The 109,961-nt window shown below is 33.1% G+C and overlaps 12 protein-coding genes and 1 pseudogene across 17 annotated transcripts; 5 read left to right on the plus strand and 8 right to left on the minus strand.

The window, feature by feature from the left end:
• Window positions 1–2,804: 2,804 nt before the first annotated feature.
• LOC25502051 (GMP synthase [glutamine-hydrolyzing]) lies at window positions 2,805–5,917 on the minus strand. Its single transcript, XM_013591587.3, has 6 exons — window positions 5,257–5,917; window positions 4,715–4,965; window positions 4,233–4,608; window positions 3,976–4,107; window positions 3,706–3,881; window positions 2,805–3,189 (listed from the first exon to the last, which is right to left on the minus strand). Exons 1-6 carry the CDS (start codon window positions 5,806–5,808, stop codon window positions 3,066–3,068), a joined length of 1,611 nt encoding a protein of 536 aa, XP_013447041.1. The 5' UTR covers window positions 5,809–5,917; the 3' UTR covers window positions 2,805–3,065.
• Window positions 5,918–6,780: 863 nt separating this feature from the next.
• Window positions 6,781–10,432, minus strand: LOC25502052 (uncharacterized). Of its 3 annotated transcripts, XM_024772093.2 has the most exons (5): window positions 10,287–10,432; window positions 9,623–9,809; window positions 9,332–9,405; window positions 7,678–8,656; window positions 6,781–7,501 (listed from the first exon to the last, which is right to left on the minus strand). In XM_024772093.2, exons 2-5 carry the CDS (start codon window positions 9,726–9,728, stop codon window positions 6,936–6,938), a joined length of 1,725 nt encoding a protein of 574 aa, XP_024627861.1. In that variant the 5' UTR covers window positions 9,729–9,809; window positions 10,287–10,432; the 3' UTR covers window positions 6,781–6,935. The 3 variants fall into 3 exon arrangements, with proteins under 3 accessions (XP_024627861.1, XP_039685514.1, XP_024627863.1); XM_039829580.1 differs by lacking the exon at window positions 10,287–10,432 and having other exon boundaries at window positions 9,623–10,243; XM_024772095.2 differs by lacking the exon at window positions 10,287–10,432 and having other exon boundaries at window positions 9,332–9,399; window positions 9,623–10,242.
• Window positions 10,433–13,462: 3,030 nt separating this feature from the next.
• On the plus strand, window positions 13,463–17,824 carry LOC25502053 (UDP-N-acetylmuramoyl-L-alanyl-D-glutamate--2,6-diaminopimelate ligase MurE homolog, chloroplastic). Its single transcript, XM_024773223.2, has 5 exons — window positions 13,463–15,417; window positions 15,639–15,755; window positions 15,903–16,078; window positions 17,018–17,163; window positions 17,318–17,824. The coding sequence occupies exons 1-5, from the start codon at window positions 13,596–13,598 to the stop codon at window positions 17,334–17,336; spliced, it is 2,280 nt and encodes a 759-aa protein (XP_024628991.1). The 5' UTR covers window positions 13,463–13,595; the 3' UTR covers window positions 17,337–17,824.
• Window positions 17,825–21,331: 3,507 nt separating this feature from the next.
• On the plus strand, window positions 21,332–23,092 carry LOC25502055 (probable aquaporin PIP1-2). The gene is made up of 4 exons (XM_013591591.3): window positions 21,332–21,773; window positions 21,862–22,160; window positions 22,552–22,692; window positions 22,801–23,092. Exons 1-4 carry the CDS (start codon window positions 21,446–21,448, stop codon window positions 22,894–22,896), a joined length of 864 nt encoding a protein of 287 aa, XP_013447045.1. The 5' UTR covers window positions 21,332–21,445; the 3' UTR covers window positions 22,897–23,092.
• A 10,875-nt stretch (window positions 23,093–33,967) lies between these two features.
• Window positions 33,968–37,090, plus strand: LOC25502056 (short-chain dehydrogenase TIC 32, chloroplastic). Its single transcript, XM_013591593.3, has 8 exons — window positions 33,968–34,205; window positions 34,302–34,533; window positions 34,966–35,045; window positions 35,170–35,323; window positions 35,489–35,567; window positions 35,892–35,976; window positions 36,413–36,459; window positions 36,605–37,090. Exons 1-8 carry the CDS (start codon window positions 34,100–34,102, stop codon window positions 36,767–36,769), a joined length of 948 nt encoding a protein of 315 aa, XP_013447047.1. The 5' UTR covers window positions 33,968–34,099; the 3' UTR covers window positions 36,770–37,090.
• Window positions 37,091–37,181: 91 nt separating this feature from the next.
• Window positions 37,182–44,032, minus strand: LOC25502057 (mitogen-activated protein kinase kinase kinase YODA). The gene is made up of 12 exons (XM_013591597.3): window positions 43,881–44,032; window positions 41,484–42,274; window positions 40,676–41,383; window positions 40,243–40,330; window positions 39,946–40,008; window positions 39,656–39,816; window positions 39,472–39,547; window positions 39,275–39,334; window positions 39,079–39,186; window positions 38,673–38,909; window positions 38,299–38,399; window positions 37,182–37,947 (listed from the first exon to the last, which is right to left on the minus strand). The coding sequence occupies exons 2-12, from the start codon at window positions 42,056–42,058 to the stop codon at window positions 37,428–37,430; spliced, it is 2,697 nt and encodes an 898-aa protein (XP_013447051.1). The 5' UTR covers window positions 42,059–42,274; window positions 43,881–44,032; the 3' UTR covers window positions 37,182–37,427.
• A 5,309-nt stretch (window positions 44,033–49,341) lies between these two features.
• LOC25502058 (cytochrome P450 86A22) lies at window positions 49,342–51,630 on the minus strand. Its single transcript, XM_013591598.3, has one exon. It carries the CDS (start codon window positions 51,169–51,171, stop codon window positions 49,618–49,620), a length of 1,554 nt encoding a protein of 517 aa, XP_013447052.1. The 5' UTR covers window positions 51,172–51,630; the 3' UTR covers window positions 49,342–49,617.
• A 4,358-nt stretch (window positions 51,631–55,988) lies between these two features.
• On the plus strand, window positions 55,989–57,894 carry LOC25502059 (pentatricopeptide repeat-containing protein At4g38150). The gene is made up of 2 exons (XM_013591599.3): window positions 55,989–56,152; window positions 56,344–57,894. Exon 2 carries the CDS (start codon window positions 56,354–56,356, stop codon window positions 57,644–57,646), a length of 1,293 nt encoding a protein of 430 aa, XP_013447053.1. The 5' UTR covers window positions 55,989–56,152; window positions 56,344–56,353; the 3' UTR covers window positions 57,647–57,894.
• A 5,354-nt stretch (window positions 57,895–63,248) lies between these two features.
• LOC25502060 (BTB/POZ domain-containing protein At5g41330) lies at window positions 63,249–64,987 on the minus strand. Its single transcript, XM_013591600.3, has one exon. The coding sequence runs from the start codon at window positions 64,834–64,836 to the stop codon at window positions 63,466–63,468; it is 1,371 nt and encodes a 456-aa protein (XP_013447054.1). The 5' UTR covers window positions 64,837–64,987; the 3' UTR covers window positions 63,249–63,465.
• A 2,792-nt stretch (window positions 64,988–67,779) lies between these two features.
• Window positions 67,780–70,712, minus strand: LOC25502061 (uncharacterized). The gene is made up of 2 exons (XM_013591601.3): window positions 70,312–70,712; window positions 67,780–69,425 (listed from the first exon to the last, which is right to left on the minus strand). Exons 1-2 carry the CDS (start codon window positions 70,435–70,437, stop codon window positions 68,169–68,171), a joined length of 1,383 nt encoding a protein of 460 aa, XP_013447055.1. The 5' UTR covers window positions 70,438–70,712; the 3' UTR covers window positions 67,780–68,168.
• A 7,979-nt stretch (window positions 70,713–78,691) lies between these two features.
• Window positions 78,692–81,051, plus strand: LOC25502062 (clathrin light chain 1). Its single transcript, XM_013591602.3, has 3 exons — window positions 78,692–79,202; window positions 79,703–79,856; window positions 79,984–81,051. Exons 1-3 carry the CDS (start codon window positions 78,799–78,801, stop codon window positions 80,488–80,490), a joined length of 1,065 nt encoding a protein of 354 aa, XP_013447056.1. The 5' UTR covers window positions 78,692–78,798; the 3' UTR covers window positions 80,491–81,051.
• Window positions 81,052–84,314: 3,263 nt separating this feature from the next.
• On the minus strand, window positions 84,315–94,437 carry LOC25502063 (puromycin-sensitive aminopeptidase). Of its 4 annotated transcripts, XM_024771968.2 has the most exons (33): window positions 94,325–94,368; window positions 94,018–94,106; window positions 93,820–93,900; window positions 93,676–93,720; window positions 93,439–93,573; window positions 93,262–93,337; window positions 93,097–93,173; window positions 92,644–92,757; window positions 92,444–92,518; window positions 92,237–92,344; window positions 91,946–92,158; window positions 91,773–91,834; window positions 91,597–91,624; window positions 91,431–91,517; window positions 91,293–91,318; window positions 91,128–91,191; window positions 90,943–91,023; window positions 90,585–90,632; window positions 90,454–90,472; window positions 90,285–90,289; window positions 90,170–90,181; window positions 90,030–90,086; window positions 89,820–89,929; window positions 89,668–89,748; window positions 89,364–89,547; window positions 87,609–87,757; window positions 87,359–87,497; window positions 87,113–87,259; window positions 86,902–86,983; window positions 86,505–86,680; window positions 85,751–85,978; window positions 84,857–84,928; window positions 84,315–84,739 (listed from the first exon to the last, which is right to left on the minus strand). In XM_024771968.2, exons 2-33 carry the CDS (start codon window positions 94,093–94,095, stop codon window positions 84,659–84,661), a joined length of 2,940 nt encoding a protein of 979 aa, XP_024627736.1. In that variant the 5' UTR covers window positions 94,096–94,106; window positions 94,325–94,368; the 3' UTR covers window positions 84,315–84,658. The 4 variants fall into 4 exon arrangements, with proteins under 4 accessions (XP_024627736.1, XP_024627737.1, XP_024627738.1 ...); XM_024771969.2 differs by lacking the exon at window positions 94,018–94,106 and having other exon boundaries at window positions 94,325–94,437; XM_024771970.2 differs by lacking the exon at window positions 94,018–94,106 and having other exon boundaries at window positions 94,320–94,397.
• A 3,908-nt stretch (window positions 94,438–98,345) lies between these two features.
• Window positions 98,346–104,040, minus strand: LOC25502065 (puromycin-sensitive aminopeptidase-like; annotated as a pseudogene).
• Between the last annotated feature and the right edge of the window lie 5,921 nt (window positions 104,041–109,961).

Consider the following 109,961-nt stretch of genomic DNA (forward strand, 5'->3'; position numbering starts at 1 on the left):
ATCCTTGATTTAGAGCGGGAAAATTGTGCACTTAACCACATTTAATGCCATTTTTGAGTTTCAAATCCAGTACCCTTCAACCTAGCGCTCTAAACAATCCTTCATGCCCATTAAATGTGGCTTTTCATTTTTCAAGAATCTTTGCGCTGATTCTGCCTATGAATATGAAGAGTCTCTGAATTGGTAATCAATGTTTCTAATTTTTCAATGTAACAGTTACCAATGGAATGCACAATATGATTGTATAAATATGAATCACCTTTCTGATTTCCCATCACTTCCAATCTCTCCCATTCTGTCATGGCACACAATAACATCCAGACCTTTTTGTCATACCAGATGTTAACAGCCATGTATTACCTTTCATCTTACATCATTTTGTATTCTAAATTTGCGTTTTGGTTTGACTATCTATGAATAACACGCTTATTATGTTGTTATCTGTTTCTTGCAGCACCCTTGGATCCAAATCCATTAACTGACATAGACAGGAATATGATTGAGCATGATGTTGAATGGGAGTAGACTACTGTTGTTTTAATCATGCAAAGTTTTTAAAATATATACACAATCATATGCTTATCATGCTGGTTTATTTTGTACAAGCTTCTGTTATGCTCCCTATAATGCTTGCTCATGATTTTGGTAAGCAGATAGGGAAATTTGCCACCATGATTTTGCTCGTGAATAAATTGCACCATTTGCAGTCAATTATTATAGGGAAATGTTAATCAGTGTTCGACACTGGTTAAGGAAGTAAATAGAGTAACTTTTGCATCGAAAACTATGTAATCAATTTTTCAAAATTCAAAAAAGTGACTTTTTTAATTTAATTTTTCCTTTTTTAGATACCTTAACGAGTGTCCCGGGGGCACCGGTTAACACAACCCATTATTATATTGTGTTTAGCTCACCGTAAGCAATCACCGCAATTTATAAAACAATTTGAACACAAAAGCTACAATTTTTTAGGGTGTGTTTTGTTGCGAGAAGAAAGTAAGAAGAGAGAATGAGAAGAGAGAAATAGATGTGAAATAGAAAGGATTTGATGTATTGTTTGGTAAGGAAGAGAGATGAGAGAAATTAAAAATAAAAAAAAAAGTGTTGATTGTTTATAAAAGTACTAAAATACCCTTGGTTTTCTTTAAATTTCAAAAATATTTTTCAATAAAAAAAAATACAACAAATTCATCAATGAGAATTGCTGTTGACACATTGAGTTTGGCTAAGAAACACGAGTAAATCATTCAAATGCCCCTCGACAGTTAACTACCGAAGTTTTAGAAATCCAACTGCAGTTAACTGCCGAGGAAAACCTCGGTAGTTAACTGCCGAGGAAAATGTTATAACAACAGCACAACATAGGAGTTTCCAAAACTCCATTGTTGCGTTTTTTATTATCCAAGGTGCGATTTTGAGTCATTTGAAGCCATTCCAAGCCAATTTCAATCACAAAAACAAATAAGTTTTTTGAATCCTATTGCATTGTTGCTTTGTGGTCGAATTGTTTCTTATTTTTTGTTAAATTTCGATTATATAGGTTCGATTATATTGATTTGTTGATTTTATGATATGTTAGGATAGTTTAGGTTAGAATGGTTAGAATGGTTAGAGAACTTTTATTGAATTGTTAGGTTTTGATCGCCATTTTTTTTTAATGTAGATATGTTTAAGAATCAAAATCAGGGTAACGTTTAGGGTGATGAGAAGAACAAAGAAAAATCGCCTATGACATGGCACGTAATTGTTTGCAATGGTTCCGAAAAAAAGAAGGGTTCGAAGGTGCCGGTGTACAATCACACGAGGTTGAGGATGAGCAGGAGGACATGCTATTTCGGTCCTCAACCAAAACAAGGTACCACAGGGACTGTACCGAGCAACCCGATTGATTTGTGTGACGAAGAAGAATGAATGTAATGACTTTTAATGCCTAATTGTTTTGGATTTTTTTATGTTTTATTTTTTTGTCGCGCACATTTTGTTTGACATTATGGTACTTAGAATAAAATCGCATTTGGAATAAATAAATTTGAAAAATGAATAAATAAGATAATTATTGTTCCATTCAAAACAAAATATATGTTATCACATTACATTGCATTACACATTACATTATATTCCGAAATATATGTAAAGTGCATTCCTTGACACTTGAATACCAGCGTTCAAGACGCTTATCGAATGTTGGAGTCCTGCCGATTAACAAGTTTGAATTGCCCCATCCAGAGTAAGACAATTGTTGCAGTTAGAATGTGCATTTCAACTACAACAATTGTCTTACCTTTGAATGAGATAGATTCAATCCTGTCAAACAACAGGACTCGAGCATTTCACCCAGTATTCATGTTTTCCATTGAAAAGAATAAATTTTTGTTAGGCGTGCTTTAGATGATGGTATTCAAGTGTCTAACGAAATGAGGTTCATTCCTTGATACTTAATACCTTCATCTAAACCAAAACACTGAAAAGCTCACTTTCTTATATGTTAAAACAAGATGACCGTGGATTTCTACTTATGAGGGTTTGACGTAATGTAAGTTATCGTTGGAATTTCAAACGGTTTAAGTGCTCGTCTACCATGAACCAAACATAAGTGGCCCACCCGCCCCAATATGAATATATGAACGACCTCCAAACATGTTATTTCATTCAATTGTCGGAGCAATTATAGTTCGATTCAATTGATAAAGTTATCAATTGAATATATGAACGACCTCCAAACATCGGAAAATAGTCAGTTTTGGAATGCCCCATGTGCGTTTGTTAGATGCATGCAACATAATTGTAAAGTTATCTTTCGATCATTGAGGAGCAATTATAGTTCGATTCAATTGATTCGAGAGGGGGAAAAATCACAACAATAACTAGTCCTCTCAATTCTAGCTATTGCAATGTCAAGAATTGTATCAATCCTATTATAAATTCCCGCTTCGATCCCTTCCCCTCCGATCCCTAGGCAAGAGGGAAAAACAATAACTCAAACAAGTAAATAGAGCCCAGTACCTTATCGCATATACAACACAATAGCACCCCACAACCATCGAAAAATAAAACTAACTCTGATATTATTCCCACTCAATTGTTGAAGGAGGCTTAGACGTAATATCTTGCACAACACGATTCACACCACGGACACCGTTACAGATTTTGCGTGAAACATCATCAAGGAACTTGTGCTCAAAGTAGTACCTGGAATTCAATTCAAATTACAGTTACTGCAAAGTGCTATTAAAGATGATAAGCAACTGTATTTGAAATTTTAAAGGTTAAATGTAAAAAGCCAATTATTAAAAATGAACTAGCATCAAAGATGCAACATAACGATCCTAGTATCTAATTAGGCTCATGATTGAACTTCATGAAATGATAATGTGGCTTAGAAACACAGTTTAGATGCACAAGTTCTGATGCTCTCTCATACAAGCATCATGTACTGAAACCTTCCCCCCTTATCCATTATATATGCAACAGCAACAATATCAAAACGCAAAATATCCTGTAATTTAATGGGAACTGCAGCACGTGCTTCCCACAATAAATTTTGTTCTATCAAATAGTTTGCTAAAGGCACATTTAACCTCCTAATGGTAATTTGGTACCATTTAAAAAAGAAATAAGAAAACAAAATAAAGTTATGCAGAAGTAGCATAGCAAAAAGAGTTATCCAGCATCATAGGCATATGCATACTTCAGTTGAAATCTTACCAGTCTGCTGTCATTCCATCTTGACTTGTCACGGCTCTGAGTGCAACAACATGGGAGTGTGTTCTTTGATCACCTTGAACTCCAACAGATCTTACTGGTAAGAAAACTGCAAAGGCTTGCCATATTACGTCATAAAGGCCAGCATCTTTGATTGACTGAATGAAAATCTCATCAACCTGAGAAAAGAAAAATTGAATCAAAATATTGAAGGTACAAATCAAAATCAAAATCAATACTGTAGACAAACACAAGCACAAAAGCTCCATGTACCTGTCGGAGAACATCTAAGGCATTTCCTTCAGTCACGTCACCCAGAACTCTAACTGCAAGACCAGGCCCAGGGAAGGGATGACGTTTTAGAAATCCCTCAGGGACATCCATGATCCTCCCTAATTGACGTACCTTTATACAAGGAAATGAAAATAACCAAAAAAAAAAATCAATGCATAACATCACAGACACATAGACAGAAACAAACAATCCAATTCTAAGCACAGGCAAACGATTGAATAGATCAAAAGTAAAACCTCATCCTTGAAAAGTAGTTTAAGTGGTTCAATAAGTTTCAATTTCATATCCTTTGGAAGACCACCGACATTATGATGGCTCTTGATGGTATGGGAATGGGTTTTCCCACTTCCAGGTGGTGGGCATGATTCAATCACATCAGGGTACAAGGTTCCCTGAACCAAGTAAGAAGGTCTGCTTCCGAGTTCCTTTTCTAGCTTTTGAGCAAAAGCATCAAAGATACAGATAAACTCTTTACCAATAATTTTTCTCTTTACTTCAGGATCTGTCACACCTTTTAGCTTTGTAAGAAATTGGTCTGCAGCATCAACACACTCAACCGGTAAATGAAGATCCTTTTTAAAGGTTTCCATCACACGTTCCTGCTCCTTATACCTATAGACACAGCAACAACATCAACAACAAACAAAACAAAAACAAAAAAAACTTTCCGTTTGTAATCCAATATCTTTACAATGAATAAACCAAGACTAGTGGTCACCTGAGCAAGCCATTGTCAACAAAAACACAATGAAGTCTATCCCCAATGGCTTTATGAACTATAGTAGCAGCAACAGTGGAATCAACACCACCAGATAAGGCACAAATGACATGTTCGTCAGGCCCCACTGTATTATTAATGACTTTGATTTCTTCCTCCAACACATCCTCCATCTTCCACCCAGCTGAAATCCCACAAACATCAAATAGAAAATGCTTCAGTGTTTCCATTCCTTCCGGTGTATGAGTCACCTTCCAAAAAAGAACAAATAACATTCAATTTAATTCATACACATAGTCAAACTGAATATTTATTACACTACCAATCAATAAGATCGTTGGAAACATTTGACTTTAATCCTAACTACTTGTGAAGTCAATCAAATGTTTCTAGTGTTGACATGCAAAACTTTCAACTATGAGAGTGTATCAGAATCAAAATTAAACACAAACAAGGAAATTCAATTGAAATATCAATAGATTAATTTAAAATTAAGATTGAGAAATTAGACATTGGTTTTAACTATGTCTATTTATATATACCTCGGGGTGATACTGAAGGCCATAGAATTTGGCGGAGGGATTCTGGATGGCAGCGACTGCGCCTTGTTGACTCCGTGCCACGACATTGAAACCAGAAGGGAGAGTAACAGCTTCATCACCATGACTCATCCAAACAAGCTGACTATGTCCAACTTTCTCAACAGGAAAAAGAGCAGATGCGTTTTCGACCTTAATTTCCATACGGCCATACTCCTGCGTGTTACCGACGCGGACTTCACCGCCAAGACGGCTGACAAGAAGCTGAAGACCGTAGCAGATACCGAGAACAGGGACGGCATTGGACTGAGCCCATTGAAGAAAGCCGTCGGGGAAGGAAGGGGAATCGGGAGTGTGAACGGAGTGGGGACCACCGGAGAGAATGACGAGGGAGGGGTTGAGTTCAGTGATGGATTGAAGAGAAGAAGTGCCGTTGAGGCAGAGAGAGAAAACGGAGAGGCTTCGGATACGGCGAGTGATGAGGTGAGTGTATTGGGAACCGAAGTCGAGGATGAGAACTAGGTCTGATTTTACTTGTTTTGGATCTATTGCCATGGCTGCGCTGCTGAAAGAATTCTAGGGTTTATGTTGTTGGCTGCTGTACTCTCTTGCTAGTAGAACCAACTCCACTCAGTAGGGTTTATGCAAATGCAGCCGTAGTAGTGAGTCAGAAACACCATAAATACTCATTTTAAGGTTTTTTTTTTTTTCGGTAAAAAATGGATTCATGTATATATATATATATTAAAGGGATCAAAGGTATTTCTTTTTTCGCTAGTCGTTTGAATCGTGCCTTAAAAAAAGGTATAATAATGGGTACGAGCATGCCATATTGACAAGGCATGACTCATGTCTAATAATGTCTTGAAATAAATTTATAATAGGAAATTGTTTTTGTTAATAATAATAATTCAATGACTTATAGGCCACCCCTTAAATTTTTAAACGACATATTTTTTGTCAAATTTCCATGACTTTTTCTTTTAAAAAAATTCAGAGGGCAAAATGGGAAATTCAAAAGACACGTGAGAAGTATAAGGGGAGGCATGTTGAGGAGAGAATTTCACAAGCAGCATTTTAAAAAATGGAAGAAAAAAAATGATGAGGTAGAAAAAATTAAGTTCATGTGAAAATGTCTGTTAATAAAAAATTATACTTTGATCACATCAGCTTATACATTGTAATCAATCATATCATATCATATAAACTAGTGATTTTACATTGGTTTTTTAAAATGTACTATGTAATTATACTTTCTTTATAAGACTCTTTTAACCTTCTCATATCCATTAAAAAAAATCGAAAGTGAAATTAATGTGTTTAATTTATGTATGCGTCTTTTTGTATATTTAATTTTTCATATCCAAGTTAAGTTAATAGTATTGATTAATGTTCTAAAAATAATAAATGAGTTTAAAAATTTGCAAAATGACTTATATGCATAGACGAATGTTCTAAAAATATTTTAAGATTAGAGAAAGAGGGAACACCATATGCATCACTCTCAATTATAGAATATTTTTAATGTGTGAAATGAACAGTTTTTTTTATTTTAAATAGTTTGTAAAATGAACAATTGTTTCTAAGTGATAGTGAGATGAATGTTAAATGTAGCTAGAAATAAAACAAGACATTCTATTTCTATCTTCCATGGAACCTAAGTTCAATGCAATGTATCACTTCTATGATATATTCATCTCAGACACGATTTCCAAAACCAGTGTTTCCAAAACATTTTTCTCCACCTCCATTGCAATTTCTTCTGCATCATTATGGATATTCATCCATGATTCGCGTCTGGCCAAGTCCCTTTCAACAAGCTGTTGTAATGTTATTGGTGATGGATGATGGAAAAAGTGAAGGTTAACAAGTTCATTAATCTGTCTAACCAAAACTTTCTTCACAACACATGCTTGGAAGTTTGAATTTCTTGATGAAAAATGGGGCGAAAAACCACTATTCTGGTATAACTCCATGAAACATTCGATGATATACTCATGCATGATGGTACTGTCAAAAAATTGGTCAGTCAATCCATTCACTTCATCAAAAGTGGATGAAGAATCCATCAATAAGTTTGATAAATGGCTCTTCATAGGTTCATCACATTTCAAGCTGAAAGTCTGCAGAACTTCACTTATGATATCCTTTGACTTGTTCATTGGATCCAAAGAGGATGTTATAAGGTCTTCAAGCTGTTTCTCTTCAAATCTATCATAATCAACTTGTACCAGTGACCCATCTGTTCCTGCAAGAAAACATATATATTGTATATAATTTATCTCGTGTATTGTAACAAAATTTGATAAGCCTTTCAGACCATGCTAAAGAATTGATCAATACATAGCTGATAAATGAGGCAAATATTTATGAATGTTAATGATCAGAGAAAGTTGAAAAAACTAGTTATATAATGAGGCATACCTCTAGGAATATCATAATGTGCATGCAAATTGTCAGCAGAAAGACTCTTATTGACACTAATATCTGCAGCACCAAAAACTTGCAACTCATTGCTAAAAGTGGCCACAGGCAAATCTTTGATTTTTTGAGCTGAAGAACTACTATAAGAGCAACTTTCCCCATCTCTATGAAGTGCTTTGAGGAGCATTTGATGCTTTTTATGAGATAAAACTTTCACACCTTGGTCCTTCACGGTCAATTTATTTTGCTCAGAATCAACTTCTTCCTGTCTCATACTTGACTCAGAATCCTTCAACTTGAAAACCTTCAAACTTTTTTCACTACTAACATGGACATTAATTGGTGAATTTCTTTCAAAAGTCTCCAACTTTTTTACATTTTTACAATCTTCCAAGTCCTGTGAACTGCAGGGAAATTTACTTGGCGCCGAATCAGCTGTCCTGCACTGCTTTTCTTTTCTCCTTACTCTCATGACATGTTTCAACTTTCTCTTTATTTCACCAAACGCAAAATTTGAAGACTTGATATTTTGAGCATTGCCAGTGCTAGTGTCAGCAAAATGTTTCACATTATTTGTATCATGCTTCAAAACTACTATTTTTTTAGAGGACTGAGACTCACAATTTGAACTCGAATTAAACCTATCAAAACTACTACTGTTTTGAGCTTTATTCAATCTTGTTACTCCATTTTCTTCTGCTTTCACTTGAGTTTTCTGTATGTCATGAATCTGTTTTACCAACAGAGAGTTAGGATCTTGCAGAAGTTTGGTGAAAAGTTCCTTGTTCGAATATAAAACCTGTACAGCATCCAAAAATTGATTAGGCTGACAATCTGCACCATCTTTTCCTTTAGAGTTTTTGTTGAAAAATCTCTGATTAACAATCATTTTTGTTACTTCATTTTCCAAATCTGCTACCCGATCATTCTCCACACGTACACTCTTACAACTATAACCTCTTCTTCTTCTGGAACATACCTGTAGTTAAAATTCTTCCATCAATGTTATGCTACTAAATCATTCATGTAAAGGGGTGAGGGGAGTGGATGCAACACCATTTTTGCTGCGTCTTGCCAACTATACATGCCAATTTAAAAATTTCCGTCACATACTTCTAGTTTATGTGCATGAATTATTTCTCATGAAAATAGTTGATAGCAAAGGTTTAAAATATCAGTCATAGTAACTGTTGTGGTCAAATGTGCCTGGTGCGGCCTCAATCATGGTCGCGTTGTGGTTATGACAACATAAAACTCGACATGACGTGGACCAAACTGTGGTCGCAGACCTTGATCACTAGATCCTCAAAACAAGGCAATACTATTGTATTATGGTTAATGGCTTACTTAGTGTTCATATTTGTAATACTACTTCAGTAACTTAGAAAGGCAAATAAATACAATTTCCTTCAAAGTCTTTCCCCTTTCTAGATATTTATTAACAGAAAGACGAAATCTACTAACAACTCCAATGCACTATTTTTAAGTTCTTACAAATTCTCATTGTAAAGTAAGTAACTTAGAAAAATATTACCAAAACCACTAGTCTGAGGCTTTAAAATGGGTTTAAACATCATACATGCCAGCATGAGTTCCTTTTACAATAGCTACTACAAAAATACATGTATGTTTGATGAGAAGATTCGGAACTTACATCAACATCAGGGTACTTTTCATCAACTGTGCTAAGCACATCTGAACTAATTCTGGATTTCCCATTTCCTGCAGCTTGGGAAAAATCACCGGTTCCAAATTTAATATGAGTATAATATAATTGAATCCCAGAAAATCAAAATTTGATTCAATACGTAACAACTAACAACTTCAAATGATGTTATGGTTACTGGCATACAATTTAGACTTTTAGTGCATACAATGTGTATCTAAGAAATTCACGAATTCTATTACAGTCATTTAAGCTAAAAAAAAAAAAAAAAACTCTTACTATTGGAAACCGATCTTCCATCGGAATGAGCTTCGCGAAGATTAAAGATTCCAAACATTCGCCATTGACATTTTTGGTTAACCAGAGGAGGAGATCTTCTCTCCATGATTGAAGAAAACTATTGCTTAGGATGTTTTGGTTTTAGCCAATATTAAGAACCATACCACAATGGGAAAATCAGAAAAATCTGTGCAAGCAAGCACAAAAGTGAGAAAAGGTTAATAAATCATTATCATAAATGAGAAATAAAGAATCACGTTCAGCTTTAGAATGTCATCCACACAATATGATTGTGAAATATATGAGGATATAAAGTGTAGTACTAGTTGACAATCAACTTCAATACTTGATACCCCACATAAAAGTTTCCCTGTTGACCCATGAAAAGGTTAAAAAACAAGAATCACACGCGAAAAGATCAAAACCAATTGAAGAGTTTGATTTTATAATAAATTGAATGATAATGATTATCATCATATCTTCTAAAATCAATTACATAGTGGCCCTGCTGTCGGGATACACTGAAGTTAAGCGAAAGATAAATCAAAGAATGGAAATGAATCCGCCCTGTCTGCAAAATGCGAACAAATTACTTTCTGCATTGTTAATTCATCTAAATTTCTATAGGGATTGTATGTAATTGTAATTGATAGAGTGAAAGTACCTGGATTGATTCTATAACCCATGTTGTAACTATTAAAAGAAAGTGCATAAATTGATGATGCAGAATTGAAGTGGTTAGTGTGAGTGTAAATAAATAAATATTCACTGGGATTTGGATTGGGACAGTTAACAATATGACAAAGACATGTAAATTGTAAATTATATAAACAATAATAACAAGTAGTTGAGGAAAGTTGGCTTTGAACTGAAGCCAACGTACATGAGCTTCCTTTCCTCTCTCTTTAACTCTACAACCACTTCCTTGTTATTAAACCATAACTAACGTGAATAACATTTTTTTTATTATTTTTTATGGATGTTTAGCGCAATACGTACACATCTATTCTCACCTGAATTTTAATTGGTACATATATAGATAGTAACATTATTCATTGTTCTTGTACTGTATCATTTTTGGGCATAGGATTATGTGGTGTGGCCACCTTCAATACACAAGTGCATATTCTTTACCATGTTTTATCTATCCCACAAATTCTTTTTCGAAATTTATTACACACCAACAATGAACTACAAAAATACCATGTTCAGTTAGTTGGTCAATAGTGCACGTCATTAACTACCAATTGTGAAATACGTATAGTATATATTTATCTTTACTACCGTACTCATCTTTCTTTTTTAATCGATAAAAAAATTAGAGTTGTAATATTTTATTTGTATACTTAAAAAATTAAGTTATCTAATTGGTAAGGAAAGATAAAGTTGTAAAACAAATTAAGTGAAGTGTAGAATTGAAAGAAAAAAAAATGTTACACAAAAATGTAGTACTATCATTCTTTACAAAAGCATAAATATTTGAAATTTTTTAGTTATTTAATCAAATAAATAAGGATTACATTGTAAATTAAATGGTTTATAAAAAGAGTAAAATTGAAAATCCAAAAACCACATAAAAAATTTGTATTCTCCTTATATGTAGTTATAAATAGATATATACGCTTGAAATTTCTTGTTGGATTAGATCCCATAATTTTTATTCTGTCATATTGAAAAGAGTTTTCTATTGAGGTGTTCAAATATTTTGTTGTGCACTCTACTTCCATCAACTGATATAAGAGATTCGATTATCTTGTGGTATTTAATTGGTGGTAAACCATGAAAAACGACACAACTCGTATGATGATATTGAATGAGTCAAATTATGTCATATAAAAAAGTAATATGGATTATCTCCTTTAGGTGAAGAGTTTTCACCAACCTGTGTTTGATGTAGAGAATCTTGGTGATAAGACTATTGATCAACATACCCTACTACTTAGGCATGTATGCGATAAGTTTGTGTGGATGTATGCAAAATAGACGGTTAATAACAAGATGTATTTGATAATGAAGATGTTAAGTTTGACGCCTCAAGATGGATTAGGCATATCATTTCATTACTTTCCAAGGAACTATGAATCAACTTTCTGCTACAAGTATTAAGTATGATGACGAAGTTCAGGGGTTATTTCTTCTTGGTTCCTTGCACGAGTTGTGGAAATTTTAAGAATGTCATTCTATAATTCTTTTGTTCATGGTGTGTTGTCAATTGACCTTATTGAGAGTAATATTATGAATGAGGAGACGAGAAGAAAGTCTCAGGTTCCATTTCACATGTAGAATTATTGGTTACTAAACAAGGGGGCCAAACAAGAACCAATATACAAGTAATAGAGATAAAAAAAAAATCAATTTCAAATCAGGTACAAAGTTGTTGATAGTGTGATAAAATGTGGTGGCCTTCCATAAGATAATTTGGAGATGTCCAATGACACAAAGTTAACTCTCAAATATGTGAGCATGTTTGAGACATTCAATTGAATTTAATTTTAATGGCTAAGTTATGTGGTGAAGGGTATGACAGTTTATTCTCGCAGAATACCTGCAAACATACCAAGGATTGTATAATTGTTGCTAGAAGTACAAAGTGTTCAACCTTTTATGTGGCAGAGTAAAAAAATAATTAAATATGTTCATGTAATTGAATTAACTGAAAAAATAAAGTTATGACATAATAGATTGTGTCACATGAGTGAGAATGTCATATTTGAATTACAAAAGTGGAACATGTTGTTTGACATGAGAAATCCACACCGAAAAAATGTGATCCGTTGTTCACACCTAAAAATAATCATCATGTTGATGTATCTCAACAAATAGGCGATTAAATAATTAAGCGAGGAAGCCTCCCAACCGATCGAAATAGGCGGTTCTTTCTCAAGACCACTGATTCAGTATGTGGGTCGTCAGACCCTCAGGATTGAGTCAAAACAAAGTAGGACTTGACAATGACACAAAAAATTCACTTTCCTTGTTTGTAACACCACTAACCACTTTGAGGAATAAAGGAAGAGATGTGATCTTCACTGACATGTGCACTATAGACCCTGCCAACTAACCATGCTGAGAAGGAGGAGATTGAAGCTGAACGGGGGGGGCAATGGAGTTATTACGCATAACCCTTGAAATTAGTCGAGCAAGGGTTCGTCACGTCAGGTCATGTCGTTTGGCTAATATGCATGGTTTCTGGTATAAATACCAAGGGCATACACTTTAATAGATACATATGATCAATCAAACAAACTATTTTTATCACTTTACCTTGTATGCATTTCTTGCTATAGCTCAAAAACTCAAAACAACCACAACTACCACTCTATCGGAGAAGTTAAGGAACTCACAACTGAGAGACGAAGTTCCTCCCTCAGCATGAAACAAAAGAAATCATTATTGAGGAAATTCAATCAATCTTCATTAAATTCACGCTTCCATCGATGCTTGTTTGTTGAAAAGAAAATCAACATTTCTTGTAAGAAGAAATGCATCACTACGGTTGATTATATTATGTTAATATTAATTTATCAAAGAGACAATTATACTTATTTCAAGAGAAACAACAATTTGTAACAAGTGCTATAAAAAAAAAGACGAGTGATATGGCATTCTCTTTATAACATTGTCTCATACACCTCCTGTTTTATTAAATGAGATTTATGAATACCACACTTTAAAAATAAATCTGACATAAAATAGTAAGAGGGCATGAATTTTTACCCGGAAGAGTGAGAGTTAGAGTTATAGAGAGGTTTCTTGCTGACTCATTTTTAATTGAGAAGTGTGGTACCCATAAACCAGAACAGTTCGTGGAATATAGCATGGAGTGTTTGTTAGGTAGTTAACAAGTGAAGTTTGATAAGGATAATAACAAGTAAAACTTGAAACTAAAACCCCATACAAACCCCTTACCTCACTCACTACTTTTCTTCTTGAGTTCACATAATCCATTCCATTAGCTTACTCTACAGTCTGAATGGCTTTGACATTTGTTACTCTTCCACACTTCATTTCTCCTACAACTATCAAACCCAATTCAACCACCACCATTCTAAAACCCAAACACTTCCTTCTTCAATTCCCTTCCCGTCCCTTATCTTATCCCTTCCTTCCTCTCCGCCCTCCCTCCGCCATCGCACCCGACGGAAAATTCTATCCAAACCCAGCCGACGACGACCCACCCGAAGTAGGCGAAGATTCCGCTCACGGCTTCACCAAATACCAACAAATTCAACTCCAAGCCGACCGCGCTCGCCTCCGTGAAGAAGAAGATTTCAAAAACAATCAAGCCACTTACCTCTCCGCCATCGCCGACTCCCATGACGCTCCCGACGAACCTTCCTCCATTGATTCCGCTGAAGACGATTTATTTGGAGAAATTGATAAAGCTATCGCTCTTAAACGTAAAGAGTTCGTTAAACAAGGTCTTCTTAAACCTAATCCCGCCAAATCCGAAGTTGAAGCCGTTGAAGAGCTTCAACCTCATGAACTCGACGATGTAGAAGAAATTGAACGTCTCCGTGAACTCAAGGTGAATTCTGACGAATCTCCCGGAGATTTTGAAGAAGACGGTGATTTATCTTTGAAATCCGAATCTTCTTTTGATTTAGATTTTGATAGTTTAGGGCAGAGTAATAAAGCTAGAATTGTTGAACCTAAGTTTAAGATGAGTTTAGCTGAGCTTTTGGATGAGAGTAAAGTGGTTCCGGTTTCTGTTTACGGGAATTTGGAAGTTGAAATTAATGGAATTCAACATGATTCTAGGCTTGTTACTTCTGGTAATTTGTTTGTGTGTTGTGTTGGAAGAAAAAACGATGGACACATGTTTTTGAGTGAGGCTGATAAGAGAGGAGCTATTGCTGTTGTAGCGAGTAAAGAGATTGATATTGAAGATACTTTAGGCTGTAAGGCTTTGGTTATTGTGGAGGATACAAATGCTGTTCTTGCTACGTTGGCTGCGTCGTTTTATAAGTATCCTTCGAAAAACATGGCGCTTATTGGGATAACGGGGACTTATGGTAAGACAACGACAACTTATTTGATTAAAAGTATGTATGAAGCGATGGGTTTACGGACTGGGATGTTTAACTCGATTGCTAGTTATGTTCATGGGGATAATCAGTTGGATTCGTCTTATGGGGTTCTGGATGCTGTTTTGGTTCAGAATTTGATGGCTAAGATGCTTCACAATGGAACTGAATCTGTGGTTTTTGAGGCTTCTTCGCGTGGACTGGCTCAGGGGAAATATGATGAGGTTGATTTTGATGTTGCTGTTTTTACGAATTTGATGGGTGAGGAGGATGAGGAAGAGGATAGAGATGCGAAGGCTAAGCTGTTTTCGAGGATGGTGGATCCTGAGCGGCATAGGAAAGTTGTTAACATTGACGATCCGAGTGCGCCTTTGTTCATCTCAATGGGGAGTCCTGAAGTTCCTGTTGTGACATTTGCATTGGAGAATAAGAATGCAGATGTTCATCCTTTGAAGTTTGAACTCTCTTTGTTTGAGACACAGGTGTTGGTTAATACACCTGCTGGGATACTGGAAATTTCGTCCGGTTTACTAGGAAGGCACAATGTTTACAACATTCTTGCTGCCGTGGCAGTTGGCATTGCTGTTGGGGCACCCTTGGAGGATATTGTTAGAGGGATTGAAGAGGTTGATGCAGTTCCTGGGAGGTGTGAGTTAATTGATGAGGAACAAGCATTTGGGGTCATAGTGGACTATGCTCGTACTCCTGATGCCTTGTCTAGATTACTTGATTCTGTAAGAGAGCTTCAACCTCGCAGGATTATAACTGGTATGTTTGTGTTTCTCTTAATTGATTTGGAAGATTTCCTTCTCAATTTTGTTTTGAACTTGGAGAAATATTTTGGGTTACTAATTAAAACAAGGCATTTTCTGCTAAAGCTTGAAACTGCATAATTATTCACATACCCGAAATTTGAAGATTTATATTGTTCGGCTGGAATATACTTTCATCATATTGAATGTCCGACCGTCTTTTTTCTTCTTTTGAAGTGATTGGTTGCTGTGGTGAGGACGAAAGGGGGAAGAGACCCCTGATGACAAAGATAGCAACGGATAAAAGTGAAGTGACCATGCTGACATCTGATAACCCCAAGGGTGAAGATCCATGTATGTATTTTGACCTTAGAATATAAGCTATAGCCTTGTTAAGAGCAATATACAAATTCTTGTGCATGCTTACACCCAAATTTCACAATGTTTAACTAGCAGGGTTTGTGAATCCTAATTCTGGCATACTTTTTACTTTTTATTCAGTGGATATTTTGGACGATATGTTGGCTGGGGTAGGATGGACAATGCAAGAGTACCTGAAATATGGAGAGAATGACTACTATCCTCCCCTTCCAAATGGTCACAGGCTTTTTCTCCATGACATTAGGAGGGTAGCTGTGCGAGCTTCAGTTGCAATGGGGGAGGAGGGTGATGTTGTTGTAAGTTTTGAAGCTTCTTTTTACATTGCATCTTATAATATGAAAATTAGCTTAGTTCACATGATGCAGAAGTTGCTTAATTTAAACCATTTTTGTTCTTGGTATTGCTTGTGGCAAAGTTGAACAATATTAAGATGTGTATCAAAGTGATATTTCAACTAAGGAGATTCCCTAAATTAAGTTGCAACAACAACAACAACCAAGCCTTATCCCACTAAGTGGGGTCGGCTATATGGATCAAATTATCTCATAATGTTCTGTGATAAACCATATTTCCCTAAATTAAGTTGCAATGGAAACAAATTACCATATATTCAAAGCTGTTGACAAATTTGGAAGAAGCTTAAATGTAAATGCTTTAAACAAACAGAGAATAACTATTGGCCATGATCCACAATTATAATTCGTATTCACATGGATAAATTCTCCACCAACGTTCAGTTTCATGCATGACATTTTAGTGATCTTATGAAGTCACAACTAGGATGCCATAATAAGCCGACTTCCCTGTACCCCTTAAATGTTGGAATCCTAATCTGTCTAATTTAAGTAGCCTTGCTTCCTATGAAGCTTTAACTAATCCTTTCGATTTTTTTTACTCGGTGAATGGCAAAACTAATTCTGCTTTATGATTGTGTTTATTGAATCTGAGAAAATTCATTTGACTGTCATCTTCTAATCCTTAGATTGACTTTTCAATTAAATAAAATACTGAAGCCATTACAAATGGAGTTTAATGACTTCCTCTCTTCTTTTGGACGTCTTTTTTTTTTTTTTTGTGTGGGTATGAACCGGGTATCCTTTGCGTGCGCAACTGCAGAGACTAATCTCTTAAGTCATTTCGGAATAATTCACCAAAATATTAATATGCAAGCAGGAATTGTTTCTTTTTAGATTGTGATTTGTGAATTTGGGTACACTTTTATGTGCATGGTGCAGGTGATTGCTGGTAAAGGCCATGAAACATATCAAATAGAAGGCGAGAAAAAGGATTTCTTCGATGACCGAGAAGAGTGCAGGGAGGCTTTGCAGTATGTTGACGAGCTTCATCAAGCTGGAATAGATACAAGTGAATTTCCATGGCGGTAATGTCAAATGTTTTCTGCTTTTGTTGTCTTTTTATGACTGGCATGGCTAGCTAAAACACAGAAAAATAAGAATTCTCAGTCTAGAAAATAAAATAAAAATTAATGTCTTATGTATAATTTTGTTTTTTATCTCTTGCATTTATTGTTGCAGGTTACCAGAGAGCCACTGATACCAAAGGTTGCTGTGCTAACAATAGATCAGCTTCACCTGTTCACCCGAGTACACAAATGAAGTAGGTCAAAAGAAACGGGCCTTTCGGTTATGACGGGACTTTCTTTGCAGGAGCATCGGAATCAATCTGGTAAAGATGGGCTTTAAAGTTTGAATTGCTACGTCTTTCAGAGTCCAGCATAAATTCCTACTTCCGTGCAGTACACATTTATCCAACCTCTTATTTTTGTCCATATAGCCAATTCTATCTTTTTTTCTTCCTTTTTTCCCCTGGCCTACATGCCACTGTAATTGTGTAATTCTGTGTTGTAGAGTGACACGATAGTCCTGCTTCCTAGGCAAATATAAAAAAATATAAACAAAAATCTTGAACTGAACTTGTCCAATTAAGCAGGCTAAATTATCCAACACCATGTATAACTATATGAGAAATTCGGAAGATAGTACTCCCAGCTTTCACATGCAGGGATTTTTTGCCAGCCTATATTTCCTAGAAGTGTAGAAGAACATATTTTGGTGTACTTTTGGAGACACAAAATTTGCAATTTTTTAGATGTGTACATCCAAAAAAAAATAATAATTAAAATAACGGCAAAACAAACATTTTGTTAATAAGTACAAGTGTGTACATCCAAAATAATGTTGGGCATGAAAAATATTCCTCCCTTGTAATCAACCTTGACTTGACTTGACTTGAGTTTGGATTCCCTTCATTTACATGCTCTTCATATATTGTCCATTTATGAGATAGATAGACACAAGTGGAGATTAGTGTGACCTATTTTATTAAGCGGATCTCACTGATCTTTCACTTGTAACAATAAATGGATGGTGGGTAAATGGCGGAATCTAAACACTAACTTGTCCACATTTTTCTAGCTCAATAAGTTCGAATTGGGTTTGTGCCAAATTTGACCCGTTGTTGTGGGTCTAGGATCAGTATGCAAAAGACCGCAGACAACTTTTACATCATGTTGTACGATTAAAATCAAATTATGCAGATCGAGAAGTGGTCAGACATAATGGTTGGTTGTGTTATAGAGTTTGGAGAGCGCCAGGAGCAACAACGAGGTAAGTGATAAGATCCAACAAAAAACTTAAACGCTGCTCACCACCCAAAATTTTTAAGACATTAGCTCATTTCTAGCTGATGTGACACTAACCACTTAACCCAACAGTCGTGACACTAACCACTTAACCCAACAGTCTCCCCATTAAAGGGGCCTACTATATCACCGCTATTACAAGTTACAACCAACAAAATATATCTTTTAACTGCACAACTAGAAAGACTTTCCATACATGAATTTAATATTTCAAGATCCACTTCTGCTCTCCCACCAAGCCTTGATACCACTTGTAAGGGAGTTTGAAGAGCGCTGAGAGCAACAATGTTCTAAATGAACACAACCACTACGATTCTTGGACACCACATCTATTATATAATCTCATCATAATTGATGTGAAACTAATCACTCACACTATACTCAAGAGGAAGGTCTATTGAGCACATATTCACATATTTTGTTCTTGTTGTGGTAGCTTTTAGAATCAAGCACATGGCTTCAACCCCCATGAACAAACAGGCGAGGCCAATCATTGTTACAACACGTTTTCCCATTTATTCTCTAGTTTTATATCAGGAAAACTAGTATTTAAAAGAAATGTTTATTGAATAATGTTATCTAGAAAACGTGTAATTGTTTTTTAGTTAGATTAGATGACAGAATCTGATAGTTTCAAGCATGAAGATAGGGATTTCTGACAATGGGGTGTAAGTAGGATGGATACACGAGGATTTTGTGGAGAAGAGGAGAGCCAGAAAGACCATGTTCATATATCAGAATTGAACGCATAAGATTGCACCCTTGAAGTTGAAGGATACTTTAACTCTCAGTCTCCAACCTGTCCAAGATACTAACATTATGTATTCGTTGTATTGTATCTAACGAATATACATAACTGATCACTTGGAATAGGAACCAAATCCCCCCTGTCAAAACGCTTAGCGGTTGTCACCAAAATGTTGTGTGAAACTAATCCTGCCAGCGATGAACACATACTCCCAATTTTCTTTCTGGCAGAGATAATATGCTTTGTTGTTGTGTTACTCCATCATAAAATGTTGATTTCATATATATTTTTTATATTGGTATCATCATTATCTTCTTTTAATCATTAGCGGTTGTTGCATTTTGGGGTAAACTGGTAGAATATTTTCTTTTTCAAAAAAATAAGATAGAGATTATGAATTTAGTTCATATAGACAAATACTTACACTAGAATGAATGACAGTTTTTAAGATCATGTTAATTTTGTTTTGAAAAAAAAAAAAAAGGATTTATTAACCAATCGAGGTCAACTAGTTTATTAAAAAGACGTATCAAAATGGAAGATAAAACTTATGACGTAATGTGATTCGTCTTTCTTTCTCAACCCTATAAATTAAGTTGCAACAACAACAACCGAGCCTTATTATATCAAATGAGGTTGGCTACATGAATCAAATTACGCCATAATGTTCTATCAATTTGAGAGAGATAAAACTTAAAATACCAAGTTTTAAAAAATTAATGGAAAAAACAAAGTTTAATTTTATTTTTTTTTGCTTAATGGAAAAAAATAAATAAAATTTTAAAGACATCATATTCTGGAATAAAGAATGATTTCTTAAATAGTTTTAAATTTGTACTTATCACATGTGAAACTCAACAACAACACAGCCTGTCTTGCACAATACAAAAGGGGAGTCCTGACACTCCTACAGTTCATATTATTTTTGTATTTGCATGACTGCATGTATATGTCATTATATAGTAATGATAATAAAGACACAGAGAGACATACATCTGTATGTTTCTTATGAAAATAAAATAAACACATGCTGTGTGTTTAGGGCCGCTCTAATCATAAAACAATTAGCATTAACACTGTTTAGCGTGGACAAAGAAAGAAAAGAAAATACAAGTCACATAGAGGGAGAGTGTAGTGAACCAAGTTTGATGTAGTGCAATAAGAGTTCCAATATGGATTTGGTGTAATAATATTAGTGTAAGAAAATCTGTAACAAACTAAGAATAACGTGAACTGTGTCAACTTGCTAGCAACAGGTACAAATAGTTACAGTTTGATTAGGACCACCTAAGAACAGAATGAAACAAAATTAGTTGCCCATCCCATCCATATGTTCATGTCATGTGGTTGGAAAAATGTCCCTTTCGGTTCCCAACGGTCATTTTTTCTAGCCCATTGGATTCTCTCTCATTTCTTCCGTGACTGTGATTTTGTTACCGTTAATGTGATTTGATTATCATGTTTTTATTTTCAAAGTTGGGAAAAGTTGAAGTGGATTTCCAATGATGATTGGAATATATATATATATATATATATAATTTAGCACTTCATAATTTAACTTTAATTTTAGTATGTCAGAAAAATCAACTTAAATTGGAATTTACCAGTATGCTACCATACGGCAATTATTAAGCTGCAGAGCTCATTCACCGATTCATGTATATGGAAATGCTCAGGAGTGAACTGTGCACGTCACTGTAATAACCTTTTTTTATGTAAAAATATTAAGAATCATTAAAAACACAAAAGAATATAAAATTGTATAGGACATACTGAAAGTGAAATTCTGCAGTGGATAATAACAACACAAGGGGGAACCAACATGTCTCTCCACACTTTCCACAACATAAAAAATTATTTCTCTTTTTAATTTTACTTAAACCTGATCTTATTGATTTTTTATTTCTAGATATCTCCTAATCAAAACAAAAACAAAATTGAAATCATGGCAGTAAAGTACAATAGAACTTTTCTAAAAAGCAACAAAAAAGCTACCATTGACCTTATTTTTTGATGAGTAGGAAAAAGTAAAAACAAAAAGACTTGCAATGTATTACTCCATAATATAATACTATTAATAGACATAATATAACATTACTTTATGTAGCAAATAATTGTTTTTTAGTTCCTCTTTCCACTATATATATAACAATGAGACTCTTCTCATTCTAGCTTACACTAGCATTATTATCAGTATCAGTATATTACATTTTTAAAACTTAGAGCAAAGAAAAAAGAAGAGAGTAAGTAAGAATGGAGAAGGAGGAAGATGTGAAGGTTGGAGCAAACAAATTCTCAGAGAGGCAGCCATTAGGGACAGCAGCTCAAAGTGACAGCAAAGACTACAAAGAGCCACCACCAGCTCCATTGTTTGAGCCTGGTGAGCTCAAGTCATGGTCTTTTTACAGAGCTGGAATTGCTGAGTTCGTAGCCACTTTCTTGTTCCTTTACATCACCATTTTGACTGTCATGGGTGTCAACAGATCAACCTCCAAATGTTCCTCTGTTGGCATTCAAGGTATTGCTTGGTCTTTTGGGGGTATGATCTTTGCCCTTGTCTACTGCACTGCTGGAATATCAGGTAAAAACCTTACAATATTATTTAAATTTTTTTCTTTAGAATGTTAATGGCCAAGAATAATGATAGATCTGTGTGTTGTTTGTGATAGGTGGACACATAAACCCTGCTGTGACATTTGGTCTTTTTTTGGCAAGAAAGCTGTCACTTACAAGAGCTATATTCTACATTGTGATGCAATGTCTTGGTGCTATTTGTGGTGCTGGTGTGGTGAAGGGTTTTGAAGGTAATGCTAGGTATGAACTGTTTAAAGGTGGTGCTAATTTTGTGAATCCTGGATACACTAAAGGTGATGGACTTGGAGCTGAGATTGTTGGTACCTTTGTTCTTGTCTACACTGTTTTCTCTGCTACTGATGCCAAGAGAAATGCTAGAGACTCTCATGTTCCTGTATGTCTTCCTTTCCTTTTTTATTTTTTTATTTCTTCATTCAATTTGCATGTGTGCTCAAATTTTTCCTTAGAAAAATAAATTATAAGTTTACTCTTCACTTTTTTTTTTTCTTCCAATTAGGAGTTTTTAAGTTTAGTCTTTACATTTTTTTTATTTTTTTTTGAGTAAAAGTTTAGTCTTTACATGAATTATATTTAACTTTAGTCTATATATTTTAGTTATTTGTGGTGACAATAATATGTAGTTATTTAATCAATAACTTAAAATATTGGTGATCTATTTTCTCCATATATACTAGTATTATATGGTTTTAATTTGTGAATTAATTTCTCAATGCTTGACAAACTCTAATTTCAATGTGGGGTTATTTTTGTTTGGGGAATTATAGATCTTGGCTCCTCTTCCCATTGGGTTTGCTGTGTTCTTGGTCCACTTGGCTACAATTCCAATCACAGGAACGGGCATTAACCCAGCTAGGAGTCTTGGAGCTGCCATTATCTTTAACAGGGACTTTGCTTGGGATGACCATGTATGTTTTCTATCACCTTAATTTTATGAACAAAATTTAGACTCTAAATTTTGTCTATAGATTAAATAATTAATTAAATAATGCTGCATTATTAATGATATTTTGCAGTGGATATTCTGGGTTGGACCATTTATTGGAGCTGCTCTTGCTGCTGTGTATCACCAGATTGTCATCCGAGCCATTCCTTTCAAGACAAGGACCTGAGGCTCTTATCTGTGTTTGTTTCTAATCATCTTGTGTTTTGTGTCCTTTTTCATTAAGGGACATTCTTCTGAATCTTTTTGTGTTATTAATCCATGATTTGGGTGTAAATTGTTTCCTTCATTGGTTACTTAGAAGAATGTGGATTATTCTTTTCTACTATTAATTGATTTTGTTACTTCATTGCAACCATTCAAAATTCCAAGTGTGCAGATATCACGTTTTGCATAACCAAATGTACAATAGTCGACTAATATCTTTGTCACCATTCCATAGCGCAACTACACGCAGTTCTCTTCTATAAAACTTTTCCAAAACAAGTTTGAAAAATGTATCATCCAGTAATTTAAGTTTGAATAAACTCTAATTTTATAGTGTATTTGGATGAAGAAATTTCAATAAACTCAAATTCTTCTATATAAATTTCATTATTTAGATGATAGATTTGGAGAATCTTCAAAATGAATGGAATTTAAGTATTTTGTGAGAGCTACTTAAACACTTGATGCATTACATTCAAAATCAAATAAAAGTTACAAAATGGTAGATGATAAAAATCATTGGCATTAGCCATAAATGTTATCTCCCTTCCTAAAGAGTGAGTTACACCATTTGTTTATAAAAGAACTAAATATAAAATTGCAAAAATTCAAGATACCATATCAAATTCAGAGCCCTGATCAAGCAGCTCATGAAGGCCATTTACGATCGTCTAGTAATCAAACTAATAAATACATTATGTAGGCCTAATTCTCTCATCCATTGAAGAGTTCTAAAAAGACATGTAGTTTCATCTATCTAGTCATGAAGGCAAACTTGAGGGATCATCCGCATTGGGTCAAGAATAACCATGTAAATGAGTTAGACAAAATCTTTATTTAAAACTTTAAAGCGTTGTGTTTATAAATCCTCTCACTTGTATGGTTTTCCAAAGCCCTCTTGGGAGAGTAATTTGGTCCATTCATATAAGCACCCTCAAGTTTCCATTCATTCATACGGACACACTCCCCCGTCCCCATAAATGGAATCCTTTTTTTTTTTTTTTCATCTACATGTACTTGTATTTGCACTGTCATTGTTGTTGCACTCAAAGTATACTTCGTCTGACCACCGTTTTGAGGAAGACTTTCGACACAAAGAGTTGGTTGAACCCTTCGTCGAACCATCAATTCTGATATCATTGTTGAGTCATGAGGGGGCCCCGGGGTATCATCTACATTAGACCAATATAAACGACACAAAACACCATATTTTAACCAAAACTCTTAAGACATTAAGTTTATAGGTCCTCTCACTCATATGCTCCTCACCCTTCACTTTTTCAAATATTGTGCGACTTCTAACTCACCTCACACTTCCACAACATCACCTTAAAAAGTAGATAACCAATAAGGGAGCCAAATTGTTTTTGCCTAAACAAAGTTACCACAACGAAAATGCACATACCAGAACTAATTTTCCTCAATTGCTTGAAAAACTCATTGGTGGAGGCTGCCAACTATCCAGATTATCATTTTGAGCTCCACCTTCTACAATATCATTTTACTCCTTCGCCTTTTATCCATTCACAAAGAAAATGAATATGGTCCCACACTCTTCACTTAGTGAATATTGTCAAATTGGTTCTTCAAATCTTTCAACTTTTGCAAGTTTGTCTTTCAAAAATTGCAAATTGACCCCTTTCAATTTTCAAAATTTGTAAATTGATCCCAATTTTTTAAATTGGTCCTATTTTTATATTTTGAAATTGGCCTCGCAGCTTGTAGAAATTGGATAAAATAGCCTAACAAAATTTAAGAGTGAAGAGTTTTATTATTTTATCCAAACAAAAAATTATAAATGAAGATAATTCACTTAAAGCATTCCTTGAGGTATCAAGTCCAAATCTCCTTAAAACAAATTGAAGCATCGCCAAGAATTCTAATTTTTCTAGAATATTCGACTAATAAAGGTATTCTAAAGGATTTGATGTTTTTTTGGGTGAATTCGAAAGGATTTGATATATACTCATTTTATTTTATTTTTTTGGTTACAGATATATATATATATATATATACTCATTTAAAAATACTTCAGTTATATTAAAGGAAATAGAAAAAGTTTTTATAAATAAAATAATACAATCTCTTCAACAAAAGAAGAAAAGAAGTAATACTCACAGCTCACTTTTTGACATAAATGTTATAGTTGCCTTGCAGAAAATAAAGGAGAGAACGTGAAAGAGCAAAGTGAAACAGTCCTTTAAAACTCAGTTTATTGGATGATTAAGTGATGCAATTAAAATCTATTTTTTTTCAAAGTATTCTATTGGATAAAAGTTCATCTCGCAAAATAAGTGGAGTGTATGTGTTTCAAGCTTCAAATTCCGACCCTTATATATATATATATATATATATATATATATATATATATATAAAAGTGGTGTATAAATTAAAATTAAGATAATAAGAATATCTCCAGTAGGATTTTAAAGAACCCATTTTATTGTTTTAAGTGGATTTACCCGTGCTAACTCAATAATTTTTTTTTTACTCATGTATTATTTTACTCCAATGAGAAATTTTATGACTAATACCTCAAATTTGTCTTTGAATTTTTAAAAATCGGCTAAATTCGTTTCTGAATTTTCCAAAATAGCTATTTTGTCCTTGAATTTACAAAATGTCAATCAAATCGGTCCCTCCGTTAAGTTGGTCTGTTAACAGAGGTGACGTGTAACGTTGACCTCTTACAAGACTTACCACGTCAGATGTCACGCAAGCAGGGACCAAATTGATTGATTTTAGAGAAAATTGTCAAGGAGCAAATTGATGGATTTTCAGAAAATTGCCAACGACTCTTTCTCATTAACGGCTCTTTCTCTTCTTCCTCATTAACGGCTCTTTCTTCCCCAAATATATAAATTTGGAACCCTAATGTTATAATTTGTCACCTAGAGTTCAAAATCCCCCAAATTTCTTCCATGAATTGATGTCAATGTTCTTCCCCAATTCAAATAACTTAAAACCCTAATTTTTTTTATTCAATTCGAAATTCAAAAATCAGTGGTCATTGTTGAAGATTCGTTGTTCAGAAATGACGGGTGGTGGGCGTATGGGCAAAAACAACTACAACAGTCGGTCTTCATCTTCAAGCTTTATGTACAATGATGAGGTGAGAGAGCTTCAATGTTGGTGTCCTAGAATTTGTGTTGTAAGAAAAGCCAACACTGTCAACAATGGTTATGTGATGTGTGAATGATTTGTTTAAATAGTACTGATTTTGTCTTTTGATTGTATAGGATGACGGTGAAAATTGTAAAATTTTTGTGTGGGTTGATGAAGCTGAAGAACTATGTTATTTTAAAAACAATGGTGTTGGTCATGGAAGAAATGCAAGGTTGATGGAGAAGGCAAAGGATAGGGGGAGAGAAGAGGTTTGAAGGGCAAGGTTGATGGATAAAGTTGATTGTGTAGGAAGTGAGCTTAGGTTGATTAAGATATTGATAGGAGTATTTTGTTTGATTGAGTTGTTTAAAATGCTATTGTATTTTGCCAAGTCCATGTAATGTTGTAATGAAAAGAGGTTGTCAATGAATGAATCAAACATTTCTGTCCAAAAATTCAATCAAATTGGTCCTTGAATTATATACATATTCATCATATCGATCCTCAAATTAGTGAAAATACCATCAAATAGGTCCTTGAATTTTCACAACAGATACCATTGTGATCCTTGGTGCATACATTTGCTGAACAAAGTAAAAAGTAAAAGACAGACACTTTGATTATAAAAAGACAGACATTTGCATACCATCATAAGTCATATATCTGATGTTCATAAGTCATTACATAGCCAAAAAAATTACATTACATAGCCATCAAGTCATCAAATCATTTGATGTTCTTAAGTGATTACATATCCTAAAAAGCATAAACTAAACAAGTCTAAAAGGCATTAATTAAACTAGTTCAAAAGCATAATTTAAACATGCATCAATGCTTTGAAAATCCTGGAGTTGGGATAAACTCCATGTATTGAGGTTGAGTAGAAGCGGATGACCTATAATTTGGATTTGGAACTCTAATAACTCCGGAAGCAGTTGGATTTTGTGGAGCATGACCCCTCAGTGGTGTTTGTTTATGCATATCATTTGAAATCACTGGTCCTCTCATGCCATATCTCCTTGTACTCATTCTCTGCAAATAAAATCAATCATATCAGCCCTTAAATTATAACAAAATCTATCAAATTAGTCCTCAAATTATAACAGTAAGTCTCAAATCGATCCAGGACAACATGGGAAATAGAGGGGTATAATTGGAAACACAGGAAAAATTACACTGAAAAGTTAAATCTTGAATTTTTACAATTTCCATCAATTTAGTCCTTGTACCCGTGGCTGCCTTGTTGACACATGTGCAGGACAACACAGCATGCAAGAGGACACATCATCACCACTAACGGAGCTTTTGGACGGAGGGACCATTTTGATGGACGCCTGTAAAATTCAGGGACTAAATAGATATTTCACAAAATTCAGGGACAAATTTGGCCAATTTTTTAAAATTCAAGGACGGATTTAAGGTATTAGTCGAAATTTTATCCTTAAGCTCATGAACTCACATATATCATTTTTCTCCCTTCTACATTTCATGTTCTATTTCACTTTTACACCTTCAAATGCATAAAATTAACATTTAATCCTATAAAATTCACATATTTTTTTTCTTGCTTAACAAAGCTCACGAGTCACGACACTCTCAAAACCTGGTAGCCGCACAATAACCTTTTCTTTTTTCTTCTTCATTCACTCAAGAAGTAATTTTCGTTCCTTTTATTTAAATAAGTAATTTTTATGTGTATTTAGTTTTGTTTCTTTGTAACACTATAAAAAAAAAATTGTTTCTTCGTGAATTCGTCGTCTTAGTACGACGTTACCATGGTCGTTTAGTTTGGATTGACGAATTAATTTCGATTCAGTGCATATTTAATCAATGACTGTGACATCTTTAACATCACAGATATGAAGACATGAATATTGTAAACCTTTAATTTTGTAATATTTCTATACATTTTGCTATTGTTCGATGTATTTCATCAATTTAAATGAATAAATATCTTCTATATAAAAAAAAAAAATATATGAAACTTTGACTACATCTATAAAATAAAAAATCTCATATAACACCAAAACAATATTTTACTGATTCTTATTTGGTATGTTCTAACCATGTCCTTCATTTCTTTTTTTAACTAAACCAATCCTTCATTTTATTCATCCATAACCGTAAGTTCCCCCTCTAATAATTTTCATCTGTATATATAAAATAAAACGAGATATTTGTTATGAATATTACAAGTGGATGTCTATATAGCAATTGGGTTATTGGATCATATTGTTAGCTTATTGGGCTTTATTGTGCTTACTCCCCAAGTCATTGTATTTCTCTATAAATAGAGCTCATATGTAACCTAATTATACATCACAAGAGAATAGCATAATCCTCTTTCTTCTATCTCTATTCTCTATGCTTCTCTTTATTCTTGTTCTTATTCTAATAGTTTCATAACACGTTATCAGCACGAGCTTACCAACTGAGGTATGCAATTCTTCTTAATCTATTTTTTATGTAAATAAGTTTTAATTTTGTATCAATGATTATAAGCTATACTGTTACAATTCCATCAATTGAAATCAGTGCCTTATAGATACATTAAATCATTGTTATGTGAATTGTAATATATTATTGTGTTTATTTATCCATATGTAATCATGAGGTATTGCATAAGAATTAATCTCATATTATAAAATCAAAGAGATCTATTATATGGTTCCTGAAAAACTCAATATTACTCTATGTGAATTTTGGAAGAATTCAAAGGTGTGGTTCCTGAAGAACTCACTATTATTCTTTGTGAATTCATGAAGAATTCAAAACCGTAGTTCCTGAAGAACTAAATATTATTCTATGTGAATTTCTAAAGAATTCAACAACGTAGTTCCTGAAGAACTTAATTTTTTTCTCTTTGAATTCTTGAAGAATTCAAAAGCGTTAATCTATGAAGGAAAGATTACTTGGAGAATTATTTTATGGTTTAAATTTATTGCATAGTTCTTGAAGAACTTAAAAATCAATCTTTATCCTCCACGAATTCCTGAAGAATTCAGTAGTGATACATCCATGAAGGATCGTACAAATAACAGATTAGATCTGTTATATAGTTCTTGAAAAGCTTAAAAATCAACCAATTTTATTCTCCATGAATTCCTGAAGAATTCAATAGTGATGCATGGATTGCACAAATAATTGATTTGATTGTGAGTAGTTCGTGAAAAAGTTCTTGAAAAAACTCATTTTTCTTTTGTGAATTGGTGTGTATTTTTTTTTTCCACCAAATTTCCATGTTTTATTGATTTAAGATTCAGTTGAAATTATCCCTTAATTTAATTATTATTTTATCTTTTTGGTTTAATTTTAAAAATTGAGATTGTTTCCTTTAATTGTGGATTATTTCCAAATTTTTGCTGAAACCAGTTTTGTTGGGTTTAAAATAAACCAACTAGTTTTTATTTGGATCTAAGTTAAATATATATATATATATATATTATAATTGATTTGAAACATATTTTTACGTTTGAATTTGTTTCAAATATAATATTAAATTAAATATCTATTTTTTCTTCCTAAAATTAAGGATTCAAATTGTGTCAATTTTTTTTTAAGATTTGATCTAAAATTATTTTCTAAATTCTATATTTTTTTTCAAAAAAAAAAAAACGATAATGTAACTAATTCCGTTTTTTTTATTGACTTTATGGCTCTTGTTTGTTATGGATTCATTGTCAATTTGATTGATAGACACCAATTAGATTCATGTATTTTGTTTTAGTTGATTGTCACAATTTTTTGTTTTGGAATAAAAATTGGATAAAATCATTATTTTTAGAAGCAAATTGACTTCGCGATAGAAAATTTTGATCCCATGCAATTTTGGCAATTTCAATTTCTCAACCACCAAAATCGTGTTTGGCACCTAAATTATCATGTTTTAAGTTCTTGAATTTCAGCTCATATAGACTATATAGACTCTTTTCTAAATTATAGTAGGCCAATTTTTTTTTTTCGGTGTAGAAAACTGAAGTTTCCTTTAAGGAGATATGTACATCAATTTGTTCTAGTCAATATTTGTGTTTTCTTTTGATGACAAATAAGTATTTTATTTTTATGGTTGTGCTTTCATGTAATTTGGGAAATTTTTGTGTGGATTTTAATTTAAACTATTTATGATCCACTATCGATATGCACATAAATGTCATGTATACAAATATTTGTTTTGAATTATTGAGTATGGTTATTTGATCATTGTAACAACAAATGCAAATATGTTGTTTGCATCAAATTGAATTTGATTAATTGAATTTATTTGCTGTGAAAATATATTTTTATTTGGCAAAACATTTATATCCTACCTTTTAATTTCTAGTTTGAAATTAAAATTGATTCACATAATTTTTGTGTATAAACTTTGTATTTAGTTATAAAATAAATAAATAAATAAATGCTATATATTTGGTTATGATATATATTTGTGGAAGATTTGTTGTATTTTAATAATGAATCTCAACTCTTGTGATTCAATTTGGTAGTACATTATACAAAGGTTTGATTCTTTAATTTTGAGAAATATTGATTTTACAATATATGGGGAAATATTTATATTCACATGTAGTGAATCAATATTGACATGATTTTTTCTCTCGTATATATAAGATTCAAGTTTATTTCATTTGAATTTGAATACTTGGGTTATAGCATGATTATGATATTTGAAATTTATTGTTATTAATTTATATTTTTTTTTACAATAATATGGTTTCAATCATGCATTTTGGAAGAACCAGGAATATTTTTCATAAATTATGATGCAAGGAATCAATGTTAGCATTGCACTTCAAAATAAATAAATTATTGAAGGCTCTGGAATAACTAATTTATTGTTACATGGAGGAACAAAGTTAAACATTGAGATTGTATTCTCATAAAATTTTAATGTTAAAAATCTCTATATTACGTAGTGAAAATTTTATTTTGTCTCTTATTTATAATACACTTATATTAGTGTAATGGAAACACATATTATTGTAAACCTGAAGTTTACATTTATATTATTTGTGCAATGGAAGCACATAATATCACAAACCAGAAGTTTACAAATTATATTAAATTTATTGTTGGCAAGACTGGTTGGGTTGTCCCGGATCTATTATGATGCATAAACTAGTTGAAAAAAATAAATTATTATGGATATATATTGAAGAGCCAGAAGATTCTTCAATCTAGTGACTTTTGTGTTACTAGTTCTTAAGGGAAGTTGACAATTTAAAGGAATGAATGTCTCACCTAAATAAGGTGTTATTTAAATTAATACATTGATCATGTGAATCACTTGGATATTATATGATTTGAATCGATGCATCAACTAAATAATCACATGTATATTCACAACCAGAAGTTTGTGAGATTATTATGTCAACAAATTTGACTAAGAGTTTATTTTCTAAACTTTTCAGAAAGCATTTCATAAGTATCATTCACCAATTCAAATTCATATTGAACAATTGATAGCATATGCTCATAAAAATGGATTTGGAGATCCATTCTTTAGACGTTTAAAGTTAATTGTATGATTAATACTTATGAGACCATACCTTATAAACTCTATTTTGGTTATGAGATAATGCCTTATAAACTCAATTTTGAGAATCAATAATTTTGTATATTGAGATATTGATATGCATCAAGCCAGCACATTTCTATATGTAAGTTCTCCCCTTAATTTATCATTGGGAAAATATATTTGATATAAATCTCCATCTATCATTAATTGTATTGAGACAACTTGCTTACAGTCCGGTAGGTTGATTATCAATTGATGGTTTGGTTTTCCCAATATTAAGGGGAGATGGTAAGCAGCTAAAAATTGTGAACCTGAAGTTCAAATAAATTATTTGAAAGAAAATATTATTGTCTCTTCTTGATCCTCAAGATATAACTCATTTGCAAAGGTAAACAAATCTTATTAGCTGCTAATGCTCCAATCGAAATAGATGTTCATATCGGATAATCTAATATTGCAAATGAGTCTTCATCGTGCCTGAAGCATGATAGATCAATCGGTTCCAAATATAAAAAGCTTTGAATAAGAAAATGAGCTTAAAGGAAATATAACCCAAAACGAGGATATAGAAACTCTAAAAGAGTTTTCTGACATAATTGTTTTTTTCAGTTCCAGAAGAACTAATCAGGTACCTGAAACTTATAAAATATTGGTAAATTATGTCATGAATAAAAGATCTCAATGGAATGAAATGGAACCGAAATGAAGTCAACGTTGACGTGTTTTTGCATATAATATAGCGCTATATGTGATAAGTAATAATGAGGATCATGTGTTAAAGTCGACTAAAGATTATAGATAAAGAAAATATCTATAGAACGGAAAGAGACAATTCTACTGAAATCAAACTCGCTTCATGAAGCAGACTTTGTTTTGACTTGTAGTCCGCACACTTGAAGGTGTGAAGTTAAATGACTATATATGATTTTTCGCGCGAAAAAGGAATTAGTATGGTAAATTACATATTTACAGAGTTTGATATGATCACCTGCAATGAATTGATAAATATCTACCATTTATTTTAAAAGACATATTTACCAGAATAGTTGATTAAGTTCAGTAACACATGAAAGGCTCACATTATATGAAAATGTGCTACAATTTATTTTTATTATATAAAACTTCTTGAAGGATTTCATTTGAGTGAAACGTACTGTCAAATCTATTGGAAAGATGACATCATTTGTCCATTTTAAGGATTTGAAATGAATTTGTTATAATCATATATATATTAGAACTCCTGCAGAAATTCTAAATTGTGTTATATAAATGTTTTTATGGACAAATCTAATTGATTATGTACTAGAATGAATGTGATGTCACTTGATGTGAATAAAGATCATGTCCTCAAGAAAATCATGAACAATTTGAATTGGTCAGGTGATGACACGAATGTATTTTGCTTATTATATATATATATATATATATATATATATATATATATATATATATATATATATATATATATATATATCGTGGTATTTTTTTTGTCAATATTAGTAAATACAGATATTGCAGCAAAGTCAAACATACAATTTGTATCTTAGAGAAACAATAATATCATCCGATCATTTGAAAATGTTAGCACTACATCAAGGAAGTGGAGAATGCTCTTTATTAAGGATTATGATTTCACACATACAAGAAACTTGTGGTTTTCTAATTTTAAAAGGAGGTACTTTCAACAACTCAATATGAAGATATCACAAGAGCTGCTAATTTGGAGAAGAGTATGGAAATATATCATATCTTTCTACAGAGTCACCGTCAAGTAAAGATTTTGAGTAACTTGCATAAAAGATTATTTAAACTTCTTCGTCTCATATATAATTGTCTTTATGAGGGGGAGACAAAAATGTGTTCTTCACTCTTTTTCCCTTAACCATGGTTTTATCCCATTGGGTTTTCCTGGAAAGGTTTTTAATAAGGCAGATTATAACACAAAAGGATGTTATACTCTTTTTCCTTCATTGGAATTTTTTTCCCACTGGGTTTTTCTCTAGTAAGGTTTTAATAGGCATATCCGAGATGGGCATCCAAGGGGAAGTGTTATGAATATTACAAGTGGATGTCCATATAGCAATTGAGTTATTTGATTTAGCTTATTGGGTCTTATTATGTTTGCTCCCCAAGTCATTGTATTTATTTATAAATAGAGCTCATATGTAACCTAATTATACATCACAAGATAATAACATAATCTTCTTTCTTCTATCTCTATTCTCTATGGTTCTCTTTATTTTTGTTCTTATTCTAATAGTTTCATAACAATATTAAATTATTAAAGTTATAACAAATTTTATTGATGATAATTAGCATACGTAAAAAAACCGACCATTATGTAATGTTTCTGGTCAAAGAACAGTTACCAGTAATAATGTTCCAGTGGAGCATCCATTAAGAAACAACTTTTATTATAAAAAACAAAAAAGGAAATTCTTTTATTACAAAAATACGATCATTAAAATATCAGATCATGCAAACATTAATAATCAATCATCACCTTGTTTTGTGGTTTTGACTGTAACTGCTGTTGACTGTAAAAATGTGGTTTATTGGTTGGAAAGGACCATCAGGTTTCTCAGCTTCATCAACTGCTCAACAAGTCACTCATGGAATTGATGGAACCTCTCTCACTGCAATCATCACTGGTTTTTTATTTTTCTTTTTTCTCATTTTCTTGTGTTTTTAATTCCTGAATGATTTTGTGATCTGAGTATGAATGAATATTGAGTGTTGATTTTCAGGAGCATCAAGTGGTCTTGGTCTGGAAACAACAAGGATTCTTGCTTTCCGTGGTGTACATGTTGTTATGGCAGTTAGGAATGTGAAAAATTGTATAGATATCAAAGAATCAATACTTAAGGAAATTCCAGCTGCTAAGATTGATGTTTTTGAGTTAGATCTTAGCTCTTTGGCATCTGTTAGGAAATTCGCAGCAGATTTTAATTCCTCCGGTCTTCCACTCAATATTCTAATGTAACAATTTCTAACCATACATATGGATTCATGTTATATTGTTATTTAAGTTTCGAGTAAATACCTAAATTTGTACTTGAAATTGTATGATTGTATCAATCTAGTTCCTTTTACTATCGATATTTCAAAATGATCTCTCAAATTGCAAAATTTTAATCAAGTTTGTCTCTCTGTTGGTATTTGAAATGAAGTGAATATTGTTTGAGATGAATTTGATAACAGCTCTAGATAGATGGATGAAGTTGATTACCATTTTGCAATTTTGGAGATCATTTTGAAATATTGATACGGTCCAACAATTTCAAGAATCAAGTTGGTTATTCACATTTTGAATTTCAGATTGAGCAAAAAATTACTACTGTATGTCTTTATGTATGTATAGATTGCAGATTTGGAAGTTGAATCAAATAATATAATCTTTTTCTTTTCAAGTAACAATGCAGGGCTGATGGCTACTCCATTCATGCTTTCTCAAGACAATATTGAATTGCAGTTTGCAACCAATCACTTAGGTAATTAATATATGTTTCCCCACATTATAACATATATCTTTCTAAATGATATAAGTGAAAAAAGTTGTTAGTTTTTAATAATGCACAAAACAAATTGAAGGTAATACTTGATAGTTTTTTGTAGGCCATTTTCTGTTGACAAACCTTTTATTAGAGACTATGAAAAAAACTGTAAGGGAATGCAACCAGGAAGGAAGGATAGTTATTGTATCATCAGAGGCTCACAGATTTGCATACAGTGAAGGGATTCGTTTCGATAAGATCAACAACGAATCAGAGTAATTATCTAGTTGAAATGTTTAATTTTTAATTATTCTTTTCTTTATCTGCTACAAGGCTCATTCTATTAAGTTTTTTATTTTATTAAATGTTAATCATCATGTTCAGTGTTTTAAGTTCCCAGAATTTTATAATTTCCCACTTCCGTGTTTGATTCGTTACAGATACAGCAGTTATTTTGCTTATGGACAATCCAAGCTTGCAAATATTTTGCATGCCAATGAGCTTTCAAGGCGCTTGAAGGTATTATAGTCACACAAAATTGTTTATGCAATTTCATAAGATTCAATCTTATTTAGTGCAACCGTTAGAGTAACGTGATGGTAACTCGTTGACGGATCAAGAAAATTTAGCTTTGTGTTTAAAGCAGTCTTTTGGGACAACCAACATGTTAATTATTAATATCAAGTTTATTGAAATCCTAGCGGAGGAAAATGACTCGTATGTCTACTGCATAGATTTGTCTCATTGTAAATAGCCTGCTTCAGTAATGGATTTTCTTGACTAGGCGATGAACTTATTGGTTGAGTTTGATGTTGAACCCTTGCATATTCCGTTGTTTGACAGGAAGAAGGAGTGCAAATAACTGTTAACTCCCTTCATCCTGGTACAATTGTTACAAATATTCTGCGGCACCATGGCTATTTCAATGGTTAGTATATATGCCATTTTCAACTATTGCTGATTAAGTATCCTTTTTGTTTGGAATAGGTCTGATGTCCTATTCGGTTCTGGTTGGTCATATTGGTTAACACTGATGTAATATATAATATTAGATCTATCCCTATTTGTAAGACTCCATTGACCAAACCAAAGGAATTAAGTATTTTTTTTGTGTTAAATTTGTCAATAATGTATAACTCTATTCCCAAAGTTATCCTTTAGTTATTAAGATAAATAAATAGTTGGTCTTTTAATTCTCTTCATTTAATCAAGATATTTCCAAATTTTACAATAGGATCTTACAAATAGAGACGGATGTAGTAATATTGTTGTCATGCTATGTACGAGTCGTACTAACCAGTTATTGTTGTACATAATTTCTCTTTGTTTTGGATTTTTGTTCATGTGTCGCTCGATTTTTGCAGCCGTTGCTAATATGGTGGGCAAGTACTTCCTTAAAAATGTCCAACAGGTATTTTGCCACAAGCTCACAATTTTTTATAGAGCAGTGTGAGGGTTAATCAACATGCATGCAAGTCATCTGCTGCTAGTAGACTAAAGACTAATTGTTAGACCAGATTTTTACTAATTGAATTGTGGTGGCACTTCTTTTGTAGGGAGCTGCAACTCAATGTTACCTTGCATTGCATCCACAGGTCAAGGGAATATCCGGTGAATACTTTACGGATAGCAACAAGGCAAGCCCAACTTCTTTAGCCAAAGATACAAAGCTGGCACAAAAACTATGGGAATTAAGTGTAAGTTTGTCTAATACAAAGTAGCTTTGAGGTTTGTTTGACGCGACTCTTGCTACACTGAGCTAGAGCAAACTTCATATGTGCAAAAAACAACTATTTGTATTAGAAAAGCTTTACAAAGATTTAGAAATGCCTATGGATGAAAACTTTTACATCTTGAAGCGTTTTAGTAATCAATAGCTCAGAGTATCCATTCATTACAGGTTTGAGATGGTTATTGTTCAAATCAAGCAGTATATAATTCTTTTCAGACTTGATCCATTGTAGCATTCCATTGCATTGTATACTGTTAGAGTTGCCAAGCACAAAATCTGAATAAAAGTTCTCAAACTTGTAGACCCATAATCCCACTCGATCATTAGCAAATTATTTTAAAAGCAAAAGCCAGGGTGCATTCTTATTTTTAAAAATTGGTTTATTCAAAATACGCAGTTACTGAGAAAAATATTGCATTCAACTGTGATTGAGTTTGTAACCATCTTTACTCAAGACATTTGTATTTGTATTGGCACTACTACCCTTTGCAGCTAAAATTTGGACCCTTTGCAGCGCAAAGTTTGTAATGTACATTTGCCTAAAAACTAAATATATATTTTAAACAGGACTGGATGCTACTGCTATAAATGCACATGCAACATCCACTTTGTAAAATACACAAATTTCTATCATGCTACTGCTATAATCATAAGCCATCCATGCGACCAGCCACTGGTGCACCAGACTTACGATCTATAGGTACATTTGGCCTCGTATTATCCCTCACCAGCTGTTGTTGAGATGCACAATCAGCCAAACATGCCTTCTCATTACAAAATTTTCTTCGGACTCCCTCAACGGCCCTCCTATTATGGTTTGCAAGAGCATTATATTCAGGTGAAATTATATCCCGTCTAGCCTGCATATTTCTCTGAAACTGACCCTGCTTTGGACCCTCCTGATAAGCAGTGCCTCCATTTGACTGAAAACCAGTTGGAGACTTTTGGATTGTACCCAGAGCTTCCTGTGGGAATATAGGTTGCTTTGTTTGATGATATGGGATTTTCCCACTTCTAGGTTGCGGAGTAGATGGGCCAGATGCAGTATGAAGACTGGATGTTGGAGAGGGAGATATCATCCCACTTGAATTCATTGATCTAGAAGGCAAACGTAGCCCACTGGATGGAGAAACGGGACATGAGACGATCCCTTTTTTATGAGCATTACTGAAAAGGAGCAACAAAAAAAAAACTGAGTACATCATCTCCTTTCATATTAAAGAACTTTCCATAAAATTTTATTTAACATTATGAGCATTACTAAAAAGGAGCAACAAAAAAAAAAAAACTGAGTACATCATCTCCTTTCATATTAAAGAACTTTCCATAAAATTTTATTTAAGCAAAAAATAGCATAGCCAATTTGACCAAATTTTATATACGGCCATGACATCAAAATGCCTTAATCATCACTTTTCCTAATTACAAAGTAGAAGCTTAACCATTGCATTTCTTTTTCATGTGACCTTTCTCATGCTTAAGTGTGTGTGTGTGTGATTGAGTTTGAGAGAGAAAGACCTTGATTCATAACCAGCTCTGAAGCTTCTAGTCGGAGGGATACCAGAGATACCAGCTGCTTCCGAGTCTAAACATGAATTATGTTTAGACTGTCCAATGGCCTAAAAGAACAATTTGAAATGATCTAAAGAACTTGTGCAATCTGTGAAAATGCAAACACAAATGCAAACACACATGACGACGGATACAATTTATGGCTACCCAATATATTTTATTATGTTTATTTTTGACATACCACACAACTCAACAAAACTACCTAAACAGCATAATAGATATGATCCTCCTCAGAAAAAAAATGCAGCTATGCAAAGGATGATTGAATAAATTAAGGAATTGAATACACAAGTGGTCAACACATTTCAATTGCTTTTTACCAGAGATCTCATTGCATTTATAATAGCAGATGGGGATTCTGAAGAATCAGCATTCAGAATGAGTCTTTCCAGCGAAGCACTTTTAACAAATGGGTGCTGTAGAAGTTGACCAGCCGAAGGACGATCAAGTGGATCCCTTTGCAAACAAAGCCTGACAAAATCTTTCCCTTCTTCTGATAAATTATCTGGAATTGTAGGAAGTTCGCAGCTGTTCCCAATCTTAAACATAGCAGCAACCTTGAAGCATTGAGTGTGAAACAGTAGAAACAGGTTATTCAATCAATGTTTTGTTTCTATACAAGCATGTAATCCAACTAAGATTCATATATTTATGTCAGAAAATAGATTTGAAATGGGCATGCAACAATATCCATAATGACTATAATATTTCTTCAAATTCACTCACCCCTTCATACTGGCCCCATGGAGGTTTTGTTGTTGCCATCTCTAAAACAGTGCAGCCCAGACTCCATATGTCAACAGCAAGATTACAACCATTTGAATTCTTTATAACCTATATAATTGAGGAAGTGACTCAAATGAGATTACTACGTACATAAAATCACTGACAAGATTCATGTGGACGCAGAAATCATACTTACCTCAGGTGCCATCCAGTAAGGACTTCCTTTAAAAGAAAATGAAAGAGCCTGCCCAGTTATCTGCAAAATATCCCGGATAAGTAATATTAGACACCATCTCATAATAGTTTAGGCAGAGATATTTTACTCAAGTCAAGTTATCCAATCCCAAAGAGGTTCATCTTATACACATGAAGACATCTTATAAACGCTCTTACAATTTTCGCCATCCCAAAATCTGCTAGTTTTATCTGTCCATTAGGGTCCACCAATATGTTTGCTCCTTTGATGTCCCTAATCAAAACCAAACCAACACAGATTGTTTTACAAATGACAACATCAATAAAATATGCTAGTTGAATCATATTATACATAAAACATGTTGCCATCAATTAAACTCACCTGTGAACAGTGTTCTTTGCATGCAAATATGCAAGTCCTGAAAGAATCTGCCGGGTGTAATTCCGAATTGCAATTTCACCTAATTGTCCGTATTCTTGAAGCAATTTATAGATTGACCCACCGGAGACGTACTCCAAGTATATGTAAAGTTTGTCATCAACCTATTAGGTATAAAATTTTATAAAGCAGTTAACACAATCTGAACTTTTGAATCATGATTGTAAGCAAGCAAACTTGAAAGTGAAATCATTTATTGAATGACAAGTTGACAACAATAACAGAATAAATACCGTCTCAGACCCATAATACTGGACTATGTTTGGATGCCGCAGCTGACTTAGCAATGCAATTTCCTGCAAATGCCATCACGTACATATGAGTATTTATTATTATATACACACATACTCGGTCCAGAACTATCCTAGGGTTTTTCTCAAAGAAAAACAATGGAAATTGGAGGAAAGTAAATGTTTATTCTTAATTGTAAACTAGACATGTGATTTGGACTTCCCAAAAGAAAAGCAAGGGTTGTGGGGCACATAAAACGAATAAAGTGTGTTTCACCCAGTTAACACCAGCAAGCTTACTTGGCCAAGTTGCTGCGCACATTCCCGTGATTTAGGGTCATCTGACAGAAGGGTTACCTCCTTCATTGCACACATCTCGCCACTTTCTCTACATAGATCACAAGTTGAACCAAGTCAAACTTAAAAGTTGAAGGGGCTTAATTAAAAAAAATGTGGATAAAGGACAATTTGAAAAACAGTAAATATCAATTTCGAACCAGGGCAAGAATACACATAACAGATAAAGGATTAAACACGGGCAGATGCAAATTCAAATGCTATTTGCTTAGTGAGAATAACAGCATAAAGGATTAAACTATGTCCGTATTATATACACACATAACAGATAAAAGGATTAAACATGGGAATATGAATCATGCAAACAAAAAAGGGTATGAATATCGACAATAACAGCATAATACATATTAATTTGTCTGGAACCCACTTAACAGACCTGCTGAAACCAAGATAAACATGTCCAAATGTTCCCCTTCCAAGCAAATGCCCTTTTGTCCAGCGTGAACCTGGGCTTGTAGAATTTTCTGATCTGGCAGGACTTCGAGGGGCTGAAGGAGTTGAAGACGCAGAATAAGTCGGAGAAAACGGACAAGATTTAGTGACTTTTATTGGAGGAAGCGGTAACCGATAACTTTGTTGTTTAGTGACATCAGGACGTCTTGCAGGCAACTCTGCCGCGGCACCTCCAGCTTTTGGATGCAGAGGGCTGACATTACTGCTCTGTATCCTGGAACTGGGACCAGGGCTTGTCATTCTGGGACTCGGTATTGGTGAACAATCAGTGCTACACTTGTTGTGTGCCCTAAATGCTGATAGATCCCCGCCAACTGAATTATTACTAGAATCATGGCCTGAACCTGGACTAGAGCAGAGCCCAGAAGCTATATCTGGATAGCGCTTTCCTGTCCATAATCCTGAGTTTAACACTTGCTCTGGACCAAACGCTCGCGTTGGACTTCTAGGACTAGACATTGAACTATCTGGAGCACTGCATAAACCACCCGGACGACCTATTTTCGGATGCAAAGGAACCCTTTTTGGCGAGGTAGACAAGTGCTTATTGTTGCACAATTTATGACCTGGTTTTGAGGATGCTCTTGAGTTTCTTTCGATAGTAATATGTGATTGATCTCTGTGCGCCACACTTAACAAACATTGAAACAATTTTAGTAATTGAATGAACAGAAAATAAGGCAAACACATTGAGAGCATTTAAAAATATGTATTGAGGTAAACAAATTCACCTGAAAGAACTGTTAATGGTGGCTTTGTTTCTATTTTCACAGTCAGATACCAGAGGACTAACAAGATGTGAATCAGATGAGTCACCACTGTCGATGGAGCTGTCACTGGAAACAGATGCCGTGACTATATCTCCTTCCACATCTGTAAATTCGCCCCTTATAGTTATATAACCAGGTTCTGGCAGGGGGAAATATATAGATGGTCTAGATGTAGGATCGCCTACGGCTCTTTCCAGTTTTGACGTTAAAGTAATTCCAGAGTCTGCATTGCTAACAGTAGGAAAGGACGTTTCTGGCACTGTGAGTGGCCGACAATAACGATTGTCTGCAAAACTTAGGCAGCGGGACACACTTCGAGAGGGTGACCGCGATCTTGTTGAAGGTCCGAAGGATCTAGATCCCTTCTTTGAGACAATGCCACTACGATGTTTCCTAAATCCTACTAATCTACAGCTGCTCTTCTCGTCTGAAACATTTTTTAATTTTCGCTGTATCATATCAAAAATGCTTTCCCGGTTTGTCTTCTTATTCTTCTTCGCCTCCTTGGACGAAGGCTTTCCCCACCATGGCGCCATGTCTTCAGAAAAGCTTGCACCAAACACACACAGAGAAAGAGAGAACAGGAAATGCAAGCAAAAAGTGGGTGTAAATTCACAATTGATACTGCCGCAAAGTCTATGAAAATGGTTGGAAGACTGAGTTCGGTAGACGGCGTCCGGCTAAATTCCACTGAAGCGCGCTGACATAAAATATGTAAATCATAGATGAGGCGTCCGTTACACAAGAACAACCTGCAATAGAAAGTTCCACTGTCAGTTTGTTCCCTCCAAAAATAAACATATAACAAACAAAGTAACGACACAAAAGTACGAGGTCATTTCAAAGTAACGGATATCCTATAACGGATCATCTATGTTTATTTAAGTCTTTGTTTTATGTTGTAGACTATGGCAATTATTGAATCTCGCTACACGACAGATACAAGTATCAGATCATCTATACGAAAATTATTGAACTCTGCTACACGACAAATACAAATATCATTTAACGGATCATTTATATAGAAATTATTGAATCTCGCTACACGACAGGTAGAGATATCTTGTATCTAACATATCTATATGGAAATTATTGAATCTCGCTACACGACAGATACAAATATCAAATCCCAGATCATCTATGTTTACGCAATCTATGATTTATGGGGCTACAACAATTATTGCAAACATTACACGACAGACATCATACAACTCATCTATGTTTAAATAAGTCTTTTATTTATGTCGTAGACTGCTGCAATAATTGGATCACGCTACACGACAACATACATTATGCTTTCAAATCCTAAACAAAAATCCAATGAACCAGGAAAATCCACCAATTAAAAATTAGAAAGCATGCTAAGAATATCATGGTTTTAAAGCGTATAAGACAACTTCAATGCCAAACATTAATGTTAGATGATTTAGATATTCAGTTAAAAACATTTAATACTGAAGTGTCCCTTGATACCATGGAAACCATCGCTCGAACTTGTTCTTGAAAACACTCACTCATTTCACATTCAGAACAATAAAAGAGTGAACCGCTAGGAGAAGTGATGAAGATAACTTATTAACTAAGTTTCTTCAAAACCAATAACTAGACAAAGTCCACTTAGACATGATTCACACCTCAACGTGAAACAACAAACACACACCCACACACACAAACCTAAAGTTGGATAATTCAACAGATACCTTGGCATTTGAAATTTTTGAGTATTTCATCCACAGAACTACGTTTTCCACCAATGCAGTCAAAAATAGAGAATCAAAATGGAATATACATTAGCCAAAACTCTTCAAGACTCCTTTTCATAATTGTACTTTAAACACAAAATCTACAGAATCATAACTAATTAAATACCACCCCTTTCTTGAGAACAAAGTTGTCAACATAACAAACACAAAAAAAATAGGTATTTCATCCATTTGTATCTATTTTTTTATCTTGTAAATCAGATAGCATAATCCATCTCAAAATTTCGACAAATTGCATATACAACAGAAAATCAGAAAAAATTGAACTCAGACCCAATTGCTTAACAAACTCCATAGAACTCAATTGGTAACCTTAAAAACGAAATTTACAAAAAATAAAAATAAAAAAATACTCAAAATCACAAACTCCAGCAACTTCACAAAACATCATCAGCAAATGCACACACAAAAACTACAATTTTTGTGCACAGATTATTCAAATTCTGAAATTAAAAACATGCAAATGATTCTTAAAGTCAATAGGTTTTAAAATCACGCACAATGTTTAAACCATGACAAAAAAAAATTATACCGTTGCATAAAAAAAAAAAAACATATACAGAGACACTGCGTAAGTAACCCTACATATACTCACAGTGTGTTACTTCGAACTGAAAACGACGACGTTTTGCTTCGAAGTTGAAAAGCCGAAGAAAATGTGCAAAGGATGGAAAATGAAGAAGAAGAAGAGAAATGTGAAATGAGAAAACGAAGAAAACACAAAAACAGTACACAGTTTTTAGTGTGTTTTTTTGTTCTCAAGCATTAAATTTAGTGGGAAATTAATTAATAAAATTGGATATTAAAAATTAAACAAAAATGAAAAATTGCGTGTGACGCGTGATGCGTGAACTGTCTAGCGGTCATGATCTGACCGTTGGATGGAAGAATCTTGTTTCTATCACAAGATGTGTGTGTGGGTGATGCATATCATGTGGTGAGTGCAGTGAACCTTAAAACAGGGAATTTTTGTCTTTAACGGAAACTTACTTAACTGCTCTATCAACAATATCTCTCAGATATTTTTTTATTTTTTTTTGGGTAATAAATAGTACATTTTCCATCTCATAAACTATTATTTTTGTTTTATTATTGATGTTAGGATTAGGATCATTTATTGAGAGAGAAAATATAAGGATAATTTATGCTATTTTTTTTTTGAAAATTAATTTATGCTATTTAATATTTATTGATTTTCTTTTTTTATTTTCTTTTTCCGTTTATTATTTCCATTTCTTTGTTTAATAATATAAGTAAGTAATTATGAATATTTTTATATTAAGGTAAATTAAAATAAAAGGCATTATTGTAAAGAATGTCAATGTTATGGAAATAAAACACAGCATTTGTGAATTTCTAGAAAAAGCTAAAATCATGTTTTATAAAATGATTCATGAATTTATTCAAAGGAAATATTTTTTTCTTACTATAAAACAAGAATGATTTTTAGGACTAAAGAGGGTGAACCAAACTATGAATTTCACAAATTTATTTTCTTTCCAAAAACAAAACGATATTCTTTCATTTAAATTTGATAAAGTGTATCAGATACAATAACATGTTCAACATCACTAAAAACGTAAAGGATGAATCTGCGAACAAACTCACATCACCCAAATTGATAGCATACAACAACAAAATGGCTACAAATAATATGATAAAATCTAAGTCTATGAAATATCTATGCTTTCGGATCTGCAACTTTTAATAGAATTTGTAATTAAGTGAAGCTGAATTTTCAATATAAGTCAAACGAACACCGCAACAAGAAGCAAAATCAAACAATGTCGCAAAAAAAGAAGAACAAAACAATGCCGCATTCAAAAGAACAAACCTGATACGTGGAAACCACTTGTTTAGATTGAAATAAACGGGAAAAAGATGCAATGACGTGATTTTATGTCAAAGAACTATCTAAATCTATATCATCCTTAACGAAAGAAGGAGAAAGAAATTTTAGAGAGATGATGAAGTTTCTCTCACTAAAAAATTAAGGTTGACTTAAATGTCGTAAAATACGTGACCTATTTTCGCCAAATAATTTTTTCATTTTTTAATGTTATTTTTCCTTAAAAAAAAAAAAAATTATCACATTTATCTCGTAGAGTTTAATTTTAATATATCGTCAAGGTAAAGAGTTTTAAGTGTCAACAAATCACATTCATTTATACATGAAACTTTCAAAGTTGTTACGATAAAAGTTAAACAATTTTTATAATATTGATTTATTGAAAGTGCACTGAATCTTTTACAATGACGGAGTATGTGACTTAATATTTTTTATAACGGTTTAATTTATAATTTCGTTTGACCAAGTAATATACCATTTATATAAATTCAAGAATAATCAAATTATATATATATATATATAATCAACTTCTAGTCTTCTTCTCAATAAATAATCCATCTCATAAATACTCTTTATCGACACACACAATATAATATATTAAAACATATTTTATATTATTTTTTGGCTTATATAATAAATTGTAATTTATACAGTGTCAAAAAAATTGTAATTTATACTTAAAATATTAGTGTGTTGTATAATATTATTTACATATTACACATTTTCCAAAACAATATCGTCGAAGAAAGAAGTGGTGATAGATATTATTGTAATTAAAATTTGAAAAATGTTAATAAGTGTTTTGGGGCACTTGTTAAGAAATCTAAAGAAAAATAAATTTTGTCTTAAAAATTGTACATTTAACATATTAAAACTTTAAAAAATAACCTTTTCTACTTAAATTTTACCAATTACTAGACTCTAACCCGTACATGTACGGGATTTGAAGAGTTTCATATATATAAGTATCAAGCCGACTATATTATTAATTTTAGAGTTACATTCAAAGTCATAGAAATAATCAAACTAAGTGATGATTGATGGTGTCGACATGCAAAATCTAAAAAAAAAATAAAAAAAATTAGAAACATTCTGTTTGCATCAACAAAAATGAACATGAAATCAAACTCTTAAACTAAATTATTTGAAAGTAATCAAACATGGAAATAAACACAATAAAAATGAGTGTTGGTGGCTTAAAAAAAAGCCTTTAGGATTGCATATCTATTTTATAAACAAAAATATTTCAATAAAAATGTTAGTGGTCTAGTTGTAAAAGCTCCCATGTGTTGTTATGGGTACCCGGTTCCATTCCTTGCAAAACGTTTTTTTCAAAAAAAATTATTTAGACCCGCCAAAAATGGCAGGATTAGGGTTAATTAGGGTTGATTGGAGACTATCTAACATTTATATATATTAAGATTAAGATAAGATTAGAAAGAACAATATTTCAATAAAAATGTTAGTAGTCTAGTGGAAAAAGCTCTTAGGGTGGTGTTTATGGGTACTTTGTTCAATTCCTTGCAAAACTTTTTTTTTCAAAAAAATAATTTAGATCCGCCAAAAATTACGGTATTAGGTTTTGCTAACAAGTGTCCTTATGACACTTTTTAACGATTAAAAAATAAAAAAGATTGATAACTTTTATGTGCAATATGTTGTTTTATGACGTTTTAATGTATTGAATACATTAATTCTAAAATAAAAATTTCATTTTAAACAGCTTATCAAGTTTCCTAAGAACACTTGTTAGCATTTCATAAAAACATGAGATATGTTTGAATCCAAAATTCTTAATGCAAATATTGTTACATGTACTATTTTATGTATAAATATTACAGTTTAAGTATATATTTTTCCACTTAACGTTGTTAGAAAATTTAATACATATTTGTGCCAGATTTTACATGCAGAGTTAGGAAAAGACATATATCTATCTGGTATGATAGATAGAAAATATTTACCTTTGCAATGTTGTGCCATGTGTTAACATCAGTGACACAAACCTTCGTCTTTGTGACTGGTTTGAAAATGAGGATTGAAACTTGAACAAACTAACACTTCGTTTTACCAAAATTGTATTTGTAGTATTATCATTGATAGTGACATTGATGACAAACTCATTTGGAGTGGTTCTGCCTATGATATATACGCGAGAGTCATGATTATAGGTTGTTGGGTCAAAATTTAAATCAACAAGTGGTGCTCAATACTATTTGGAATTGGGTTTGACGGCTACCAATTACTAGAAATTTGCAAAATTTGTATTGGTTATAGTGATGCATGGTAGTCTTCATGTCAATGCCTTTAGAAGCTCACGGCACCTCACCTCCAACACTTCATGTCATAGATGTGATGTTGTTGTTGAGAGCGATTTATATATCCAAAGTTTGTAACAATGATTTTCGGGGATGTGAGATTGAAAATGAAACATTCCTTTGTTTATTTTAAGTTTTGAAAATTTGTTCCTAAGAATTTTATGTTCCCAAAAATGTTATTTACATGTCATTTCTTCTATTGTTATTCTCATGCTTGAAGGATGAGAATCTAACTTGTTATAACTTTCCCCTGCCACTCACATTTATTTCCATTTTTTTATTTAAATAATATTTAAAACATTCTAAGGAAATCTATTTTTTTTTTACCAAACATATAGGTATGAATGTTGTTCCTAAAAATATCCATGGTCGGACCTTGGGGTGTGCAAACCGCTCAATGGAGCTGGGCCTAAAAAATTATTTATAAAAAAATATTAGGTGTATTTTATAAAAAAAAAAAATTATAAAAAAGATGTAATTTTTAATAAGAGCCGGCCCGTTTAGCCTGCAACCCGTGTAGGGCCGGGCTCAGGTAATATATTTCGACTGGTAGGAACGGTCCTGGAAATATCATTCATGGAAATAACATTTCAAATAATATAATTTCTTACCTTGAAACAAACACACTCTAAGAATTACATGAAGCAATGTCCATTTGGATGTATGTTTCTCCCACCTATCATAATAATTTGAATTTTTCTAGTTACACCATGATTTTATCTAGTTACATTCAAGGACACATTTTAATTTAAGCATAACAAAATGACTAATATGTCTTTTAACTAAATAAAATTTTCAAAACACCCTCACCCGAATCTTCTTCTCTATAAAGTAAATTGAATTTGGGGATTCAATGATTAAGATTAACAGCTCATGTCAAAGAGTTATAAAACATGACGGCAACCATAACACAAATTCACATTCTTTAATTAGTTAACATGTTTTTTTTATGATTTGGGGAAAGAACTCAAAAGCCAGGTTAATGTTGTATTGGTGTCAAGGAAACTATGTTTGTCTCAAATGCACAGTCCAAATCTCTAAATCATGCCACAGTCAAAATTCCCACAAACTTAAATTCCTAGATAAAAAACTCAATATCAACAAGGAAGATAAACATTTAAATACACAAGAAAACAAAATCGAAGATGTTTGTTGTTGTTACTGCAAACTCTTGCTGGTGCTGGTGAAGGAGATCACAACAATAATATAATTGCAAATAATTTGATAAATCAGAACACGACTAAACCATAAATAACATTTTTTACTGAATCTTTCCTGATATCAACTTATATGTTTAATTCGTATAAAATATTACTTTGGTTTTAATTACATGAAAATCGAATTTGATATCTTAAGAGGAACACACTTCAAAGCATCAAGCCAACATCATCAAACCAATCTAAATGAGTTCGAATACCAAAGTTTCAACTTTTTATTTATTGAAATATTTATTATTTACTTTGAGAAAATTAATTTGATACTTCCATAAATATTTTAAAGTTTCTTTTACTTTTACATTACAACTAAAAAATATAATTGGATCATGGTTTGGTGAGAGCATTGAGTAGAATGGATGCAAAAATTTACACCACTTATGGTTTAAACTTTTTAAATGGGTTCCCCCTAATATTGTAGTTAAAAGTTCTCTGAAGTATTGTAGATTATCTTTTATTCAACTAGGTAGCATTTGTATGTCATACTATTTCAATTGTGTGTTTTTTCTGTTATTTCTCTTCATTCATTAATCACGGTGAATTTTCCACTCAAGATGATACACAAATACATATTAATTTGCAGGCGTTTTCAACCATTAATTGTAGAACAACATAGAATATATCTAACATCAATATTATAACCATATGATGTTAAAAAAAAAAAACTATAAGAAGTAAACTAACATCATATAATCATTATAATTTTAGAACATCATATAGTCTATATGGTTTAAGTTTTTTAAATAGATTCCCCTAATATGATGTCAACAAAAACTTTGCACAATACAAGACTATTCTATTTGTGCCTGATAAAATTAGATTTCTATAAGAAGTAAAATAACTATATTTTATTGCAACATCAATATTATATATATTTTTTATTAAAAATTGATGATGTACCAGCATTGTTTAATTTACTCACTATTGCACAAGTCTTCAACCCGTCAACCATTACTTGCTTGTTATCTTTTCCAGCACTGGCGTGAGATCCCTAGGGTGTACATTCACCTTCAGTCCATACTTCATGAACAACGTCAACGACATCTTCTGTTCAACGCAGTGCCCCGGCACAACCTCGAGACGATGGCGCAGAAGCACAGCAGCAGCAATGGACTTCATCTGCAAATAAGCTAAATCCTTCCCCAAACAAATCCTTGGCCCCGCATTAAACGAAACAAACTTGTAAGAACTCTGCATCTTTTCACCGTCGGTTGAAAACCATCGTTCAGGTTTAAACTCAAGACAATCTTCTCCCCAAATGAACTTCATCCTCCCAACCGAGTAAATCGAATATGTCACCATAGAACCAGCCGGAACAAATGTTCCGTTTGGTAAAACATCGTCATTCACCACATGCTTTGAATCCTGCGGCACGGAAGGGTAAAGTCGTAAAGTCTCGGACAATGCAGCTTTTAGATAAACCAAACGATCAACTTCCTCAAAAGCAAGAGGTTCATCTGTCCATTTTGAAAGATCACCGCCACGTGTCTCCATCAAAACGGTGCAGAGTTCTATCAGAATTTTTTCCTCTACTTCTGGATTTTTCATACAGAGCCAGAAAAACCAGCTTAGAGCCACGGATGATGTGTCACGTCCAGCAAGTATGAAATTAAGAGCCACATGTTGAAGAAACTCTTCAGAATATTTTTCTTTTTTCTTCATGAAACGCGAGAGCAAATCGTCGTTTAGAGCCCCACTTCCACTCTCTAGTTCAAATTTTCGGTGTTGAATGATGTTAGAGAGATATTTGTGGATATGTTTAAGACTTCGGCTTAAGCTCACTTCCATTCCTAAGCGGAACATTTTCTTCAGCTTCCAAACAATCTCAGGTAATATGAATCGGTGGAGTGTGGCTTCAGTGGCGCGATCAAAAGAAAGCGCGAAATCATTTTCGGGAAGACCCACAGACAGTGTTTGTGGATCTTGACCGAAAGCCAAGCCACATATGTTGTCGAAAGTGAGGCGTAGGAGAAGGTCTTGAAGATCAACCGGGTTTTTTTCTTCTTGTGCCGTCGCTAAAATTGGACAGAATCTATACTTTATGGCTCGGCTAACCCATCGAGCCATGGCTTGTCGTAGGGTACGAGTGGTGAACTCTAGTGCTGCGGTTTTACGCTGGAACAGCCACATGTCACCATCTGAGTTAAATATACCTTCTCCGAGTAAGTCATGAAACACTGACTGCCATGTTGGACCTTTTGGGTAATTGTCGAACCGGAGTTTGAGGATGTGTTCGAGGTTCTTTGGATCACACGTGACAGTCACGAGACACTGTTTTCTGGCGAGGAAAGGAACGGCGCAGATGCATGTTTGGTACGTGCCGCCACACGCGCGGAGATTATCAGCGATCCAGTCGTGCATGCGGTTTGCATGGTGGATGAGACCAGGTAAACTACCCAATAAGGGCCAGACACGTGGACCTTTAAGTGAACGTGTGATGAATGAAAACCATATTAAATACGCCGCTATAGCGGTTAAGATCATTAAAGCATTTGATGCATCCATGTGCTTTGTGGGACCCAATAACCGAAATACAGCTTTATTATTATTAGTTGGAAGTACTTCTAACACAGTGAAAGTTTCACGGTGGAAACAAGGTTGTCGTAGGTTTTGATCGACAAACAATAATTGACGTTCAAGTTTGAATGCATGTACGTAAATTTCTGGTTTAAGGTGGGAGGAGATTGGTTTATCAAATGGTGTTAAAATATAGTTTAAATGTGTAATGAACAATAATTAGGCAGAGAAGTGAAGGGTTATTAAGAAGAGATTGGCTGTGATAGAGGGTGAAGAGATTTAAGAGAGTTGTTTGTTTCTGAGCAAGAAGAGTGAGGAAAAGTGATTTATATAAAAGAAAGAAAGGATGTTGTAAAACAGAAAGTTGGGACAATTAATGAGGGAGTAAGTGATGCTAGGTGTTAAGAGTTGAAATTGAGCTGCATTTTTCTTCTTCTTTAGTTAGGCTTCGGTGTCTCTCCTTATAAGTCATCACTCATCAATGTCCACCGATGTAGTTAGTTGGGTTATATATATAAATAAAGGTATATTCTTTGTTGTGAAATAATACTAATATTGTAAAGGTACGGTAAAACCAATTACACATAAGTATTCTGCATCTCTCTGATGTAAATTGATGGAATAAGTCTGTTTCTTCATTGGGTAACAATACTCCCTTGCTTTTTGAAGGTTATATAACCCCACTCACCCCAATAGTAATAGGGTATACATTCTTGTCATAAGTGTATCGTATCTCAAACCATGTATAAAAATCACATAAAGTTTGTAAAATAAAACATAGATTAATGATACATAGACCACTCTATGTGGCAACCCTCCATTATACACCCCTATGTAACATTTGTTTAATGGATGAGAGATAATTGAATTGATAAAAGAGAAAAGAAATATTAATAAAAAATGTCATTTGAAGTGGTATGGAAAAAAAGGGTGTTAACCCATAATTTCCCTAAAACATATATAAAATTTAAATTTGTTGTTCTCGTGAGTTTAACTTAAGCTCACCTGGTAAGGGATAATGAATATTAGTCCGGGTTTGAACCTCAGACACCTCACTTACTCACCTTTAAAGTGAATTTTTCTAGCCGCTACACTACTTTGACAAAAAAAAATCTAAATTTGTTTTTTCAGTTATTTTTATCTTCAAACACGTCGTTAGTTATATTATTACGTATTTTTGGCTGGTAAGCTTAATCTATAAAATCACCTCCTTTATTTTACATCCAATGCCACTTTAATAAAAAAATATTTTAAAATAATCGTCGTTTTCTATTTACGACATACAAAATACTAACAATAGAGACACTTTAACTTTTTTTTACATTTTTTGACTAAAGTTGAAAAGGTATTTTTAATTTAAATTCAGACTATATCGACTTATCCACTAACAACCATTCATTCTTTTCTCTTCTTTTCCCAAAACTAACACATTTGTTCATTTTACAAATATTAAAAAATCTAAATATGTATCTATATCTATATAATATACGATTGTGATTGATTTTTCCCTTCAAATAATACAAATGGCTTTGCTCACAAGAACTCTCGTCTCTCCTCTAAAAAGAAAAAGAAAATCTTGTCTCTAGTGCATTTTGCCATAAATACAATTATTAAACAGCGTTTTGAATTTTGTCAAAGAGAAATAGCGTTTTGAAATGTCTCGTGACAATTATGCCAAGACATTATTTACAATGAATTAATTTTTTTTATTGAAAAATGACATGTAATCAAACTTTTAATCATTGATGATATGACTATAATAATATTATATTAAAAGATAAATGTTAACTTGTGTCCTTAGATAACATGTTAAGGAACCTAAAGTAGAAATTTTGTCTAAGAAATTGTGCTAATTTTTCTTCTAGAAATTAAAAATTAATGTTTTGTGATAAATATTTATCATTTATGGAATCCTAACACGTGTCACAAGGGCACAAGTTAACATGACCATTGTATTCTAAAAAAAACACGACCCTTGTATAAATAAGTCTTTGAACTAATTTATAATTTTTAAATAGGTCCATGCACTAATTTAAACAAATAGAAATTGGTCTTCTAAAAAACATGCTTAAACAATTTGATTGATATATTCAAGACACAACTAAATCAAAACCACAACTAAGCTGTAAATAATGTTTGTTTTAAAATTATTTGATACTCCCCATGGAGATGGAATATCTTAGAAAAAATTGTCGATCCACTCTCTTAATATATATATCGAGACAATTGTCATAGAGTCTCCTTTTTTCTTTTCTTTTTTTAAAGTATAATAATGCACATGGAGTACCTTAGAAAAAGATTGTGGGTGCATGCAAACCCTTAATTGTCCTATGTAGCAAGTAGCAACATTAATTAATATACAGTTACTGTCGCCGAAAATACGGTTACCACCGGTTTTATTCATTGCCTGATGCTTAACTGCCAAGGAAAAAGTTCAAATAGGATGAACGAACTATATAGTAATGCATCTAGCATTAATTGGAAGCCGAGAATAACGGTGTTTAGAGCTTCATATTGATTATTCGGTGAGATAGACTGTAAGTATTTCTCAAAATAGGGCCCAACTTTAGATTTTGAAGCTATTTTCATAGGGACGTGGGTACTTTCTTTTAGAACAAAAAATTATTACTAGCTATTGGCAAGCAGAGGTAGAACATAACCAAGGCAGTAAACAAGTACAGTAGTGTCAGTGTGCCACTAGTTATTAGTTTCATGTTGGAAAGAGCTATTAGTAAGATTTTACTCCCTATACCCGTAATTATTCCCCTACCCTACAAAAATCAAACTAAGGTTGTAAAGAGTTAATAGATAGATTCATGAGTGTTATTTTAATACATGTATTGTTTAGGAGTGTCTATAAATTTGATTAATGAGTCGACAAAATGAAAGTTGACGTTGAAAATACAAATTAAATATGATCCTATGATCGATTTAGAGGCTAAGATAGATGTAACATATATTGTCACAGTTAAATATTTGATGAGACAATGAAATAAATTAATCAATAAATTTGTACGGTTGTAGTGTCTTTCACCTTTAGTTAAAAATAAAATCATGAATATAAGCCGAGTTAGAAATTAAAAGAATATGAAAAGAAAAAAGTTTACTGATATACACTTACAAATATAATTTAAAATAAAAATTGAAATACAATAAATATAATTAAAAGTAAATTGATATCAAATTAAAAATGTATAAACACTAATGGCTAATTTTTTAAGATTAGCTGAGTGATTAAAAATGTATAAGGAGATATAAATGAGCGGATGATCACATGAGTGAAATTATTCGGTGATTATTTTATTTTTCAAAGAAAGATTTAGTGATTATTTTATCGGTGCATGATAAAATTTTAGATTTAGGGGGTGTATTAGATTAAGATTTTAAGGGATTTTAAAAGATTTTTTCATCATTATTTAAAAAAAAAAGACTTTTTCATTATAAAAAAGTTTTCTGGTATTCAATAAAGATTCTTTACAACTTAAAAAATGTCTTATGATATTCAATCAAGACTTTACGTCATTTATAAAAAGTTTTGTGGTATTCAACCAAGACTCTTCATAATTTAAAAAAAAATCTTGTGGTATTTAAAATCATTCCAATTTCAAATGATTGTTTGATAAATTGAATTTTCTGGGATTTTCTAGTGTGAGATTTAAGTATGAAAAAGTATTTCATGAAAAAGTATATATATATATATACACCCCCTCTCTGCATTCTTTCTCGTAAAAATAAAATAAAATAAATAAAAGAGTCTATATTGAATCTCTTTTCCCCCTCTCTCTATATTTATATATATCCATCCATCTCTCTCTCTTCTCTCTATCTCCCTCTCCTTCTCTCCGTTCTTTCTCATAAAAATAAATAAAAGAGTCCGTATTGAACATATTGTGAAAGAGTTTGTTACAATCATTTCTTTCTATTGAATTCTTAAAATTCATAAAAACTTTTGAAATCTTATAAAATCCATAAAATTATTTCAAATCCTTTAAATCATGAAAGTCAATAAAAATTTTGAAATCTTATAAAATCCATAAAATTATTTCAAATCCTTTAAATCATGATAGTCAATAAAAATTTTGAAATCAAAATTCTTTTAAAATTCTCAAGACCTATTTAAATAAAAATTATCCTTTAATAAATAATTTGACGGATTAGATTTTCTCCATTCTCACACTATTCATTTATGATCTATTTATGAGAAAAATATATACAAGTAGAGATTAATGAGATCAATATTAAGAAATAGATCTCACAAAGGTTCCACAAATCTCTAATTTGTGTCAACCTCTCATAAAATTGATAATATATGGACGGTGGATCCATGGGGTTGGCCTAGTGGTTGACTTGGGATCTTGGAGTGTGCTACTCTCAAGGTCTCAAGTTCGATTCCCTTTGGTGTCAATTTCGGTGGGCAAGTTCATACATAGCTTTACTCTGGCTTAGAACGGGCCCCCACGAGTTTTAAAAAATAAATAAATTTTAGAGTGTAAATTTCCCACCCTTATAATTTGAGAGAGGAATTAGCTTACTTAGTAAAAGGGTGTTGTTAATCAGTGTCCCATGAGACTCTTTAAAGATTTTAAATTAATAAGTTATTTGTTAAATACTTCTATCTATAATGCTTTCAATATATAAATTTTTATTTTTTTTAAAATTCATTATCTGATTCAAGAACCGACTGCACCGTTCACTAGCGGGAAACTCATTTAAAGGTCAAACAAGTATAAGATATTGAGAGTTGGAAACTCTAAGATTCTAAACTAATCACTCAAATAAGATAAAATAAGTAAAAAAAAAAAAAAAAAACCTAAAACAACAAAACTCAAAGTTCCTTCAAATGAAACCCGTTGCCCTTGAATCAGAGGCAACTTGTAGTCCCACTGAATAGTGAACTCAACAACTGTCCTAAAAAAGCTAAACATCGGCGAATAACGCAAACGGCCTTCGTCGCCGCCCACCAGAAACGGTAAGAAACTCTTTCATCTTTTCCTTTGTTTTGCTGGTTAATTTCTTAATTGATTAGTCAACATATCATATAATTATTCTCTTAGTTAATCCTGCTTCATTTTCTTCTCTTTTGGTAATTTTTTTTTTATATTCTTTTGTTTTTGTGATAAATTGTTGATTTTATGTATGCTTGATGCAACTGATTAACAGGTTCATCCACATGACACCATTGTTAGTTCGTAGGGTTAATAAAATTGAAGGGTTAGCCTCCCTTTTAAATTCTAAACAAATTTTGTCTCCATGGCTTATTGCTATTCGCCATTTTAGCTTTAATGATAACCGTGGTGGCCGTAAAGCTTCTGCCGGAGAATCTGACGATGAATTTTTTCGTCAACGGAGTTTTAATGATAATGGTGGCAATAGAAATGAGGAAGGTTTTGGTGTTCAACAACTTTCGGAGGAATTGAATCAAACTAGGGTTTTGAGAGGTCAAAAGCCAAGTAATCGACCTCCTTTGCATTCCCAAGAATACGATCGAGGTGGCCGTCGTCCGAAATTTGATGGAAACCGTGGCAATAGATCATCGCAAATTGATCATGGATTTCAAGGAAGAAATGTTGATGAAACTGGTAGAGATGGTGGTCGTAGAGGCAATAAATCTTTGCAAATTGATCTTGGATTTCAGGGTAGAAATTTTGATGAAACTGATAGAGATGGTGGTCGTCGTGGCAATAAATCTTCGCAAATTGATCTTGGACTTCAGGGTAGAAATGTTGCTGAAACTGTTAGAGATGGTGGTCAGTCAGGAGATAGTTTTCTCGATAAGTATAAGCTTGGTTTTGATGATGAAGTAGGGAGTAAATCAGATGTTGAAGCAAGCAGCCAATTGGAAGAAGCAAGGGCGGTGAATTCGTCAAATTCAAATGAACCAGCGCAACAGTCTATGCCTCAAGATGCTGATGAGATTTTCAAGAAGATGAAGGAAACTGGTCTTATACCTAATGCAGTGGCTATGCTTGATGGTTTATGTAAAGATGGTAATGTTCAAGAAGCTCTGAAGCTTTTCGGTTTGATGCGGGAAAAGGGAACGATTCCGGAGATTGTCATTTACACTGCTGTAGTGGAGGGATACACAAAGGCACACAAGGCAGATGATGCTATAAGGATTTTCAGGAAAATGCAGAGTAATGGCATTTTGCCGAATGCTTTTAGTTACACTGTTCTTATACAAGGACTCTATAAATGTAGCAGATTACAGGATGCTGTTGAATTTTGTGTAGAGATGTTAGAAGCAGGCCATTCTCTAAACGTGACGACTTTCGTTGGCTTGGTAGATGGTTTTTGCAAAGAAAATGGAATTGAAGAAGCAAAAGGTGTTATCAAGACATTAACAGGAAAGGGTTTTGCTTTTGACGAGAAAGCTGTTAGGGTGTTTTTGGACAAGAAAGCACCATTTTCAGCCTCCATTTGGGAGGCCATCTTTGGGAAGAAAGCTCCACAGATGCCATTTTAAATATATTAGCAGACTATGTAAGTTTTTTTATCTTTGTGATTCTTGTACTCTTTTGCCAGACTATTTTTATGCCATTGTGTAATGTATAATTACTTTAGGTGCACCTATTTAAATTTTTTAAAGAAGGTTCAACTAGTTTGCCTGTTTTTTAAATAGGCAAATGATATTAGTTGTATGTTAGTATTGTCTCCTTCATAAGAGTTTGAACCCCGGTTCTTTAATTCATTCAATTCATTTAACTCCTCTGACTAGATTGCTGTTTACTTGTTGATACAAGCCTTGTTTTCGTTTTTAAATGTATTGCTCCCAAATTATTTAGTGTTTGTCTTAGAAGTGCACAACTTGAAATTGTTATTTAGTGTTTGTCTTTGTTTAGAACTTTAAAGATTATACTCAAAACTTCATATAATATTTCATAGTAAAAATTAGAATTTCACATAACATTGGGGTTGGTTTAAGTTCATTGAGTTATAACCAATTACATCTGAGTTTGGAAAAATGCAGATCAAACTGAATTAGTTACCGAAACCAATCTAATCTTTTTTTCAAATTGGATTGGTTCGGGTTGCGTGGTTCTATTTATACCTGAGTTTATTAAGCTTTTTGGGTTTTATGGGTAAGCTAGTTATGACAGTTGTTTTAGCTGTTTTTAGAGAGGGTAAGATGGGACAATTGTATGCTTATCAGTACCTCTACGAACTTCATAGTTTCCCATGTTTTTAGAGAGGGTAATGAATGCGCAGACATGCTTGCTAATGTTGGATTAACATCTAATGCCCTGACAGTTTGGCTTGACCTCCCTGATTGCATCAGAGGTCCTTTTGGTAGAAACAAGTTAGGCATGCCTAATTTTAGGTTTGTTAACTGATTTTGGAGGTTTTGGTCTAGTCCCCCTCCTTTTTGTACTTTTTCCTCATCTTAAATATATTTTGGTGGCTTAAAAAAAAAAAAAATTTGTTTAAGCTGTTAGGTATTAGTGTATATAATCCAGTTGAGCACTACTTAGATTAATGCAAATCACAAACCCGGTCTCCAAATTCTACTTTATTTTTCCCTCCCATCTTCTATAATTTTCTCTCCCAACTTCACAAAAGCACTCTCCAAAATTTAGGCTTTTGAGGTTTTGGACTATCTATGACACAATCATTGAATTCCTTCTGTTACTCAAACAATTTAAAAGCATAAATATGTTTGATACAATCACTTCTAAGATCTAGTCGTTTGATGGAACCAATTACAAGCAATAGTCTCAGAGGCTACTTATTTTTATGGAATAAGTGATGGCTAATTACACTCTGTTCATTGGTCTTAGTCTGTTAATTTCTCTTGCTGATCTGGTTAATGATGTATATTCATTTTCATGGATCCAGAGATACAATGTATATTCATTTTTATGCATAATCTCTGATCTAGGACTTTGTGAACTCCTCCTGGTTGTGTACTTGCACAATTAAAAAAAAAATCTAGTTCACTGACGTTTTAATAAACTTCTCTGTACTCGTTTAGTTTAAAAGATAATTGATATGCATTACCATGTTTCCATCATTTTGCATCAACTCCTTTGTTGTTGCTATAAGTTTCCAAATCTTATAAAATGAAATTTTAGTCTTATTCTTTAATTTCTCTCACTAATCTGGTTATTCTTCTAAATTGAAGAACTAGAAATTTATACATTTGTCATTGAGAAATATAATAAACAAACAGAAGTTTGAGAAATTGAACGAGTTGAGGTTTTGGATCTTACCACTTAAGTCATCTTGTACCATCCTGTTGGGACAATTAAAAACATCTCTTTCTTTTTTTAGTTGTTTTTTTACCGAGTCAATATTTTACTGCATCCGTTAACACATTTTCTTTTGACATACCAATAGACTTTTTATTGCTTGAGTAATGATTTTTGGATTAGGGTGAATTTTAATAAACCACTTTTGAAGTTCATTTTCTTTTAAGCGTCAACTAACCTATAAGTCAGTACTTTAATTTTTTAGTTTCTTTAATTGTAATTGACCAACCAACCAGCCAACCTATCGAGGGGCGAGGTGAAAGTTTCAACCTCTACCTAAATTGGTCCACCCCGCCCTTTGTTTACGGGTTAGTGGAGGAGCGGGGGAAAATGAGAGCGGATTGACCTGTTTTGCCACCCTACTTTCTCTGAGAGGGTTAATACAAAAAAATCTCTTAAATTTTATATTACACCATCTGGCATAAAATGAATGTCGTTTTATGAAATCATTACTTTCTCAAAATAAGTGTCATTTGACTTTCTCAATGCATCATTTGTTTGCTTAAAAAAAAGGTTAATTTATTTCAATTTTACCCGAGTTTTATGTTGTGTCCATTAACAACTGTTTAATTAACCTTAAATGCAACAGAGTTTTATTGTTTTAAGTGAAACAATAATATCTGATCGTTGAGTTTTAACCTACTGTTGCATTGTGTGCCTTGCGAGATCGCACACCCTAAACACACTCAGGGCTGTTGATATTCAAACAATTTCCAACTCAACTAGAAAGTATAGTAATTTTTCAATTGTTTGATAGAACTAAAAATTGAATGAAAGAAATGTAAATTGTTTTCTTAAGTTGTTATTCTATTGAATACAGAGAAGTAAAATAAAGAAAGATATGCGCGTGTCAATATAAGATTTGTCAAAAGGGTGCCTTTTTTTTTTTAACAGCCAAATATATTAAGGATAATGTTTCGTAGACACCATTTTCTCATACACACATTGTACCACTATCATGTGAGAGTGTGTGAAAGACACAAAATGTGAGTTTTTTTTTTTTTTGTGGGGACCACATGAACACATGTCACAATTGTATGTGGGTGTACAAGTGGTACATGTCACCTAAGGTGGTCTATGTATCACCACCCTATATTAATGGCTAAAGATTCATAGACACACCTTTATCCATCCACCCTTTCTACCACTGCCTATGTGGCAATTCTTTTTTGTCTCATTCCACCAAAATAATAAAAAAAAATTGAAAAAGCTCCTCAACGTTTAGAAGAAAAAATAAATAAAAAATAAAAATGAGAAATTGAAGAAATGTGAGGTAACAAAAGAAGGTGGAGAAGGAATAACCCAATCACCGGGAGAGAAACACGTTACGGCGGAGCCAACGGAGTGAACCTCTACAACACCTTCATAACCACCAACTGCAGGTGGTTCTGGCCTCACAGGATAAACACCTTGTATTCTATTGATATCTGAAGGATTTATCGGAGCTGCCAGCATTTTCACGCACACATCATCATTCTCTTTAACTTCCACCGCCGGAATGTTGACGAGCTTCGTTACCGCGTCAGGTTGGCCATGAGATTCGTATATGATTGCATTTGACGGCGGTGATACGGCGGAGGAGAATGCATCCGTTTGCGTGTTGCAAAGAAGATGTCATGGTTGTGCGATGACAAAAACAAGTTTTTTCTCTGATTCAGTCGGGTAGATCTGACCGGCGATTCGGTCCGGTAGATCTGACCGGAGGGGCGACGGCGACGGCAGTGGAGTAGAGAGGGACAGTGACGGTGGAAAAAGAACATGTTGCAGTTTGATTTTTTTTTTGTCAAGCTTATATGGGTTTTGACAAAACTACCCTTCATTAAAAGGTGAAATACCAAAACTACCCTGCCACATGGGGGGTGTACAAGAGTGTGTTGCCACCTAAGCATGTTCACCTATCAGGACTCTATATTAATAATCCCAAATCCACTCAAGGCGAGACGGACCGGATAGCAGGAACAATGCACCACAACAGCCCTTAGCTGTAGCCAAACAGTAAAAAACCAACACCTAAAAACCAGCACAGCCTAGCCGAACAGGCAGCTAGCAGAACACAAACAAGCTGAACAACATAACAGACAGCACAAAAGAAAAAACAGCCCCAAAAAATACAAATAAAACTCGCCCAAACATCACAAAAGTAATCTAACGAGACATTCTCTTGGGTTCCAACACCATTCATAAAATAGACTAGTTGGAATTTTCAACCTATTCATACTCCATTGCAAAGACAACACTTTGAATTGATCCACCATCTCATCAATCTCCACCACATTATTATTGAATATCCTATCATTCCTCATCTTTCAAACCACCCAAATAGTTGCATGCCAAATGATCCATGCACCACGTCTAAGGTTTTTACCGCGCACTGCATTTGTCCAACCATTTAAATGGATAAATAAATTTGGTGGAGTAAGCATAGAGACCTCAAACCACCTCATCACCCTTAACCACACCTTACAAACCACATCACAATGCAAAAAGAGATGGATTGATGTTTCACCCTCATTATCGCAAAAACAACAACACCTTGAGACATCCTCATCCAACATCCGCCTCTTATCAAGATTAGCTTTTGTCGGAATACGGTCAAGAAGCAAAGTCCAAGAAAAAACTAATACCTTTGATGGTGCCGAGCTCTTCCAAAGGTAACGGAACACCTCCTCCTCCTCCCTACTCCCACCCTCCTCTAAAATCCGCAACTTTTCAAGGGCAAAATAGCAAGACTTAACCGTGAACACACCCCCATCATCGGATTTCCACCACCGCACATCCTCACCCTCCCCCACCACTACACCTACTAAGCCCTCTCGAAGCTCTTGCAAAAGCTCCAACTCCCACATTGAAAAGACCATCTCGTCACCCCACCACCACTATGCCACACTTCCCCCACCTTAATATCTTTCTCCAAGGTTATCGAAAATAGCTGAGGGAAACGATCACAAAGCGGCCCATTTGGCAACCACCCTATCCTTCCAAAAACAAGTATCCATACCATTTCCCAACTTCCTCATCACCTCCCCTATTAAACCACCTCACTCCAACTTACGCATAAAATTGTGCAAGACACACCCTTTTACGAGTCTTCTACTTTTACATAGTTTTCTCTGCTTCTATTGTTTCAATGGAAAGTTGAACTGAACTTTAGCTCTCGTTCTTTACAAAGTCATCGACGCTTCAAATTCCCTTAATCACTATCGGTGATAATAATCCAAATGTTCTAAAAATCGGATCAAGTTTTGTTTCAACTTCCTCAGAACTTTACTTTATATTTAGAATCGTAATAGATTTGTGAAATCACGATGGCGCTGACTTTTGCAAAATCACTATAGCTCACTGTAATTCAATCAAACTCCCCGTAAATTCAAATATGAACTTAGTTTGAAAGAAGATACAACCTTTTTCCAACATTTTAGGTTTTTCTTTTCAATATTTGTGTTGTTGCCTATTTCTTTCTTCATTAAACTTCCCTTCAACTAATTGCCTTGTGAGCAAACAAACAACTGATACACTATCTAATTTACTCATTTTTTGGGTGCAATAACAAGCAAACTTTTAAGCTTAATTCATCACTATATTTGTTTAAGGCATTTTGAAAGCCAAGCAAACTGTTTATTAAGTTTAATTTATCAATGATGGACCTCAGCTAAGCTAGGTAACTGAAATACAACAGAAAAAAATGTTCCTATTCTCTGCTTCTCCAATAGGATCCAAATAGTTTAGTGAAAGTCAAAATTCATATAGAATACCATATCTACAACCAGGAAAAATATATATTTAGCGTAGCATAGTTTAACCAAAAAAGAAAAATTTGAGTGCAATAATAAGATGAAACCTATATTTGATTTGTCTCACAAAACTAACCATCCATACATTGCAGGATGACAATTTGTAATGAGAAAAAGATTAAAACAATTTCAATTCAACAAAACCTCCTAAGCAACAAAAATGTACAAGTTTGAAGGTTCCTTTACACAGTGTAACTACACATGTTTTCGTAAGAAATAAAAAGAATAAAAGAAACAAGTGAAACTCAAAGTTCCCTAGAAGAACTCTGCCAAACTTCAACACATTGCAAATCCTTTCTAGTTAAGAACATCCTACTTCCTCCAAAAGCCAAATTTGTGATCTTAGCACCTCCCATATCTTGCACCCTCCCCATCAAATTCTTCTTGAAAATCCTGTTGTTAGAAGAACCCATTATAATATCTGACCACAGCTCCACATCACCACCCTTAGTGCAAAAAACTTGATTCCCCTGTGTTTCGATTTTGCAACCAAACCCTTCTTTTTTCCCATTCAAAACCTTTCTCTTATCACCTAAACAAACCCATGAATTTTTCTCAGAACTCAAATTCTTCAAATCCATATAAAAAGCTTCACCGGAATTCACACCAACTTTAAACATAGCATCCAAAGAATCAGAAACTGTCACATCAGCAAAACAATCAACTTTCTCAGAAATCTCCCAAACAACATTACCAGAACGAACATCCCATAACCTAACATTACCGGAAACACCAGAAGGACCACTGTGGGACCCAGAAGCCATCAACAGATTATGACTTTCAATCCACTGCAATTTCGTGGCCGGAATCGCTGAATCGATGTCGGCACCATAGATTTCATTGTGAGCAATCTCTGTAACAGGTCTCAAACTATGCAAATCATAAACAAGAATAGAATTAGAGTTTCTTCGTGAAGATTCAAAGCTAACAAACATGTTCTCAGGTGAAGAACCAATCGCTTGAACGGTGGAACCAGATTTCGTTACGTTTTCCCAAATTAACGTATCCTTTACATAACCGTTTTCCAAATCAAGAATCTGTAACCCGGAGAAATCATTAGCACCGGCGGCGGCTAACGACGGCGATAAAGCAAGGAGAGAATCAACAGCCGTAAAGTGAGTTAGAATAGTTGATTTCCGGCGAAGTGACCAATCAAAGGTTGTAATCTTGCTACCGTGTGCGACGTGGAGGGAACCGTAAGGGGTGGTAGAGACGGTGGAAGGAGAGTCTCTTCCGTTTAAGGGTAATTGAAGTGAGTTTTGAAGATTGAAAGGTTCAAATTGAGAAGGGTTAGAGAGAGAATTGATTAAGAGATTTTCGATGCCGTAGAATTTGGATTCAATGATAAGGTCTTGAAGATCGAATGATTTTGCTTTTGAAGGAAGATTACCGGTGCGGAGGAGAGAGAGGAGGAGAGAGAAAATATCAGGGTCTCTGTCAATGAAAGGTGTGTAGGGAGAAGAGGTTTGTGAGATTGTTGAGAAGAAGGTTTTTGGTCCAGCTGAGGTTAGGGTTTGTTTTGTTGTTTGAAAAATTTGGCCACCAACGTCGATTGTGACTATGTTTGTGTCTGATCTGAAAACACCAACGGGATGAGAACCTGCAAAGGGTGGCATTTTGAATGAGACGGAGAGGAGAAGGTGATATGATAATATTGATTTCGTTGGTTATATATATAAATTGATATGAAGTTGTTTGATGTATGCGTGAATGTGAATGTGAATGTGAATTGGAATTGGTTGGAGAAGAAGTAGTTATATGAATGAATGAGAGGGGAGTTTGTTATAAGCATTAGTTATAGGATCTAGAAAGTCCAATGCAAAAAAAAAGTCTGGAATTTGGTCAAACATTAACGTTCAGTCTAACTAAGCCCTTCTAGAATGCTATAGTTTGAGATAACGTCATTGCCAACGTGCTTATTTCTTTCCTTTCTTCTCATTTTCCTAAACCCAACTCAATTATATTCGCCGTCCAAATTGGACATTTTCTAGTCTAGCAACCTCTTTTGAGGAACTTTTTTTTTTTGTTGTTGTTGTTGGTGGTGAAAGCATCCTTTTTTTTTTTTATTTTTTTTTTTTTTTTTATGAAATATATAAATATAAATATAAAAATAAATCGAGGAAATACAAACAAAAATAGTCAGACCAATGCGGCTGGGTATAGTTCTGTTATACTTATACATATACAAATGGTAGAAAGTCAAATTTGATGCCCACGTTTTTGTATTACTAGTTCACTTCATTCCTGACCAAAAAAACTAGATTTTGGTCCATTAGCAAAGGTATTAATTTTCCTTTTTGAAGGTTTGATAAATGGTCAAGTGTTCCCCTTAACCAAAAAATATATATTATGTGTTTCTATCAATTTTCAATGGAATAATTGTTTTTTCTTTAATTCTAGTAAAATCTAATTAATACAATGTGTATCACTTTCAAATAAATATATTTTATTTTACATTTATGTTAATAAAGAATACATCATGAATAAATTATAGCATTTATTCGATAAATTTATCATTCAATTTTATTCTTTTTTGTTTCACATAGGTTTCCTCCATTGTAGGTATTTGTATTTGGGGCATTGACGATCACTAAATATATGAACGTTTTTCTTATTTTAAATTCAAATTTTAGTTTGCCTTATTGTAAGAGACTCTCTCATTTCGCTAGACTTAACTCTCGTTAGTACCATTTCATTTTTTTCAATGTTTATGAAAATTGAAATGAACAAACTTGCCTGAGACAAAATTTAACTTGATAGTTTCATTGCATGCAGTTTGCTTTTGAAAATTGAAAAATAAATACACTTTTTTTTATGTGAGGAGATCCACGTTACCATCTGCCCCAATCCTAGGGTTTAAAAACAAAATATTTGATTAAGTTAAATTGTAGATGCTTTAACTTACCCAAATCTTAGAGTCACAACGTGGTTCGGTGAAGGGAGATGAATTTTAGTAATACAATGATCATGGTTTCAACCCATCCTCTATAACCAAAAGTAACTACTATTCTACTAACGTTTATCATTAAAAAAAAAATCTCTAAATTTACTTGAGTAAAAAAATAAAACAAAAACTTAGCCCTAAAAAGTGTAGATGATTAAAATTTTCTCCAAATCCCACGTTTTTTATATCACACAATCCCATTTTCTTTTTTATTTTTTTATGAAAACAATCCCACGTTTTTGTGATAGCTAATTTGCAATATTGATATAAGTTGAATAATTCTCATGTTTGAACAAATGGTATGAATTTCTTATTTTGATTCCAATTTATATCAATCCAACGACCATGTATCAAGACATAGGTGTATTGATGATATGTTTATTTTTAAATGGTGGATGACACTCTGCCATGGCTGCTGAGCTAATATATAAATTTAATACAGAATGTAATGGTCATGCAAGCATGTACATATTATTATTATTCTAAACATTTGGAAACATCTAACGAACTTTCTTATGGAAAAGGATGTACTCGAAAACTAACTTGCATGGATGGTCTGGTTGGACTGGACCTGAAGTTGTTGCTTTAAAAAGTTAGTTGTTTATTTTGTTGGTAAGATCTAACTCAATTAATAAAGTTGAGATTGTTAAAGTGGACATTTTCGTAGTAACTTCGATTCTAACTTCGAAATCTCACTTTGTCAACATACCGAAAAAAATATTGTATGTCTATGATTTTTTTCCTTCTTGAAGTATTATTGACGATGAATTATCACTTCAACAAATGAATTTCGAAGATCAATCTAGCATTTAAATTAGATCCTTAAAGGGTTTTAAATTGACATGTTTTTTTTGTTTATACATATCCAAGTTTGAAGACGAAAAAGATTTGTATGAACATAATGACCTTTTCGAGTATGACATCTTCGACTTTTGAAGATCGACTCTTCGATAACGTGTCCAAGTCTGATTTATAACATTCACTCGAACTAACCTTCTCAAGGACTTTTCAGCCCATTGTCTTCTTCATATGAGAAAATCTAATTCGATTTGCTCCATTGAACTTGAAACTTAAAAATTCAAATTTTGCATATAACAAGTGTATTTGAACCGCACAAATTGCTCGAAAGTAGCGTTGAGTTTAACAAAAAAATACTATATTTAAGTTATGGAGAAAGTAGCGCCAAACTACTTCAAAGAGCCCAAAAAGTGAACTACTCTATGTCAACCGGTATTTTAAAGACTACACTAATCGGCCGAACCGATTGGACCGGAAACTAGACCCATGATCGTCCTGTTATCTGTCTTAATCTAAAATATGACAAATTAGTGCTTCCATAAAAACTGTTGTGGTTGGGCTAGGATATGATTATGGATATCTAAAGAGTTTGAAAAGAATGATCAGTATTCAACCAACTTTTTTTTTGTTACAATTCAACAAATACTTTGTTAACATAACATAATCTTGTACTGTCACAATTGGGTGTATTTCAGTGCTTGATACCGATACAAGGTTGATCACCCACCCCTCTTGCAAAATCGAACGTGTGCACGTATTTAATTATAATATGAAGCAATCATTATCATTAGCAATTTACTTTAATTGGCATCATTAGTTGACTTATAATCTTCCTTCTATTGCAAATAAAACTACATATAAAATCAACAGAAGATAAGGTACAAACACTAATATGTACATACAGGTATTTCTAATCCAAACATTGTAAGAACTACAGAAATACAAAAGGAACTTTAAAACCACACTTTGTCCCATGCGGGGTGGAAAAAGAAGCTCCTAAACACAAATTATTCAAACTAACTATTGCTTCCAGGGTCATTGTGTTCAAAATACAAACCCCAAGCCATCACTGTGTTAGATTTCCCAACTCAATTCAGCAGGTGTTGCTGTTGGCTCTTGACAAGTTGTAACACAGCACAAAATTTAAAACCATTGTCAAATTATGTGAAAAAGAAGCCACTGTGTAATATGTTCGTCCTTTACGTGCTAGCTAACATGAGGTTGAATAATTGGGAAGAAAGACCAATCCTTTGAGGCAGCATTTTCATTCCCTGCAACTTTCTCATTAGCCCACCAATCAGCAACTATATTTGGTGCAGGAGAATCTCCTCCTTCTGCATTAGCAAAATTGAATTCTTTTGTGGAAGAAGAAGAAAGGGTTAAAGACTGATGATCCTTCTCGTCAACTGTTGCTTCAGCGGCTTTTCTTTGCTTCGTTGTATCAATAAGAGTTTCTGTGACAACTTGTTTATCATCACACTCATTCTCTATTGAATGATTCTCTTCTTTGTCTGTCGTTTTTGCTGCTGCTGCTGCGTCGTTTTTAAATTTTGACAGGACTTTAGTCCATTGTGATGATGCTGGTGGCTTGTTTTCCACAGAGGACGATGCTTTTTGAGCCGATAATTCAAATGAGACTCTATGATTTACACTAGTCTCATTCCGGTGATTATTGCTTGGGCAAGGTGAAATTTTGATATCAGAAACCCAATGATTTGGGAAAAAACCAGCCTGAGTAGTAGTGGCCTTTACAGCATCTGGGGTTATAGACCCGGAACTTTGGCTCGACTTCTGTTTACCATAAATTGAAAGCTTATCCAAGTGAAGAAGCTTTGCAGTGTCTAATTTTTTAAACTCATCAGGCAAAGGAGATGAGGTGCCCGAGATCGCGGATCTTGGTGATATCAGTGGACCAACTGGGCTACCGGGTTGAAACTGATAATTTTGGAAGTCATAGTGAGATATTTGGAGCCTCTGATATGTCTCTGAATTTCTACTGTTGGAGTCAAATAGTTGAGCAAACGGAACTTCAGGTGAAGAAGGCGTGGTCAAGTGGACAGACTCAGGAGGTGGAGTGAAAGGAGCTGTTGAAGAAGCCGAGAAAACAGGCGGAGAAACCAATTGTGTTTCGTGTGCGTAAGGGCCGATGGCAAAGATTGAGTTAGGGCCACCAGGTGAGTACATGCTTGCAGATACAGAAGTTTTGGATAATATACCGACCGGTGATTGTGCGGTTGAAGGAGGTTCAGATTGGAAGAATGATGCAGGAGATGAAGGAGGAGCAATGAAGGGAAGTGTTATACTTGGTGGTGCTTGAGCTGTTGAACTAACAGCATTAGCAGCAGCATCTGCTCCAGTAGGTGTTGTTTCTGGAACAAGAACAGCATGCCCGATCCGCTTTCGGTTGTTTTTCTGATAGCCGAAACACCCGGTTATGTTCAACCAGTTTCCCCATTTTTTCTTCTGCAAACGCAAGTAGCTGAGTTAAGTTTCAGTCATAGAAGACATTGTTATGTGTTACATTAGTGTGACATTTTTCTTACGGGTTAATGTGACAATTACTGTTAACTGTATACACAAAATGAAATTAACTAAGAGCTTAATTTTATTAGTAAATAAACAGTAGTTATTCCTAGAACATTCACTCTTGCAAGAGTTTCTGATTGATTTCATAGTGAAATTCAAGGAATGAATTGATTGTCACACATGGCAGGAATTAATTAGGACAAACACACTTGTATCAGTAAATCACTTTTTATGTTGAAGTTAAAGTCTTGGTATTACTCATCCTGATTACCATAAACTGAGAATTCAATTATGAAAAAAATGAGAGAGCACACAAAATTGATAATTTCCTTTGTTAATCTCACTAAACTCCATCTTGCAATGACTCTGCAGATATTACTTTCATATTTTTTTCACAAAAAAAAAATAAATATATTTCCGATCTATTACTAGTAGTAGTATTATCATAGGAACATTGAAAATGACCCAAAGACCAAGAACAGGTAAATCCTAACATTGTTTAATAATTTTTTTAACGAATTTATTTACTATATCATGAAAATGAAAAGGCTATTCCTTAATAATGTCACCGCACACATACAAGGAAAAGGAGAAAAGATCTCTTCTTTTTGGAAAAGAGATCAATTATAGAAATCCAACCAAAAAGGCTAAAAGTCTATAGCATCATAAAACACTTTCTACCTTCACCCTCATAAAACAGAAAATCAATAACACTTTCTAACTAGTTTGAACAGAAAAATATCATTTTTTTTAAAAGGCAATTATTTACAAAAAGTGGTGTGAAGATAAAAGAAGGAAAAAAATGTTTGTTATTGGATTATACCTGATTAGTAGCAGTAGAAGGTTGAAGACGATCATGGGAAGAAGCTATAGCAAAAGCAGCAGCGTTTATAGTATCTAAAGTGTTGTTGGAATCTCTTCCATCATTTCTATTATTAACTCTTCTCATGTTTGTGTGTTTTCTTACTTTGACAATAAGGAAAAAAGAGGAAGAAGTAGATCGATCAGCTGCATATAGAAATAGAAATAGATAGATTGCTTAACAAGGAAAAATGAGAGACAAGAAGTGAAATCTGAGATTTAAGATTGATTGGCGTGTAATTTGTGTCGTGTGAGAGAGTATAAGCCAAAAAGGTTGTGTTCCTGTTTGAGTTCAGGTCAAACACGGCAATGACTTTGCTTTGCTTGTTTGTTGTTGGTTCCTCGTGTGTGTGTTACCAAAGACTTTGCTACTCGTGTGATTTAACAACGACTTTCCTACTTTCATTATTTATGTGATAATTATCACATCATGTTACCAATGTCCTTCACTCATTTACATAACTAGCCTTCATGCTCCGTCTTTTTTGGTTTTTTAGGGTCCCGTCCCGTAATAGAACTCGACATTTTGACTAGTCTCATAAGCTAAAATAATCATTTATCACTAGACTAGTGCTGTACCCGTGCGTTCGCACGGGTTGCGCCATTGACACATTTTTTTTTGCCAATGTTTATAATATAATTGGGGAGTGTACAAGCAATGCAAATTTGTTAAAATAATTTTATTTCGCACTAGATCAAAGATACGCACTATAGGGATATAGGGATATTGTATATTACTCCCTCCATTCCAAATTATAAGAAAAAAAAAATCATATTTATTAAGAAAACTAAATAATAAAAATTTGAATTATAGTTTTTTGTGTTTTCTTTGAAAAAAGTTTTATATAAAGATGTAAAAACAATTTTCATTGGCTATTGGTAATGGAAAAAATAAAACAGAGAGAAAATTCAATGTAATTTGCATTTAATTTTATGAGAATAAACAAAAAAAATCTTGAAAAAGATAAAAGTTTGTCTTTTTTTGCTTATATTTTGGGACAAAGAAAATGTGTTTTTTTGCTTATATTGTGGGACGGAGGGAGTATATGCAAGGTCGGAGTTCGAACTCCGAACACCCCACTTCTCCACAATTAAATTGTGTGAGCTCTGACCACTAGGCTACTTGAAAAAAAAAAAAAGATACGTACTATTTGGGGCTCAAATACAAAGGAGTAGGTTTTGAGCGCTAACTAGTGTTCTAATGACATTGGTTAAAGAATCTATTTGTAGAAACTTTGTCTTGGAAATACAAATTTTTACTTTTATCTTGGTAATAATTACACAACATTTTATTAAAAAATTACTTATTTTGGTACTTTAACAAATACTCCTTACGTCCCTTAATGTAGCACCCATTGCCTTTTCACATTTCTTAAGAAATATTGTCAGTGTAATTAATGTGTCTGATTTGTGTGTTAATATTATCAAATTTTCCTTTGTTTGTATGTGTATTAAATTTGATTTTTCATATTTCAAGACAAGTTAGTAGTATTAATTAAGGGTATTTTAGGAAAAAAATAATAAATGCATATAGTAATTTGAAAGGATGTTTACATTTAGGAATAAAAATAAAGTCAAATGAGAGGTTAGATATAAGGACGGAGGGAGTATCATAAGTGTACTTGTTAACATTCTCCATAAATTTATAATCTACTATTCACTTATAGGTAAATATTACTAGTATATTAAAAATGAGTGAATTAAGTTAATTTTTAGGGTCGAAACTCTAGATATTTTGATTAGTAGTTCTTGAGCATCTTTAGCTTCAAACAAGGTGTCTACTTGAGACAAATTTAAATTTATGATCCATATGTTTGCATGTGATATTAACTTTTGTTTTGTATAGAAACCCAACTATTCAAGTCAATTTTGTCACTGCATTTGTTGAATTATTATTAAAATTTGTTTGTTTGCATACAAGCCAGTTATGTTAATACTACTTACTATAAAGAGTTGATAGACTTGACATTTGAAAGAAGAAAAAAAAAGTTGATAGAAAGTAGAGACGGAAAACATAAAATTGGCGACCAAGTTTTTAATTCACTAACACTTAACAATGGAATTAGAAACAGATTTTTTTTCTTCTTCAGTTTTTAAATTTTCGTATTTCAATTTTGTAACATATTTAGTCTGTGCGTCAAAAAAACCTTTAGTTTGTAACATTAACTTGCAACCAATTTTCTAAACTATAGTTATAATTCTATACAACATAGTCACTTTCAAATCCTAAATTATCACATATTGTTGGTGATTGTCATTGATGAACAACAAATGTGATGTGTAAACAAAGTTGGTTGCAACTCAATAAACTCCTTTATCTTACATGGAAACACAATTTATTTATTGATGTTAACCATTTAGTTCTTAGGAGAAATGAACCTCTGGTAATTTAGAGTTTAACGTAAAGTAAAGTAAGTATAGTTTAATCAATAATTGTTTCACTCAAAAATTAAATTAGGTACAATTTGTCATTTAGTTAAATTTATTAACAATTTGAATTCAGTTGCTTCTGCTTCTAAAATGTACTTCATCTAAAATGAAACGTAAGCAAAATTGGTAGTTGAAAAATCCATATATGTGATTAAAAATTTAGTTTACATATATTGACTTTTCAACTAGTATCAATTTTGCTTATATTTAATTTTCGACATAAAGAACACATCTTATATCATCTTCCAATATAAATTTCAAATAACATTACTGAAAATATGTAAACAATACCTAAGGCACTCTCAAGTAAAGCTTTTGGCTAAAAAAAATTAGCTTGATTTTGGAGTTTACGAAAAATTTAAGTAGTGATTGGTTGTTGTTCGGTGAAAAAAATAGTAATGATTGGTTGGTTATGAGAAGAAACAAGGAAAGAGTAAATATTGTTGTGGAGAAAAATAAGGGTAAAACTAAAGATCCATCATCCGTTTGGTCTGGTCGTATAAAACGAAAGGAATACGTCAGTGGCTGCACTGCACTGCACGTGTGCACAACCATTTCTGTTCTGGGCGGCTTTCGTGCACAGGCTAATGTGGGTGGGACCCACCATCATCTACATTTTCAAATTTCAACTAACACCCATCCTTACTTACTTACCCCCTTAATCCAAATATTAATACGATAATTAATTGTTGTTAATAATTCGTCTTCTCTCAAATTCAGTTCATGCCCAAAAAGTGTATTAGTCCACCCAATTCCATGACAATACCCTGGCGGCCCCCAAACCATCTTTTATTAAACCTCTTTATCCACGTCAAGCCTTCTAAATTTTCCTTTCTTAACAATCTTGGTTTTAGTTTCTATTTTCATACCCCGAATTAGAAATATAGTTATGGATTATCCTTTGTTAACAATGCATGTGTCTTTGAAGCATGTATCTTTGATGACTAAATATTTTAATTAAAGATTTTCATTGAAAACCATAAATTTTTTATTTTTAAAATTCAATACATCACTTTCACCATTTTCTAACACAATATTTATATATTAGCTTCCTTGATAAGTGTTAAATGGACAATCTTTAACGGTTTTCATTTAATATTAAGGTTTTTTTTTTTTTTGACAAATTTAAAAGTGAGGTGTCCGGTGTTCAAACCCCGACCCCTGCATATAATAATGCATTGTCCTACCAACTAAGCTATACTCGCGGGACATTCAATATTAAGGTTATTTACAGCAAAAAGTGCAAATTAATAGCGAACCTTAGATCTTCTTTTGGACGGTGGAGGTAAATGGAAAAGTTTCGATATATTTGTGATGTTTCTGTGATTTTTTTTTTGTTGTTGCTAGAATGACCATTTTTGCATATTAAAATGCAAAAACTATCAATCAAAAAAATATTATAAACCATTTGATCAACCATTAACAATTAAGATGTAAAATTGTGTATGACTATGTGCTTTGTCAACAACATGCAATCCTAATCACTGGTTATCATTCTCAAATTTAAAATTTTTAAGTAATTAACATGATATAAAGAATTTGCAAAAAAAAAATAGTATAAAGAAGTATGCCATTTATTTATAATTTTAATGTTTACCTTTAAGTTTACATAAACAAAACCCTTAATCTGGTTCTCTAAAAAAAACCCCTTAATTTGGCTTCTTAAAAAGCAACCATATCTACGCGGTTGAAATGTAGCTATGTTGTTGAACTAACATGCTTGAACGAAAAACCAAAGCATCGAACAACTCCACAATAATGAAAACTGCCCAAACACGTGCATAAATTTTATTTAAATCCAACAAAAAAGATGCTTTATATAGTCCTATCATACCATTGTGTGCTTCAATTAATGTCATAAATTATTTTAAGAGGAAAAGTGAGGCTTTTCAAAGTGTCATATTGTTCTGCAAGAGTTTGAAAAATAGAGAAATAAAAGAAGGGTGATGTTAACTAATCTTTTGGAGTATTTGTTAAGGAAAAAAATGCAATGAAAAAATAATTTTAAATTTTTTAAAATATAAGTTTTAAGATAATTTTACTATATTTAATTTTTAACAAATATTTTAAGAGCATTTATTAATAATTTCCATAAACCAAATACAATTTGACTGCAAAAACCAGCAAATATTTCGGAGTATATTTATATTTCTTTGAAGTAATATATATATATTTTTGTCTAGTTTTTCTTTTTGAAAGATATTTTTTGTCTAGTTGAACACGCAAAAACAAATATAAGTAATGAATATTAATTGTCCACCTTCTTTAAAAAATAAAAAAAATTAATTGTCCACCTATACTTTTTTTGTTGACAACAGTCTACCTATACTTTATAGAAGCCAAATAGCCTTAAATCGGTTAAATACAAGATCCCACCTAGTCACCAACCAAAGCATGCTAATCTATCAATCTTTACCTTTATAATTATAACAATAATAATAATATTTGTGAAGCAAGTAAGCCTCCACATTGAATTTCTGCGAAAACAGTTGTAGGGTTTATTTATTTCTTCATTTGTATAATTCGATATTATATCAGATATTTATATCATGTCTAATTTATTATAAAGCGACTTGTAATAAGTTGAGGGTGATACTCTTTATAAACTTCGACGAGAGTTTATAATTACACATAGTCTAATTCTACATATGAATTTAGTCAAATGGAGGGACAAAAAATGAAGATAAAAAACATTTGAAAGATTAAAAGTCGAAGAAAATTTTAAAAGAATTAAAAAAATATTGTTATATTTATATGGACCAAAAACATATTTAACCAAAAAAGTATACATGTATCTAGTTTAAATTTATGTGAGAATTCATAAAATAAATATTTTTACTTAAATTCCCTTGCCGATTTGACTTGGCTGTGAATAAAGAGTGTACGGTGGAGGAGATGGGAAGGTTAGGATGGGAAGTTGGGGGAGGGTGTGGGAGTGGAGACGCCGTTTGATAGCGTGGGAGGAGGAATGTGTGGGGGAGTGCTCTGTCCTGTTGCACAATGTTGTTTTGCAGGTTATAGTTCAGGATACTTGGCGATGGTTACTCGACCCTATACATGGTTACTCGGTTCGGGGAGCATATCACTTTATTACTACTTCAAGAATAGATGTCGACAGACATTTGGTTGATAGTGTCGTGTGGCATCTCCTCCGCGATAGATTGCCTACTAAAGATAATTTGACAAGGCGGTGGGTCATTCAAGTAACTGACACGGCGTGTCCGGCAGCTTGCGGCAATTTGGAAACGACAAAACATTTATTTTTGGGATGTGATATTCACAGTTCTCTTTGGTCACTTGTGTTACATTGGTTAGGTATTTTAGCGGTTCTAGTTGGCGAACTTCGACATAATTTTTTGCAGTTTATTCATATGTCTGGTTTGCCTAGAATTACACATCTTCATCTAAGGGTAATTTGGTTTGCTTCTGTTTGGGTGATTTGAAAGGAAAGGAACAACCACATATTCAACAATGCGGCTTCTAATCCTTCTACACTCCTAGAAAAAGTCAAGCTAAATTCATTCTTATGGTTGAAGTCAAAATAGACAGCTTTCGGTTACAGTTATCATGAGTGGTGGAAACATCTTCTCTAGTGTATGGGTGTCCACTAGTTTCTTGTTTTTTAGGTGGTGCTTTTGCAGTTTTGGCACCTCTTCATGTAAATACTCTTGGTTGTTTCACCTTTTGCACACCTTGTGCGGGGTGATTCATTGGTAATTAATATATATCATTTTAGTTTGTTAAAAAAATAATAATTAAGGGTATGTTTAGGAAAAAATAATACTCCCTCCGTCTCATGAATTGTTTCCTTAAAAAACTAAGTCTCCCAAAGATGTTGATGAAAGAGTACCCCCGTCTTAAAATAATTGTCTCTTTAGTATTTTTTTTGTCTCAACATAATTGCCAATTTAGAATATCAATGCAGCATTTATTTATTTTTCACTATTATACCCTTATTTATTGAATTACATAAACTTAAATATTTTTCTAACTACAATTAATAAGAGTATTTTAATAAATGATATTAATTTTACCATTGAAATCAACACAATTAATCGTTTCTTTAAAAATCGTTCACAAACGATAAAAGGCTGTTGTTTTGAGATGGAGGGAGTAAAAACATATAGTTGTGGTGCCATTTAATTTGGGAAAGGCTTGTTTTTTCCCACCATGGAAAAGTTAGTTTTTAACCATTTGATTAAATAGGGAACACAATTTTATCATGGTCTTTCAACACACTATTTTTTTCTTCATCATCTTCCACCACCATCCTTCTCCCCTACCTTTGTGCCTTTTTTACTGTAACGGTATTTGAAGTTTTGAACCGTAACACATCTCACACCTCGATCTCTTCTTTAATTCAACACTTATACAATGTGTTTTCTCTATCAATATCAAAAGAATAATCTTTTCTTCAATTCTTCATCCTTATACTCACAAAATCCATGACCTTTTGGTTTTCCAGTTTTTCTATAAATAAGGGTATAATAGTGAAAAATAGGAATGAAAAATAAGAAATTTAAAAAAAAAAATCCAAAATCATCACAAAATATAGAGAAAGTGAGGGAGATCTAGGTGTTAAACATGGTGGTTATGATGGTACTGTTCCGAGAGAGAGGAGAGGAGGAGGACGTAGAGAGAGAAAGTGAGAAATTTGGTTGATGTTTGTGTGGTTGAAGAGGGAGGGAGGGAGGGAGAAAAATTGAGTGTTGAGGGAGTATGATAAAAGTGTATTCTTCATTAGATCTAATGGTTAAAACTTACTTTCCCATGATGGTTAAGACATTTTTTCAAAGAGGGCTTATAATATTAATATAACATTAAATGAAATATAGTGAGATAGTGCAAGTATTTTTAGGTAAACATACTTGGACACTCCAATTTGCTCAATACTCGATAAACACCTCACTTTCTTTTCTTTCTATTGCATCACCAATATATCATTTAGTTTACTTTTTTTTTTTTTTTTCCTCTTTCAAGGTGTAGAAGTAGAACGGGTATTTGGGTGTCAACAAATGATTTTTCATATCTTTTTTATTGGGTTGAACCTAATGTAATATTAGGTGTATAACAATATAGAGAAAAATTATAATCTAATTAACTTTGGGTAAACTGGATATCATATACGTGTAACTGCATAAATTAAGTTTAGAAACTAATCTTCTTGAGATTAATTTAAATTTATAGGATATAAAACATATTTAATCCAAAAAAGTATGTGCGCATTTAGTTTAAATTTATGCGAGAATTCCAAAAAGAAATATTTTTACTTATATAATAGATTAGACACATCAAGAATTATACTTGAGAAAGCTAGTGTTGATATATATATATATATATTTTTACTTAAAACAAACTTAATTCATATCTAGAAACTAGTCTCATTAAGAAATAATATAATATAATCTCAACCTATCTCTAGAGTTAGATAGAATCTCAATGAGACTAATTTTAAACTTAAACCATTAATTAATTAATTAAGATACAAGAGACTTAAATCATATAAGTTTCCAATAATATTAGAGATAAAAAATAAAATAAAAATCTTCAAACATATTATAACATCTTCAAACATATTATAACAAGATCTTACAATATCAATTAATCTTATACGTTTCCATTCATAAACAAATTAAGTGTCTCAAAGACTTTGATTAAAAAGTAAAATGTATGATCAAATGTTGTTGGATTTATCACATTTAATGGAATACGATACAACAAAGCAAAGTTTAAATCCGACTAAGAGACACGTTTATGCTCATCTAATTTTTTTTTCTGACATACTCATCTATTTTTTATCAAATAGATGAGATCAAAATTAATTAATTGTGATTGTTTAATTTGTACTTAATTACATTTTTAATCATGTACATCTGAGCTACATTTTGTCAACAAAAAAGTCGAAAGATATGTAGCATATGACACGTTGCAATTGAAGTTAGTTATGGTTGTTGTGATTTGTGAAAGGCAAAACAAAGGAACAGAAAGAATTGTGATCCGAAGCTAAGGTAATTCAACTATGGAGTCTCTAGACTCGTTTGAGGAAGAGCAGTCACATCATCAATCTCCAACCACTGGTGGAGGAGGAGGAGTAGTAGTAGGAGGACCTTTTGAAGATGACAACAATAGTAACTATGAAGGATTCAATTCTCAACAGCAGTTTGATTATGGATCCACATTCCATCCTCCAAATAATCCCGACGACGATCACCTCACCGTTGACACCAGCAACAACATCAACAATGACCAACATTCTCCTCCCGGATATGGATTCGGAGTTTCAAGCCCTAACCCTAACCCTGATTTCGTTACTCCGTTTCAAACCAATGAAACTGATGATGGAATCTTCTCTTCTGAAGGTCCTGTTCTTCCTGATCCCACTCAAATGCAAGAGGAAGGCTTTGCTAGACGCGAATGGCGAAGGTTACATTTCTTTTTTTTCTCTTTTGCTGAAATTAATCTATATGTATGTATTGTTACATGTAATGTGACTTTTGTGTTATGGGAAATGGAAGCTTGTATTATTTTGTATTACAATTTTTATCATGCACTCAATGAGTAAATCAGTTTATAGTATTGTTTTTTGAAATATTACACAAACATCTAAATAATACAATCTGAGTAGAAGTTTCGACAAAACTATTTCACACAATCTGAAAATTCATTTTTTTAGTCCCTTATAATTTTCGCGTGGTCTAATTTAGTACTTGACAAAAACAATACTCAAACTAGTCCCTGACATTTTTATATTGATGACAAAGTAGTCCTTTTGTTATAACGATTAGTTATTTGTATAAAGATTTATGGTGTGTCTTTTGGAGGATCAAATTGAACTCAATTTGTGTCGTGATGAAGAAAGTAATACTGTCATGCTTTTGTTTGCCTGTATGATAGTACAATTTTTATGGCTTCAACCTATGCAGGAAAAATGCCATTCACCTTGAGGAAAAGGAGAAGAGAGAAAAGGAAATGAGAAATCAGATCATAAAGGAAGCTGAAGATTTTAAGGAAGCTTTCTATGAGAAAAGAAAACTCAATTGTGAGACAAACAAACAAACCAACAGAGAAAAAGAAAAGGTATAATAGTAAACTATTAAGCAATTATATGTCTTTTTCGCCTGTTCCATTTCCTCACCATGCCATACTTCTTTATAATGTGTATGAAAAATATAGAGAATGATTATTTATACATGTGTCTGTCTAGATATACTTGGCCAACCAAGAGAAATTTCACAAAGAAGCTGACAAACATTACTGGAAAGCAATAGCAGAGATCATTCCTCGCGAGGTTCCTAATATTGAGAAGAGGAGAGGGAAAAAAGAAGCCGACAATAAACCTTCGGTTCATGTTATTCAAGGTCCAAAGCCTGGGAAACCTACCGATCTTTCTAGAATGCGCCAAATGATTTTGAAGCTTAAACAGAATCCCCCGACTCATATGATGCCTCCTCCCCCACCAAAAGAAGGCAAAGATGCAAAAGAAAACAAAGATGGCAAAGACGCTAAAGATGCAAAGGATGGGAAAAATGACAAGGCAGAGAAAAGCTCAACACCAACTGCTACTGCCTCTCCAGGTTCTGCAGAAAATAAGCCTACTACACCTACAAAAGATGATGCTGCTGCTGCTGCTTCTGTTAATGGTGAACAACAAGATCCTCCAGCAGTTGAGGGTGAGCAAGTTGCTAGTTCTGAGCCACCAGCTGCTCAGTGATGAGGACAATATGTTATTCTTTTTTCTTGGCAATTCTTTTAGATATATACCTATTTTTTTGAGCTTTCTATTCTTACATTCATTAAGAATAAGTGATGGACATAGTAGAAAGATACTTTGGACTTTGCAGCACCCCTGTTGAGAGCATCAGTCTAAACTATTGTCCTAGTTTTGTAGGTTTTAGTGCAAATCTTTTTGTTGTTATTTTACTTTGGAATTCCTTATCAAAGTACAATTTTTTTTTCCACTCTCTTATCTTTTGCATATTTATTTCATTTAACTCTCAGCAAGAAGCACCCAACATTGCTTTTGTCAATTCTGAGGTATTGATAGTTCACAAAAAAAACTTTGATTATACGGCCAATTTTTTTGTATAGCCATGTTATAAGTACGATGTAGAGACTAATTTCCGTCAGAGAACCTATTGGGCAAACAAGATGGGTTTTTTCATCCCGAGTGGATATTCTATATACACAATAGTCAAGGATCGAACTCGGTTGACCACTTGCTTAAGGTTCCCAAGTCTCTTACCACTTGATTATACAACCAACTAGTAACTAAGGTCGCAACCTAAGATAACTGCTTGGCTGTTATGCGAATTTGCAATTAGAGAAACCGCGTTTATCTGCTGACTTGTGTGGAGCAAGCAATCTAATACATCTTTGCAGGACGGGGATTGAACAATTAGTGAATAGTTGTCTAGTTCCGAGTACAAACTGCCAAACTTGATGTTAACAGATGATAACATGTAAGGGAGCCTTGAATTGGAAGTAGTGTTCCACTATATTATCATGATATAACTAACTCAGCTCAACTAGTAAGAAATCTGAGACAATTGATTTGATCAAACATTAAGAATCTAAATTAAGGAATTTATCAATAAAACTATCATGAATGGCTGAAATGGTATATGATTGCAAGTGTGCTTTATTTTGTTTACTTCACAAAACACACTTATAACAATTTATGTGTTTTGCCAAAAATATAGTCTTGCAGCCTGCAGGAGCTACATTGTAAGGTGTGAATGTTTTTCCACTTTTGATGCTTCCCTTAAAGGACAGAGGTTCTCGTTGATGGTTCACATTGCAATACCAATTTGTCATCCACTAATTGTAAATCTCAGGCCACCACTTATTTGACATTTAACTCTGCACAGCATTTAGTAGCTTTGAGACCAGGTATCGGAGTATACTTCCAGATAAACCAAGAGTTTTTAAGCCTGAATGTGTACTTTCAGAGTCATGTGTGATTTTTAAAAATGTGAGGTGAATAAAGTTGTACCTTTAAGGAGACTGCTCTTTTGTTCAATCAGAGTTATGGACTCTTTTTCAAGAAATAAGGTAGGCATGTGATAGAGGTTTCAGGACATTAAGGGTGGAATCTGACTCCTTGGCTGCAGGCCTTCTCTAGATTTAACACTAAACTAGGTGCTCGTTTGGTTTCGCGGTGGTTTCAATAAAATTACAGTGAATTTTAGGTTTTCACAATTACTCCTATTATTGAATAGTTCAAGCATTTGAGAGACTCCAGAATTGGTCACTTCTTCATGAAAGAGACGATCTTATTGTAAGTTAGAATAATGGGATAGAAAGTGGTTGACCCATAGATGTAATAGACACTGAGCATAGTCTACATCGAAATTTTTCATCTCTCCATTTTGTCGGTATTTACTTTCAAACCTTGCAAGAATTGTCACTGTCGTGTAGAATAGAGGGGGAACAAGATTCATCAAGTAAGAATGGAAAAGTGGGGATCAAGGAAAAAACCCAATGATAGAGTGTCTTAAAATGGTAAGACCATCTACGATATGACATCTTTTGTCTAATAAAAATCCGCTCAAATAGAACGTAACAGTCAAACTATGATAGCATTATTTTTTATCATGTGTTTGGTGCACACTTAACATAATGTTGACATGAGAAGAACAAAGAAACAAATCGATTGAACAAATAAGGCTAAATTGCATACTTAGTCCCTTAACTTAACCGAATATCTAAGGTGGATACATAAGTGGTCAATCAAAGACCTCATTAAACTGTATAATATTAACCATTTTTTTTTTTTTTTTTTTATAAACACAACCATTAGATCATGCATGTATACAAAATAGTGAATCATCAACACCTAATTTTTTGTACCTTTCTTCATCTTCTTTTCTACTCCTCTTCTTCATCTTCACCAACATCTTTAAACATTCATATAAAAACTCAAATTAACCCAGAAAAAACCCAAATTAAAAAATCAGTGAAATACCTATTCATAAATTTCCAGCAACCTATTCGTTAACATCTCATCTCAATTTTCAGCCTATTCGCGTACATAAACCGAATAAATAACAAATCTAAGACGTATTTTCTAAAATTAGCCTTTCCATTGGATGAATGCTGATTGACAATGGCTTTTTTAATTTACGAAACATTTAAAGGTAGAACTATGATAACAATGGAAGTTGTTTCAGTGTGTATGTTTAGATTCGGATAAAAAACATCGTCTAGATTTTGCTTCCTATAAAACATGAATTTGATAGAAATACATATTTTGTTGCTATCAAACATTATTGATTGTTTCTAAACCTCTATTAAAAGTGATAAGAAATAGTTGTGTTGGGCAAAAACATGCATGTATTCAAAGTAAAATCGCACAAATATTCATATAATAAAATAAATTTAACAATTTTTTTTTTACCTAAAATCACTTATAATCTATGAAGCTCGAATACGAGATATGATACTGCACCAATACGGAAAAATTTCAAAAATCAAGATACGATACGACTGGGATACGTTAATAAAAAAATTATATAATTAAATGTACAATATAATTATAACCATTTTTTTTAATATGAAGATATATTAGCAAACAAAAGAAACCAGTCATATCTCTAAAAAAAATCTCAGTCATAGGCTCGTAGCACATCAACATTAATATAAATAATTATGACGATTAAGAGAGTGATGATTAGTCAATTACATACACAATATATCTCAAAAAGAGCACAATTAGTGTTATACTATATCTAAAATGTACATTGTTAATGTTATACTATATTGATCCAAACAAGAAACACTATATCCATAAAAGAACACATCGGTACTCCAGAATTAAGAGGTCTCATATCCCGAGATCTATGTGAAGAAAATAATCTTCGTGAGTAAACAATGAGGCTATGCTTTCTACAAGGCACTGTAAGCTCATGGTCAATCCATTCATCGAAACAAAAGGAAGGCCAGCCCATAAGAGAAGAGGCTTATCTAGTTAACATTAATTGCGAAATATCGGAATAGGTATCGGTGCAGGATAATTATCGAACACTCTTTTAATAAGTATCGGATAATTATTTAAAAAAAAAAAATTAATCTTCAAATACTCTCTTGATACGTATTGGAAAGTATCGGGCATGTATTGGTGTAGGATAAGCAGGAGATACAATGGCAAAAGTTATGGTGCATAAGTTATTTCCTTATGCACCGTGCATAAACACATCACAACCATCAGATTTCTTTTATTTTGAACAAAAATGGTTTTGGCTCACTTTGGGGGTGTAGGAAGCAATTATGTTGGGATTTATGCACGGTGCATAAGGATGATTTCCTTATGCACCATAACCACTCCCAGATACAATACATCATCCATTTTGAAGTATCGGGGCTTCACAACTTATAATAGATGATCACTAATCATCTTTTTTTTTTTTTTTTGTGGTGTCCGGGGTTCCAACCCTAAACCATGCATAGATGATCAATCATCATCTATTGTGATGCGGAAGGCGGTTCAAATATAAGATTCTATGATCATTGATCGATCAAATATAAATATTTTGGTAATGATATCAACAGGACAGCAGAAATTTCATAAATACAAAAATAAAAATAAAAAGGACAGCAGAGTTATCACAATCTAACGTATGTTATAATGCTAAACCTCGAGAAAACAAATAAAGATAAACTTCCGTTCTTTATTTTATTTGCATAAATAATGCATTATGCATCCTTGGGAGATCGGTATGAAACCACCCCAATATGAGACATGCATGCGTGTGAAAAGCTACCAGTGGCGGCAAGCACGCACAGGATATTGGAATCACAGAAACGATCGTTTTAGCTAAAACATAAGACAGAACAGTTTGAAAGGCACAGCTTGGTAGTTTTGATTACCAGCCATTGGCACTTTAAGCAGCTAAGCTCTTCGAAGCAATTTCAAACACATTCTCTGATAGGCCATTAGTAGACATGATCTTCTCCAGCTGGGCCTGCAACAATACAACACAATTATTTTAAAAAATCATGACAGCAAGTATTAAAATTATGTTATTCAATAATACTTTAAGAAAATTGCAGCTAATGTAGCAAAATAATAACTTTATTACCTTTGCAAGTTTTTGTCTGATCTCATCATAACGCCTCCATCTTGAGAAGGCTGACACCATTCTTGAGGCAACCTACATAAGAAAAAAATCCAATCCAATAAATACTTAAATACTACATAAAGACCATGTAACTGACAATACACACTGTCATGAACCAATTTTCCCAAAAGGTTAGGGTCTGATTGTATAAGAAACGTTTTCTACATTCATTTTTAATTGTAAAACCTCCCCCTAGGTTTCACTCAACTTCCTTTTTTGAAAATATTCGTATAGCCAACATTGTAAACAATTTTGTTTACACTGATACATGTAAACATTTTTTCAAGCAAGAAACTGAATGAAAAGAAGAAAGAAGAAAGAGCAATGGCGAAAACAGAAAATAAAAAAACTAAATGTTTTCATAAACCAAATACGCAAGTTGTTAGATGAAAGTATATGAATGTTTTATGTTAAATCATGCAACAACCGTTTGGGCTTCAGATATGGATAACAAACAGACTAACCAACATTGTACTGAAATTTGAGTGCGGCTAAATATTATGAAAGACACAAGAAATACAAAAAGACAATGTGCCAATGTTTTGAAGAAACAGAGTTCGGTTACTTCCGTCTTTAAAAGACATCACTTTGGGTGTGCATTGAAAGGAACAAATCAAATCTCTTCAAATTCTCAGGATTTCAGTTTTCATAAGAATGGGCATTTTCCTGGAGATTTAATTTATTTAAAAGAATGAAAGCAATAAGTCTAAACAGTTTGGTAATAGATGGATGCACTGAAACAATGTCATGACCAATCATCCCAAAAAACGTAAGCTGTTAGCTGAAAAGCACATGACAGTTTTTATATAACATATGAATAAAAGAACGATTTAAAGATGGGTAATGTGAAAAGACCTGGGGGTTTATTTTGTCAAGTTGCAGTACAATATCTCCCAAAAACTCGTAGCCCGACCCATCCTTTGCATGGAAGTTCACAGGTGACCCACAGAAACCTCCAATGAGAGAGTACACTTTATTGGGATTGCGCAAGTCAAATGCTGGATGGTTCAACAGTTTCCGCACATTCCCAACATTACCAGGAATGTCAGACACTGCTTGAAGAGCAAACCATTTGTTCACTACCTGGAAAGGAAGGTCAAGTATAAACTATCAATCTAAAATACTCCACTATATAACAACACAAACTGATAGGTAGGAAGGAGCACTTTTATAAATAAAATAAAAAAACTGAACTGTGCATATTTTTGGGTGAAACAAGTACAAGAGATTGCAATAGCAGTCAGCCAGCCAAAACATAAAATACTTTACAAAGCTATAGTAGGTGTCAAGAGGAACGGTGTTCATCCTAGATAATGTGCCAAAAGGGAGGAGAGCTTCTCTTCACAATAATGTGAATTGTGTAAGGGGCAGGGAGCTTTTCATGGATAATATAGCTGGAAAATAGCAGTGACAGTGCACCTTGAGTGTGATCCAGCCTCACATCATCATAAGAAGTTACATATATCAACAATAATATGTTCTCAAAGAATAGAAGAAACATGGCCAACAACCACGATCACAAACTCAGCTAAAAAGATCAAACTATGTCATAATCCTAACAGAAAAATATCAATATTTATCTTCAAAATAGTCGGAGATGGAAATTTACCAAGTAATCATTCTGCCACTTGTCATAGAAGTCAGCCAGAACATCATCACGAGTTTTACCAGGGTTCTGAACTACGGAGGCCAATGCTGCAAACTGCTCGGTCATATTTGTAGCAGTTTTGTATTCTTGAAGTGCAAGGTTGGTGAATTCTTGATCCTCAAGGGATGCAAGATAAGCTGCCAATCAAACAAACAAAAATTAGATATGATCTGCAAAAAAATGAATGAAAATGTATCTTACATAAAAAATTGTTTGAATAAAAAAATAAAACCAGGCTATTTATTGTTAGGATTACAATAATAGATAATGATTGGAATTAGCATTTTATATCAATTAACATTTATTGTATCTATTCTACATACTATTACAGATACTACAAAAATAAAAGGTATACTACCAAGAGCAATATTCTTCAAAGCTCGTCTGGCCATGTTTGAATGATCAAACACATATTCGCCTGAGCTCCTATTATTTTCAACCTGCAAAAAGGGAAACAATCATTTGCATTAATGAAGAGATTCATGCAAGGAAGACTGAAAGTCATTTTTTATCAAAAAGATAAGTTAGTTCTTTTAAAATTCAAGGCAGAATCAGACAGAAAGCCATACTGTTTTAAGGAACTCTGATCTCAGTTCACTCGCAAGCTGCTTCCTGATGAAAGACCGAACAGTATAAACAGCATCAGGGTCTGCAACTTTCATCATGTCCATTATTTCTCCCTCACCAGGCAGAGTTATTGCCTTTGCCACAAACTCCTAAATAATCAAAAAATAAAATGTCCAATCAATGCAATCATATGATAGCATATCCCACAAGAAAAAACTGAAAAACTTTAAAGAAATTCCTTAGCATACTTTGTCCAGACTTGAGTCAGATAGTATACGTTTGAACCCATCAACAAAACTGGAATTCAGAACCAATGGTTTATTATGTTGGAAATCATCCACCAAGCTGAGCATCAACTTTCGTGCCAAAATTTGTCCAGCCTCCCATCTAAGTCATTTAAACAAGGCAGTATATGAATTTCCATTATGCTATCAAATAAAAAATAACAAAATAATTGTAAAAAATAAAATAAAAAATGCAACTTTGAAAAACACAAACCGGTTGAATTCATCAGAATCATTGGCTAATAGAAAAAACAGATCATCATCAGTGAGATCGGATTCAAGACGAATAGGAGCACTGTATCCCCTTAACAAAGATGGAACAGGCCTCTCAAAGATATCAGTGAACACAAACTCTTCTTCTTTCTGCAGGATATACAAACAAATCTGTCATTCAAAAGAACAGTGAAAAGTCCCACCACGATATGCATACATTTCAACAAATAACTATAATTGTTTGGGGAATATCAGGCAGATAAAGAAATCAATCATTTTTTTCAGTAACTCTATTTTAAAATTTTGCACTCATTTTTCTTCACTTCAAATCAAATCAAATTATAGCTTTCTTCACCTCAAATCAAAGCAAAATTATAGACATAAGATAAGACAATCGTAATTTGCAATATGAGAAAATTGATTATTTTCCATTGTAATATATCTGTTATCAAGATTAGAATATATTCAAAATTTTACTACATAGAGTAATCGATCCAGAAATGAGAAAACATAGGAAGTGGGAGAAAGGAGAAACAATTTGTCAATTGGAAAGAATGTATTATGAAGTTCACAATTTGGATTGTGGATACCGGAAGAGATGAGTTAGAAAAGTATATTTGAAGAGGGAGAATATAAGGGTGTGTTTGGATGGAGGGTTTAGGAGGGGAAGAGAGGGGAGGGTTTGATTTTCGTTTTTAAAAATTATGGACACTATGAAACGTTTTTAAAAAAATTAAAACAATAACATGATAAACGATCATATAATACTTCAATCACACTTAATTTATTTTAGAAAAACATGTTATATAGCTTGTAATTTAAAAAAGAAAAGTAAACCCTCGTCTGAAGTGTGATAAGGACAAATTTTGAAAAAAGGTATACTAATAGAAAATGATTAGCTGATAATATGGTAATAGAATTTTTCTGAAATTTAGAGACTATGCGGGGAATAAAACTTCTGTTGTTGGAAAACACAACCCTCGTCTCCATATACATCCCATAATAAATACATCTCTTAATAAAAAAGTAGAGGGAACCAGTTCGAACAGACCGAGTTAGGCAATGAAAGTCAGCTGTTTTGCTTGCTCACAATCCTATCTTGCACTCAAGAACTAAGCATAGGGAAATAGATCTTTCCTTTGTCAGAGAAAAGGTTATAGCCCGACAGCTATCAGTTGTGCACGTTCCTGGTTAAGATCAGTGGGCTGAAGTTCTCACCAAGCCAGTCTCTACAGCAAAGTTTCATCTCATGTGCTCCAAACTCAATGTGACTGCAAACCCGCATTGAGTTTGAGGGGGGTGTATAAGAGAAGCTGTTCCGTTAAGTATATAGTTCAGGAATTAGTTAGACTTAGTTCCAGTTAAGCTAGCTGAATATATCTGGCACTTGACAGTTATCTACAGCTGTCTAGTGACTGACATGTGTCTGTCAGATATAGGTTGACCTGCTATTGCAGGTAACTATCAGCTTCATATATAAAGCTGATTAATAACAGAATTATTCATACAGTGAAATACCAGAATTTGTGATAAAAGTTAGTTAGGAAATTCTCTCCGAATTCTCTTTGAAATTAAGAGTGGAAGATTATTTCCTCTCCTCGAAAAGGAAGAAAGGTATTTCCTCTTCAAGGAAAAGGGGAATACGCAATCACAGATTATTATTCACCTGCTATGGTACATATTTCAAAAACTTATCAAGAGACTTGCTTAATACATTAGACTAGAAATTCACATCGAAAGAAAAGTTCCAACCCACCTTAGTGACTCTAAGGATTGTAGTAGAGACTGATTGGTCATTGCTTGAAACAGATTGCAAAGCCCCGTCATGGTAAATAGAGGAAAGAGGAATGTCCTTGCCAGTTGAATCAAGCAAACCTACTGCAATAGGAATAAACATGGGTTCCTTAACTGACTGCCCTGGAGTTGGCGGGATCTCTTGACTGCAAAAATGTCGCCATCAAACATGTTAACGGAGATAAATAAATAATCATAAATCAGAAGTCAAAATTTAATCACCTTTAACCCAATCAGAGAGAAATAAAAAGTTGAAGTTTGTATACCTAATTTTCAAAGAAAATGTATGTCCTTCTGGATTATAAGAAGTATTTACTTTGACAACAGGAGTCCCAGCTTGAGAGTACCTGTCCATTAGTTGATCGATCAGTATGAAATTATCATAAAAATGCTGGAAAAGAAAACCCACAATACAAACCACAATAAGAAATTTGCAAAATCTGCATCATTTGCATCTCGCATGGCAGCGTAAAAATCTTCACATGTTACAGCTTGCCCATCATGTCTCTTAAAATAAAGATCCATGCCCTGAAATACAAAGAATCTGTGAGATTTGAATTCTAAATTAAGAACGCCAGATTGCTGGTAGCATGACATTGCAAGTAATATGGTTAACGAGCATTCTTACTTTTCGGAACCCTTGACTTCCCAACAAGGTTTTGTACATTCGAACAACTTCAGCCCCCTGTTACATAGGATCATAAGAACAACTGCTCGAGAAACTAATGGACATTGAGGGATTGAAAATTTTAGAAGTAAATATCACACCTTCTCATAGACCTACAAAACAAAAAAAGAATATATCATTAGGAACAGGTCTATATCTTCTTGAGAGAAACTGAACCAAACAGGTCAAAATCTGCAACAAAACCCGCAAACATACCGTAACTGTATTTTGACATTGATGACAGGGCCACATCAGAAATGAACCATGGAAGGTTGTCAAGATAATAGGTAAATTAGCAATAACAGACAAGAAATTATCCAACAGTAGAGTAAAATTCAAATATGATATTGTCTCAATCTGAAATTCTAAAAATAAAGAAGCTTGCCAGTGTAGAAGTTGTCCATCTGTCAAAAAGAAAATAAAGTATTAGTACAGACTTCCAAGGCATGTATATCAAGGGGTTAGGGGGAGTTTTGGAGACAAATGGATTTGAGGAAAAGGTATCCAAATTCTAACCTTAATGTAAGAGTGTGGCCGCACTGGATGGGCCATGGGACCTCCATCCTGGAAAATCAGTGTAGAGGTATCAGAATTCTAGTTAAATGAATAGTAAAAAAATATTAATTATAAAAAGGGCAATGCTGACGAGTACCCCCGGGGTACTCTTTAAGGACCTTAAATGGTAAGTTTTTACGAAAAATTGTGAATTCAATGCATTGAAAATTGAACTATTTGACTTTTTTAATGATTAATTTCTTAATTTGGAATCCTCAAACAGTGCCCCAGGGGCACTCACTAGCGAAACCCTTATAATAATATTGATGAAGTAAAACAAGCGAATAATTAGAAAAGGAAAATAAGAAAGATAAGTAACCTGTGGAAACTGGTAATTTCGAAGTTTTGAAACATCACCAACACGCTTTACAGTGCGGCTTCCCATGTCAGATGAGAATTCCTGCCAATAATTGATGCAGCTCGTTATACTAAAATACTCAGCGGAAGAAAAGTACTGCCAATGCCCTGATTGAAGCATAGCAACTGAGGTCAACGAGGCAGTACCTGATCACGAAAAACGGTGAGACCTTCCTTCAGACTAAGCTGGAACCAGTCGCGACATGTCACTCTGATATAAACCCAAAATACGAGCAGGAAAAGGCATTAGAAAAAGAAATGAACAATAACAAGAGCATATTGAAAGGACAGCAAGATCATAAGAAGAGCCACCTGTTGCCAGTCCAATTGTGGAAATACTGCATAATAGATAATAAATAAGCTTCAGTAACAATCAACAAAAGCCAAGCAAGTTGAGTGTATCAAAAATTAAAAATCCCCCACATTTGCTGATATGTGATAGTTACAAACCTCGTGTCCAATAACTCCCAATATTGCAGCATAATCTGCATCTGAAGCAGCCTCGGGAGAAGCCAATACAAGCTTGGAATTGAAAATCTACAAACAAGCCAACAGAAGTATAAATGTCAGAGTTAAGACAAACAGCCCATCAAGACCAGCTGATGAGGAGACGTACATTCAAGCTTTTGTTTTCCATGGCGCCCCTGACCATTACAAAAACAAGAAAACAATATTACTTTCTGCACCGTAATCTCTTCATGCTATCTCATCTCATAAAATATACAAAGTGCGCGCAACAAATGTACGGCTACATTGTAGAAATTCACAAAAGAAAAGGTAGACAGAAATTACATATTAAAATCAGGGACAGCAACGATATTGAAGAGATCCAAGTCATATTCAAGTCCAAAAACCTGTTTGAAAAGCATACAAGACAGAAAAATTCTTCAGAAATAGAAACCGCGTATTTGTAATCTAAATAGCTGATCTGATTAAATAAAAGTGAAAATCAGCTAATGACTGACATCTTCATCCCACTTCATAGCTGCTTTCAGAGAATACATAGCATGTGCAGTCTTAGGTACGTCCTCTGCCGGTGTCCAGATCCTAAGGGACACCTTCCTTCCTGAGCGGGTAGTAAATGTGTCATCTCTGCTCTCCAGTTGCCCAGCGACTAAGGCAAACAGATAACAAGGCTTCTTGAAGGGGTCCTCCCAAACAGCATAATGTTTGCCGCCCTGCAGAAAAACATAATTAATGTCCATGAATAGTTAACTAACCACCAATGAAGCCTATGCAATTCAATAAAAGATCACCTCCAAGTCACCCTGTCCAACCAGGTTTCCATTAGACAACAATACTGGATACAGTGATTTATCTGCCTCAATACGAACTGTATACTTTGCCATTATATCAGGCCGATCCTGTTGGACAATAGGTTATTAGGATACATTAATTTGATGTGGAAATTAATTTTAAGGAAGTAAATCTGATCATCATATTAACTCCTCTAAGATGCAAACCTGATAAAATGTAATTTTACGGAAGCCTTCAGCCTCACATTGAGTACAGAAATTCCCAGATGACTTGTAAAGACCCTACGAAAAATCAAATTTATATTAAGTAGACACATTCCCCGCCGGCTCTCGTTTCTTCATACTCTGAGTTGAGGTGAATGAAGCAGAAAATAATACAATTATAAAAACCAGAGAATTTCATTTACCTCCAATGATGTGTTTTTCTGTGGGAGAATCTCAGTTACAATATCAAGATCATATTTACCACTAGGAGGTGATTGGATTGTTAAATGGCGCGCATCCAAATGATAATCTTCCTCCTGAAGATAAACATAAGAGAATATCTTTAAAATAATTATACACAACACTATAATCATCAATGATTTTTTTTTTTTTTTGAGGGGGCAACTACAATCATCAATGATTAAAACCTATATAAGTGTTTCTGAAGTGAAACAACATCTAAGGTTTCAGCTAGGAATCATAAAATTACATTCATAGTATTCAGCATACTGAAATCAGGAAATAGAAAGTGAACATCCTTGCTTGATAAACTAGCAAGATGGCAAAGCAGAGTAACGTCAAAAAAGATGGCAAAGAAATTCCATCAGTGATTATGTTCAGAAAGTGGGTAGTGCACAGCACAAAAATATGTATACCTTCAATGCCTTGCCATTTACATGAACTGAAACTAAAGTCATGTCTTGTCCATCTAAAACTAGCGGAGGAGTAGAACCTGTGTCATAAAATAGGACGATTGATGCTGAATATAGTTCTGCTTATCTAAAAAGTTACAAGCCAATAATGAAACCATAAAGGGCTACCTTCAACGCGAGGAAACACAGAAATTTTAGAGCTAACTATTGTCTTCTCCTCTCCTAAGGAAAATTTCAGATCCACCTGCAATAGTTCCATGCAACATGGGAACAAAACAATTTAAAAAATTTTAAAATTGGCAATGGTGTGAACGAAACATAATCTAAAAACTCCTCTAAACTTACTTTCTCAAAGTAGTAATCAGGCATTTTGTAATCCTTCAAGAATATTTCTGTTGGCATCGCCATTTTGGATTCTTCAACTTGCTTTGATTCAGTAGCAACCGAACAAATTAGCTTCCTACTCGCTTTCTTGACCCTCTGGTAAACAATATAACAAGAACATAAAGATAAACTAACCAAACACAAAAACGTAATGAGTCTCTAGACGTTAAAGTTCCAGCAGAAAATATACAAACTTACCGGAACAGAAGAATAAAATGGGCAACAATTCTTTCGCAGAACAACCTGTGAATGTCATTGTCATGTCAATCAGTTCAGTACAGTCATAAAACAACATATTAAATGGTAAAATTAATATTCAAAAAAAAAAAAAATGGAAAAAACCTCTGATGCAAGGAAATGTCTATATCTGACACTACTTTTGGAGATGTTCCGAAAACAATTAACACTGGAATTAATCTGAAGCTGCAAAAAATGAAGTAAATAATGAATTTTGAAACCAAAAAAAAAGACAAATGAATTAATCAACAATTGAACTTGTAAACATTTGAATTAAGCAACAGAATGATGAAAATGACGGACAGGAGCAGGTGAGATTAAACCCAGTAGACTCTTCCTGGAAAAAGCGAGAGTCTTGGAAGGAAGAACCAAACGTGCCATGAATTGAAACCCTAATTGGATGATTTTCCTAGATCAGTTAACGACGCAGAACTTTGATTCTTATAATTGGATTTGGATAAGTAGGGTAATTTTCGATTATTATGGATGTGAAAATTCACGGGTATATAATTGATTTTGGATAATAAACCAAACCTTATGCAATAAAAATAAATAAATAAAAATAGAATGATTGAAAATTTGAAGAATTGATATTTGAGCTTCACCTCACCTGGTTCCGCGATGAAATTCAGTGAAGGAAGAAAGTGACAGGATGGATAAAATGAGATCAGAATGTATATATAGAGAGAGAGATTAGAGCAAACATTTATTTATTTTTCCTTCATTTTAAGTTTTTTTTTTTTTTTTTGAAGAACTTCATTTTAAGGTTTTTTTTCGAAAAATATTTTCTATTTTTTTAAATCTTTAATTTGTTCACTAGAAAATATTTTCTTTTTTTGGTTTGTTTTTTTTACCACAACGTTACAATTTGGCATTTTTCATCAATTGATGTAGAATTAGTTGATGTAAAATTAATTTTTCTAATTTGTGATAAACATGTAATAAAAGGATTTTAATTAAATATAGTCCTAATTACTTAGAACAAAAAAAAGTTTTTTTAAGAGATAAAGATATAATTGGCTCAATTCCTTTCTAATAATAGAATCGATATAAAAAGGTGTTTCAATTAAAGTACAAAAATCATTGTCAAAAGAAAAAAAGTACAAACAAGCCTAAAGATAAAAATGTGGTTGTCTTTGCTACTGTATGAACTACCACATTGACTTATCTACTTAAAAATTCTACCGTAGAGTTATTAAAAAACATGGGAAAATGATGTTTATAATAAAAAATATCGTTGATAAAAGAAGGTCAATTACTTTTCCTTCATCAACACTACAAAGTGGTGACATCCATTTCGTCTTGGCTAACACATAATTGCATTTTCGTGTCGAGTACACATGCCAATTCCAATCCAGTTGTTAGCCATATGAAAAGAATCACTAATGTTGCATTTGAACCAATTTGTGGAAGGTTTTTGCCACTGAAAAAACAACCCTTACACTGTGTGGACTTGATATGTTGTTACCAACAACTTGTTGTGCCAATTTTTGATCTATTTGAAAATGCAAATTGTGCACCACAACCTATTGCAATATTTATTGCATATTGTCTCAAAACTTCTCGTTCCTTTGTTTCCAAATGCTCTGAGAAGTAATTGCAAAAACAACATTTGTGTCAACATTAACAAAACCAAAAAATGCACAAATAGAAGATTGTATTAGTACCGCTGCAACTGTCAAGAGAGGCTGTAGCAATCCCAGAAATATATACGTTACTCCATGAATTTATTCTCTTAGAATTATATCCTTGATAAATATAAATGTTTGCTTCATGCTTCTACCGATTGTGGAAGGAAGGCATGAGCACTTGCTCGTTTGTAATAACATATTTAAACACCAGGCACATCAGCAACAACAACCTTTCAGTGTTGGCTTACATTTATGCTACAAAAAAAAAAAATTTGATTTTTGAAGGTTTAAAACTCGGATAAGAAGTTGTCTCATATATAGATTGAATATTCTTCACAAGCCCGACCTTTTGGTCGATGTCCTTGAAAAACATAAAACAACCGTCTCCAAATAATAAATGAGTAATAATTGGAGTATTTTTTGCAGATTTTCGCACCCTGAATGCCCCCTCGTTTCAGTTTGTTTGATACGAGTTGATAGGTCATTTGCACCCAAAATAAAGATATAAGGGGAGATAGGATCCTCTTGAAGGTAGTTCAACTTTCCAACCAATCTTTAGTGATACCTGGGTCTGAAAAGACTCACGTTGATTTGGCATAATCCTATTATTTGGATTCATAGGTGTGTCAATGGGTTTGCAATCTAACATCTCAGTCTTCTCCAAAATGTCAATGAGATGGAAACACCTGAATTTGATTGAGCTACTTCAGTTCTAAGAAAATATTTAAGGGCACTTATTAACTTGTTTTGCAATAGCATACTTTCTCTAAGATATGGAAACACCTTATTGTAATTTTAGGGCGTGTTTGATATCCTTTTCAAAAACAGTTTTTAAATTTTTAAAAATTAAAAAAGAGTAAAACTTGTTTGATAAATAATTTTGTAACAGTTCCGCTTTTTCAGTTTTCAAAACAGGTCCGCATTTTCAGTTTTAAAAAGCAGAAAAAGGGAAACACCTTTTAGATGTTTTCATGTTTTTTATTCCAGTTTTCTCTCTAACAAAACACGAGAATCATTTTTTTAATGGCAATTTCGTAATAACCTAACTGATAATCACTACAAAATCGTTGGCAGTTTCCATCATCAAGCGGATTTTGTTTTAATTCTTTTTCTTAAAAACAGTTTTTAAATATTGGTTTATAAAATAGTTTTTAAAAACAAAAAAGCAAAAGTCAACCAAACAGACCCTAGTAACTTGTTTTGCATGAAACCATATGTTCCCTCCCCCATTTTCTGCATTTTATTAGAAAGATAGGTCAATCATGAATTCTTTACACTTTTACCCTTTTTCCAACACTTTTTTAGTAATTTAGAAGTAAATAGTGAAAAGCAAAAGCAAAGAAACCAAAAAGGTGAAATCCCAAGAAAACAAATTATTTTTTTCTCCCATAATCTGATTTTGTGATAACAAAATTAAATCAAAATTTGGTTGCTTTATCTTGGACCCATTTCAACAACCCATCTCATGAAGTAAAATTTCTACCAGCGCGGTGAACTGTATGTGGCAATCAGTACAAGGATGATCTACAACTGGTGGTGCAATGTAAGGTTTCACATCAGCAAAATGATCCACAAGTGGAGGTGCATTGTCAAGTTTCACATCAACGGGACAATCCGTAATTAGAGGTGCATTGTATGGTTTCACATCAACGGAAGGATCACGAGGAATAGCCATATGTAAAGCTATGTAATAAACTTAAGTAAACAAGGTTGTCTTAGTAAAAACAACGTTTGAATTTTAGAATCCGGATGTAAATTTGAATTGTAAGATTTTAAAATCCAGACTATGCCAATACATAAAAATCTTGACTTGAATGCAACGAAAAAGCCAAAATTTAACGAGGAATATTTCAAAGTCACATTACATTTGCATTCAGACAGAAAAATTGTATATTAAGTGAGTTGATGGTTGAGTTGTAAAGAAAAACAAAGATTTTGTATTTTTGAGAATTTTTTTAGAGGATTCTGAATGAAAGAGAAAAAGTTGGTGAGAATTTTGTCTCGTTTTGGCCACAAGCTAAATAACTAAATGTGTTATTATTGAGTGAAAAGTGACAATATTCACTACAAATTAATAAACAGGATTAATAAATTGTCAAAGGAAATGGTCCTGTTAATCATGCATTCGACTAGAAGATAAATAAATTCTCATCTAAGATTATTACAATCAGATATCGAATTTGAATAGTGCCAACTAATTTTCACTAACGACCACTTGGTTAAATATTGTTGTGTTCATTATCAATAAAGCACATCAAGATAACTCTTACAATCTTAGTAGCAACAATCTAAAACTTACATCCTTGAGTACTATATTTTGATGGATTTGGATCCTCGTGAAAAAATAAATAAATAATGTAAGTGATCTAAACATTAAAAATAAAGAGGGGATAGTGATAGAAATTCAAAATTATGTTTTTAAACCAAGCATCCTTGCACACAAGTTCATAGGGTGAACTAGTATTACATATCTCCCACCTTGGGCGAGTTATGTGAGCCGTTAAATGTGCAATGTTCTACAAATTTATCACGATGGAAGGTGCCCTCCAGAACCATGAAATTGATACATTAGTAGTTTAGAGGTTCCTCCTATTTAAATTCGCTTTCCGCCACAATAAGCTGAATAAATAACAAATCTCAAGACCAATGTTATAAAATTACCTTTCAAGTAGATGCATGTTGTTTCAGAGTGTATGTTTGGATTCAATATAAAGAAAACCACCCCATTACGATTGAAGCATGATTTCGATTGAAGCGTAGATGTTCTGTTGCTGTCAAACATTATTTATTGTCTCTAATCCTCAATTAAAAGTGATAAAGAAATATTTTGCTAATGATATCAACAACATGACTGCAGAGGTTTCATAAAAAAAAACATCGGAGTTATCACAATCTAACTTTTATTATAATGCTAAACCTCGAGAAAACTAATAAAGATAAACTTGCATTATACATCCTTGGAAGATCTGTATGAAACTCAGGTAAAGGAAACCACCCCATTACGAGACATGCATGCATGTGAAAAGCTACCATTTGTGGCAAGCATGTACAAGATATTTGGATCACGTAAAAATAATCCAGAACAGGTTGAAAGGCACAACTTGGTAGTTTTTCTTTTTAGCCATTGGCACTTTAAGCAGCTAAGCTCTTTGAAGCAATTTCAAACACATCCTCTGATAGATAGGCCATTAGTAGACACAATCTTCTCCAGCTGGGCCTGCAGCAATACAACACAATAAAAATAATGACAGCCAGAAGCAAAATTATGTTATTCAAAAATAGTTTAAGAAAATTACAGCTAATGTGGCAAAATAATAACTTTATTACCTTTGCAAGTTTTTTGTCTGTTATCATCATAACGTCTCCATCTTGAGAAGTTTGACACCATGTGTGAGGCAGTCTGCATTAGAAAAAATCCAATCCAACATAAGGACCATCTAACTGACAATACACACTGTCACGAACTAATTTTTACCAAAATATTTTATAAACGTTTTCTACCTTCATTTTTTATTGTAAAACTGATCCGATGGTTTCACTCAATTTCATTTCTTGTAAATATTTGTATAGCCAACAGTGCAAACAATTTTGTTTTCACATAAAATTTTTTTAGCAGGAAACAAAATGAAAAAAAAAAAATTAAAAGTGAAAGAAAAAAAATACGAAACATTTTCTTAAACAGAATAAGCAAGTTGTTAGACGAAAGCATGTGAAAGTTTTATGTTGTATCATGCTAGAGCCCTTGGGCTTCAGATATGGATAACGAACACAGATTATGAAAGACACAAGAAATGCAAACATTACTTTAAGCGTGCATTGAAGGGAACCAATCTAATCTCTTCATATGCTTTCGTGTTTTCAGTCTTCATAAGAACGAGCATTTTCTTTGAAATTCAACTTTTTTTTTAAAAGAATGTCATGAGCCAGATATAACAAAAAAAACTTAAGCTTTTAGGAGAAGAAACACAGATTTTATATATAACATGTGAATAGAAGAACCCATAATTTAAAGATGGGTAATGTGAAAAGACCTGAGGGTTTATTTTGTCAAGTTGCAGTACAATATCTCCCAAAAACTTGTAGCCCGACCCATCCTTTGCATGGAAGTTCACAGGTGACCGACAGAAACCTCCAATGAGAGAGTACACGTTGTTGGGATTGTGCAAGTCAAATGCTGGATGGTTTAACAGTTTCCGCACATTCTCAACATTACCAGGAATGTCAGACATTGCTTGAAGAGAAAACCATTTGTTCAGTACCTGGAAAGGAAGATCACTGTCAATCTAAAATACTCCACTATGTAATAACACAAACTCACAGGTTGGACGGAGCGGTTTTATAAATAAATAAAAAACGGAACGGTACATATTTTTGGGGTAGACAAGTGCAAGAAATTGCAATAGCAGTCAGCAAGTCAAAACATAAAATATTTTGCAAAGTTATAGGCGTGAAGAGAGGAACGGTGCTCATCCTAGATAATGTTCCAAAAAGGAGGAGAGCTTCTCTTCATAATAATGGTTGGGAAATATCATCTTAATAAGTTACATGTTACTAACAATGATATGTTGCCAAAGAATAGAAGAATCATGGCTAACTACGACCACCATATAATCGGTTAAAAAGATCGAACAACGTCATAATCCTAACAGAAAATATCAATATTTATCTTCAAAATAGTCGTAGAGATGGATATTTACCAAGTAATTATTCTGCCACTTGTCATAAAAGTAAGCAAGAACATCATCACGAGTTTTACCAGGGTTCTGAGCTAGGGAAGCCAATGCTGCAAACTGCTCGGTCATATTTGTAGCAGTTGTATTCTTGAAGTGCTAGGTTCGTGAATTCTTGATCCTCAAGGGATGCAAGATAAGCTAACAATCAGAGAAAAACAAAAATTAGAGATGACCTGCTACCAACATGAATGAAAATTAAACTTCTATATAAAATTGTTAAAAAATTATATAAAACCATTCTTTTTATTATATGATTAAAATCATAGCAAATGATTTTAATAGCAAATAATATCCATTAGCATTATTGTATTTATTTGAAATGCTGTTATACATAGAGGTGAATGTGGTCTGATTTAGACACAGAAGTTGCAAATTCTAGACAAATAAAAGGTATACAAAGAGCAACATTCTTCAAAGCTCGTCTGGCCATGTTTGAATGATCAAACACATATTGTCCTGTCCTATTATTTTCTACCTGCAAAAAGGTAAACAACATACAAATTAATTAAGAGATTCATATAAGGAAGAGTTAAAGTTATTTTTTTAATAATTCCAGGCAGCTTTGGACAAAAAGGCATACTATAATAAGGAACTCTGATCTCACAGTTCACTCGCAAGCTGCTTCCCGATGAAAGACTCAACAGCATCAGGGTCTGCAACTTCCATCATGTCCATTATTTCTCCCTCACCAGGAAGAGTTATTGTCTTAGCCACAAATTCCTAGATAATAAAAGAGCATAATGTCCAATCAATGTAATCAAATGCTACAAAATCCCACGAGAAAAAACTGAAAAACTTAAAACAGGTTCCTTAGCATACTTTGTCCAGAACAGTATACGTTTGAACCCATCAACAAAACAGGAATTCAGAACCAATGGTTTGTTATGCTGGAAATCATCCACCAAGCTTAGCATCAACTTTCGTGCCAAAATTTGTCCAGCCTCCCATCTACATCATTTAAACATGGTTGTAAATGAATTTCCACTATGCTACCAAATCAAAAAGAACAAAAATGCAATGTTTTCTACAGATAACAAAATGCAACTCTGAAGAACACAAACCGGTTGAATTCATCAGAATCATTAGCTAATAAGAAAAACAGGTCATCATCAGTGAGATCAGATTCAAGATGAATAGGAGCATTGTATCCCCTCAACAAAGATGGAACGAGCCTATCAAAGATATCAATTAATAATTTAATACAAACTCCCCTTCTTTCTGCAGTGAATACAAATAAATTTGTCATTCAAATTAATGATGAAAAACCATGATCGACAATAACATTTCAACAAAAATAGTAAGATATTTCTTTCAGCAACTTTGACGAGTGAAGGGAAATGTGACATGGTAATATAATTAACTGATATGTAGCAAAATAATTTTTCCAAATTTGGAAGATATGTTGGTGTCGACACGGGACATAAAACTTCTGTTGTTGGAGAGCTGCTTAAAACATGGAAATTCATATCAAAAGAAAAGTTTCAAACCACCTTAGTGACTCTAAGGATTGCAGTAGAGACTGATTGGTCATTGCTTCAAACAGATTGCAAAGCCCCATCATGATAAATAGAGGAAAGAGGAATGTCCTTCCCAGTTGAATCTAGCAGACCTACTGCAATAGGAATGAACATGGGTTCCTTAACTGACTGCCCTGGAGTTGGTGGTATCTCTTGACTGCAAAAATGTCCCCATCAAACATGTTATCAACTATAAATAATCAAAAATAGAAGTCAAAATTTGGTTACGTTCAACCCAATCAGAAAGAAATGAAAAGTTAAAGTTTGTATGCCTAATTTTCAAAGAAAATGTATGTCCTTCTGGATTATAAGAAGTATTTACTTTGACAACAGGAGCCCCAGCTTGAGAGTACTTGTCCATTAGTTGATCGATCTGTATGAAATTAGCATAATGCTGGAAAAGAAGCCCAAAATACAAACCATAATAAGAAATTGGCAAAATCTGCATCATTTGCATCTCTCATGGCAGCGTAAAAATCATCACACATTACAGCTTGCCCATCATGTCTCTTAAAATAAAGATCCATGCCCTGAAGTACATAGAATCTATGAGAGTTGAATTCTATATTAAACACATCAGATTGGTAGTAGCATGACATTGAATGGACGCGATTAACGTAGGCATTGGATAAACAACCAATCTTACTTTTCGGAAACCTTGACTCCCCAACAAGGTTTTGTACATTCGAATAACTTCTGCCCCCTGATACAAAAGATCGTAAGAACAAACTGCTCGAGAAACTAATGGACATGGAGGGATTGAAAATTTTAGAAGTAAATATCACACCTTCTCATAGACCTACAAAACAAAACAAAACAAAAGGTATCATTATGAACAGGTCCACATCTTGGTCAGAGAAACTGAACCAAGCTAGCAAAATCTGCAACAAAAACCGCAAAGATACCATAACTGTATTTTAACATTGATGACATGGCCGCATCAGGAATAAACCATGAAAGGTTGTCAAGATAATAGATAAATTAGCAACAATAGAACAAGAAATTAGAGTAAAATTTCAATCTGAAATTCTAACAAAAAAGAAGCTTACATGTGTAGAAGTTGCGCATATGCAAACAAGGAAATAAAATATAAATACAAACTTATAAGGCATATGTGGGGTGTGGGGGTTGGAGACAAATGGGTTTGAGCAAAAGATATCCAAATTCTAACCTGGATATAAGAGTGTGGCCGCACCTGATGGGCAATGGGACCTGCATCCTGGAAAATCAGTATAAAAACTCTCATTTGATGTTGGAAATAAATTTTAAGAAAGTTAAGATTTGATCATCATATTAACTTCTCTAAGATGCAAACCTGATAAAATGTAATTTTACGGAAGCCTTCAGCCCCACATTGAGTGCAGAAAATCCCAGATGACTTGTAAAGACCCTACAACAAATCAAATTCATAGTAAGTAAGCACATCCCCCGCCCCCTCTGTTCATACTCTGAATTGAAGTGACTGAAGCAGAAAAGAATACAATTATAAAAACCAGAGAATTTCATTTACCTCCAATGACGTGTTTTTCTGTGGGAGAATCTTGGTTACAATTTCAAGATCAGGTGATTGGATTGTTAAATGGCGTGCATCCAAATGATAATCTTCCTCCTGTAGATAAACATAAGAGAATATGTTTAAAATGATTATACACAACACTGCAATCATCCATGATTGCTACTCGTATAAGTGTTTCCGAAGTGAACAACGCCTAAGGTTTCAGATAGGAAGCATAAAATTAAATTCATAATATTCAACATACTGAAATCAGGAAATATAAAGTGAACAACCTTGCTTGATAAACTAGCAAGATGGCAAAGAAATTCCATTAGATGTTCAAAAATATATATATATACCTTCAAGGCCTTGCCATTAATATGAACTGAAACTAAAGTCAATTCTTGTCCATCTAAAACTAGCGGGGGAGTAGAACCTGTTTCATAAAATAGGACGATTAATACTGCATATATAAAAAGTTACAAGTCAATAATGAAACTATAAAATGCTACCTTCGACGCGAGGAAACACGGAAATTTTAGAACTAACTATTGTCTTCTCCTCTCCTAAGGAAATTTTTTAGATCCACCTGCAATCCGTTGATGCAACGTGAGACAAAAGAAATGTAAAAAGAAATTTAAATTTGTAATGATCATGTGAACGAAATATAATCTAAAAACATACAGTTTCGAAGTAGTAATCGGGAATTTTGTAATCCTTCAAGAATGTTTCTGTTGGCGTCGCCATTTTGGATTCTTCGACTTGTTTTGGTTCAGTAGCAACCAAACAAGTTAGCTTCCTACTCTCTTTCTTGATCCTCTAGTAGACAATATACAAGAACCTAAATGATAAAGTAACCAAACACAAAAACTGTACATAATTGCATAGTCTCCTAAGGTTTAAACATTAATCTCCTAAGGTTTAAACATTAATCAATCAACTACAGTCATGAAGTAACATTAAATCATAAAATAATTTTTTTAAAATAAAATAAGATATGAAGAAACCTCTGATGCAAGAAAATGTCTGTATCTAACACTACTTTTCGAGATATTCTGAAAACAATTATCACTTCAATTAATCTGAAGCTGCACAAAAATGAAGAAAGTAATCATCAAACTCCATAATGTATATGTAATCAATTTGCAAACAATAAAAAAAAAAAAAAACACATGAATTAATATAAACCTGATAAAAATTCACGTAAAAATATATATAGTTTGATTTTGGATAACAAACCTGATGAAATGCAGGGAAGGGAGAAAGTGACAGGATGGTTGAAATGAAAAACGGTTTTTTTTTTGGTAGATAAATGAAAAACGGTTTTATTGTCTAAAAAAAAAGGAATAATTTTTTTTGACAAAAAAAAAGGGGGGGGGGGGGGAATAATTTTATTGAGCATAAAAGCCGTTAAATAACAATGTCTCATTTTATTTTCTTGAGCATAAAAGGAATAATTTCTCTTAATAGCCATTAAAAGAAATCTATTTTTCCATATCAAGTCCTTGCGTTTCAATAACTTAAATTGCTAGCTCACAATTCCTTGTCCTTACCTTTTAGAATAGAGAATTAATTAAAAAAAAAATTAGTTGGGGAGAAGATTAGTCAATGTTTTCATTAAATTAAATATTTATTACATATACAAATTACACACAGTACTCTTCAAAAAAATAAAATTACACACAGTCTATATGTGTTCAAATATGGCTACAACTGTATTTTTTTAGAAGCAAAATGAAATAGATTAAATTAAGAGAAGATCCTGACCTGCACAAGAGTGCGCAAGGCAGGACCCAAAAGAGTATCTTTTATTTTTGAACCACCAAAACTATAAAAGTTTCGCTTTATTACAAAGCTGATGTAAGACGTACTGATTTTGCTGAAAAAATGCGACAATTTCCTTCCTTTCCGAGTACTCGTACAAAAGTCAACCAAATCAAATGTAATGAAGACCTAATTTTTTTAGAAACACCTTCTAAACTTCCAAATTGAATAAGATGGTCGTAAATATGTGATTGAATGCATAACCATTAATGAATGAGAGAACATATGCTAATGTGAAAACCACATCCCACAAACATATGATCAACGCTCCTTCCCACAACCACTCGAACAAATAATAGAGTTAGAAAGTATAATTCCACGACAAATCATATTATCTTTTGTTGTTAAGCGGTTTAGTAACAACCGTCAAGCGAACAAAGAAACCTTTAAAAGAGACACTTTGTTCCAAACTAAATCATAGATGTCATATCGATTAATCTGCTCCACAGAAGACAACATATGATAGACACCTCAAACAAAGTAACCTTTATTAGGATCTATATTTCAATCCCATTTGTCTTCCACACCATCCTAAAAAAAAAAAGTTAGATAATAATATGCCGCACTCCCTTATCTGCTCCTCCTCCAAAGCTAATCACCTCCTTTGCCACTTCCAACCACCTTCCTCGTTCCCCTAACCAACTTACACATTTCAGCCGCAAACACCAAATGAATCTTAATTCAAAAAGACTATATACCTATTACATAAGGACCACCTCCAACCACTAATCTAATTTTTAAAATTTCTTTTATTTTTTCTCTCATTGCTTATAATTTTTTTGTTTTTTATGCAGAATTTATCAATTATACTCTTTTCCAATTACTCATACTTATTTATTTTCAATAAAACTAAAAATAGTTTTTTTTAATATATTTTTTCGAGCAAATAGTCACTTTAGTCCTAACTCAGTACATCGCTGTCTTAAAGGTTACTGACTCATGATTAAATACAAAGAAGTCTCTGACTATGCACTTCTATTATCACTTCACCAACGTTAAATAATTCTGTAAAGTGATGGTGTTGCACGGGTTTTACGATGACATGATATATGAGGTGTAACAAGGGCTAAAGTGAAAGTAGAAAATTGTCACTTTGGTCCTTGAACCAAAAATCAATATCCCCAAATTGAATTTCAAATCTTTAAATGCCATCTAATTCTCTCTTTTGTTCAAAATCAATCTTTCATTAAACACAAGTGATTATGGGCAAAAGACAATATAAAAACTGAAATATAGTAAACCAACATTTTCATTGCTGAACACAAACTTGATCTGTTATTATAAATTAACATTTTCATTTACAATTATTATAAATTAAATGAACTGGACACAAACTTGATCTGTTAAGATGAATTACAAGTAAACCAATATTTATCATTGCTGATATGTTAAGATCTGTTAAGTGTGAACACTTTGATATTTGTTGTTCATAGTACTAGTACATGTCTATTATGTGCACTTGTTTAATGTAGTAGCATTTCCAAACTTGATTGCTGACATGTGAATTTAGATTCTCTCTTTGCTTTGCAACATTGCTGACATGTGAACTTGATTTCCAAAATTTAATATTCTTCCTTCAAAGCTATAAAGATTTTTGTCTTCTGATGTACCAGTTCAATGAAGTTGGTTATGCCATTTTGTTGTTGTATAGAATAATGAAGTTGCAGCTATAACATCACATTTCTATTATTTGCATGTTTTATTCTGTATTGCAAACTTGGCAGCTCCTTCTCAACAACCATGTATCATAAGCTCCTTGCTTTGGAGCAATATGAGGGCCCTGAGCTTTTTCATCTCTATCCGCCTCCTATGACACATAATGCTTTCAGTTTCAAATCCTTATTTTTAATAAAACTAAATACATGTGTGTCTATCATGTATTTTTTGACAAAAGAAACTTATTAGTGTCTTTAAGAAGATGAAATGATAATAATAACAATTATAATGATAATGTTTTCTCTATCGGCCTCTTATGAAGCCTTCACATGATTGTTAACAATAAAAAATGATGAAAATCCTATTATTTAATGACTTATTGAATTATATGCTCAAATGTGGTACAATCATTTGATTACTCTATGGTTGACATGTATCTAATGACTTAATAGTTATGTTATGGAAACATTTTGGTATTCAATTATGGAATTATTTTGGTAAGTGTTATAATAGTTTAGAAGCTTTTAACACATATACACAAAAAATCAAATGTTGTAACGCCTCCTTCCTGCTTCTTGCACTAATGTCTTATTGCTGTCAGTAGGTAGCATTCTGTTAAACTAACAACTTGTCAGGGACTTGTCTGATAGTAAGTATGCACAATCAAGGGCCTAACAATAAGTTTGTGTTTAATGGAAGATTGATTTTGAACAAAAGACGAAATTATGTGTCATTTAGGAATTTGAGATTCAATTTGGAGATATTGATTTTTGGTTCAGGGATCAAAGTGACGATTTTCTATTTTCACTTTAGTCAATGTGACACTTCATATGTAAAACTTGTTTCACATCATCACTTAACATAATTATTTAACGTCAAACACTAAAATGATAATGGAAATTAATGAATAAGATGTTTGTTTGTATTTAATTCTAAATCATAAAGCTTTCTGACAGCGAGGTGCACAATCAAAAACACTTAAGTGACTATTTCCTCTATTTTTTCTTTAAAGAAAAAAAAAACGAGAGAAGAAGAAGACACACAGGACCTCATCTTTGCTCCCTGGTCTTCATACAACAATGACAAATGGTCCAACAAGAAGCAGAGAAAGACCAAGCTTTCTCGTGGGACCAATAGATCATATATATTTGAGTGGATTAATCCAACTTAGGAGATGGTGACATCGTCACTTGTAGGACCAGTCTGCTTATATGAACCTACTCATAAACTTGTTAGAGATCCATATTGGTAGGTCTTTATCATTTAAGATTCGGTATCTAATAGGTACCTTTAATGTAGGAAAAAAATTTGGAGGTCTCTTAAGATTCAAGGTCTAACTTAAAACCCCCAATCTTAAGTGGACTCCACACCACTTTTCAATAAAATAATCATTATTTGAGTTGATTTTGTTACTTTTCATTAATAAATAGTTATTGGTGGGACTCATTTAGACCTTTTGATAGATGATCTCCATTGGAGTGGTTGAGTACCTATTAGATAGTATTATTAAAAAAAATAAAAAAATGATGTATCCATATGGGACCTGTTTAAGACCTCAAATGTGATGGTCTCCATTGTGAATGCTCTTATATGCCTTAAAAAAATGGAAAAAAAAAATCATAAAAATCAAAATATATTTATTCCGATTCGGACCAAATAGGTTTTTTTATTTAGATAATTTTGCTAATATTTCATGCAAGAGGGAGTATTTAAAAATTATAATTGTAACAATGGATACACTCCCTCCTTTCACTTAAACTCTGTTTGGCAAGGCTAAGAAATTAGCTTATAATTTATAGATTATAAGAGATAATTTATAAGCTCGTATAATAAAAAAAATAAAAATTATGTTTGATAATGGTCTTTTCACCACAAATTTATAACTTATTTTTCAGACGCTATTTCAAATAGCATTTGAGCTTATAACTTATCATTCTTTTATTCAAAGTATATCCTTACTATTTTATCTAAATTCTTGTTTACCCGCTTTGCTATTCATTTTAGTAGCAGGCCTATTTGTGTGCTTTAGGCCTTCATAAGTTTTGGCATATTTAGTAGTAGGCTTATACATGTTGTCATACCTTAGTGTAAAATATGATTTTAAATAGGTTTTTGGGTTTCATCGGGTTTTTAAAAAGGCAATGTCATATCTTAAAAATGAACCTATGATAGGTAATAGATCAGACTCAGATCCATAAATTTTGAAATAGGTCAGACTTAGGCCATACAAAGTCCAGCCCGCCCTAGCTCATTTCCACCCCTAATGATGTGGCAAATTCATGCTTAGTGTTTATGAATTTTAAGTCGGAATAAGGTTTTTTTTTTTCAAATAAATGTATTCACACTATAATTATGATTAGGAGTAATTTATTTTTCCAATTATACACTATATTTTTCAAATAAGAATAAATACAATTAAAATTATTGAATAAATACAATTATTTTTCTAATATTGTAATTTGATTCGAGTCAGAACTCAGAATTACATTGTGGATACATTTATTGAAATTCCTGAATAAGGCTATTGAAAAATTAGTTAATGAACACAATTATTTAATTACAATATTGTTTCAATTCCAAATATAATCAAATCCTACCTAATGTTAAATTATAGTATGCTATAAAACGAAATAAAGTCAAGTATTTTTTTTTAGGGGAAATAAAGTTAAGTATTTTGAAAATGATAAATTTATTCTTAAATAAACACACACGCATATATATGAATATTAGTTAAGATCATTAAAAAATTCCTTCAAAAAAATCATTAAAAAAATTATATTAGTTAAGTTTTTTGACTAATTAGTTAGTTGGTTGAAATTCCTGAATAAGGTTATTGAAAAATTAGTTAATGAACACAATTATTTAATTACAATATTGTTTCAATTCCAAATATAATCAAATCCTACCTAATGTTAAATTATAGTATGCTATAAAACGAAATAAAGTCAAGTATTTTTTTTTTTAGGGGAAATAAAGTCAAGTATTTTGAAAATGATAAATTTATTCTTAAATAAACACACGCGCATATATATGAATATTAGTTAAGATCATTAAAAAAATTCCTTAAAAAAAATCATTAAAAAAATTATATTAGTTAAGTTTTTTGACTAATTAGTTAGTTGGTTTGAAATTACAAATATGTCTACATACCTTATTAAATAAACATTTTTTTTTTCTTAAATAGACATTATTTTTAATAAACATAGCTGATTGACTCTTAAACCCTCTCAAAATGTAACCAAAAAAAATAGCTGATTGACTGACTAATGGTTTAGTAGACATTTTTTTGTAACAAACATAGTTATAGTTGATTGACTAATGGTTTAATAAACTTCTTAAATAAACATTTTTTTTAATTAAGTAGTCTAATGATTTAGATCGCACGTTTTAA

The sequence above is a fragment of the Medicago truncatula genome, chromosome 8 (genome assembly GCF_003473485.1).
Source record: "Medicago truncatula cultivar Jemalong A17 chromosome 8, MtrunA17r5.0-ANR, whole genome shotgun sequence".
NCBI classification, from domain to species: domain Eukaryota; kingdom Viridiplantae; phylum Streptophyta; class Magnoliopsida; order Fabales; family Fabaceae; genus Medicago; species Medicago truncatula.

Coding starts and splice junctions, on each gene's coding strand:
- LOC25502051 (XM_013591587.3), bottom strand. CDS start 5,808: ATGGCAATAGATCCAAAACAAGTAAAATCAGACCTAGTTCTCATCCTC. Junction 4,609..4,714: donor GTTGACAATGGCTTGCTCAG/GTGACCACTAGT, acceptor CTGTGTCTATAG/GTATAAGGAGCAGGAACGTG. Junction 3,190..3,705: donor GATGGAATGACAGCAGACTG/GTAAGATTTCAA, acceptor ATTGAATTCCAG/GTACTACTTTGAGCACAAGT.
- LOC25502052 (XM_024772093.2), bottom strand. CDS start 9,728: ATGGAGAGAAGATCTCCTCCTCTGGTTAACCAAAAATGTCAATGGCGA. Junction 9,406..9,622: donor TGGAAGATCGGTTTCCAATA/GTAAGAGTTTTT, acceptor ATTTTTCCCAAG/CTGCAGGAAATGGGAAATCC. Junction 8,657..9,331: donor AAAAGTACCCTGATGTTGAT/GTAAGTTCCGAA, acceptor TTTTAACTACAG/GTATGTTCCAGAAGAAGAAG.
- LOC25502053 (XM_024773223.2), top strand. CDS start 13,596: ATGGCTTTGACATTTGTTACTCTTCCACACTTCATTTCTCCTACAACT. Junction 15,756..15,902: donor CCCCAAGGGTGAAGATCCAT/GTATGTATTTTG, acceptor CTTTTTATTCAG/TGGATATTTTGGACGATATG. Junction 16,079..17,017: donor GGGAGGAGGGTGATGTTGTT/GTAAGTTTTGAA, acceptor TGCATGGTGCAG/GTGATTGCTGGTAAAGGCCA.
- LOC25502055 (XM_013591591.3), top strand. CDS start 21,446: ATGGAGAAGGAGGAAGATGTGAAGGTTGGAGCAAACAAATTCTCAGAG. Junction 21,774..21,861: donor CTGCACTGCTGGAATATCAG/GTAAAAACCTTA, acceptor TGTTTGTGATAG/GTGGACACATAAACCCTGCT. Junction 22,693..22,800: donor ACTTTGCTTGGGATGACCAT/GTATGTTTTCTA, acceptor GATATTTTGCAG/TGGATATTCTGGGTTGGACC.
- LOC25502056 (XM_013591593.3), top strand. CDS start 34,100: ATGTGGTTTATTGGTTGGAAAGGACCATCAGGTTTCTCAGCTTCATCA. Junction 34,206..34,301: donor TCTCACTGCAATCATCACTG/GTTTTTTATTTT, acceptor GTTGATTTTCAG/GAGCATCAAGTGGTCTTGGT. Junction 36,460..36,604: donor TCCTTAAAAATGTCCAACAG/GTATTTTGCCAC, acceptor CTTCTTTTGTAG/GGAGCTGCAACTCAATGTTA.
- LOC25502057 (XM_013591597.3), bottom strand. CDS start 42,058: ATGGCGCCATGGTGGGGAAAGCCTTCGTCCAAGGAGGCGAAGAAGAAT. Junction 41,384..41,483: donor ACCATTAACAGTTCTTTCAG/GTGAATTTGTTT, acceptor ATGTTTGTTAAG/TGTGGCGCACAGAGATCAAT. Junction 38,400..38,672: donor TAAATGCAATGAGATCTCTG/GTAAAAAGCAAT, acceptor TTGTTCTTTTAG/GCCATTGGACAGTCTAAACA.
- LOC25502058 (XM_013591598.3), bottom strand. CDS start 51,171: ATGGATGCATCAAATGCTTTAATGATCTTAACCGCTATAGCGGCGTAT.
- LOC25502059 (XM_013591599.3), top strand. CDS start 56,354: ATGACACCATTGTTAGTTCGTAGGGTTAATAAAATTGAAGGGTTAGCC.
- LOC25502060 (XM_013591600.3), bottom strand. CDS start 64,836: ATGCCACCCTTTGCAGGTTCTCATCCCGTTGGTGTTTTCAGATCAGAC.
- LOC25502061 (XM_013591601.3), bottom strand. CDS start 70,437: ATGAGAAGAGTTAATAATAGAAATGATGGAAGAGATTCCAACAACACT. Junction 69,426..70,311: donor CTTCTACTGCTACTAATCAG/GTATAATCCAAT, acceptor TTGCGTTTGCAG/AAGAAAAAATGGGGAAACTG.
- LOC25502062 (XM_013591602.3), top strand. CDS start 78,799: ATGGAGTCTCTAGACTCGTTTGAGGAAGAGCAGTCACATCATCAATCT. Junction 79,203..79,702: donor GCTAGACGCGAATGGCGAAG/GTTACATTTCTT, acceptor CAACCTATGCAG/GAAAAATGCCATTCACCTTG. Junction 79,857..79,983: donor CCAACAGAGAAAAAGAAAAG/GTATAATAGTAA, acceptor GTGTCTGTCTAG/ATATACTTGGCCAACCAAGA.
- LOC25502063 (XM_024771968.2), bottom strand. CDS start 94,095: ATGGCACGTTTGGTTCTTCCTTCCAAGACTCTCGCTTTTTCCAGGAAG. Junction 91,835..91,945: donor CTATGAAGTGGGATGAAGAT/GTCAGTCATTAG, acceptor CTTTTCAAACAG/GTTTTTGGACTTGAATATGA. Junction 89,548..89,667: donor ACATTTTCTTTGAAAATTAG/GTATACAAACTT, acceptor ACATTTTTGCAG/TCAAGAGATCCCGCCAACTC.